Source organism: Amblyomma americanum, chromosome 4 (assembly GCF_052857255.1).
Source record: "Amblyomma americanum isolate KBUSLIRL-KWMA chromosome 4, ASM5285725v1, whole genome shotgun sequence".
NCBI lineage: Eukaryota > Metazoa > Arthropoda > Arachnida > Ixodida > Ixodidae > Amblyomma > Amblyomma americanum.
The window spans coordinates 201,457,681-201,570,055 of record NC_135500.1 but is presented as its reverse complement, the minus strand read 5'-3'; the positions used below and the strand labels follow the sequence as shown (position 1 = coordinate 201,570,055).

General features: G+C 48.8%; 3 protein-coding genes across 5 annotated transcripts; all 3 read right to left on the bottom strand.

Annotated features, from left to right (window-relative positions):
• Positions 1-6,511: 6,511 nt before the first annotated feature.
• LOC144129077 (proton channel OtopLc-like) lies at positions 6,512-32,980 on the bottom strand. Of its 2 annotated transcripts, none has more exons than XM_077662969.1 (7): positions 32,621-32,973; positions 15,058-15,419; positions 13,817-13,943; positions 11,655-11,847; positions 10,487-10,641; positions 9,542-9,758; positions 6,512-8,411 (listed from the first exon to the last, which is right to left on the bottom strand). In XM_077662969.1, exons 2-7 carry the CDS (start codon positions 15,360-15,362, stop codon positions 7,459-7,461), a joined length of 1,950 nt encoding a protein of 649 aa, XP_077519095.1. In that variant the 5' UTR covers positions 15,363-15,419; positions 32,621-32,973; the 3' UTR covers positions 6,512-7,458. The 2 variants fall into 2 exon arrangements, with proteins under 2 accessions (XP_077519095.1, XP_077519094.1); XM_077662968.1 differs by having other exon boundaries at positions 6,514-8,411; positions 15,058-15,422; positions 32,621-32,980.
• A 33,638-nt stretch (positions 32,981-66,618) lies between these two features.
• LOC144129075 (proton channel OtopLc-like) lies at positions 66,619-87,469 on the bottom strand. The gene is made up of 9 exons (XM_077662965.1): positions 87,209-87,469; positions 84,453-84,664; positions 81,314-81,434; positions 79,736-80,024; positions 78,008-78,174; positions 77,316-77,490; positions 75,399-75,762; positions 67,670-67,910; positions 66,619-67,080 (listed from the first exon to the last, which is right to left on the bottom strand). The coding sequence occupies exons 1-9, from the start codon at positions 87,344-87,346 to the stop codon at positions 66,760-66,762; spliced, it is 2,028 nt and encodes a 675-aa protein (XP_077519091.1). The 5' UTR covers positions 87,347-87,469; the 3' UTR covers positions 66,619-66,759.
• A 2,817-nt stretch (positions 87,470-90,286) lies between these two features.
• LOC144127516 (uncharacterized) lies at positions 90,287-96,041 on the bottom strand. 2 transcript variants are annotated; one of them, XM_077660506.1, is made up of 3 exons: positions 95,876-96,041; positions 92,071-92,292; positions 90,287-90,794 (listed from the first exon to the last, which is right to left on the bottom strand). In XM_077660506.1, the coding sequence occupies exons 1-3, from the start codon at positions 95,923-95,925 to the stop codon at positions 90,650-90,652; spliced, it is 417 nt and encodes a 138-aa protein (XP_077516632.1). In that variant the 5' UTR covers positions 95,926-96,041; the 3' UTR covers positions 90,287-90,649. The 2 variants fall into 2 exon arrangements, with proteins under 2 accessions (XP_077516632.1, XP_077516633.1); XM_077660507.1 differs by having other exon boundaries at positions 90,705-90,794; positions 92,033-92,292.
• Positions 96,042-112,375: the final 16,334 nt, after the last annotated feature.

Below are 112,375 nucleotides of genomic sequence, written 5' to 3'. Positions count from 1 at the left end.
TGAAATGTGCTTAAATATGAATATTTTTGCATAATTTTTTGCACATCACTTCTATGTAGTGTACTGATCATCATTTATTCAAAAGATTTTTCTTTTCAGCAGATTTAACTGCCTGAAGGCGATATAAATTGAGAAAAGGAGAGTGGTAGTATATTTTTCTTTAACATGAAAAGAATGACATGCTAAATGTTTGTCAGAAGAGCCTTTTGGTGATAAAAAGGCAACAGTAGCCAAAGTCAGTGGCGTGGACACAAAAAAAGAAAAGCACATATGCATGACGTGTATGAATGAAGTCAGTGAGGTTGTCTGCAGATTGTAAGGGAATCAAACGGATCCTCACAGTTCAAAATCTATCGCCAATGCACTAACTGTGATAATCCGGGCAGGGAACATTTCCCGGCCACGAGTGAAAGACAACACGCCAGTCGAGGGGATACCACGCACTGACTAGCCCAGTCATGCGTGCCTTTTTATTGACCGATGCGGTATTTCGCCCTCCAGTGATCAATAACGTCACACTAACCCCATTGGTGGGCCTAAACAGCAGCCCGCATCAACGCAAACTTTTGTCGTTAGCAAATTTACTCGCGTTGAGCGCCCATCCTTTGTAGGGAGCAGCTAAGTTTTGCTGCAGAAGCACTAGGTCTAACCTGCTCAGCAAGTTCGTTTCAAGCTTGACCTTGAGGGTGACCTTGGACAAACCATAAATAAAAAACGGTGGTACGAACAGACCAGTTTCGCTGATCACTGCCTGAGAGCACTATGCTGTCGCCGACACTCACGCTGTGCATTGCACGTCGTCATCTTCAATATCGTGGCCAGACGTGCCCACAACTCAGCAAAGCAAAAGCATGACCCAACAGACTAAACTCATGCTTTCGCAAGTCTGTTTATCTACATTAAAACCCTATCCCTTTTTTATATGCTCAGGGTCTACAATAGCTACATTATGATGAAGGGTACCCAAGGTAGATGTAGAGCGGTAGTGCTACTTGCATAGCCATGCAAGTCAAATAGCTGCCGTCTTCGCCCTGTTGATTTGCAACCCAACAGGGTAGTTAAACCCAAGCAAGGTTTACACTGCGAATAAGACAACACTGGGAACTATAGACTGCTTGCTTCATGCAAGCGGGCCCTGGAGTCTGTAAAGTGGGCCGGGAACGCGATCGAACCGAAGACAGCAAGTGGCGTCACCTGTGAAACGTAAAAATGGGCCTGCCACTCCAGACCTCTCGGTTGCTAATGCCAATCAGCTTTCGCTGATTAACGCACCAAGCCGGTTAAGCTTTGGTCTAATTTTTCCCCTCTGCTTTCTAACGCGGGTCAACCTTCTGCCCCCTAACAGAACTTAAAGCGGCTGTGTGCGTTTCACAGCGATCGCAGTGTTCATATTGCTTCGCATCTACCGAGGTTTGGAAGGCGCGCACGGAGAACGGACCAGGCGCTTGGGAGCGTGAGCGTTTTCTGATTTCTCAACGACCGAACGCATTGTTTGGCGCCAGGCGCGAGCAGTTGTGTCTTTCCCTCCAGACCCGTTATCTGATTACACTATCACCACTGTAGTGACGGCGCTCAACCGACAAACGAGCCATTAACGGCTGTGCTGTAAAATAAGCGCGCATGTTATATACTACCTTAAATTTGCCTATATTTCGATAAGACAAAGAAAGGGTGAGCTTGGGAGCAAGCTCGCTTGCGAGCAGATGCAGTCCCCAAGAGGTATACTTTTAACGATTAAGCAAAACAGCCCAAAATATGACGAATTCATGTGTCAGTGGTTTCACCAGTGGGTGTTACCAAGAGCTCGAACACGCATATGTCCAGCGTATGTTAATCTTGACGAAGAAATCGAACCTCGCTATAACGAAACGGTTTCTAACGAAGTAATGGATATAACGAAGGAATAGCCATTCCCCTTGGAAGCTCCCATAGAAGCCCTTGTATTGATAATTTTGTTTTTCAAAGTAAAATTTTCCTACGGCGGGATATAACGAAACTGCAATGAACTCCACTGGACATTTCCCGCCGAGTATGTGGCTAATTGCAGTTCCCTAGTCTCCAACAACCTTGCTGCGCATAGCCACTGCGAGCTTAGGTTCTGCTTTTTCCGTTCCATGTACAGTTCAGTTTTCGTTTTCGCACCATGATGGCTTGGTTCAAGTAGCTTGGTAGTGCATTTGGGGTACTTGGCGGCGTTGAGGTCCCACAGGTTTCACATGGCCAAGCGGCGGCCATCACTGAAGCCCTCACTCTGGCGTATGCCTTTCTTCGCAAGACACTCCTGTTATGCGCAGAAGGGTTATGACCCACGTGCTCGTTAGATGTGCGGCGAAGCCAACCAAAACGGGCACTCGCGACGACATCGTCGCCGCGCGTCCAATGGAACGTATCGGCTAGGCTCTGAAGCCCAAGCGGGCGGGCGGAAGGCACTGCAGCGCGTTGCAAGGCTGACATATTCGGTTCATTCATTCATTCATTCATTCATTCATTCATTCATTCATTCATTCATTCATTCATTCATTCATTCATCAGCCTGACTACACCCACTGCAGGCAAAGGCCTCTCCCATGTCTCTCCAATTAACCCTGTCCTTTGCCTGCTGCGCCCACCCTATGCCTGCAAACTTCCTAATCTCATCAGCCCACCTAACCTTCTGCCGCCCCCTGCTACGCTTGCCTTCTCTTGGAATCCACTCCGTTACCCTTAACGACCAGCGGTTATCTTGCCTTCGCAGCACATGCCCTGCCCAAGCCTATTTTCTTCCTCTTGATTTCGACTAGGATGTCATTTACACGCTTTTGTTCCCTCACCCACTCTGCCCGCTTCCGGTCTCTTAACGTTACACCTATCATTTTCCTTTCCATGGCTCGCTGTGTTGTCCTTAACTTAAGCTGAACCCTTTCCGTTAGCCTCCACGTTTCTGCCCCGTTGGTGAGTACCGGTAAGATACAGCTGTTTACACTTTTCTCTTGAGGGATATGGTAACCTGCTATTCATGATCTGAGAGAACGTTGCATGTGCTCCACCCTCATTCTTATCCTTCTAGTTATCTCCCTCTCATGATCCGGATCAGCTGTCACTACCTGCCCTAAGTAGACGTATTCCTTCACAACTTCCAGGCTCTCGCTGCCAATTGTGAACTGTTGTTCCCTTGCTAGACTGTTGAACATTACCTTGGTTTTCTGCATGTTAATTTTTAGACCCATCGTTCTGCTCTGCCTGTCTAACTCATTGATCATTATTTTGCAGTTAATTTCCTGAGTGACTCAGCAAGGCAATGTCATCAGCGAATCGCAGATTATTTAGGTATTCTCCTTTAACTCTTATCCCCAACTGTTCCCAATTCAGGCCTCGGAATACCTCCTGTAAACAGGCCGTGAACAGCATTGGCGAGATAGTGTCCCCTTGCCTGACGCCTTTCCTTATTGGAATTTTATTGCTGACTTTATAGAGGACTATGGTAGCTGTACAGTTCCTATATATATATATATCTTCCAGGATTTTAACATAAGGCTCATCTACACCCTGATTCCGCAATGCCTGTATGACTGCTGAGGTTTCCACTGAGTCAAATGCTTTCTCATAATCATTGAAGGCTATGCATAGGGGTTGGTTATATTCTGCGCATTTCTCTATCATCTGATTGATAGTGTGAATATGATCCATTGTGGAATATCCTTACGAAGCCTGCCTGATCATTTGGTTGATTAAAGTAAGTTAACATAATCGGTTAGTGTGCGTATATTCGGTCACGTTTTGGGCGCCAGTGCCTCGTGTTGAAAACTCGCGCAACGCACATCGACGACACACTAATCTCCGGATATGTTGTCCTCGAGTGGAGGTTAGAACGTCACGTGGTCTAAATTATTTTGGAGCCCCCCCCCCCCCCCCCCCCCTCACTGCGGCTCCTTTTTCTCTCTTTCACTCACTCGTTCATCCCTCCCTTCACGGCGCGGTTGAGGTGCCCACCCAGAAATGTGACAGTTACTGCGCCTTTCATCATTTTTTTTTCATGCAGGACGCACAGCGCGCTCTTGAGAATGTGCCATGAAGGCACATGTCTCACGCGGTATTGCGATTCAGGTGTAAGTAACGTAGATCCAGTGGGAAAGGGAGGGGCTCTCTGCATCAATCGCTGCCAGTTCTTCGCCCTAATCGGTGTGTGCGGAACCACGTCGTTAGCTATTATCGGCACATTGGAACGTTGTTTGAGTTTTCGTGTCAAACTACAGTTGAAACGCGTTATAGCGAAGTTGAAGGGTGCCGGCGATTACTTCGTTATAACCGTAGGTTCATTATAGCCCGTGTTGACTAAGCTTCCAAGGGGAATCGTCATTCATTCGGTGTATCCATTATTTCGTATTATAGAGGTTCGGCTGAACATCTTAGGAGCGCTGTGACATGATTCTTGCACGTTAACGATATTTAAAAAAAAACCCTGTCAGCGCGCGAGTTTTCTTGTGCAAGCCATACAGAACTAGCAGGGGAGCCGGTATCTACGCTTTAGTGGAACGCGTGCAGGGCCATGACAGCGCAATTCTTATCATACATTGATCCTATGTATATTTCCTTAGATGATTTGCCTGGACTAGAAGGGTCTATGTACTCACGAGGCGCTGCTTATTATAACAACATCACTGAACACAACTGTATAACGGCCACATTTCAAACGCGAAGTCTACGGCATGCTTTTATGATAAGTTTTTCATCCGCGGTAAGGAGGGTGCGGTGATATGATTATTTGATTAGAATTGCATTTCATTCCGATTCTTCTTGCACTTCGTTAAGACCCATGCCTTCGCTGTCACTGGAATCAGTCAGACTGGTAGATAGTAAGAATCTAATAGAATCGAACAAATTAATTGTATCATAGCGGCCTTACATAAATCGCATGCTTTCCATCCACTGCTGGATAAACACGCACAGGGCGCGGTTAATCGCTTCGAGAAAACAGTGCGTCGAAAAGGCGACCTCATTGTCCTCGCGTTTTTCACATGTTTCACACGATTAGAAATCTACATTCATACCTAAAGTAGGATGTGCTGAATAAAATTTTTGAACTCGAAAAAAACGCAAGACGGCACAACTTTATCAGTTCAAACTCAAATTACATTGAGCCCATGGCAAACTTTTCTAGCTTGTTTTCTGTGTAAGCAGCGTGACGATCGTTTGGTCTTGCTTACTTTTAGCCAAAAAAAATGCAAAAAAAAGAAAGAGCTTCTATTTTTGTCATTTACCCGTCATTAGCTTTAATTCTCCCCAAAACCACATGGGACGCGTCTATTGCTCCTCTCTCACGCCTCCGCATTCAAACGCCAGAGAGCGATTTCTTCCCTGTAATTCGTTTATTACAGGAGTCCTCCGTAACGCCGCCGCGTTGGATCACTTGAGGCACCGAGCATCTCTTCATTGTTGTTGTTGTTAGCCTATCAAAGATGGCACATACCCACACTGGGGGATCGGCCAAGAATCGGGTGGCTATTCAGCTGAACGCAGTTAATAAAAGGAAAAGCACGTGGGAGCGCAACACCGGTGAATTCTTCCTCATGAACAGAAAAGGGATGAGAGTTTTGATTTCAACTCTCATCCCTTTTCTGTTCATGAGGAAGAATTCACCGGTGTTGCGCTCCCACGTGCTTTTCCTTTTTATTAACTGCGTTCAGGTGAATAGCCACCCGATTCCTTGGCCGATCCCCATGTGCGGGTATGTGCCATTGTGTAATAATAATAATAATTGGTTTTTTTTGGGAAAGGAAATGGCGCAGTATCTGTCTCATATATCTTTGGACACCTGAACCGCGCCGTAAGGGAAGGGATAAAGGAGGGAGTGAAAGAAGAAAGGAAGAATAGGTGCCGTAGTGGAGGGCTCCGGAATAATTTCGACCACCTGGGGATCTTTAACGTGCACTGACATCGCACAGAGCACACGGGCGCCTTGGCGTTTTTTCCTCCATAAAAACGCAGCCGCCGCGGTCGGGTTCGAACCCGGGAACTCTGGATCAGTAGTCGAGCGCCCCTAACCACTGAGCCACCGCGGCGGGGCTTGTGTAAATCGCCAATAGCGTTTCTGAACTTTGTCTCCTACGGTTAGTCCCGCCACCTATCGGCACAGCTTTTACGAAATATACTTTTCCTTTGGCTCAATATTGCCCAGCTTCCAATGAATGAAGTGATCGTTTCATTCTGTGACACGCGGAAGCATGTGAGGCGCTTAACACTCATAATTTCTGCTCTAGATACATTCCTCTGTAAATTGCACTCGTGCTTCCCTATAAGGCGAGTTGGATCAACAGGTGTTTGTTTATGAAAAAAACCAAATGAGTTCATAGTTGTACTTAGTTTCTCTCCATTGGTGATGCTTTTCATTATTTGCTAACGAAATCGTTGTTTCTAAAACATGCGCATGCGCCTTGCAGGATTAGACAGCGTTCAATAAACGGAGTAAACTTGGCATCTCATTAGATAGCCTAACTGGGAGGGAGGTGATGCAGTAGCGCACAGAGAGAAGAACTTCTGGGAGTTTGTACCGTTATCGCGGTAGTTTTATTAAGCTCTAAAATATTGCGGAGAACAGGAAACAATAAAGGAAAACAATGAATTTTTTTGAACCCTCGTTTTACATTACCCGGGGCACAATATGTGTTAGTACGCATGAGAATGCGCACAACGAACTTGGGTTCGATGAAAATTTTGACGATGAATAGTTGGCAGTGGTTGGGAGCAAAACTCGGCAATATTGTAGCTGACAAAAATGAAGAATGATCCTCAATTTGATGAGAAAGCATTGACAACAAAGCTTGCAAGGCACACTGTGAAATGCGTAAACGAGAGATGCAAGTCAAGTGTTACAATCACTACGCCGTGGAGAGCCGGCATTTGCCAAACCACGTAAAAACCATGCCCTGTATGTTTGTCAGCACGTTATTGCGGTCTTACTTCAATGGCTTTGAGTTAGCACTAATGTGCGCCTTGTTAATTATGTTATTTGTACTTGACTGACACAGCGAATCGTTCTGGCCGTTTGTCTATATTTACAGAGACTATTCTTAGCAGAAGTAATTGCAACAGGAAGGTGATTGTCGCAAAAGTTGCACAGTCAATGATAGCGCGCACATTTCACGTCACTTAGCGATGCTAGCGCTGACGCGTATCTTCGTATATGCAGGTCTGGGGGAGCTGCCGCATTAGGTGCGCCAGTTTAAAAACGCGGCTGGAAGTTTTTTTACTGTATGCGATATTGAAGGAGAGATGGTGATAGAAGATTATGCGTCCTAACAGTCACTGGTAAAGCTTGCATTTCACGCGGATTAGCGACACCCACACAGTTTCAGTCCACAAATTGTCCCGTAAATGTCGCACATTGTCATTCTTCAGTACTCGCGGGAACCTTTTAGCAGGCACACAGCGAAAATTTCACGAGTAATCGTCCGTCGACGTCACAGTCCTGGAGCATGAGGCTCACTCTCGGCTCAGGTTGATGGGCAGCTGCCATGCTTCCAGAACAAAGACGCAAGAGTGGAACCTGTAGAAGATGACTAACGGGAGCGCTACTCTCGAAATGATGCCCCAGGACACGTCTCCATACATGGCCAGCTGTTGCTGGCTGGATATGTGGTTCTGGCTTGTGAACGTCTCCAGGAGCCAGAGCACAAGGTTGCTGAACATGAGAAACGTGACCACCTGCAGACCGGACTTGCCGTTCTTCTTGGGCAGGCAACGCATGGCGAGCCTCTGAACGAACAACGACTGCAGGCTCGCAAAGAGGACCATGAACGCTCCGTCCAGGAGAAGCAGCAGGTGCTCAGAGCCCTGGAGGACCCTCGAGGCGCCGGCAACAACGCCGAAAATGCCGTACGTGTAGACGGCGAGAAGGCCAATTCCTTGTAGGATTGAGTTCAGTTGGGTCGCCCTGCCGCGCTTGTGGTATGCGCCTCCGACTCTGCAGAGGCCAATGGCTGTGGCAAACGCCGACAAACCCTGGACAGCACAGTGGAGTGTCGTGACCGCGGAGAGGGTCTCAATTTCCATGTTCTCGCTGCTCAGCACGAAGAAGAGGATGAGAACAATGATGCCGGCCACGAGTACGAGAAGGCCGAGGAAGAGGCCCTTGCTGGAACCCTGGCAATCCACGATGCGGCTGGAAGACGAGGCTGCGGCCTCGATGCGGTCGGCGGTGGGAGAAGACCGGCGGCCGCAGTGGTTCTTTCCGCGGGTGCAATACGAGTAGTTGTCCCAGATGGTGTAGACGACCACGGCAGCCACAACGCTGTACTGTACGATGAAGGGTGTCAGGAAGGGCGAGGCCTTCTGCCAGATGGCGCCCACGGTCGAGTTGTGCAAGCAGCGCTGCAGAGTCAGCATACGTTCCATGGGCAGGTTCTCTATGGGCCGCCACAAGCAGTCCGACGTGACTGCACGAAAGGTAATGTATGTCAGTGTCGGCATCGAAAATACCAGTGCATTAGAGTCATGATCACTATTCTTTCTTGTGGGCACGCATCTGTTCAAATAGAACAGTCGCGGTTTTAGGCACCAGGTACCCGTTTTAATCATAACAGCCATTCCGCTGTCTTATGATGCAAAATTGTAAATTGTGGGGTTTAACATCCCGAAGCGACACATGGGCTATGAGGGACACTGTAGTGAGGGCTCTGGACTAATTTAGACCACTTTGCGTTTTTTAGTGTGCGCTGGCATCGTAGAGCACAAGGGCACCTTTTGCGTTTCGCCTTCACTGAAACTCGGCAAACAATGCAGGGATTCAACCTGGGTCCTTCGGCTCAGTAGCCGAGTGCCTTGATCACAAAGCCACCGCGAGAAAGTGGCTGATGTGATAGTTGAGATGTCAAGGCAGCGACAAGCAAAGCTGATCTATCTGCGCCATTGAATCCCACTCGAGGCTATCGGGTTTTTTTTTTTCTGCTCATGCTTTCTCAGAGGCTTCAGGCAGCGACGCCGATGGACAGTTTACCCCGACCTGTGGTTTTAATGCTAACGCAATGAAAATTCCTGGTTCACAGAAACCACGACAGGACTGGTCGGCGGGTCGTGTTATGAAGCGCTAGTGGCATTCACGAGGCGCAGGCCTCAGGGATAACTTTACAGGAAAAGGGAGAATCCTGCCTATCGTTGGTGGATTGGAGACTTCTTGGGAAAAAGTCCCCATAGCAGCCACGGCAGCCCCACCACACGGACAAATAGGGAGGGAAGGTATAATGCCACTAAGGATGGAGAACAACTCCGGTAGCGCAGGGCTTATTCACTCCTTTGGATTAACGCCTGCACAATCCATGTCATTGCAGTTAAAATAAATAAGCAGCATATCTGTAGCAGATACTGTGCTTCGCTGCGCATTACAGACTGGAGTGATGTTGCTCTTTATACAAATCGCCTCAAAACATCCATTTTGACTAATAAAGCTACGCTCCACGTTTTTGAACATGGTAACGTTAAGCGGCTATATCATCAACATAAGTTCCCCTGCTCGACGCTAAGTCTGTGTCTTGACGAGTGCATCCGCTTTCTGCTTATGCGAACGTACAGAATGCCTTGTGGTCCCCCTGGTCGTCGATAACATGAGTGGTGAAGTTGAATCCCTTGGGCGGCCAGATGTTCTCCCCTCCTTGGACGACGTGGCTCTGCCGCAGCCATTCGCTCGCGGTCTCCCAAAGCAGCAGCTTGAGCCAAACGGCAATGTTGGTGACCACCAGGTGGACCAGCACCAGGTGGCGTAAGCAGCCCAGAGACCGGGCCACACTCTGCGCGCACAGAGATGACAAAGAGTAGGTCAACCGATTGCATTCTGCCTTTCGCGTTGGCATGTCGCCATGAAAGAACGGGAGAGAGAGAAAGGAAGGAAGGCCAGGTAAGTTAATTATGCGATGCCCTGCTGGATACCCTGCACGGGAGGAAGGAAGGCTCTCAAGCCTATGCTTCTTAAATATTTGAAACACAAGTATTATTTAAATAGTATTTCAAGATTAAACGAATAAAATATTTCCGTAAAGGATTGGGCAAGTTGGTCAGACATGCTTAACGGAATAATGGCGCGGATAAAGTGACAGGACAGCAGGAGAGTACACACACACACAAGCGCTTGTGTGTGTTTGTACTTTCCTGCTGTCCTGTCACTTGATCCGCGCCATTATTCCGATAAAATATTTGTTTTCGCCATGAGCGGACGTCTAGCTTAAAGGCAAGGCGGCTGCTTAAACGAATAGTCATTGAGAAGGTCAGCAGCAGCGTGATGACTTTTGGGCGCCGCTGTTATACGTTCGTATCTCTTTTTTTCTTCATTTGAGAGTCAGTGCGCAAATGTCTCATGCTTCAGCAGCGAACTAACTCAACAAAACAACCTTATTGTGAAAAAATTTGTATTTTGTTTTATGGGTACATACGTAACCACAAGTGGGTATACCAAGCGCATGCCCGGCTCTAGCCAACGCGCCTGCTTGGTCAGCATGCGCCGCAGTGCACTGTTACGGACCTGTGCGTTCATGAAGACGAAGTGCATCTGGAGGAATGTGAACAGCGCGTGTAGCACGGGCATGCCCAAGTTCACTGGATCGGTGCACGGCTTGGACAGCGTGAATATGGTGGCGATCTCGAGGCCGCTTGACAGCAAGGTCCCCAGGCCGAACACTGATCATGCAAAAATAAGAGAAAGCGCTGAGAAAAAGGAAATATACCTTGTTCGAGGACGAGTTTCGGGAGGTCGTCCTAGATGCAGTGCGCAGTCAGGAAGGGATGCAAGAGGTGAAGTATACCTAAGCTTAGTTTTCACGATATCATTTGTTAAGCATTTTCACAGAGCCCTGCACTTTGGTTGTGCCAGATAAACGCGAATGCAAGCAAATGGCAAGAGGTCAATAGTCACGAATCTGAACTCGGCGAAAACTTTTTTTTTCTATTCTGTTTCTAAGACTCCAGTCTCAGCTGACACCAGTATTACCTCGAACCTCTTGTTGCTAACACATTGTTGCTTTGATACGTATAGCAGTGAAGAATGCGATAATTTTCTGCGAATCGAGTCAGTGACTTGTGCTCTCCGCACATGACTGCGGTCGCTCATCACGACGCGCCTTTCGTCGTCTCCATTCGTGATTCCGGACTGCAAGTCGGGTTATGACGCATTTTCCGCTGTCAGCGATCGTTGCACCGTTAATCACGCAGATACGTAGTAAGGAACCATTAAACGAATGCTGTGAAAGAGATTCCACAGGTACCTTAAGACGTGCCTATCATGTATATATTTTTCTCTTAGTTGCGAAAAACTTTGCCCCGGACAGTTTCACTTTGAGACCTGCTTGTGCTGTATACAGTCGCATTTCATCTTCTTGTATATGACTTCTGAAAAAAAAAAGTCAAATCTCAAGCTGGGACAGGACAAGGGAAGCTGAAAATCAGTGGGAGATGCCTTTGTCCTGCAATGAAACATGATGATCCCTGTTTAACAGCGACGCCTATATGAGGGGCTTTCAACGGCGTGCCATCGTGGTGTGTGCTGCGTGGTAACGGAACGCGCTCCAAATGACAACGTTGCTCAGATGTGCCTCACCCGTATGAAGAGCAGTTAAATACGTGACTCCGAGTCGGCTTTCTGTTCTCTGTTTTCAGCGCGCTGTCCCCGTGTGAGCAAGAAGCGCGCCTCTCACCGATGACTCCTATGCGCAGGTAGATGCTGATGTCCGAGCAGGGCGTCATGACGCGGCCGCGCCTCAGCGCCACCTCCGGGTCGCCGGAGTGTGATTGTCCGGTTAGCGACGGGCACCGGTCCACCATGGTGCTCACGTAGACTCCCAGCAGGCAGACCACCGACCCACCCAGCAGGTACGCGTACAGGTAGCCCTGCGGTGGCAGACGTTGCTCGGACTCCGCTGCTTACTGGCATATGCCGCCGGGGCCACCTCAGCACCGGCAGAGGAATGGCACTATACGATATGCGCTGCACTGAACAGTGCTCTCGTGACATCACAAGGTCACGTGACATCACGGCGTATCACGGTGCTGTATATGTGCTGTTATATCTACCAATAAAGAATACTCATCCTAAAAGACGGGACTAGAGGATCAAAATCTCGATGCAATTCTTTGTCTTCGAACGTGAACCCAAACACTACATCCGATGCTAAGACACCGGAAGTGATGGAATGATCTCGCATACAATGCCGTACGGACTACGTGAATGCGGCTCAAGGTTTTGTTGGACTGCTCCCAACGACAAGACTATACCATGCGGCGCGATTAATGCTGCCGCGCTTTCACGAGACGTCGTACCCATATGTCGTAATTATTCGCTCAGTGCTGCTATGCGATGTCGAAGTTAATGCTGATACCATGGCGCGACCCGTGGCCTGGGTTTTCTGGATTCATAATGATACCTAACTGGGCCCAATTGATTCCTGAAATGCGGCCAAGTTCTATATACCAAGAGTTGCATAGTATTGCCTTGATTCTATAGGGTGGGTCTCTGATTGTCATTTCCGATGCTCTTCCAAATTACTCTCGCCTTTCAAAAGCGCGGAGCCACTTACGCAGACTCTTTAATTCGTTCCTGCATACGCTCGTATGTTGCCATACTAAATTTCAGCAGGGGCCGGGTCTCCCCTCTAACGAATACAATCCTAAGCCGTCATGTAATAGACCGGAGAATTACATTAGTCTGGACACCAGCACAAGCATCCCTGCCTGATAGTGGGACGGCCCACGAGTTCGCCCGAGGCTTTTCTTTCCGGGCGGACCCGAGCGAGGTGGTCTTCAAAGACAGGGATCGCATGGTGGCCGACAGAGAAGTTACACAGCACTACCGTTTGCAACGAGCTAGACTTCCTCCAGCGGACAGATCCTTGACCAGGTGCCGAGCCATCAACTTGAGCCGGTTACAAACATACACCTTACCAAACCCGGCCCTCTGGAGTCTTATGTACCCAGGGCAATTTTCAGACAAATGCGCAAACTGCGAACTTACGGCCACCTTGGACCACATACTATGGGAATGTACTCATGCCCCCCGGGAGGGACGAGGTGTAAAGACTAAAAGACCAATGGGAGACATTACTACTGAGCTCCGACTCGGAGACTCAGCCACAACTCGTCCGACTGGCCGAAGCCGCCGCCGCCGAGAGTCTCAAGACCTTTCGGCCGTCGTCTAGGCGGGTAGCCCTCCGGCTACCCTCTTTCTGTTGGACATTAAAAGTTTTCCTATACTATCCTATATATGGGTTCACTAAAAGCAAAAATAGTGTTTTTTTAGGAATTTACATGGCGCACTATCTGTCTCACTTCTCGGTGGATACCTCAACCGCACCCTGAAGGGAGGGAGGAAGATGGAAGTGAAAGAAGAAATAGAGAAAGAGTTGCCGCAAGCTCTTATTCAACTTTCTGTCATGAACATTTCCTACTGCCGAATCACAGGCAATCCGTAACGATATTAGCGCATAATGTTGAATGCCAATTACAGCAGAAGCAGGAACAGCTTTCTGTCATCCTCATCATCATCATCATCATAATTTATTTTCTCTTAAAGGCCCCAATGGGGCAATGCATAAGGAAAATATATATTCTTCCATATTTCTGGTAACTTTGAAGTATGGCAGCCACAATGGATTTGCTGCAGACCATCCAATGTTTACTATGTCGTGACATATCTCCACATTTCATGGCAGCTGCGGTAAATTCTGATCTATTAACGATTCGCAGCTTGACAGTGAAAAATTTATTTTCGTAATCTAAGCTCAATTTTTAGAAATTTTGTCAGCGAAAATTTGCGGCGGCAAATTTGACACGCTTTGGAACTCCGCCCAGCGACGGGACTTACGTGGAAGCGTAGAAGAGGCACTGTGTTGTCCATGACCTCCGTCAGCACCAGGACAGTCGTGACAACCACAGCTATTTTTCCATACAGAGCGCTCACCATGTTGCACGTCATGGATTTGGTACGCCTCCTACGCATAGCGGATAAGGAAAAAAATCATGCGTAACCAATGGCATTTGAAGTCTGCGGTACATGGTATGTTACCGTCGCCTTAAACCTCAACATATGACAGGTGAAATATCACAGGCGCTGGCAATGTCAAGCTATGAATTTAAATTAATACTAGTTCAGCTCAGGAAAATCATGCTATAGACTGTTTTGAATCCTTCTCGCGCGATCAAGCATCCATTCAGAAACATCACAGTGTAGTTGGTAGCCTGCGTGAAAGAGCATGCACAGCTTGTGTGTGCCACGTGTTGCACGAAAAAAATGCTGCAAATTTGTTTTGAGTGCATCTTCTCGAGCCTATAATTCAGCACATTAGTTCACAGGAAACTATACGGCAGTTTTGGTTAAATGTATTAGTGAATGCTCCTCAGGATTCCATGCGGTGCCTTCTTGAATGTTAAAAATACTTCTGTGCACCTAAATAAAAACCATTTCGCTGGACAAACTTTAAACTGTCAGAGAGTTGTATGACATTGTTGCAACAGCGCTAAAGATGACGGACAACGAAAAAGGCACGACAACACTGCGCTGGGTGGCATCTGAACGATTTATTCATAAACCAACGCTTTATGAATATATTTTATTTATTTATTTATTTTAGATATCTTCAAAGCAAGGGGCATTACAGAAAGGAGTGTAACGCATTAAGTACAAGATATAACCAAAGAATGGGGCGAATGTTGAGGAAAAGGGGGTTCGAACACCGCAGCAGAATACACATAGCAAAGAATAAAGACGTTCTTCAATGAAAGATTTCAATGACAGCGCGTCGGCAATTGTTGATATTGCCAGATTTTGTACCAACACTAAGCTTCTCATAGGTCGGCCACTTGATCATAAAGTTGTCAGAAGGGTGCGTCTGCACAGATGCATTTTAGGGCCAATGGCACTTTGGGTGTCCCTATGCCGTACAGTGAATGCACGGTATTACAGTCAGTCTAAAGACAGCTGTGTTGTTTCAGACACACATTTCATTAGCAGGATCGCGTCAATTTGGCCGAGCCGAAGACGTCAACGGCAAAATCTTTGCGTTAGCAGCGCAGCGTTTTCCGCGATCGATTGCCACGGCCACGTACCTGCACTTGGTGGAGCTTTGGGAGGAGTCGGCCGAGCCCTTGCGCGGCTGGCCGAGCGAGTCGTCGTCGGGGACGGCGAAGGGCGCCCGTATCTCGGGCAGGCTACCGTTGCCGTGCTGCAGCAGGCTCGAGTCCGGCTCGACCTCGTGCACGGGCGGGGGTAGCGGCAGCGGCGGCGGCGGTGGCAGCGGCGCCGACGGCATCTCGAAGCCCGGGTCCTCCTGGTACGCCCTCAGCAGGTCCCCGTTGCGCGCCGGCTGCAGGGGCTCAGCGGACCCGTCGTCCGCCGCCCCGTTCCGAAGCATGGCGCCCGCGCGCTACGGGGGCCTCGGCCCCTCCCGCTGCGGCTGCTCCAAGCGCTGCTGCTGCGAGGGAGTGCACGGCTTGTCAGCTGGAACACACTCCGGAGTGCGCCCGCATACACACTCTACTCATTCTGAGGACGCAATTGCTCATTAGAATCCACCTGAACGAAGTGATATGGTTACGAAGAAAAGCTGAGCATCAGCGCACTTGGAGAAAACTCGTGTTGGTCAGGGGCTCGAGCCTGGGACCACCGCCTGTCCAGGGCAATGGTCCAGCAAATGCGGTGTCGTCGTATGGCGGAGCTTGGGGCATTCCCCTAAATAAATTAAACTAACCTCCTGTGCATGCTGGTCAACCTGCTTACGTGTCTTTGTGCTTATTTTTTCAGCGTATGATGCAATTAGCAGCTTTGTGTTGTTTTCACGCAAAATCAAATACGCCCTCTTTAACTGCATATAGTCGGAGAAGCCTTGCACTGCAACGCGCTTTATACCTGACCCATTACCGCTTTTTTTTTTCGTCAGCAACCGTGATGTTCCTGGCGGCTTGCGTTTTAAATTTCAGTATTCTCTTTGGCGACACGCGTTATAAGCTGTTCGTGGAACGGTGTGGAGAACATCTCTGTTGGGAAGACAGGATGCGCACGGTGTCCAGCATGCACGTGGTCGCCGCGTGCGTTAGCTTCCACCAAACGTCAGCCACTGTCGATACTCCACGGGCGTGAAACTGAGTGCACAACGAGTGCGTCCTATAACACACACAAAGAACTATCGAGTATTCGTAAAATCCTCTCGCTTAATATCGTATACAATCCGCCCGCACTGTCCATAGGAAACTGTCATGCGAGAGCTAACTAATTTTGCGCTGGCTTGACGATTCCGTCGCAGCTACCATGCTGGCAAAATTGTGTGCACCGGCGCATGACGTTATTTGGGCTTAAAAACTCGCAATTCAGAACTACGTATTTCTCATTCACGCTGCAGATGTTAGAAAGATATATTTAGCAGAAAGGTTTTCGGAGTTGTCTTGCGTTGTCTTCAGTGTATCGTGCTTCAGCCGAAAATGTACGTCACCGCCCCTCTGACATGAGGCCGTGAACCATGTGCACCTCTCCCACCTCCGAAGAAGACGGCCCAACCACAAGTCCACATTCCACACAGCCACCTAGATCAAGAAACCACAAATGGTACAGGAGCCCACATAAATTTTCAGAACCCGAGAACTACAAAAAAACTGACCTTCCCTGTTGCCTGGAGACGCGGCCAGGCCTCAAAAGATCCACAGTGCAGGTCGCGCTGGGAAGTGCTGAGCACACCCTTCAGTTCATGGTGACATGCATGCAGAGACTGCCAAGTAATCGAACTATCTTCAGTGTTTCCGAGTTCCGGAAATTTTTATGGGCACCTGCACATTACTAATGGACAAAGGTGCTTCATTACCGTTGGTGAAAATGTGATAACATGATATCGAATTGGTGACATCAAGCTTTCTCTTACTACAAACATAGTAGTACAAATATTACCACTACGGCGGGAGGAAGAGAAGGGGAGGGAGAAAGAGTGGGAAGGTTATGATACAGCTGCTACCTCTGCGCCCATGAGGTGTTCGAAAATGCTGGGAGGTATTTTTTTTTCGATCATGTTCTTCTGGCGGTGGCTGTCTGCGACCGCCCGTTGAATTCGCCACACTTTACCTCGCCACACAAAACGCACCTTGTCTCGACTCTAGGTTCGGAACATAGGCAGAACATTTTGCTACACTCCGTCCGCTAAATTAGTACTGTACCAACTGCGGCAATTTTCATGTACTAAGGCTGTTGAGCTTGCTCTAGCCGTTCCCGCGTTACCTTGAACCTCTACTGACTAGGAGAAACGTGTCTGCCAGATATCTTCAGCCGCTCTTTTGCAGCGTCGGCGTCGCTCCATCGTATACACGTATATCTCTGAAGGCGTCACTCACTTACACAGTAAAGAGAAACACACAGGCTGCCTAAAGGCGACATATGCGAGGGTGCGAGCTTGAAAAATGGTCGGACAAAAGGGAGAAGATACGGAGGCGCGCCACTTATCATCGTGGCCTGTTGCCGCGCCAGCCAGACGCCTCTTCCACGCGCCCGGTGTCAGATCGCTCGCTGCTCGACGACACGCGGAGCCCGCCAGAATGGATCGGTTGCAGGCATTCCGTAGTTTGCGCTAGCTACGCGGTGGTCTTGTGTACTAAGATGTCTCTATATTGTGCTACGCACGATCCGCGCCGTCATTACAGCGACGGTTGTCATCTGCGGAATAGAGTTTTAGAAGTCTTAATGTGTACGCTTGGTTAAGTTCGTGCCTGGCTAGTCATCGAACAGTGAGACGCTAAATGGGGGACAACACTCAGTATGCCCACCACGGTGAGGTTAGAATTGAGGCTTAGCTTATCTGGGCCGCTTTGTGTAGCTTTTCTGCGCTGAAATCAGGGCTGAGAGAAAGCAAGCTGACGGGCGGCACCGGCTTAGATGACGAAGACGCCGCCGCCCAGCGAGAAAGGGGCAGGAAAACTAACCCAGAAGATCATTGTCATGTAATGAAGCCTTATTTGCTTTAAACAGACGTCTTGCACTAAGATGGCTTAGTTGCTGAGGCATTGCAACGTGTGAGGAGAGCAGAGATTACAGAGTGAAAAGAACCGAGGTAATTTCACCGCTTTGTTCTTATCACCGGATTCATTCAGAATGAGGCTGCGTCCGACAGCGGCTAAAATGACGATAGAGATGTTTGTCGCCAGTTCGCGAATATTCACAAAAATTGCAGCGTACGGTGAAACACAATTACAGCCTGCAAAACTGTGCCATCATCAGTCCGTGGTAATTTACGCAATGCTGGCGCGTCGTTATAAACACCTGCATTTTGCACATAAATTTGTGTTCTGATTCTAGGTATACCGCCATGTTTACGTTTATTTAAGGGCCCCGTGTCGCTGGAAAGCCTGCGCCGTTGGCCGTAAGCGAAAAATCCGCGAAAAATCCTCAGAGGAGCAACCTAGGGGGCAGGGTGACCACCTAGGTCACGTGACATTGCGGCGTCATCACAACCTGGGTCTCACAAACCACACCAGTGGCAGCACCTGTCATCGCAGAGGAGTGGCGCATCGCTTAACCGCTGCATCCACTGCGGCAGGAGTGGTATGATTACTCCCATGGACATATGGATGTAAAGTTGAGACTGACCAATTCCGCATATATGGGCATTAACCCATTAACCCTATCACGTCATATCCTTGAGCGGGAGCTAGTGTCCCCTCCGTGTTTTTTTTTTTATGTACAGGTTTTGGCCTGTATTTTCAGGCAACCAGTGCCTCGGACAGCCCCGGAAATTCTTTTCTCCAACAGCGCGAGTGAAGCACTCTTCGGGTAGAAATGGACTAAACTTTGTTGCCTTAGTTACTATTTACTCTCCTAGATATCAGTTAAAAATCTAAATAAAAAAGATGTTGACAGGATATGCGCAAGCTCTGTCAACATCTCTTTTTATTTTGTTGTTTGCTGCGCTTCACATGTCACGAAAACAGACATCGTACTCATGCATTCACATCGCAAGTGGGATTCTACAACTAGTTAGTTGTTCTGCCCTGACGAAAGAGAAAAAAATGTGAAAAAGGCAAAAAGTGGCATCTACAAAAGCACCCATGCCGCTGCTATACAGATGATATTGAAGCACGTTTACGATTTTGCTTCGCTTTCCAAGCTCTTGCGTGAAGAGAGATGAACTGGTAAGTACGCTGGCGTCGCAGATAAATAAGAAACAAACAAACAAGCAAAAAATTACCGCCCCTGCCTGTGAAGGGCAATTCGTTTCTGGAAATGAGGCTTGTCGGACGCTTTCCCGTGCAGTCAGAGGACGATAATAAATGAGTTCTTGTCGCTCGAGCATCAAGGAAGAAGCGAGCTTCAGTCTTCTCTCAAAAATACATTGAGAGCTTCTTGTAGCGTAGATAAAGGAAACGGAGAATAAGAAATTATTATTATTATTATCTCTTGACCTGGGTCACTGTGACCGAGTAGAATGGGAGTCCATTTGCAATGTCAAGGAAAGGGAGTGATATTGTCGGGTCCCTTTCCCCTACACGTCTTCCTGTCTTTCGCTTTCTTTCCCGAGATTGGTGCAAGGCCTATCTGCGCTAAAAAAAAAAAGAAATACGCGCACAACAGTTCAGGCGAGTGTTCGCGCCCTCCACGAATACACCATACAAATATTTATTGTGTTTTATTTAAGTACGCCTGTATTCAAATAGACCTTTGCTCTTCGAAAGCGTTTTGCCTATTTCGTTGAAGGTATGCAGGTTACCCTTACGTTCTCAGTGCCAAATACGTCTTTGCCTCCTACCCTCGTCTCCTTCTGACAACAGCTGTGGAAGATTAAAGGCCAGGGCTGATTTATGAACAAATGTAAAGTGCAGTTGGTAGGCGGGGGGGGGGGGGGGGCAGTTTCATAAGTATAATGATTTAAAAAAATTAAAAAACAGGTCAGCATGGTTCTCTGATTGAAAATATCTCGCTGCGGTGGCTCAGTGGTTAGGGCGCTCGACTACTGATCCGGAGTTCCCGGGTTCGAACCCGACCGCGGCGGCTGCGTTTTTATGGAGGAAAAACGCTAAAGGCGCCCGTGTGCTGTGCGATGTCAGTGCACGTTAATGATCCCCAGGTGGTCGAAATTATTCCGGAGCCCTCCACTACGGCACCTATCTCTTCCTTTCTTCTTTGACTCCCTCCTTTATCCCTTCCCTTACGGCGCGGTTCAGGTGTCCAACGATATATGAGACAGATACTGCGCCATTTCCTTTCCCCAAAAACCAATTATTATTATCTAGCTGCTTAGTTCTGTTCCCGTCAACTCAATGAAAGCAAGACGTTGACGCCCGGCATTGCACCTAATACTGTGCGACTGAATTGTACCTGTATTTCTCTGAAATCGGAAACTCAGGAAGAGAAGAGTGGTGTGCAGCGCCTAGAGGCCATCGCCTTTTGTATTTGTAGTGCCCGAAACTGCTGCTGTGTAGCTTTTTGTTCCTGCTCCACCATCCTGTTTCTTTGTTTTCTGTGGATGCTGACTTGAAATTGAAGCATGTGCTGAGTCGTCTCACGCAAAGAGAGCTCCTCCCTGCTCACGACGCGCATTGATCAAATCAAATCAAGTCAAATCAAATTTAGTTTACAGCAACTGGATGGTCGCCTGGGCTGTAAGCTGTACAAACGGGTTGACAAGGGCCCAAGAAACCAAGGCATGGCAAGGCAGCAGCAAACAGAAACGAATGAGCAATTCATGAACAATACAGAAGTATAGACATAAAAAAAGCGTATAAACGCATACTTCAGTATAATACAACAGAAAGAAGCTAATGAATGGTTTTTTCGATAATAAACGCAGTAGACAAAGTTCAGCAATATGAAAGAGTTTGTTAAGACTTGGATAATACCCGAAGTAATTAAAGATAGAGGGTTACAGATTTAAATCTGCACAAAGTAACTTCTCAACTATTTTGGAGTAAATCCTGTAGTGTGTTTATATTTGCAAACAAAAAAAATAAAAGATTATGAGCCAAGGATTGTAGTTTGTAATTGGTTCTAAACAGTGGTAGAGACCAAGTGTGAGCACATCGAGTGGACAATCCCTCCATGACATCCCGTGCCCGAGGAAGTAAACAGACGCCGGGGCGCCCGGCGACAAGGTCTGCCCAATGAGCAGCGATGGTTACAAAAGCAGAGCGCAAGGACACGTGGCTTGGGGACCGCAACACCAAGGACGCCGAACGACGGAGACAGCGCATGCAAGGGGACGAGGGTGCGTGCTGCCCGCTCGCCAGTTGGCCCCCGTTGCGTCAATAGTATGTACACACATGGCGAGCGGACCGTTCGCATCACTCGGCTTTGACCGTACGCCGCGGCGGCCCGATCAGAGCGGCATGCACAAGCGACGAAAGAGTGATGAATGTGCGCCGGACGCGTTTACCAAGGACGTGTACAACACACAATGGAAGCGGCGTGCATGCATGCATAAAGGCGTACGGATTGCAAGGATGCGTCTAAACACGTCCTGTTCCCACTTCCCTCCCTCCTCCGCCTCTATAACCTAAACAGTCCAGGCACCTCTCGCTGTGGGAACGCAAATATCCTGTAACACCGGCCACTCCGTTCGTTGGTGGGGAAGGCAACGCGAGCGCTGCTCTGTTTCGTGCTGTCTGTCAGACGCCTTTCTCGCTGCAACGTGTCGCTTTAGCTCGCGTGGGATCCGCTGCTTTTCCCGTTTACAGCGACAACTGTTTATGGTACACTTTCTGTCGCCGATCAGGTGACCGCCAGAGCACGCAGCAGCTCCTCGCGCAACCTTCGGTGCCATCAGGTGGGACGCACTGTCGTAAGGTGCCATCATACGCTTCGAACACCTCTCGGGCGCCCTGTGCGTGTCTGTGTAGGGGTTTACAAGGGAAGGCGCGGTAGCAGCATTGCAGTAGGAGGACACCTAGGCCGTATCGTACGTGGAAGGGTTTAAGGAAGGGCTGAAAGGGGCAAATATTTAAGAATTCAGCAGGTCATTGCTCCGCTGATGCCCAATAATAATAATAATAATAATAATAATAATAATAATAATAATAATAATAATAATAATAATAATAATAATAATAATAATAATAATAATAATAATAATAATAATAATAATAATAATAATTGGTTTTTTGGGAAAGGAAATGTCGCACTATCTGTCTCATATATCGTTGGACACCTCAACCACGCCGCAAGGGAAGGGATAAAGGAGAGAGTGAAAGAAGAAAGGAAGAAAGAGGTGCCGTAGTGGAGGGCTCCGGAATAATTTCGACCACCTGGGGCTCTTTAACGTGCACTGACATCGCACAGCACGCGGGTGCCTTAGCGTTTCGCCTCCTTTGAAACGCAGCCGCCGCGGTTGGGTTCGCACCCGGGGATGCCCAATGATGCGAATTTGTTTTGAGGAAAGTGAAGGGCTCAGTAACTCTCACTTATCGGCTGAAACCATAACCCGCCGCGGTGGCTCAGTGGTTAGGGCGCTCGACTACTGATCCGGAGTTCCCGGGTTCGAACCCGACCGCGGCGGCTGCGTTTTTATGGAGGAAAAACGCTAAGGCGCCCGTGTGCTGTGCGATGTCAGTGCACGTTAAAGATCCCCAGGTGGTCGTAATTATTCCGGAGCCCTCCACTACGGCACCTCCTTCTTCCCTTCTTCTTTCACTCCCTCCCTTGTCCCTTCCCTTACGGCGCGGTTCAGGTGTTCAACGATATATGAGACAGATACCGCGCCATTTCCTTTCCCCAAAAACCAATTATTATTATTATTAAGGGAAGGGATGAGAAAGGAATGAAAAAAAAAATATAGGCGCGGACACTTAAGCTCCGCCTTAAGGGTACGGCGCAATAGCGTAGCGGGTTTATTCCTATATATGCTGAAGGTTATTATCTACTTAACATTCGTAGATCTCTGGGAGTTCCCATACCCCTAGGGCTTAGTGGTGCAGCGATTAAGCGATGTGTCAGTTCAATGCGGTGGCGGGTGCTGCCACCGGTGGGTCTTGTGATACCCAGGTCACTCTTGTCGAGCAACCTCTCACTACTAATCATAAAATGAACTGCTACTGCCCAAGGGACAGCGGTTCGAGTTTCGGCTCGAATATTTTTCTTTTCAGCACGTTTTCATTTCTTTCTTCAGGGGCACTACGTAATGGTGGCGGAATGACGTCACGACCATGAACACCGGTGAGGAATTGTGTAGTCACGTCACCACTGTTGTGCAAATTCACGGCCGCTCGACCCCCCGTGTAGAAAAGGCCATGACTGTGTGAACGATGTGGAGTATTTTAATTACCCGCGCGAGGTCATGTGGTTGTGACACATCACGAGTTTTTCGACCAATGGGGAATTATCGTCCCACAGACAGAGGGTTTCGCGTCGAACGGGAACTCTAACGCTATCGTGTTAATAATTTCGACCACCTGGGGATCTTTAACGTGCACTGACATCGCACAGCACAGGGGCGCCTTTCGCCTCCATCGAAAAGCGGCAGCCGCGGTCGGGTTCAAACCCGGATACTCCGGCTCACCGTTACCTCATATGGGCCCCTGCTCATCAGGGGTTGGCAGGAAACGAGGCAGCAGACGCAGCCGCCCGCGCGCTCTCTCACCGGGCTGTTTTCTCCTCCCCATCCGATCAGGAACCCGATTTTAATCCGGTCTATACATTCAAAGATATTACAACATATTATCAAAATTGTCATCGCCTTTACCCTAGTCCATGTAAAGGCCTGAAGAAGGCGGATGAGCGGCTCCTTCTCCGCCTTCTCACCAATACATTGCTGTCCCCGGCAGCGCTAAAACATTTTGACCCCTCCTTTAGTGGCAGCTGCCCACACTGTAGTGCAGTGTCCTCTGACACCTATCACATGGTTTGGGCCTGCCCCTCCAACCCCGCTATTCCCCCCCATCCCCAACCCAACCCGGGAGGACTGGGAGGCGACCCTGCTCGGCTGCCACGACTTACAGGCCCAACAAGCCTTAGTCGGGCGCGCCCGGGCGGCGGCAACCGCCACTGGGGTCCCATACTAGGGACGTCCACCTAGTGCTTGTACGGATCGGTCCCTTACGGGCTGATCCAAACATACCTCCTATTCATCCGTAATAAATGTTTTCACCACCACCACCCTCAGCATATAGCCAGCCTATTGATGCAGAAATGCAGATTGGAGAAAAAGAGAATATGTGCGCGCGCGCGTGTGTGCGTGTGCGTGCGCGCATGCGTGCGTGCGTGGGCGCAAGGGAAGAAAGTGCACGAGCCCGCCGACTGGCAGAAAATGGGCCACTAGCATCGTGCGGATAAAGGGGTGTTGAGAGAACCAAGATGCGGGAGAAAGAACAGATATGCGCGCAGCCATCTGCTCCGGAGCGGCGACGATGGCTGCGACATAACCCAGATATCCTATCGTCACACCCTCCCTTCAGCAATGTGAAGACATCTTACGCAACAGCATCGAGAGCTGCAAATAACCGAGGGCGCTTGATCAATGCTGCGCGAATCGCGAAACTCGCCGCGAGAAAGCGTTCCCTGCCTTTTTTAAAGCGAAAGCCTTACCGGTCACTAACTTCCGATTTCGCCGTGGCGGTGCTCCGAGGAGGTACATGACGTCACAATGCGCGACTCGCCATGGATATTTCTCTCTCTCTCGCTCCATAGTCACTACTGCGCATGCGCCACTAGTAGCACCGAGCCACAGGTGTTCCACCGCTGCGCAGCGCTGCGCCTTTCCTCAAAATACATAATAATAATTGGTTTTTGGGGAAAGGCAACGGCGCAGTATCTGTCTCATATATAGTTGGACATTTGAACCGCGCCGTAAGGGAAGGGATAAATGAGGGAGTGAAAGAAGAAAGGAAGACAGAAGTGCCGTGGTGGTGGGCTCCGGAATAATTTCGACCACCTGGGGATCTTTAACGTGCACTGACATCGCACAACACACGGGCGCCTTAGCGTTTTGCCTCTATAAAAACGCAGCCGCCGCGGTCAGGTTCGAACCCGACCGCGGCGGCTGCGTTTTTGCATTCCGGCTGCATTCCGCACAGTGGATAGGCAGCGCGCCCTCCCTGCCACCCTGGGAGGTGGCATGCAGTTAATGGTTGATCGCGAGAGATTCATCACCAAATGAACGCTGCGGCATAGATATCGCTGCAGTGCCGCATGTCAGCCACAACGCTGTCGCCGCTAATGCATTCAGGCCCCATCTCTCTCTCACCGCTGCCCCATGTATCAAAGCACGAATGAGGCGTCCGCATATCCAGGGATGCGCCGTTCCTTTGCTCAAAGCCATCACCGTCTAGAACATTGCCAACGCCAACGAACACAGTGAACGCTGACATCTTTCGCTTTGTATATCCTGGATTAGCTGCGCTACTCCACATTAATTTGTCTCTCTTTCTCTGTCTCTCTCATGTCGAGGGACGTGGAAACTTCGTCAACGAGCATTTGAGGCGACCAAGGCCTGTCTGCAGATGAAGAGGATCACCGCCGCCGTGCACAAGCTCACCGCTCGAAGCCAGGACATCTCCCAGCAAGCCGCTCTGCGGCTATACAATGCCACAGCTTGGGGGCGGTGCTCTATGCGCTGTCGCCCGTCACGGTGCATAAGCCGTGCTGGAAGAAAGTCGAGCTCCAGCACCGCAAGTCCCTTCATATGTGCCTAGGCCTGCCCAAAAACTCGCAGTGCGCCACAACGTTGGCCGAGGCAGCAGCGTGGCCGCTTGAGCTCCAAGGAGCGCGCAGGGCAATGAATCACTTCGACCGGCTTCACCGCGCACCGGACGGCGGCTCGCTGCTGCAGCGTACGCGCTCGCACCCGCGCTCACGAATGGGCGCGGCGCTGCTCGAGTATGACCAATTGACACAAGGCCCACCCCCCTATGGCTCCTGCGCGCCCTGGTCTGCTGCCTCGGAGGTACAGCGAGAGATCGTCGGCATTGCGGGAAAGCGGAGCACACCCCTGTGTGCTGTGCAACAGCTGGCCAGAGCCGTCATACATGAGGAGCTCCAGGACCATCTCCTCGTGCACACCGACGGCTCAGTGGCCCGCGACAGCTGCTCCCTTGCAGCGGCGGCTACCATCCCCGCCCTGCGACTGCACAGCCAGCAACACGGAACCTTCCTGGGCTCCTCCACCACGGCGGAGTTGATGGGGATCCGGCTCGGGCTGGACCTGCTGCTCACCCTTGGCCCTCCGCCACCCAGGAGTGCTCTGCTGTGCGACTCCTGCGTCGCCCTCAGCCGCCTGCAATCTAACGGCCGCGGTACCCCACTAGTGCGGGAAATTCGCTCGCGCATCGAGCGCCTCGCACAGAGAGGATGTGCTGTGCGTGCACAGTGGGTGTTCGGTCACTGCGGCGTCGCCGGAAACGCAGAAGCTGACGACCTCGCGACCGCTGCACATCAACTACCTGCCAGCGATCTGCCCCTTGCGCTGGAGGACGTGCGTGCGGCAATCCACGACCATCTCCAAAAGCAGCACCGGTTGTCGCGCACTTACACGGTCACAACGTGTAATGATCCTCCGCGCGCGCATTGGCATGCGTGTGGTCCGGGAACTACGGGAGCGTCACGGAATCGCGACGAGTGATGTATGTGACGGATGCGGTGCAGTGTAAACACTAAAACACCTGCTCCTTCACTGTGCCGCGTTCGCCGATGCTCGTCGCGTTATTATTGTGGCCTATAGGGCGCTGGGCATATTGCCAGGCTCCCTCAAGACGCTATTGTGGCCGCAGGGCAGTGCGCGCACTCGTGAGCGGACCTTGGTGAGCCTCTGTGCATTCCTCGAACACACGGGCTTGACGTCCCGTCTGTTCGCCGTCAGGTTGTTTACAAGCAGTGACCGAACGCTCCACGAGTTCTACCTTGAACGATTAATAACTGGACGCCCCACTCCAGTTGTAGCCAACACAGTGCTGTGCGTGTGTGTTTAAATTCCTCTAACATGAACTAATTACGCGCACAACCTGAACACATTTCTTATTGTGTAAATAGTTTGTATATATTACTTCTTCCCCTATCCTCTCTTCCTGTCCCCTCACCTCTTTCATTTTATTTCTCCATTCTGCAGCGTGCTATCCTTTATTTCCGCTGCCCCAGCTCAGGTGCTTCAGTATCGATGGCAGATGCCGGGGCTAGCAAAAATCTGTTCCTTCCTTTTTACTATTATTTTGATAAAAAACCACTACCACCACCACCACCACCACCACCCAGAATGACCTGTTCAGCGCAATAAACTTTTTTTTCTTAACCTCCCCCTGAAACGATTTTTTGCCCATTTCTCAGTTTCTTGCGTTCAAAAACTTCCCCTTTCAAAATCCGGGATAAATACTTTATGCGGATTTTTCATCGGACTGGGAATGTTAGACAGTAGCATGATCGATGCGCATGATTTCGTCTTTTATGTGCACAACTGCAACCGTACCCTGTGCGCCGAATCGCGTTTTTCAATATATCTAGTGAATGTAACCTGGCTCTATTGTAACCATGTAACTCTTTGTGTACTCCATGTGGCTCTATGTAACTATGGCTCATACCTGATACCCATTTTAATATGCGCAACGGGTCCTAAGCGAAAAGCCTCACTATGCTAATCAACACCGCGCTTCGCACGAGCCGGCGTCTGTCAGAGCACGAGTGACGTCACGCATGGCGCAGGTGGCCGCCGCCGACTCCGTCGCCTGACCTTTCGCCGCTGCCGCGTTTCTCTCTCTCTCGCTCACTAGTCACTACTGCGCATGCGCCACTAGTAGCACCGAGCCACAGGTGTTCCGCCACTGCGCAGCGCCTTTCCTGAGATCCTACTTTCAATTATCAGTTTTCTCATTCTTCTTTCCCTCCTTCCTTTATTCCTTCATCTACGGCGCGGTTCGGGTGTCCACCGAGATATGCGAGACGTTTACTGTGCTTTGCGCGCTCGTCGCGCCATCTGGCATGACGTCACACCGCGCGGCTCGCCGCCACCGCCGTTTGGTATGACGTAACACCGCGTTCTTCGTCGTTGAGCCCGCCTCCGTTCGCTTCGCCAGCTGCGTCGCATGCCTGATAACATGTCGGATGATTGAAAAGGAGAGCTCGCGTGCGGCGCAACCACAGTTGTGTCGTTTTTAATGCGACAACATTGCTAGACAAGTGGACTAACCTGGACTTGAAATAAAGATTAACCAAGGATAACCAAGCTATGCCTTAGCTTTCGCTGCGTATATCCTGGCATAGCCGAGGTAAGCCACTGCAATTTTTTTTATACATCTCTTCCCCTTTCGTCCTTTCCTTAATCTCTTCTTTCGCATGTATAGTTCGGGTGACTGGGTTCGAACCCGACCGCGGCGGCCGCACTTCGATGGAGGCGAAACGCGAAAGGCACCGTGTGCAGGGCGATGTTAGTGCACGTTAAATATCCCCAGGTGGTCTAAATTATTCCGGAGCCCTCCACTGCGGCACCTCTTTCTCCGTTTTTTCTTTCACTGTCTCATTTATCCCTTCCTAAGCTTACGGCGCGGTTCGGTTGTCCACTGATATATGTGAGACAGTTACTGTACCATTTCCGTTCTTCAAAAATAAAAAACCATCATTTTTTATATTTAAGGGGACGCATATGCTCCGCCTTGAGGGTATGACGAGGCAGCGTTAATCGTTGTTTGCTTTATTTCTTAAATAATGCATCTTTATAATTGCACACACCCATTAGCATAAATCAGTACGCATACTAGACCGCGTGATAGACAAGACACACAAGATCTGCCTTTAACCAAGTCGATCGAATGTGCCTCAATAGCCCAGGGGTAGCGTGTCTTGCTCTCAAGCCAAGGGCTATGGGTTCTTTTTTTCCAACTAATTCTCCCGCTTTTCAGCTTGATTCATTTACTTTACATCGCTATATGCTTGGTTTTAATCGTTTTCATTGCACACCTCACTTGTGACATCACAACCTTCTAGACCAATCCTCCGAGCGTGCACTCTAATGCTGTCGCGTTATAAGCAGGCGACTTTTGCCGAGTTTAATTAACTACTTATGCTTCATACCATTATCATAGCGAATTTAATTTCTATTCCTTACTCTGCTTTTTCTAATCTGTCCTAAGGCTATGATTCCGGAGCCCTCCACTACGGCACCTCATTCTTACTTTCTTCTCTCACTACCTCCTTTATCCCTTCCCTTACGGCGCGGTTCAGGTGTCCGCCGATATATGAGACAGATACTGCGCTATTTCCTTTCCACACAAAATCCAATTTCCTAAGGCTACTGTCGTCATTCTGCTATAAGAGCTGGAATTCAAGATTTATTTTAAAGACTGCCGTCTAATTTAAGAAAACAATCAGCAGCACGTCAACCAAGGACACACGAATAAATTGCTGCGGGTACATTTCAAACAATGGTGATTATATTGCGCCAGAGCTTCATTACACTTGAAAGCGGTTCTAACAGAAAGTATTCAAAATATCAGTTTCACGGAGTAAATTTTTGGAGCGAAAAGCTCCACTTATCGCATGCAAAGCTGAAGGTCGAACGACGCTTGGATTTAACCTCTAACTGGAGGCTCGCCGCAGGTGTGGCTGTGATGTCATACCACGTGACTCTGTCGCAGCTGTTATCGCTCGTTCCGCCTGTTGTGCCGTTACGTTGCCAAATGGAAACGTCTGTAAGACGCAAGCCCGATGTGACCATAGCAAAATCGGGAACGAGTGCAGATTTTAAAACAACAACACCCGTTGCTTGCCCCAACACCAATGTGATGAACAAATGCTCTCAAAGCACTGAGTGGTAGCTGGCCGAAAAGTGTGGCGTAAGCTGTCAGCCATATCTTTCACTGAAAGTGCAGACAAATAGTGCAGTAACTTAACTGCACCTCAAAACGAGGTCTAATTCAAGAGACACGTAGAATGCAAACGCAGTTTTACAGTCTTGATATGTATCGGCTTTAAAGAAATCGATTTTGTATTTATGAACGTTATTTTGCGGACAGACGATGTATAACTACGTAGAAAAGCTGTCAATATCTGCGCTCATCCAGCCACTGTCGGAATGCAAGCTTCATACAAGGAGAATAAGACAAATGTCTGCATAAGTGAATGCCAACCAAGCAACGCGAGGGAAACAGTTTATCGGTAGCTTTCGGTAGATTTCGGTAGCATAAGAGGTGGGCAGGATATTGCCTGACAGTCGCACTGCCTTCCACGACTTGTTGAGCGCTTTTCCTTCGTCTGAGTTCGTATCAAACCTCTAATCTGTCCTTGAGGAAACCTAGTAGGCTGATTTTTTTATATTCATATCTTCATATCGCCACACTGCCGCAAATTTCTAACTGCATTGTACATAGTCGACGTGATGGAGAGGGACGTGGTCACACGCGTTACATTTCGGACAGACGTCATGGAGTACTTGTGATGAAAGGCGACGTGTAGGGCATTTTGTTGTTGTGGTTGTTGTTGTTAGTGGCTATTTATTAATAAAATAACAATTAAAGGAAAAGGTGTTGCTAACCGCGGCATCTGCCATCGGAACCTGAAGCACCTGAGCTGCGGCTAGCGGGAATAAAAGGACAGGGAGAGGGAAAGAAAGGGGTGAGTGATAGTAAGAAAGGATAGGGGTAGGGGGGTAATATACACTTTGTACAAATACAGAATAAGAAATAAATGTGGCGTGCTGCGCCGTGCATCATAGAAGTAGCATTTTCCGTCACACAGTGCGACTTCATGTGGAGCACGTGCCCTTTGGTTATACAGCCACGCGCATCAAGCATATACAACTGCCCGATATCGAGCAGCCGTGCGAGAATGACGACACGATGACTCCAGGGAGGATGCGTCGGCGCGCTCATTGACGGCTAGAGACACACGGCGTGGCAGATTTACGCAGCCGGGGGACTGGAAGGCGTTTTGGGTTGCGCTTATGCCGCAGCGAACGGCGTGGCCCGAGCTGTGTCACTGGAGAAGCTGCTCCGCGAGGGAAGGCGCGACAGTCATGATTTCCCGGAGCGATTCGCCCCTCCTTCAAGCCGTGTAAGCAGCGCGGTTTCTTCTTGCCAGCGATTGCACAAGCATCGTCTCCGCCCGAGGATTCACGAGAGAGTGAACTTCCGACAACGAGGCGGCGGGCGTCCTCGTCTGGAACGACGGTTGCACAAGTGTCGGTCGTGTGACTCTGGGATACGTCTGCCGAAGGCGGTTGCCGAGTGGTGAAGACTGCACGCATTGATACGAATGATCAGTTGCAAGCGGCTTCTTTCTTGCTTAAAGCCTTTGTTGGATGGTGCAGATTGCTGTTCTCTCTGTTCTTTTACTAACAAAGATGGCTGCCATTGGTATGTTCTCCATAAACCCGCGTTATTTAGTCGTGAATCAGGTGGAAAGTGAAATGCACTAGGCGCAAGACTTGCTGCCATGCCAACCCCTCCATCTGGTTTCGTGCATAGTTAGCGTTATCCGTACCGTCTTGTGCTGGCCGCTTCAGAAGGTCGCTGGCTATTTTTGATAGGTAAGAAATAATGTTTATGTAGTAGTACAAAGAGAACCGACTGGTTTGCTTTCAGGGATGACAGTTCCGAACATTCGCTCATGTTAGTGAAGCAAGAAATAATCAACAGAGCTCGCGAAAAGCTGCCATTTCCATCTGTATAGCATACTGCGGTGGTGAACAATTTGATTCTGCCGGGGTTACCTCAGCGGAGTTTGGAAGAATAAAGCCAGTGGAAAGGACGCAGACACAGTAGTCAAATAAAGTCAATCGATAATCTAGCGTCGTCCTATATATATGTGTGTCTCTACTGCGTCTTCGTCCCTACCGCTGGTTTTATTCTTCAAAACATGTGCCAACTCGCCCAGCTCTTCACTCTGCTCAGCAGAGTTATATTTAACCTCATACGCCATATGCTTGTAGGCATGCTTGGAATGTAAACTGTCATAGATGCAAATGAGTTTTTAATGACAGAGTTAGTACTTACTGTTCGACTTATATGCCTTAGATGGGCATACCCATTATGAAAAGGAACATGGACAATCGCTAGAATTTGCATGCCCTTCTCAGTGACAAGGATAGTGTTGTCCAATACCATTGAGTTGCTTTTTCGTCCTTTTGCGCTAGAGATATAATGTACATGGTGTAAAGTGAAGCGTCCCAGAGGGCTGCACAATGTAGCGCCTTTACACATTATTGTACAGTATGCATGATCAGTGCACAAGAAAGCGTCGCCAAGCGCAAGGGGGTTAACGAGTTTCACAGGAACCTGCTCACGGATTAGTTACGCGTCTACATCAGTAGTCATGCAACGGAGCATTGCTTCCTACCAAGCCCGTAAAGTCACACTACGCAGATATCATTAAGCTATGAGCGAGATTTCAAGAACACGGAAACATGCATGAGCACGTTGAAGATCTTGCTTGCTGGCGGTCGGCTTATTGGAAACGTAAGCGAGGGGGTCCAAATATAGCTATGAAACCGTTCCATCTTGATTTATAATCCTTATCAGTCCTTATAAAAGCAGATCCCCTGAAAAAGTAACTCGCGGTTCCCGCCTCACGTCATTAAGGAGGACCCGAACGCAAGAGACGGCGCGACAAACGCGCAAGCAGGACAGCTATACAAGGCTTCCAGCTGGCTGATGCATCCCTGCCTTCAGCCAAGACGGTACTATATGCGGTCCATCACCAACTCAGTGCAGGCTATCATGGAACGACCATCCTCACCTCCGTTATATACAGCGCACTGTCCTCCTTCGGAAGGGGAGAGGCACACCGTCAATCCTCAGAGGAGATGACGATCTGTCGACGTTCGTTGTCGGTGGTGCCGGCGGCGAGGCGTCATCGTGAGAGCATCCGCGCGCAACTCATCACCGGGTCCCGCCACAACAGAGCGGGCAAAAACACAGCGTCGGGACGGGAGAGCCTGGCACCAGCGGTGGCGGCGGAGGGCCGCTCTGCAAGCGATCAGCGACGGCGGAGCAACCTCGCGCGCGCAAGTGGCGGAGAGGGTGACGGCGTGGACCGCAGCATCCGGCGGCGTGGGGATGCGCAGGCCTTCGCGCCGCTCCTCTGGACACACACAGCGGGGCCCGCAGGCGGCGAGGGTACAGGGGGCCCGCCCGATGTGTGTGTATCCCGCCGAGCGGCGCTCGGGGCGCGACTGATTTTGCGGGGGAGGACTGAGTGTGTGCGTGCGTGTCTGGGGGGAGGGTGCAGTGTGACGACGCCTTCTGCTTGATGCATCCCGAGTCTTGGAGCCACAAACACTTTCGCCCGTAGCCTTTTTGCTCTCGTCAAGTTCCGCCTCGCAGCACCAGACATCGAGAGCCGTGTCTGTCTAATGGAAGCTACTTGTGTCACCGATGCACTGCCACCTTGAGTGGGCTGTGTTGCGGGAATCGCGTCACCGTGGGCAAGGAGACTTTTGTGCGCTGGCCATGTCTGTGCCACGGTCTTGAGGCGCGTGGTTTGTTTATCGGATGAGCTGCTTTAAGTTGGCCTTTCGTCGCGTGTTTTTACTCGTTGTAAAGGTTACAGGCCGTTTAACTAACAAATAATGTACTGGATATAAATGGCTGCTGTCTCAAGACAAGGTAAAGAAGGAAGCAAGGCCGACACGATAACGCGTAGAAAACTTTCTTACATCATTTGCTTTGTCTTCAGCCTGTGGCCCTATTCTTCATTTTTTTTTCGCCTTTGGCGGAACCATTTTATACTCCTTGTGAGACAATGCCTTGCCCCCTGCTGTTGGCTCAAGGCCTCACTGGAGAACTGGGAGAAGCTACGGCTTTGGCATGAAACGAGGCGGGGACCGACGTTGGTGCCAACTTACAGAGACGCTTGAAATCAGCTTAGAATAATAAGTGAGGTTAAAAGCAACGCGGCTGGAAGTCGAGCGGTTACTTGACTTTTTCGTTGGTTTTGTTGAGGTATGTCTTCCCAACATTGACAAAATGTCAGTGGTGGTGCATGCTGTGGCGTTCCATTTTAATCACAGTTCAGCTTTTTTTGTAAATGTTTCCAAACCAGTGCCTGCGCGTTGCAACACAGTTGTCGCTGCACCAGTAAACCACTATATTATTATTTCTTCTACTACTACAAACAATGAGACTAAAGATAATAATAATGACTCTACCACAAATACGACGGCAAATTAAAAAGGATACAAAATCCAGTATTGTTGAACCGCTTTCTTTTTGTTTTTGTGTCCACGCCCGGAATCATTTACCAATAGTGGTCCAATCGACTCCATTCTCACTCTTCACTCATCACGGAACAAGCACACGTCCTTTGCAAAGTTCAAATTAACGCTCTCCTCACCTCATTAATCATCTACAATTTCGGATGGCGTGACACAGAAAAATGTCCGAACTGTCCGGAGATCAGGGCAAACACAGAGTACATTCTGTATTCATGTAACACTGCCATTACCTCTCCTTATTTCCCTTACCTTTCCCCTCTTTCCTGGAGTGCATGGCTTCACTAGAGCTCGGCGGATGATCAGCGGGCCTTAGCGGAGCAAGCACTCTTTTTAACCGGGCCTTAGTGCTGGCCTTGAATCAAATTTTTCATCCCCCTCCTCTCTAATAACGCAGTAATTACTCATTAGCATACACCCAAGCGCATCCCTACGGCTACAAAGGAAAGCTATACAGCTTCCACAGGAACCTCGTAGTTGAAGAAAAATTCGTCCTGGTGTAGGGTTAGAACCCGGGACCACCGCCTCACCGGGGCAGTCCAGTCGCTGTACCAACTGAGCTAACCGGGACGGCTAGCATATGGCAGGCCGAGAGAGGATTGGTCAACAACTGGAAGTTTGAGCGGTGTTGACCCGATGTAGAGCGACTCCCTGATTGCAAATCTGCTCAACCTCGGGGAATTCCTCCAAGCAATGGACCAACCTGTAAACTCCTCTGTTCGGCAATCAGGCAATCATCTACTCTCGGTATTTAGAAAGTCACACTCGGGCCGTCAACGCCACCGCCCAGTTTTCACGCGCCGCAGCAGCCATGAAGACGCCAAGGACCAACGCAGTGCAAGCATACGGAAGGTCACACGCGTCGGCTTCCTCTATGCCCGCAGCAAGCGTCGCAGACACAATCACCGAGAGTCACTGGTGCGACGCTTGTCTGCGGTATCCCGACCGCGGAGCGTGTTTGCAGAAGCGGCTTCTGCGGGCCGCTCGAGCGGAAGCGACCGGATGCGGCGAGACTAGAGTCACTGGAGAGACAGGAGGACAGCTTCCCCCCCCACACCCTCCACGCCCGTCGCCGCGCCCTCCCGCGACACTCGTGGACAAACAACGGCGCAGGTGGCTGGCGGAGCGGGCGCGTCACCTCTTTGCGGAGAAAGCAGACGTGACTTCTGCCGACGCTGCGGCGAGGACGCGAAGCCACAGACAGGTCCTTCGAGGCGCCGCCACAGTGGTCCCCGCTATTGTATGGTGCAGAGCCCTTGCTTCGCACCGTTCCACATGACGGGTACGGCTACTCTTGGGAGGTGTTCAGCAAAATTCTGTCGCAGAGGGTCCGCTCGGTACGACGTGTTCTAGCCATCCTTGTGCACGCTTAGGGAGAACGATCAGTGCAAACACTGTGGGGTGAAAGGGACCCTTTGGTTGTTTGGTTGGTTGGTTGATAACAACTTTATTTAAAGTCCTGCAGAGCTTTCGCCGACGGGGCCTTAGGTCTCCCACGTTGGGACGTCGAGGTGTTGCCTCGCTGTCGCCTTGCAGGACCTGCTGGACGGCCCAAAGTTGGTCACCGAGGCTGGGGCGGAGCAAGGCAGCGGCCCACCGCGGCGGGAGGGTTCCGGAGTTAGCACCGTCAGGGTTTTTGCTACAGTCCCAGAGCATGTGGGGTAAAGTTGCTATAGCAGTGTGGCAGACCTTGCATATATTTGTCGGGTATGTTCCGGGGTAGAGTCTGTGGTATTGTGCCGGGTTGGGGTACGTGAGCGTCTGCAGTTGTCTGAGGGCCACCGCGTGCGCCGTGTCCAGCTTGTCGTTGGGGCGGAGGGAAGGTTCGGCGGGCCAGGCAGGGCCCTCGACCACATAATTTGGGCGTGCCCACAATCCCCAGGGATGGGACAAAATATAGTGAGTAGTGGAGCGGCTCAGGAGCCTAGGAGACCCTGCTGCGAAGCGCAGACCCTACCATCCACCGACACACCGTCCATCTGGCGGAAGAGGCCGCAACAAGCCAAGGGTTGCCTGCCAGCCTTTAATCCGCGGGCGCACGACTCCCCGTCTTCCCAGGCCTGCGAGCCGGGGGGCGGGGAGAGAGGCGCCTTTTTTCTGATGGAAATAAAAGTTATTTCAATCAATCAATCTTTGTATACAGCAACGAGGTCTTCGTGTGATAGCCGCCAAGTAAATGTCTTCAATCTCCTTTGGTCGGCGTGTTCTTTGTTTCGGTATCAAATTCATGCGGCTATAAACTTTAGAACTGGTCTGTGGTTAGCTTTATAGTCGTGTATTCACTGGGGCGAGGGCGACAGGCAGTCGTGCAGGAAGCGCGCCAGACGAGGACTTCGGAAGCGAAATGGTTTATTGTGGGAACTTGCGCCCGCAAAGAGTACTCGGCGGTGGCGATAGCGATACCGCTACGCTGAAGTGACGCCCGGGGGCCGGTCTCACACCGTGGACTACTTGTACACTGCGTGCTTCGGCCGGGCAGTATTAAATGTGTGAAGTTCTGTTTGCTTGTTTTTTTGTTGTTGTTGATAGTTATAATAGTGTGCAGGGCAGCAGGAATGACAAAACTCGAGCAGGTATGCCACAGTATGCTTCAGATAATTTATTACAGCCCTTTTGCCTCCTAAAGATTTGACATAGCCTTCCACAAACTGTGATGTAAAAGGAAAGTGCACCAAAACACTGTGGATCACGTGTGCTCGCATCGGTCATGACAGAGCATTGAATGCGTCACTATAATCTAGGTGCACGTGATTTGTGGCTGTTTTGTGCGCCCACTTACGACGTCACAACATGCTGAAACCCAAGCTAGAGTTCATGGCGGGGAAACAGTGCGGTACTGAATTACCAAAACCACACTAGAGTCAGATACAACTCAAGAAGTAAGCGTCAAATGCACCTCAAAGTATACCTTCCAGCCAATAGCGTCGATTGATTCTCAGGATATCGTGGTTGATACCATTGAATCTGCTGTCATGGCACTGCAGGGGTGGCAGATGAAAGGGGACTAACTCCGGCTTAATAGGATTAACTGTAGCGTCATGAAAATCAGTCGACTCGATTGGCTGGATGGCCTTCCTTGAGGGCCACTGGCCGCTTCGTTCCTCAGTTGTACCCGCCTGTAGTAAATATTTTTCCTAGTTGTGTCATTCGTATACCCCGCGCGTCGTTACGAGCAGAGTAGAACGTGAAATGCTGGTGTCTCTACAATTCTTGGGCTGAAAATTTAAACGCGTCGGGCAACCCGCGTGCATAATCGCGAACATTCGCACTCGTCATAGGACTATGCGCATGAAATAAACAAAATAGAGGACATAAAACAGGACATTACAGCTTTATGCTAGCATTTGCACGGGGCATGGTTAAATCTATTGATTTATAGATTTGACAATGCACCGTGCTAGCATAGTGTTGTGAAGTGATGTCCCGTTTTATCGACAATAGATCATATTCAAACTATCAATCAGGTGATAGAGAAATGTACAGAATGTAACCAACCCCTCTATTTAGGCTTTATTGATTACGAGAGAACATTTGACTCAGTGGAAACCTCAGCAGTCATGCAGGAATTGTGGAATCAGGGTGTAAAGGAGTCTCATGTGAAAATACTGGAAGACATCTATAACAACTGCACAGCTACCATAGTCCTCCATTAAGACAGCAATAAAATTTCAATAAGGAAGGGTGTCAGGCAGGGAGACACGATCTCGACAATGCTATTCACTGCCTGTTTACAGGAGGCGTTCCTAGGCCTGGATTGGGAACAGTTGGGGATAAGGGTTAATAGAGAATACCTAAGTAATTTGCTATGCGCTGATGACAGAGCCTTGCTAAGTCACTCAGGAGATGAGATGAAAGGCAACGCATGATCAATGAGTTAGACAGGCAGAGCGGAACGGTGGGTCTAAAAGTTAACACGCAGATAACCAAAGTAATGTTCGACAGTCTTGAAAGGAAACAGCAGTTCACAGTTGGTAGCGAGGTGCTGGAAGTGGTAAGGGAATAGGCCTGCTTAGAGCAGGTATTAACGGTTATCCGGATCATGAGATGGAAATAACTAGAAGAATAAAAATGGGGCGAAGCGCATACGGCAGGTTCCCTCAGATCATGAACGACAGTTCACAGATATCCCTCAAGAGGAAAAAAAAAATTCGTTTGAGACACTTAGATATCTCTTAACTACGGGAAGGCGAAAGCCTTTTGCGACTCATTGCACTGATTTGAATTTGCCGCGCTTGAATTCATTTCACGACAGAGGAGAAGAGCAGCTGGCGCGAGCGTGGCGCCACGTGACCTAGGTGGTGATGTAACGGACGGACGGTCACCGCGAGTATGAGCCATTAAAGGCTATCGCCTTAAAATTTACAACAGCTGTCTCTTACCGGTACTCACCTACCCGGCAGAAACGTGGAGGCTAACGAAAAGGGTTCAACTTAAATTGATGACAACGCAGCGAGTTATGGAAAGGAAAATCACAGGTGTAACGTTAGGGACATGAAGAGGGCAGAGTGGGTCAGATAACAAACACGGGTTAATGATATCTATAGTCGAAATCAAGAATAAGAAATGGGCTTGGGCAGGACATGTAATGCGATGGCAAGATAACCACTGGCCCTTTAGGGTAACGGAGTGGATTCCAATAGGAGGCAAGCATAGCAGGGGGCGGCAGAAAGTTAGATGGGCGGATGAGATTAGGAAGTTTGCGGGGATACGGGGGCCTCAGTTGGCAAAGGACATGGTTAATTAGATAGAAAGTAATTTAATGAAAGGAAAGGTGGAGAGGTCGGCCTGCGGTAAGGTGACCCTGGCCTGCTACTCCAGAGTCAAGACATGGGAGAGGCCTTCGGCCTTCATTGGGCGTAGCCATTGTAATGATGATGATTGTCATATATTTCATTCTTACCTTCTCACTATACTGTTCCTTCGAGTGTCCTGATGTACAGAGCGTTGATAGTGGATAACATTGCTTGATATCATTGGTATACTCCCGCATGGTCGTCATCCTGTGCATGCTTATCGTACGTCGCCAGATATTCTTAACCTGGGTTAAATGTCAGTGCAGCATGTTATTGGGCCAAGGGGGGGGGGGGGGTGGGGGGAGCTACGTGTGGCCGAAGGACGCCTTTAAAGCCCTCTAGTTGCGGGCACTTTCGCGGCAACCCTATAATTTAGGCGAACTGCCCGTGGAGAGGGAGAAGAGAGAATTTCAATGGGGGCGCCCAGCGACTAGGTGAGCGGCCGTTACCCACGATCGTTCCCGAATGGAGGGTTATCAAACGACGCCGATTTTTCCTACTACCCGTACCGTTTTTTCGTCATTGTGAGTTTTCTTTTTTTTATCGCCCAAAACGCTCCGCATACAAAAGGCGTGGGAGAACCATACTTCAAAGGCAGCGCCTGCGCCCTCGTCGGCTCAGAAAACGGTGCTGCGTTTTCGCAAGCCGTCTGGCCAATCTTTGATCGTGAGCCGCCGTTCTTTACGCGCGACACGGGTTCACCACGACGTTGTCCACCGAGGGGAGGATTTATGGGCAACTCTTAGAGGGGGCGGACAGGTTCCTATTTTATCCACGTATTTCTCGAGCTTTTCTTGTAAAAAGAAAAAAGTTGCCGCCGTCCGGAAGACGCTGAACTAACGAGTAGCTTTAGGGTTTACTGGGACTGATATGAATGAGAATAAAGTGAGGAACACCAATGAAAATACGAATTTGTACGTTTATTCTGTCCGCCACATTGTATTTTCACGTCATCATTGGCACCCGAATTTGGCCGCCATCTTGTATTATGGCGTCATAGTCGAGTGGCGGCCTAAGTCGGCCGCCATCTTTAATTAATGACGACATTAATTAATTACCATTATTGGCTGACATCGCCAATTCGATGTACTAATGACGTCAACAGTCGATCACCAATTGGGTTGCTATATCGATTTACTATGGGGGCCGCCATCTTGAATTTCACGCCGAAGGGAGGTGGTAGGCTGGTAGCAGACCCCAAGAAATCGGGAAACTTGATAGTAATACCTCACGCTCTTAAAAGAATGGGGTTTAGCACTGCATTCCTATGTACGACTGCTGAAATCGGGAGGTGGGTAACACCCCCCCCCCCCCCCCCCTCCATATTTCAGCGCCTGTGTCCACCTAATATTGCCTATCTCACTTAAATCTTTGCGCTGGCCCCGCATCCGCTTCCTCTACACCGTTGTGAATAAGTCTGACAATATTCAATATTCTGGTTATCTCCCTCTTTTACATTATTACGTGTAACGCTTTTCGTAAATTGTTTTTCTTGAGACGGGCATTGCGGTTGTCTACCCCATCTGTTCGCCTACTTGCTTACAAATGTATTTTTATGCCTACCTTAGATTATGCTGCTATCATTTGGGACCCATTCACCCAAACTAACATGAATAAAATAAAGAAGGTTCAAAAGAGGGCGGCACGCTACATTTATAAAAATTACCGACGTACATCAGTAACACATCTTTTAATCCAAGCTGGCCTTCCGACAATAACTGAGCGAAATCGTTGTGCACGACTTAAATTTATGTATCAATTAATGAAAAGACACTACAGAACAGAACTCACCGATCTGCTTGTTTTTTTGTCCGGATATGCGACGCGACAACGACACCAGCTAACTTTAACTCCTTTTCGCGTTCGATATAACTGCTTTAAATACTCATTCCTTGCACGAAATATTTCCGATTGGAATAACCTCCCTAACAATGAAGTGCTGCAGCCGTCACTGACATTGTTCTCGCAACATATCACCTAGTTTTATTGCATTTGCTATTTCACTGTTCTGTTGTATATGTTTAATTGTTGTATTCGCAATGGTGCAGGAGAGCTTCAACTTGCACTGTTATTTTTGTTTACCTTTGCCTGTTTTGTTAAACTGCCTAGTTTGTATCCCCACCCTGCTAAAATCCCAACTACGGGATTGCAGTATCAATAAATAAATTATCTTATTCTGTGAGCCTTTCGCCCATATCTTAACGCCATTTTCCTTTCTACAGAAACGTGTCACTTCCACGCCAGCCTTTTTCTCAGCGAAGTGTAACGTTATGTAAATCGTCGCGGATATATGCGAGCCTAAATGAGGCGGATGTGGTTCTTGACACCCGTGTCGCCTCTTGCGTGTGTGCCACCTTGTTCACCAATTCGAAATCTCATCCTCCGCTGGAGTCGCGCTACACTTCCTCGTTCCTCGTTAGCGGTGCAGTGCGGAGATCGACCGCCGGCAGCGGCAGCAGTGAGTGCAACTGCGTGCGCGGTCCTATAGGAAGGAAGACTGCACTGAACTCGTATACCAGTTCAGTGCCGTCTTCCTTCGCAGCTGGGACCACACCGTCTTCCGCGCACGCCCGCCGCACCAGAACTGTGCAGCGTTTGCGCATGTTAGCTTAGCGTCAGCCGATTGGCTCCTGTCTGACCAATCTGGTTGTAGCATAGACATAGACCGGATTGGTTTGTGGTATGCAGCACCGAGCAATCATGGTTGGTAATCATGCCGCGACAGATAAGACTCCGGCCCGTATTCAACTGTCCATAAAAAAGGCGAAAATTTCTGCTTTCATGCAGTTAGCTTGCTTGTGACATAGCTTGCTTGACACCATAATGGCAGATCACGCATAGCTTTAACAGCGCATCAGACCATGTGAAGATTAATAATAATAATAATTGGTTTTTTGGGGAAAGGAAATGGCGCAGTATCTGTCTCATATATCTTTGGATACCTGAACCGCGCCGTAAGGGAAGGGATAAAGGAGGGAGTGAAAGAAGAAAGGAATAGGTGCCGTAGTGGAGGTCTCCGGAATAATTTCGACCACCTGGGGATCTTTAACGTGCGCTGAAATCGCACAGCACACGGGCGCCTTAGCGTTTTTCCTCCATAAAAACGCAGCCTGATTAGATAACCGCGTAGACAGTCACCGTTATCATAGTCCACAAGAACAGCGGCCGTTATGACGGTGGTCATCCGTACTGTTAAACATTACCAGGAGCCAGCGCTGGATTCTACAGGGCTGCACTGTTTTAACGCGGTCGGATATCTATGCAAATGTATCTCTGCACGAAAGAGAGTGAGGCACGCGCTTTCGCCGGGTCGAAGGTGCCACCTCAAACAGGAAACGGCGTGGCCGGGCAAAAGAGCCCCGGATTAGCATCCTTACTCCACCGCCACTGCGGCACGCGCCTCAAGGACTGCGCGCACGCAAGCACGCAGGCTGGCCGGCAGTTCGCGCGCGCGGGCCTCATTCTCACGCGCGCCCAAATAGGGATGTCCTGTGCTGTGCCGGCCGCTTTTATCGCCCGCCGCTCAATGGACCGATCTGCGCGTGTCGGCGATGCAAGCGCGCCGACGCCTTCGCCCGAGACTTCTCTTGGAGTCGGCGCCCGAGCGTGACGACTTGAACGTGTGGCGCCGCACACACAGACGCACGAAAGAAAGGCGCGGTAGGCGTTTCGTTAGCACATCAAAGCGCTGACTTGGGACGCTGAAGACGAAACGTACATTGGAGTAACTTGTTATAGTCAGTGGACCTGTCTCTTCGGCTAGTTTCGCCTAGACTTGCGCTGTTTCCAAACCAACTTTACCAGTAAACGGTTAAAGTAACCATGATGATGTGAGACCTCTTCTCGATTCACATTCTTCGCACTGTTTTCAGGAGCGGCAACGTGAGCTCGAAAAAAAATGCAGGAAATAAAAAGAAAAGGGAAGTGATGCGCGTAGCAGGGCAGGAAGCGGAAACTAAAAGGTTTATTTCACGTATTGCCAAGCATATATATATATATATATATATATATATATATATATATATATATATATATATATATATATATATATATATATATATATATATATATATATATATATATATATATATATATATATATATATATATATATATATATATATATATATATATATATATATATATATATATATATGCGGGCGTAAAGTGTGATAAATATTGGAACGGAAACGATGAATTAGGAAGTGAAAGCAGGGCGCGGAAGACAAAGACAGGCGTGTTCTTTTAGACTCGGTTAGTTTTATCGGTTCGCCGTGCTCATGCCCCGGAGCGTGAAACAGGAAACGCCCAGCCATTGACTGCAACAGCGTTCATAGGACGTTCGGGTTCGTTTCGTTTCCGCTTGGTTCCGCTTGCCCAGCGCATTTTGTGCTGTTTTGCCACGAGTACAATTCGACTTCGCTTTGCTCCCATACAAAAAAAAAATACGCGCTAGGGTTTTGTTGTTCATTAATCAGGCAGACTACTACAACCCATCACGCATTTACTTATAATCGCATAAATTTTCGTCAGTGCGGCAAAATTATAGCCTCAGTTGGATATCATTGCTAACAAGTATATATAGCGTCATGAAAAGCGACGAAAAATGCAATTACTTAACACCTGTGAACCCGCCAGCGTCACTGACCGCGGGGTGCCTTGCCCGACACGCCTTCGTTCTTTCAGCATATAGTGTTTGCCCCCTAGAACTTTATTTTCCTGAAGTGTAGTGCCCTTTCCGCACATTACGTAGTATGTATACCTGCTTTCATACGATAGATTATTGGAAAAGTTTGTGACTGCATGATGTTGCCACACCTTCATGCCAAAAGTGAAAGCGCGGCTCTGAAGAGACCTCGAAACAGTGCTGTGACTACAGCAGCACGCGCATGACAGCGCTATGTTTTCTTTATTGTGGTACGTGTACGAGAGAGGCCGCCAACATTTAGACGGCCCCCTTTAGTACACTTCCATCTTTCGTTCTTAGGATCACCGAAGATGCATCACCACCAGCTCATCTGTATATCTAGGTCTTCGGTGCTAGAATTCATTGCTACGCAGGCGAAATGTAAAAACGCCCGTGTGCAGTGCGATGCCAGCTCACGTTAAAAAAAAGCCGAGACGAAGACAAGTCCTCGTGCCGAAACGTCGGAAAGCGGACTGAGGCTTCCCCTCAAGCCTTGTTCACTTTAGTGTTCACGTCAAGCTTTCTCGAGAAAAAATTTTGAAAATTTCGAAATTGTGATTGTGAGGAAATATTGAAGGTAATGTTCCATTATTCTGGCATGTAGCAAAATCTTTCTTTTAAAGTGCTTCCGTCGATCGCATCGAACAGTGCCATAGAAAGCCGATAAAGAACGCTTTTGACGATAGCAAAAATGTGAATAGAAAAAAAATACAAGACTGCCATCGGGTGATCCGCGGATATCAAGAGCGCATGTTGTTGGGCGAATCGGTCGTACATCGTTGAATAAAGGTACTGCGCGAAATAATACAAGCACGAACTAGAAAGGCACAAGGACCGGCCCTTCTCGGCCGTGCTTGTATTATTTTGCGCCGTACTTTTACTAAACAATCCGCGAATATATTGATTGCTGTAGTGAAATCTTACATCATATGAAAAAAATGCGTTCATAAACGGTTTCCCGCTCAAAATTGCTTTTGTCCATAATTGCTGGGCATGTGTCAAGAATCCAATCTCTCTGCCGTACCTCTGCTCTTAAAGAACCCCAATGGGTCTAAATTAATCCTTAGTTCTCCTTTACGGCGTTTCTCATAGCCAATGTGTCGCTACGGGACGCTAAACTCCGCAATTACTTTTCGGCCCCGCCGCGGTGGCTCAGTGGTTAGGGCGCTCGAATAATAATAATAATAATTGGTTTTGGGGGAAAGGAAATGGCGCAATATCTGTCTCATATATCGTTGGACACCTGAACCGCACCGTAAGGGAAGGGATAAAGGAGGGAGTGAAAGGAGAAAGGAAGAAAGAGGTGCCGTAGTGGAGGGCTCCGGAATAATTTCGACCACCTGGGGATCTTTAACGTGCACGGCGCTCGACTACTGATCCGGAGTTCCCGGGTTCGAACCCGACCGCGGCGGCTGCGTTTTTATGGAGGAAAAACGCCAAGGCGCCCGTGTGCTGTGCGATGTCAGTGGACATTAAAGATGCCCAGGTGGTCGAAATTATTCCGGAGCCCTCCACTACGGCACCTCTTCCTTCCTTTCTTATTTCACTCCCTCCTTTATCCCTTCCCTTGCGGCGCGGTTCAGGTGTCCAACGATATATGAGACAGATACTGCGCCATTTCCTTTCCCCCCAAAAAAACAATTATTATTATTAATTTCGTTTCGCTATAAATATCGTGGAGCTGCGCAAGTTGGCGTGTTCGATAGCGGTTACACGTAGCTGTACAGTCTAGCAACGGCGCCCGTGTATTCGCGCCAACGTCGCGTCGCACCAAGCGAGACTGCCCTCCCCTTTCCCACGGCGGTGGTCTCGGCTGTCGAGCAAGTGTGTCGCGGGGATTTTCTCAAGAGCGGTATTGTAGCTGCTTCGGGCACAAGGCGGACGTTTCTCTTTCGTCGCGACCGCGGGGCGTGTACCATATAGTTGCACTCGTGCCGCGGGCGAACAAGTCGCGGCGGCGGCCTAGTCGCGAGGGTCTGCGGTTCGTCACCGCTTCGGTCGTCTCCGCGTCGTCGCGTCGTAGGGAGGGACACCCCGCACGCCCGTGCAGCCGCGGACCCCACTGACTCGGACACCGCGCCGCAGATAGGCGCCCCGTTCATTGACCCTGAATTGAAAGCCAAGAGCGAGGCGGGTACTAGGCAGGCAGCAAAGCGCGCAACTACCACCACCCCTTCTGGGAACAGCCGGGCCATTAGGGGCTATCGCTTTCCACAGCCTCAAAAGTGCGCGCATCAACGTGACTCTGTCTGTATACGCTCGACGCTAGCGTACTCCTCCTCACTCTCTCCTCGGCCTTTCTCGGGTACCCTCCCCGTTCGATGTGTCCTCTTTCTCCAAACATTTTTTTGTTTTTGTTTTCTTTTCCTTTCATGCGACTCGGGAACAGCGCGGACCAACCACTCTCCCGCCTTTGAAGAACGCGTGAATCTTTCTTCGGAGGTGATGCCGGAAGGAGAAGAGCCTTGGAACCGTGTCGCGCTCGGGAAGGGGGGGGGGGGGGGGGGGCGCTTTTATCCATTACGACATACGCTCTTTTTTTTTTTGGTTCTCGGTGCTGAGTGGCACCCTTTCATGAACTGGCGCTTCCCTGAGCTTCGACCGTGCGTGAAAGAGAAAGTCGAAGAACGGAAAAGGGAGAGAGAGTGGGCGGAGGGGGTGTAGGCAACACCCTCTAGAGAATTAGAGGACGTTGGGGTAGGTGGGTAGACGGTGGAGAGCTCGAAACCAATACATGCACGCGGCTTCGCGCACATATATACAAGGTTGGCCACGCACAGATGGTCCACAGCTATAGAGCCTCTTCGGTCTGCGTCCTGCGGCATTTGCTATGTATTAAAGGCGCGACATTGTACGCTGGGCTCGCTGTAATGCACTTCGCTGGGCGGGCGGCAGTGCACACCCCTCGTCCCTGCCAGCCTGCCTGCCGATCGAGAAGATGAGAGTAGTAATCAAGACATAGAAACCAACCAAGTGACAAAATAACCGAGGCCGTACCCCGTGTTTCCGCTGCTATATAGTTGCACCACGGATTAGATAAGAAGAGGCGTGAACGTTAAGGCGTGACTTGTGTTTCGCCATGGGCCAGCAAACGGAAATGAGGTTGTCAGCCCAGGACAGCTATAGGCTTCGTCGCGGGGATTCATCGGCACCAGGCTCACACAGGCGGCGCCGGAAGTTGCTCTGTCTCGGGGCCGTGGTAGAGAGGCTGAAGCCACAGAGCGTACGGCTCCTAAGCCATATTCTCCGCGGGAGGTGCTCAAGCCGGCCGGAGATAACTTCGGTGGCCGTGGTTATATAGTGCGCTTGTTTATTGTTCAGCTCGAGGGGGATCTCCAGATGGCCCGGCAGTGATTCGCTCGGCGAAGGCGCTTTGTTTATGGCGCGTGCTCCGTACATCGGAAGATGCCTGCAAATGTGTTACGTGGGTGCACCCTGGCATGGACCCGTTTTGTTGGTGTGTGTGTATGCGTGCGTGTGACGCGGCGCCTTCGGCGGGCTTCCTTAAAGCCCCGTTGTGGTCGCTTAGATCCTGCAGCTTGCTCTTTCGCTATCTCTTCTCTCCTGTCCCTCTCCCCCCCCCCCTTTTTTTTTTCATGATGATACGATTCCGTTGCCGATGAGAAGTTATGTTGATAAGTTCGCTGACTGCCTCTCCTGTGTTCTGAGCATTGCATTGACCTCCTCTACATAGGAGTCAGGACTCGTTGATGGTGGGCTAAGTGCGAGAAAGAAGGAATGCTGCAGTTGTTCCTCGTTTTGGAAAGGGGCAGCTTTATAACTCAGCGAGGCTTGGCCTTACTTGTCACAAGACCTCCTTGATTGGGAAATTATCCCACGATTAATTTACGCGCACTTAAGGGCGATCTGCACCTCGTACGTTTCACGAAGTCTTGTAGGTTTCACGAAGTCTGCAGGCAGCACCATACCTAGATCTACCATGCCATTCTTCTTGCCTCTTGTAAACAAACAAAAATGCGCCGCATTGTATTCTCCTACTCGTGGTATGGAAAAGAAGCAACAGTTCTGTCCAACATGGCCAAAGGAGTTTTTCTAGTAGGAAACAGTTCTGTATCCTCGTAACGTTGCGAAACGGCTAGCGCTAATCTCCATCCTTCGCACAGTGCATCTCTCTAATTTTAACACGATAGCGTTCAGCAGTTCGCGTCGCAGAAAATCCGGCGTCGTTGAGAGTGAGCGAAATATCCCTGAAAAATCCCGAGATGCAACCTAGGAGGTAGGTGGACCAGTTAGATAACGTCACCTTCTGACGTCACCACAGTCTGCCCACCGGATTGTGAGCAAACAGTCCACCGTGGCACGTGGCAGTTAAATTAATGATTTCTCGTGACATGTTGCTGGGAAGGGCAACCTGGATCGCACAAGTCTCACTGCCATCAGTGGCGCTTCGCTTAACCGCTGCACCACTGCACCAGGAGTGGTATGAGGACTCCCAGGGATCTGTGAATGTTAAGTAGAGAATGCCCAACTCTGCATATATGGGCATTAACCCAATAACTATGACGTCATAGCCTTTAGGCGGAGCTTAGGTGTCCCCAACATTTTCTTTTTTGCATGCGCATACGGGTCTATGAGATGAGGCGGAATAGGTACATCGTGACGGTAGAGCGAATGTCTCGTTCCCGCAAGCAATGTGTATATGGTCATGGTGTCTCGGAGACTGTTTCTTCTTACGGAGGGATGTAAAATTAAATTAAAACTAGTGAAGTGTGAAGCGCAGAGAGCGAGGTCGAATGAACTGGAAAAAAAAAAAAAACACGAGAAGTAGAACAGTTCCAGCCGGCATCCTCAAACTCATCTCTAGAACTTCCCTTTTATCTTCAATAGGGCGCGGAACATACGTTAAACTGCCGCTTGCCTTGCGTGAAACCAAGCCGAACGCAACTCACTTTTCGCGCGCCGCTTCCTAGCGTTTACTCCTATTTTCCCCTTCCGCGATCGCGGGCCTCAAGAAGCGGGGGGGGGGGGGAGCCCGATCATGTACACTGCGTATAAGCCACTGCGCAGCGATGCATTCGGTCGCCTCTGGCTCGCTGCCGCTTCTGCTGCTGCCGTATCTGTGTACAACGCGGGCGCAAAACAACGCCTGCCTTGCCTTTGGCTTCTTATCGTAACGGCCCTGGGCCCCAATTATCCTATTATGCGCTCCGCCGCCTACGCTCCGCGTCCCACGCAATATCTGCGTTGCTCGCGTGGGAGCGCGATAACCGGTCTCCCTCCCTGTACGGTTCCGCGTACACGTCGCCGCCACGCGGCCTGTACACGCACAAACAGGCGCGAAACGCTGCGTTTAGCGCTATATTTATTTCATTTGCCTCTGCGCCAGAAATAATTATGCCCCGACCCGCGAGCGAGCGCTTGCGCGCGCCGTTAAGCGCGCACTTCGACGCTGTTCTTCTGCAGCCCGCGCGAGGAAAAATAAATAAAAAAAAAGTAAACAAAAACTTTCCCCCGCGTCACGGGGGGTCATCGACACCTGAGTCCGCCGACACGTGTTTTCTACACGTCAATCGGCTGCTCGCTGCCTCCTTGAGGTCTTTCTACAAATACGTTCCCACGATCCGTACCCTTGCTCCTCTGTGTTGTGATTCCGAAACGCAGACACGCGCTCCCGAAATTATACGAGCGTGCGCAGAAGCAAGACGTGCGAAGGTCTCTTGCGCATGGGTTAGCTAGGGAGCTTTCTATTTCTGCCTGGTAAATAAACGCTGCACTAGTCACGCGCTTGGTATGCCTTCACGTGGCATTCGGCATGCGCCTGCTTAAACAATGTCGGAACGAACCTGCACAGTGCCATCGACGCATACCAATTTTAAATATATCTCTGTCCATCATCCGTATCTGGCATTAGTCGCGTTTGCTCACTGCTCTTTTTCATTTTTTTTTTGCTTGGAATTGCTTCATTTTCCACCGGAATTCACTGGCTGACGCTGTCGCGACGTCTGAGTTACAACGACTGCCTGTTGAACAGACAATTGAAGCATCATCTACTATATGTGCCGATCATTTCGAGATATTTTATACGTGGAGCTATCGAGACGCTGTTCTGTCACTGCGCCATCCATTGCATGGCGTCATTTCGGCGTAGCCCGGAGTGAAAAAGCGTCTTACATATTTGTTGGATTTGAGCTAACAGGTAAAGCTGGCGCCGAAATAATAATAAAAAAGAAATTTCATTCAAGGGCGCGGCACTTTCAGTAGTGTCAGTCTCGACTGAACAAACTGGCTCGTTCGAACAACCCACGCGAAAAACTAAGAGCTTCACTTAGTTTACTCCACAAGGCGGCGACGCCTACCGCAGTGAGGGAGCGTTGCTCTGCATGGCTAAACAAGCGGCAACTCCGAGCGCAGTAGTGTACCCTTTAAGTAGAGAGAGAGAGAGCGCGCTTCGCGGAGCACGTGGCCGTCGTGCGCAGCAAGCCGTGACGGCAAAGGGCCGAGCGCGCGCGCGCGCGCCAGGTGGAGCTAGCGTCGACTCTTCTGCCGCTGTTCCTCGGGCATCGGAGGAATCGCCGGTGCCAGCAGCAGCTCCGAGGAGGTGTGTCGCAGCTTACGACCGACCGACGGTCGTCCAGTAACCCAGATACTGTGGCGCTCCGGTGCGATACGCCTCGCTTGGCCTGCTTTCCATCTACAACCACCCGTGAAGACAAATGCTCTCCTGCGCTGTGCGCCCATCGTGGTTGAGGAGGTACGGGAGGGGACGAGAACGGGCTTTTCCACTTGGCGGAGACGCGAGTTGTTTTTGTTTTTTTTTGTTTTTGCACCTAGTCAGAGAAATGGAAATGAGAGTGCGCTTTGTTGTAGGAAATGAACTGCGCCGCGCATCGTAGGTTCGGAGTCCGCTTTTTGTCTTCGTGACCGAGAGCCGTTCAGTGACTTTCGCTCGAAGAAGAGGGCTGCGGCAGCTGGAATGAGTTCTGCGGCTCGAGGTAAACCTGCACTCACGTGATGGGAGATGAGGGTGATTGTTGGGCGCTCTGTATAGCGACAGCCATCTGTCACAGAATTCTAGCGATATGAGAGCGTGGCATAGCTGATGAACTGTATTTTAGATGTCCTTTACCTGCCGCTGTGAAGACCAGAAAACTTACGGTCGCATCCGGAAGATGCGCCACGGTGGTCCACTACGCTCGACCATTCATAACACGGCAGAATTGGTCAGCGGGACGTTGACAATCGAACTCAACTGAACGTTGGCCTTGCCTTTGCTGCCATTAACCGGATTTTTTTCGGACAAAAAGTGCAAACCTTCCTGACATTTCCACACTACTGGAAAAGAAGACCACTTTTACTTTCATAGCGGTGTGGTGTGTACTGATCGACTGCAGAATTGAGTCTCGAGTAAATCATTTAACACTTTGCGATTATTCCCACTTCAGTTGAGAAAACGTTTTTGTATATGTGGATCTCGCAAATACGAAGCTCACTAAGGGCCCTATTTTGAAGGAAAGGAGATCAATTTGAAAGCACCATCAGGCTCATCGTGTACTATTTCAGCGTTTCGAGGTTTTTCATAAATATTGAGGATTAGTGAATCCGCTAACCAGAAATTCAACCATTATACGACACACCATTACCAAGAAAATCTTACAGATTCTATGCTGAAATCACAAAGGGGAGAGGATGTTGCTGCGAGCTACGCAGCCGTGACCCGAGGGAAGACGTGAGCCAGTGATAAATAACAACCAAGGAGAAGGGGCTGATACATGGTGAACAAATGACGAAAAACCGAAAAATACTGAACAAAAGCATTTCACAACGGGAAAGAGTTTATGAACCTAATTTCTTCACATATTGCAAGATTTCACTATGAAATTCAATATATCCACAGATCTCCCCTCGGCAGGCATGTATTTTTTTTTTTGCTACTAACTTTTTTGCTATCGTCAAAAACGTTCCCTAGTGTTTTTCTATGGCAGTTTAAAAACTGTTCGATGCGAGAGATGGAAAACTTTCTCTATGAATTGGTATAATGGACCATTAACTTCAATATCTGCATAAGAATGCATTACAATATTCGTAATAATAATTGTTTTTTTTTGGGGAAAGGAAGTGGCGCAGTATCTGTCTCATATATCGTTGGACACCTGAACCGCGCCGTAAGGGAAGGGATAAGAGAGGGAGTCAAAGAAGAAAGGAAGAATTAGGTGCCGTAGTGGAGGGCTCCGGAATAATTTCGACCAAAAGAATTTTTGTACAAGAATGCTGGACGTACAGCCAGAAATTAAATAATTTCACATGACATAACGCACTAATCTTTTAACCGCTGATGACGTTTGAGGTGTGTTCGTTACTAAGTTTAAAATATTCAAAAGAAACATGGTAGATAGCGTAACTTTTATAGCTGTAGCTTTGATATAGGTTCTAGGAATAGCAGGGGGAGTTAATATTAAGTTCGCAAAGAGAAATAATTTACGGGTCATCAATATCTTCTTTCCCAAACGGGAGAACAGGAAGTGGACATGAAAGAGCACCAGTGGTGAGACTAAAAATGAAATAGACTTCATACTATATATATGCGCTCACCCTGGCATCGTGCAGGATGTGGAGGTCCCCGGAAAGGTGCGTTGTAGCGACCACATGATGGTAAGGCCTCGAACTAGCCTAGGCTTGAGGAGGGAACGGAAGAAAGCCGTGACGTGGAAGCACATTAACGAGTTAGCGATAACAGGGAAAGTAAGGAATTCAGGATATCACTGGAGAACAGATATTCGGGTTTAACTGTGAACGTCGATCTTAATGTTCGTGCAATGAACGACAATCTGGCAGCAGTCATTACGGAGTGCGCAGTAGAAGTAGGCGGCAGGATGGTTGTACATGTATGATACCGGAAAATATATCTCTCGGGAGTCGAAACATATTAAGAAACGCCAAAGCATGAAAGCCTCTAACGCCACAGACAAAAAAAAAACTGGCAGAAATATCAATTCCAATCAACAAGCGCAATCGAGCACGCCATAAAGGACGTAGATAGCCTAAAAGCTGTGAGCAAGAGACTAGGCATACGTAAAAACGATATGTACTGGTTAAGAGGCAAAGTTGATTTATTACTTTAAATTCACTTTTTATTTCATTAGGAAACAAAATGTACTCTCGGGGGCTGCAAGGCGCCAGAAGTATTAATAATTCAATTTCATCCCCTCGCCATTTACGAGTTTTTGTTGTTGTTTTTTTCTCCGAGGCACTGGCTCACATTGAGAAGGGACGCCGACCTCCACATGCAGGTCGCAGACTTCCAAGGTCAGTGACCAGCGTGCAGCGGCTGACGGAACAGGGCCGCGTCTGAAAACGCCGATCGGCCATAGCGTCGGCCGAAGAGCGCCTCGGTAGCCGAAAACAACGGGGCACCGCTGGCTGGGCGGCTCGTCGGGGGTCACGGCTCACTAGGCATGGCCAGTTTTTTTCTCAGACTCCAGCACGGGAGCAGTACCGCGCAAATCGCGGGTCTGCTAGGTAATGACGACGTGTCTCCCGAATGTGGGCATGCACGGTTGATGCCCGAGAAAAATGCAAGAGGGTGTCTCTCACCTAACTGGAACATTATGTTGGCCCGGTGTTTTAGTGAGACCCCTCAAGGTAGAGTAGGTTTCTAGTAAGGGAGTAATCCATTTTAAACCAGCCAGAAGACGCGACACAAAGGAAGAAGCAAACAAGACGAGGCTGGACTAACAACTACTGTAGTTTATAGAAATGAAAAACAAATCTGTCGCGAGATAGTTGAAGCCTTCTACATTGCTAAGGCTAAGGACACGTGTGTGGCTAAGCCGTCGGTAAATCTTCACGCTAAGGAATTTGCCTTTTTAGATAACTTGTTAGCAAGACCCTGACATTGAAAAATTTTTTTGTGTGCCCTTTCACTGATACGGCTTATGTGCGCGCGCATCTCAGTGCGAGTCTTCGTTGTTTTCTTCCTTTCAATAAAACTTCAAAAGTTGTTAGTCCAGCCTCGTCTTGTTTGCTTCTTCCTTTGTGTCGCGTCTTCTGGCTGGTTTAAAATGAATACTTACCAACTCGCCCAGTCCTCAACCTTGTTGAAAGGGAGTAATCACTCATCAGGATCCATCGCTGAAACATTGAACCAACATCATTCCGTCTTCGAGTTGTTGATGAATTCACTCTAGCCCTATAGCCGTCCCGGTTAGCTCATTTGGTAGTACGACTGCCTGGTGAAGCGGTGGTCCCGGGTTCGAAGCCCGGACCTGGACGAATATTTCGTCAGCTACGAAGTTTGTGTGGAAGCTGCACAGCTTATTGTATTCGCTGCACGCCTGCAGGCTTATTGCAAGCTTATGTATGTGTGGGCTTAAGTGTGGTCAGTCCCCTCGCCGCAAAAATTCTCGCGGTTTGGTAGCATAGTAGCATATTGTGACGAAAGCAACAGCAAGCATCAAAACAAATGGCTAATCACAGACGCAGCCGGTATAATGGTCGCGGCGTCTCCGCTAGCGAGTTTCGTGCCTCCGAATCCAGACCGGCTGAATCACGACGGCCAGTCTCTGCAGAGACTGAATTATAGCCGTGACAAACTCGTCAGGCATGTGGGACGTGTCGTCGGACTCCGTCACTCGTGGGCGTCGGCCAGTGCTACTTGGGCTCGAGACGCGTTTGTGGAAGCAGGTGACATCATGGTAGTTTTCATGCCACGACCAGCATGACGTCTGCTCTGATAGCATAAGGCAATGGCAGCAACGACCAATCGCAGGTGACCAAATGGAATGTAAAAGAAATACATCGTTACAGAATACGGCCCCAGGTCAGCCCGCCCTTGAAGCGAATCTCACCGGCGTTCCGAATGGCTGGTGGTTGTGTCACCGCGCGGCGGTAAATCGCGTTTGCTCGACATGGTTTAAGCAAAAAGCGTACAGGCGCTAAAAGACGAAGACAAGCACACTCAAGACAGGACAGGCGCTCGTTCGTGCGAATGCATATTCTTTTTGGTGAATAGAAATAAACGAAAAAATAATAGAGGCAAAAAAAGAAGAATAAAGATAGAAAATAGAGGAGAATAAAGAACCCGTGTGAACCTGTATGCGCTGCCAAGGTGGCGCTGCAATTATTCGGTTCGGTGACTCAAAACTGCTTATGTCAGCCGCATGGGCCGCTGCAAACGCGAGAACACATTCTGCGCGATTAGATACCCGCGTTTGGCTGACAGCACTCATTGCCTAGCTTCTCTCGGCGTAGCCCAGATAGCTGACGCACGGCACGTGCGCCTTCGACAGAGCGCGGAGGCTCACGCCAATAAGCGTCTAAAGGTGGCGCGGAAAAGTACTAATAGTACTACCCAAAACTGCTTGCTCTCCTCGCTAGGCAGTGTGTTATGGAGCTGCAATCGGCACCGCGAACCTCAGCGCGAGTTCCCCATACCTGTATGTGCCATTGTATGAGGGTAACAACAACAACCTGTTCTGATTCAGGGAAGACGAAGCTTACTTTAGCGCTGTGAATGACGTGAGCGGTTGCGCTTAGAGAATAGATCAGTCGCACTAAAGCATCAGCTATTGAGCATCCCGGCAGCAATCTGTGTGCAGTTCTAAGACCGTAATGGTGCAACCACTGACATTCTTGCCCGAACACTTGCAATTAAATTAGGGAAGTGATTGTAACGGAGGATCTTATTATGTTTATGTTTTGTTAATATAGTGCGAGGTTTCAGTTTACCACAAGTCATTTTTATTTGGGTGTTCTTTTTTAAATACCTAATTTAAATAAACAGTCGGGTGAGTTCACGACTGGTTCAGCTCTGGACAGCGAAAGCTTTTGCTTCAATGTTTGATTCAACATTCGATAGTTAAACATGTGACCCGTGAGTCCCACGGAAGGAAATATTTTGCTCCACCATCGCGTTCACACATATCTGCGCCTAGTAACTCTGCTTACTGCAGACCTAGAAACAACAATAGTAGAAAGACAAAAGAGAGTGATGAGAGAGAAAGAAAATGAACAAGTAGAGGTCGTCTCAGTTTATCGGCGTGATGTACTCGGCAGTTTTCTCTTCCTAGTTCGACTGTGCAACCAAAGCACGCGATAGAAATGAGTTCATATGCGTTCTCGGAAGAACTTCCGAAGTTGTCGCCCTTAATGAGCTTATAACGTACTGCGGGCGCGGGGCAATTAAACAACGAACGCCGGCGAGTGCGAACTGGCTGGGTCTGTCTGTCGACCCGCTATATCCGTAATGTCTGCTCAGACGTCGTTGCACGGTCGTAACAGTGCCGGGAAATGGTCTTGTCTTTCCGCTCACTCTAATGGCGCTTTCTTCTCGGAAAGAAAATGGGATGGCGAAGACATTCTTTCATTTCTCTCTCAGGACAGCTCACTTTTGCATAGCGTAAATGAGGTGCGAAGGTTATTGCAACGACTTCACTGCCTGTAGAGTGGCAACGAATAGTCTTAGTTAAAAAAAGTGGCAGTGGCTTAACTCGGCTATGCCTGGAATTCAGCGAAAAGCAAGCACGCTTGCTAAGCGTCTGAGGCTCGTCCATGGCAGCTCCGCTACACTCTCGCGACAGCCGTTCTATATATACCCACACGACCACGTGGCTATGACGTGGTATCTCATGGTCTTACGACACCCCCATCGGATGTCATAACGTGGCTTCACATCACCCCATAGGATGTTCTTAAGGTCAAAGGTCAACCCAAAGGTCACCCAATGCCAAAGGTCAGATGTCAACTTAATTTCAGAGGTCACTGGTCAACTACAGGTCATGGGTGCGGGGTCAAGAGATCGACCCCATAACTGTACCACATATGGTCATACACGGCTAACGTGGTTGGGCTGAAGGTCGTTCAAGGTCATCCTCCGGCCTACGCGACGACTGCTTTACCTAGCGTAGTGAAGCTTTTCGCTTAAAAAAACAATAATGAACTAATAGCTGTAAACTTCAATGTCAACTGCAATTCCATTCACATGTTGACATTGGAGAAGGCTGTCGCCATTCCGTCGGTTACTCTCCAGATGGCTTCCGAGACCATATTTTCGTTTTTACGTTGCTGCCTTCATCTTGGCACCGTATCGTCCGTGAACTGATGTCGTCTTGGCGGTCCAGGCACAAATCACGCGCAATGATAGCAGACTCTATACCAGGAAAGGAACACTTATCAAAAGGAAGAATGTGCCTGGAGCGCCCCTGCTGACAGCTAAAACGGGCAGACAGCACAGACCGGAAGGCACCGCCATTTCACTAGGACCAGATCTATGTGCACGCTTTCAGAGAGCTCGAAAAGTTCCAGCTTCTCAACGGGCCTGCTCGACGGCACCGAGCTGCGTTCTTGGCCTTGTGTTGGCGTGGTTAAGAGAATTGTGACGTCATGATAAAGAGGGAGAGAGAGAGAAAACATCTTCGTGGTCAAGGCCATGATCTCGAATGCTGTTGGCAAAAGCAATAATTGTTGCAGGCATACTAACAATAATATTCAAGTGCCGGAGAAAAATCTGTCCGTTTTGGTGCTGTGCACTTATGACCAATAAAATGTTAGCAAGGATCAAAGGAGCAACTAAAAGGCTACGTGCGTGTAACGTTGAGAGCATTTTAACTTCAAAATTTAATAATAAACTTTAGCGTAGATGTGAGGTGAAAGACTTGGTACCAAACACTGCAGTGAGCAAGCGTAGAGTTTGAAACGCGTCATTTAAATGCAAAGAAACAAATCAGGTTAAAATTGGGAGAAAACAAACTGGTTAAAAATAATACATCACTGAGCTGAGATGCACTTGTGCCAAGACAACTACAATGCGATAAATTCTCCTGTTACCGGCCTTGGGTGGAAAGTTTGCACAAATTGTTTGTAAACTTGCATAAACAACAGACAGAATAGAAGCCCTGCATCATAACGACGGAACTTTGATACCGAAAGCAGATAACGGCATCTTAAATATATCTACAGGGGTTGGCCGATCCGGTTTACACACACACGCACACAAACGTTAAATGTACGCCAAATTAAATTTTCTGAATTCGGTTTCGCCATTTCCATTCCACCAAAAACCAATTATTATTATTATTATGAATTCGGTTTCAACTGAAGGTCAGCATCCATGATATGTACGGCACAGCTAGCTGGCTATTGAATAGGAAAAAAATAACACAACGCGGAAGACAGGCGTGGTTCGGGGAACAGTGGTGCCGTTAGATTTTTTCCTGACATCCGCCAATACTGGTATTAATTTGCCGAAAAACCATATTTGTTACCTCAAAGAGCCTATTTTTAGAAACTAGTGGCGGACTTCCCTGAAACACGTGGTATATGATTATGGAGAAGAAAGCCTTCTAAAAACGCGTGCAAAATTGGAGCAATAAAGAAATTAGGTGCGTCATTTCGGTTCAATACTTCTACTGAGCCGGAGGACCCAAGTCTAATTTCGGCCGCGGCGGCCGCGTTTCAATGGAGGCGAAATAAAAACAAGGCGCTCCTGTGCTGCGCGATGTCAGGGCGCGTTAAAGAAACCCAGTTTATCTATTCATTTATTTCATTACCCTCAGGACCAGAGGGCATTACAGATGAGAGTGGGTTACATACGAAAGTGGAACACAAAAATACAGCAGTTAATATACATATAATTGTAAATACAAGCGGAATTCATGGTCTAAATGAGGCAGTTGGTCGTAATTAATCCGGAGCCCTCCACAACGGCATCCCTCACAGCCAATTTGTCGCTTCTGGATGTTAAACCCCGCAATTATTTAATTCAGTAATTCACTTATTTATTCATTTATTTAGTTCAGTTCAATACATAGCAAAGCTGTAACTATATGGCACTGTACATGCAGCAGCTAATGACTGCTAATGATTACTAATAATGCTGCTAATGACACGAATGTGTCCGGGCACGTGTGCTTGCTAATGAAAACGGGAACTGCTTAGCGTTTTTATGGAGGAAAAACGCTAAGGCGCCCGTGTGCTGTGCGATGTCAGTGCACGTTAAAGATCCCCAGGTGGTCGAAATTATTCCTGAGCCCTCCACTACGGCACCTCTTCCTCCTTTCTTCTTTCATGCCCTCCTTTATCCCTTCCCTTACGGCGCGGTTCAGGTGTCCAACGATATATGAGACAGATACTGCGCCATTTCCTTTCCCCCCAAAAAACCAATTATTATTATTATTATTATTATTATTATTATTATTATTATTATTATTATTATTATTATTATTATTATTATTATTATTATTATTAAGTGATAATGTGCAAAACATATGCCGGCGAACGTTTGTCACTCGGTAGGTAGATTTAAACCCGGATATTCTGTCAACCAGAGTACTTCCATGCATGACCCCCGAAGAAGCTTCCGTTTGCTGTAGACACGTGCTTTCTTTATCCGGTGGGCGCATATGCAGTGATGTCCCGAAGCAACTCAGGCTATGAGGGACGCCGAGTGGAGAACTCCGGATAATTTCGATCACATGAACGGGCCTCTAGCATTTCATCGGCATCGAAATGCGACTGCTGCGGCCGGGATCGAACCCGCGTCTTGCCGGTCAGCCGCCGAGCACCATAACCACATAGCTACCGCAGCGGCTTGCAATGGGTCTGAAGACGAGGCGACAGCGGGCTACGGAAGCAATTGCGCTGGCGGCAAAAAGTAGAGGAATGACCGCCGGCAAGGAGATGATGCGGTCGGAGGAAACGGGAGGAGGAGAAGACATTTATTTTTACACTGTACTGATTTGGGAAAGGGAGGTGGGGATGGTCGTTGCGCTGGGAGGCAGACCCCTATTTCGGGACGCCATTGGCCGCCGCCGCTGCCCGTGCTCTCTGGACCAGAGCCCGCTGGGCCTCCAGGTCCGAGCTGGACAGGGCCGCCTCCCAGCCCTCCCTAGTTGGCTGACTTACAACGGGTCTATGTGTATTGTACTCACAGGCCCACACCATGTGGTATAGTCAGCATACTGCCCGCATAATTTGCACCTGCCCGTGAATGTCGGATCCTCGTGTTTTAGTATGGCGGTATTTAAGAAAGACCCGGTTTGGGGCCGTCTAAGGTGGCACTCCTCGGTTGTCTCGAGACCCTTGGCGGGTCCGGGGAGTACCCTCCTGCAGAGGCGTAGATGGTTCGTAATATCCGCGTAAGAGATTAGCGGGATTGGTATGATCCCCGCGGCAGAACCAGGGAATGTAGGAGGAAGTGGCAGTTGCACTGGCCGCCACCCACTCCGACGCAGCGTATGCATAATGTCGGACTCACAGCAGGCCTGCGCAAATTACGCGCGGGGTAGGGTAACGCCACTCGCCCGCTGAATACTATTGGCAGTTGAGAACAATTCGGGTTCGGCGATGAGTAAAAAAACAGGTAGTATGGTTGCCCGGTCGCCAGAGGGTTGAGGGAAACGAGGCCGCTCAGGGGGCTGCCCGAGCATTCTTCCCCCCGGGTTTCTACTCAATCCCCCGGAGGAAATGGATTAAGTGCAGAAGAACGTCGTGAGCAGTACCGATAAGACGGAGCAACAAGGAGTGATGGAGTTACCGGACGAAGGCGACAATGATCACTTACAATCATAGCTTCGAGAAGGCGACGCAGCGTGGAAAGGCTGCTGATTTAGAGAATAAAGGAAATGTACCACGGAGGCACACTTATCGCACCGGACAGGAAAATCTAGCTGAGTTGTATTGTGGATCCAGGGGATGTTGAAACAAACTTGAAATCGTCCTGAAAGAATTTGGAATCACCAGATTTTCTAACCTTGTTCGGCGGACCAACTTCGACTGTGACGCAAGCAGCGAAAACGTGGTGAGTGAACAACGCTGCTGTCTGGCTTCGTTGCTAATGAGGGCGAAGGAAACGCTACTCGGGTAAAAAATTGAACAAATCCTTAATGGAGAAATCAGCGAGGCTACCAAGAATGTGGATAATAACACTGAAAGCACTGTGCTAATGAGAACTGAAAAGGTGACGCTGGAGAGGGTAGAAAGGGAACTGGAAACACGCAAGTTAAGTGCACAAGACCACTAATTTTTCAAAATTAGTGCCGCCCTTCTGGGATACAAGAAATTGCCCCGGGGCCCCACGAAAAAATATGCGGGCTAATTGCCTGGGTTACCTTAAGGAGTCCTGCGTGATGGCACGAATTCGACTTGAGTCTTTCATTTGACATCCATGTGACTTTGCGAGAGGGCTTTCTTGCGAATAACCTTCCTGAACTCTCTGTGCGAAAAATATGTGCTATGTATTTTAAAACTAATATTACGAAAGTGGCGAGATTTTACTTCTTGCATTTAGATCACTTAAAATGTTGAAATTGAAGAACCCCCAGCTAACTTGGGCTCCTCCCTTACGTAAATTTACTCTCCATAGACGTCTGTCTATAAAGTCTATAGACTGTCTATAGACAAATTCTAGAGAATAGTCTATTGGCAATACAAACCTTATAGACAGTCTATAGACATTCTATAGACTATGAATAGAGGAAAAGATATACCTATAGGAAGGCAATAGAGCCAGTAGGAAGTCTATAGACTTATAGACCATTTTTATAAGGGCTTGCCTTTCTCTACAATGCCGCAGCGACCGCTGCATGTTGCCCTTATACGGCATGGTTTCTGCGTTTGGGAATCGAACCCGAGACGTGGTGCACAGCCCAAGGATACGATGGCCAGTGGACCGTCGGGGTCGTTTTTGTCTCCATGACAGCATTATTACTCTGTGGAAAAGCTGCTAATAAAACCTCGTTGAAGAAGCCAATTTTCTTTAGCCGCAGTGCCAACCATACCAGATCCACCCATGAGCATTGGTAGGCTATGCTGTTCAGCTGGGGAGCAGCCGTCGAACTTAGGCTGATCGGATGTGCTCGACGGGCACCAGAAGCCGCAGGCACCCTGGACTAGCGATGGCTACCAAGAGAGCTCCGAGAAGTTTCAAATTCCTGGGCTAATAAAGTTTTCGATCAAAACCTGAGTGAAGAACAGTGTGACGCGTTAGAGCGCCATGCCTCTAGTTAACGCGCTTGTCATTCATTGTTAACGAAGCACCACAATCTGGCTTCTTGAAAACACTAGACACCTCACTGCAGCGGTTAACAATAGTATCAAGCGGAGAGGTTGGAACAAACGAGCCTTCCGCATACTCTGGGAAAGCAAACATATTCGCGCGTAAGCTAGAAACCGCATAGGATCAGCACAGTTTGCACATCATTAGCACTCGGTTTCTGGAATTACAGTACGACACCAATGACGTCTCAATGACCTGTGCAACATTTGTGGGGAAGCAGAAAAACTCTCAGGCATGGTAACAGTAACCTGCGTTCTGTCAGTATAACAGATCTACCTCCGTAAGGGCTACGACACACGTGCTAAGGTACGGTTGCACATTCATTCCGTTAATGCGCAGCCAACTGCATTGACATTTGCAGCTCAGCGATGTTTCTCTGCATCATGCACAGCCGTCGGCTGAGTGTACTTACTGTGGATACTGTCCATAGCTGAGCCTACTCCGAGTGCGTCGTCCCTGGGCAGGTGCTGCTGACGCCGACGGCTACTTCGGTCAACTTGAAAATGAAGCAGCTTTCTTCAGAACTCGCCTCGCGAGAAAGAAATGAGAGAAGGAGGAGCGGGACGGTGCGCAGGCCGCAGGGAACGTTGCGAAGAGAGCGGTCCTTCCCTTTCCCCCTTGTTTCGCGCGCAGGAGAGCGCGTCGCGGTCATTGGTCATCCGTGCCGGCCCAGTTCTGTCGCGGACACTGGTGGCGAGCGGTGGCCGGACCGAGAAGCTTGGACGCGGAGCCCGGCTGCACTTTGCTCAACAAGCTCCCGACATCGGCTGGCAGGTTTTCCGGCTGGGTTGGCACCGCGGCCGCACCGAACACTTCGACCTCCGCGCATGTCTCGCGGTGCTGTTGCGTCGTTCGCGTTATGTCATTCTATGACGACGCTTTCAGGTCACATTTCAAATGCACGTGTGCAAGCACAGGCATTAGGCGTTGCAGTGGACGCACACGCGTGTGTCCAAAAATCGTATCACTATACTTGCGACGATTGTAGTGGGTTGAATGTTAGGTAAAGCTACAAAAATAGTGTTGTAGAGCGTAGGCGGAGACAGAACCCGTACTCAGCCGCCTTCCGAAACCCGAAAGCAGGTTTATTTCTTATCCTCTCGGGAATCCCGGAGCTCCACGTCACACGGCTTGCGGCTCTTCATCCTCTTCTTTGTCCGCTCTTGCCAAGTCGATGGCGACAGGGTGGAGCTGCCGCAGTGTCTAGCATGCAAGAATATGCTTATTTCCTAAAAATTATATTGCTTTAAACATTTGCACCAATTGTCAAGAAAAACATCTAATTTTTGAAAGTTCCTAGATGTCGTTTCTCCTCTCAGCTTGCTTCTCGGTACGCCAACCCTTCAGTGGACAGGCGCGTAAAATCCACAATCGATGCTAATATATGCTGCCTTGACGACAGCGCCATCTTCGAAAATGTGGACGTTTGAGCTTGTTGGTCTCCGACATGTTTCACAAGAAAAAAAAGAATGGCGGGATCATACACTCTAAACACAAATACACCTATATGGGAGTAAAATGGGAGTAAATTGTCCTTTAGCGCACACCCTTTTATAAAAGGGTGTGCGATAGAAGACAGTTTTACTCCCTTTTTACTCCTTTTGTTTAAAGTGTAGGAACCTCATACACAAAAAAGCTATCTTCCTCTCTGTGCGTCATTTTGTCCTTTTGTTTTTACTGCTTCCGCTACATGGGGTGCATTAGCACCAGGGTAGGCAGCTGAGCAACCTCACACTCAGCGTGGTTATGGAGCTTGAACTCACTTTTTTTCGAAGCCTGTCGCAGAGCTTGAACAGCACTGCGCACTGTTCAGTGCAGTGGGCATCCTTCACGCTCTGAGCATCTGGTTATAGCGTGTAAGGAGCATTAGGAGCCGCGGTTTATGCACAGAACGCCTTAACTTCCTGGTTATTACATTCCTCGAGTGCGTCACAGACACGTCTTCACAACGGGACCAATGGCAAGGGCTTACTTTTAAGCTCTGGAAGCTTCACGTTAAGGTGCAAGCTTAACTTTGCAAAGGCGATTCACGAACGTGGGAGACCATCTCGCCTGTCTTCCGCGTTCTGGCGGGTCCCAAGCTTTGAAAGGCTGCTCACAATAATATATAAACACAACAATTTTCCATCAGTAAGAAGATCGTCCAACGCCCGTTCGTTTTCGCCTTTATCGCAGTGCAGGTCATTATGCAAGTCATTTAATATACACGATGCGAGCCGAGTGCTTGGCACGTCGGTTGCGATCAATGAACCCTTCCGCTTGTTTACTTCCTTAGCCAATAACTCGTTTTCGCAGCTCAAACTCGGGCGCGTTAATAAAAATAATAATTGGTTTTGAGGGGAAAGGAAATGGTGCAGTATCTGTCTCATATATCGTTGGACACCTGGACCGCGCCGTAAGGGCAGGGATAAAAGAGGGAGTGAAAGAAGAAATGAAGAGAGGTGCCGTAGTGGAGGGCTCCGGATTAATTTCGACCACCTGGGGATCTTTAACGTGCACTGATATCGCACAGCACACGGGCGCCTTAGCGTTTTTCCTCCATAAAAACGCAGCCGCCGCGGTCGGGTTCGAACCCGGGTACTCCGGATCAGTAGCCGAGCGCGCTAACCACTGAGCCACCGCGGCGGGCGCGTTCGTGTCAACTTTTCTGCTCACGCGCAGTACAAAAAATAATACGTCAAAGCACGCTTCACCGCGTACGTTGATGGCCGCCTGTCTGAACTTTGCGACTCTGCGCTGACCTGAAAAATTCCGAACCGCCGTAAAGGATAAGGAAGACGAGGCGCCGCACCTGCAACTTGCAAGAGTGATAAAAACACCAAATGTTGAAGAAAAGAATGAGTTTGGAGGCGAACGGCAGAAAATAAAGCCTGACAGAGGGTACGCGCGGGATCGAATTAGCGGCCCCTTACCTCGAAGGCCGAGAAGCGAAATTGTTCTTGCCCGCTGCGCACGGTCCGAGGGCGAAAACGAGGAAATCAGATTCTCGCGAAGGCGCAGGAAGGGGTGAACGTCCATCGGCGCTGACCTTTCCTATATTTCATTTAGGTTAAGCTGCAGCGGAGGGCGCGTTTCTCTTGGAAAGAAACGGGCCGTTTTCTCTTTCCTTTACCTTGAAAAAAATCATACCGCCATATTTCGCCATTACGAAGAAATAGAAAAACTCTCAGAAGGGGTCAGTGAAAAGGACTAGGAAACCGTAGATTGCCGCAAGCGCTTGCGAATGTATACGGACCAGCTGCACCGTTTCTTCACAATAGTGTCTGCCGGCGAATTGGAATTCTTTTTCTGTCCTGTTTCTCAGGTTATTTGTAGGCTCCCGTTTTAGGCCATGCCACGGCAGCCGCCGGTATGCGAAACCACGTGCAATCGACCACTTCTAGCTCCTCCTGGAGTGGACAGAGAAAAGTACACAGGCCTTTATTTGGGTTTGTTTTAGGAAATCTCCACTTGCCTCACGAATATTCTGGTTTCTGCGTATTCACTCTGCAGAGACTAGCGCATTACCCGTTTAAGGAAGAAACATCGAGCAGGTGAAATTATGTGAAATTTGATTTCGTCCGGTTTGCTGGTCTCTCATTTCATTTCTCCATTCTGCCTGCTATCCTTTATTTCCGCTGCCCCAGCTCAGGTGCTTCAGTATCGATGGCAGATGCCGGGGCTAGCAGAAATCTTTTCCTTCCTTTTTATAAATTTAATAAAACCACTTACTACTTTTTCTGGGTTTTCTTTTCCTCCCTTTACAATCTTATTTCATCCTCACCCCGCACCCTGCTCGGTCTACGCCCGGCTTCTTTGTACTTTATGCGGCACAACGCCTTCCCGTGTGCGCAGCGATATTACCTTTGAACCTACATCTTTTCCTTGCCGACAGGCAGTTGTTCGTGTTGGAAGAAGAAAACTTCTCAGTGCTGGTATGCGTCAAATCCATTGTAAGCAGTCGCTTTCAATATAGAAAATAACACGGGTTGGTTGAACGCCGAGGGAGGGAACAAATTTTTGAGCTGGTGCTCCGAATCGGCGCTTGTAAACCCTTCGGAAACATCGCTCAATCCTAATCGCCGATGTAGTACTTTTTTCAGAACTGAATTGGAACTCACTTTTTTTCTTGCGCACAAGTGGAGAGCCCAACGTTTTGTATGGAACACAAAGCACGAAACTAACTCTTCCTGATTTTCTTCTCTATGCAAAGAATTACAATGCTATAAAATAAACACTAAATACACGAAGCGTAAAATACAACTTATAATAAGTAGCACGTAAAAACCGCAAGTACCCTAAAGTGATGCAACCAAAGACGTAAAAACAAAGCGAGATCTCTTACGCTTGAAACTAGACGTGAGCTAAGCAAGTCGATCGTTACTGTCGCTTCATACGCGAGCAGAGTATCGCAGCCTTACTCAACGACATGTAACAATAAATAAATAATCTAAGTTTATATGCAGTAATAACCGTTGTTTAAAATAGCTAAAACAGCGTTATCGAAGAACGCCATGACTAATACCAGATTCCTTCAATCTAATAACATGTATTTTACAATTACTGCGAAGATGCACTGTACATAAAATGTGCAGTATGCACACCGGAATACAGTTACCAAGTAGTTCCTAGCAGATAAATCACAGATAACAAATATCACAGCTGATTGAACAAAAGGTCCCATAACTACAGTCACTGAATTGCGTTGTGCGGAACTATCAGCACAAAATGTCTGTGTCCTGCGCTTGGCAAGTGTTCGGTTGAAAGCAAGGCAAAGCATGCCTCCAGGCTTTTGCACTTGTAAAATAGGCACATGTATTGCGAGCGGCGTTGTTGAAGTGGCGGACCCGACGAAGTAGTACATGCCAATAAGGACAAGCAGGCATCGGTGACACGACGTCCTCGCCGTAAACCAGCCTGATGTCGCATTTCCAAATCTGACTTGAATCCAGCTCTGTCTCTGCAGTATAGTTCTTGTAAGCCTTTTGTGCTTGTCAGACACCTTGCCGTAACTATCGATGCTTAGAAATGCCAAGGCGGCGCACATAATTGTTCAAATGCTCATTGAAGAAAATCGATCCTCGAAAGGCTGGGACACAGTGACGAAAGGTGGAGCAGTTTTGCGGGCGGGTGCATGCTGGTAGAGCGGTGACAGCGCCACCGTTCGGAGAGTTTGACGGGTCGTTGGTCAGAGTGGTCATTCGGCTTCGTAGGCGGATTTCCAGATATCGGCGAGGCAGACGGAAGAGTGAAACCGGTAGAAAAGCATCAGCGGCACAGTGGTGTGCTCGACGAAGACCCATGCGCGCAGGCCGAAGTACCCCGTGCCCATGAAGAACTTGCCGACGGCCTTGCTCTCGAAGGTGTACACGATCCACATGGTGATGTTGAGCACGATGAGGAACGACACGATTTCCCGGCCGGGTTTCTTGTAGCGCAGCGCGGGACTGTTGCTGCACCTTCGCAACCCGTCGATGATGAGTGGCGTCTGGGTGACAACTTGCACCACGGAGAAGAGCTGCAGTAGGGCGGGAAGAAGTGTGCGCATCATGTTAGCTAGGCTGCACTGGTAGTCGGAGTTACGCTATATGACAGTTGAAATTCGCTGTGACAACTGGAGACACGCGAAGGCGGGATCTAACAGGAACACTGCTACCTCCCCGCGCGGCGTAGTGTGCCTCCTTTGTTGTCCCTTTTTTTCTCTCCCGTTGATTGTCCTTCGATCATTCCCTACACTGACTTGCCCAAGATTTCAAGCCTACTATCAAACCACATGGCGGCCATTACGTCATGGAGTTCATTAACACAAGACCAAGGGACCTTTTGTAGTGCGTCTCCGTTGTTCATTTATGCAGATGAGTCAGCGATGTGACCAGGCATCAGCACTAGAATTCTGCTGCCTAAGAAGCCATCGCTTTTAATTACAGTGCATACTTAAGAGCCGTGCTCACTGCATATTGCCACGCCATTAAAATGACACTTGAGGACCTTTCTCTGTTCGCACATTTGAACTGCGCCACTTATAGTAGCGTCAGGGCGACAAGTCTTATCGGTAGAAAGCGCCATCTACTCGAGTGCAGCGGATTCAGAGAGCCAGGTGAGCTCACCTGGAGCGCCATGCGGACGTAGCTGCCTCCCTCTTCCAGCTCGGCGATGACCACCAGCGTGGCGTGGACAAAGTAGAAGGGGATGGGGATGAAGAGCAGGAAGTCGTCCAGCATCGTGATGGGATGCCCGTTGACGTCCAAGGTGGCCACGCGGCCGTACGCCAGCAGGCAGGCGACGAAGGCCAGCGCCACTAGCACGCCCTCCTGGCCCAGGTAGACGGCGACGCCGGTGCTGCTGTACCTGCGCAGTGAGGGAAGCAACGACCTTGCATGTGCTGAGACCGAAGCAAGAGCGCTTGGCCGATGATGCGGTCTGCGCTGCCAGTTCAGAAATGCCGGCACATCGGCGGATTCATACGCTCATGACCTGTGGAGGCCCATTAATATTTGTGCCCCATCCACCTTGAGGATGAAACGCCAGGTTTTCGCGCGCACTGGATAGATCAAGGGGCGAAAGTTGCAGCGATTACTAACGGCCAGTGCCAGCGCGTGCAGTCTAACGCGATTCGAAGGTGATCCCTCCGGGCTTAACCTAGTTTGATTAAACTGCTCTAACACGGTTCGTTTTTGCAAGATGACTGCAATGAATATGAGCTTCGCTAGCCAAAGGATTCCTATCTCCTGCATCCTCATGTTTACTGCGGATTAAGTTTGTTTATTGGGGTTAAACGTTTCGAAGTCACTCAGGCTATGAGGGACGCCGTAGTGAAGGGCTCCGGAAATTTCGACCACCTGGGGTTCTTTAACGTGCACTGATATCGCACACTACACGGGTCTCTAGAATTTCGCCTCCATCGAAATTCGACCGCCGCGGCCGGGGTCGGACCCATGTCTTTCGGGTCAGCAGCCGAGCGCCATAACCACTCAGCCACAGTGGCGGCTGTGAACTAAGTGACCGTCACGTAAGGAAAAAGTTTTGGTCCGTTTCGCCAGGAACGAACGATGTAACCTTCCAGTCGTGGTAGTCTGTATATGCCATTCGTGACGGTGCGAAAACAAGCCTCCTGCAAATTCCCGGCATGCTCCTTGAAAAGTTCGACCCAGAACAGTCACGCATGGTGACTCTGCAGTTACCAGCAGCAACGAGAAATAAGGGAATGCAGAACATTAATAATAGTCACTGGCGATTGTGCTGGAAGACATCGAAGAGCCGTAAAATACTAGTTCCTTAACTAAAATGCCTAAATTATGTTCACTTAAAGTGGCTCTGAAAGAGGCCTTCAATAAAGTTGATGTGTTCTTGGGATGTTAAAGGACGCCGCTTCTCTAATATCCTCCGGCAAGAATTTTTAAAATACTTTTTGTAGAAGTTGAGTTTTCTGTAGCCAGCATTTAAATTTCACTGTCTTCGCACCTTTCCCTCTACTCTCATCACTATTAGCATGCTCTAAGGTCGACGCTCCAGCGCAGGCTCTACCGCCGATGAAGAAAACATTTTAATTGGAACTAGTATTGGTGGTTGGCCCTTATTCTGGGAATCCTTTGGATCTTGAAGCCGCTGTTTACATTTCGGTCAACGTACGCGCGATTCCCCAGAGGGGCGAAGCTTCCTGCCCATATAAAATGGTCTAAAGACGTTATAGACGTTCTATAGACTTTTATAGACTATATAGCCATTTTTATATTTTTCTTTTGTATATAGACTATCTATAGACTAAAGTCTATAACCTCTTTAGTTTTCTTGTGTATAGACAGTCTATGGACTACAGACTAAAGTCTATAACAGTTTTAATTTTTTTATTTGTCTAGACGGCCTTTAGACTATCTATAGATTATAGTCTATAACAGCCTTAATTTACCTTTGTAGAAGGTGTTTAGACTATCTATAGACTAAAGTCTATAACCGCCTTTATTTCTTTTTGTCTATGAATGGTCTATTGACTATCTATAAACTAAAGTCTACAACAGCATTAATTTTCCTTTGCCTATAGACGACGAATATATATATATATATATATATATATATATATATATATATATATATATATATATATATATATATATATATATATATATATATATATATATATATATATATATTGTATACTAAAGTCTATAACCGCCGTAATTTCCTGTTGTTTATGGACAATCTATAGACTAAAGTCTAAGCCTCCTTAATTTTCTTTTTGCTATAGATAGACAATAGACTATCAATAGACTAAAACCTAGAAAGAACTTAATTTTTTTTGTCTATTAACGGTCTGTAGACTATATATCTATACCGTTTATAACAACCTTAATTTTCCTTTGTCTATAAACGGTCTATTACCCATAGACCAACGTCTATACCAATATCAGTTTCTTTTCGTCTGTAGAAGATACTCTATACTGCCTTTCGACTAAGTCTATAACAATTTCAAGTTCTTTTTTGCACTTCATGCCGAGAGAAACCCTGCTACAGAAACTATGGCTAGAGTCCTCCACCTCCTTCGCTGTTTCGGGAATTAAAAAATATTGGGTGAGGACAATACAACGGCCTCCTGTATATTGTTTTTACAATCCTTGAAAAGCTCCTTTTTGTTTCACGGTGAAGTACATTGCAAACACAAATAAGGAACATATGCTAACAGGCAAAGCGAGGAAAGACAGCCTATCCAGAAGTAAGGGTGCTCTTAAACTGTACCACATCAAGCGAATACGCTTTCCCTAAAAGGAATCACTTGAGACAATTTCATTCCATCTTTCGATCGTTACTGCCCACCGCGTTTAACTCAGAAACTTCTCATCAGTGGTTCCATATTTCAGTTTAAAACTTTCGGAAAAATAAAGGTGGAAGACGGGTGTGAGTATTCAAGGATGTGCCCATCTTTTAGAAGCACCGCTAGAAGTGTCCAAGAGCAGGGTCCTCTGTGGGCCATTTATACCTCTGCCGTTTGCATCCACGTGTAAACGTGCTGCGACGCAACAATCACAAAGGAAATATTTTTTCGTCCCTCCTCATTACCTGCTGCTTCGCGGCCGATGACAGGCTAATGTCGCCCATACCAGTTTTCCAAACAAACTAACACGCACAAAAAACTTTACGGTTTGAAACTTTTTAATTATTTGAATAGTGTGCCACATACTATTCGGGGCGAGACTCGGCGCGTATGGACAAATCAGTAAGGTTTCGGCTTCGTTTTCGCGAAGACAATACGGTTTTTAAAGCGCGCGAGTGGAGAACTTAAGTTTATAAACCGATTACCCTCCGTGGTCTTGGATACCAGATCAAGCTGAACGCAGCAAGAGTGCGAATGGCAAAGATACGACCGTGAAATGGATTTCTGTTTCACGTTTTACCAATATTACCCAGAGACGGCGGAAAATCATTCGGGTTGCCAGCAACTGTGTGCGCGGATGAGTGTCATCGCCATGGTCGTCGGCGAGCTCTAGCGTGGATTGCATCGGTTATGTTTTGAGTGAAATCCAACTTAATCATCCACTCACGGTAAGCCTACACGATTATGTTTTATCAATTTGGTCTCCTAAACCACTCTAAGACGAGCCGTGTGTGTAGAACAGATTATTAGCGCAGCGACAAACTTCCATCCTCGTTTGTAAGCAGCGGTATGTCGCTTGTGTCTGCGCCGCTATGTTGTTCGTACGCACGGAAAAGCAGACGGTGTGAAACCCGTGATGATAAGCTGCTCGCGAGCTGTCTGCTGGTTTTTTCGTCTTGCAGGGTAGATGCACGGCCAGAAATATCAGTTTGTCCGTGAATGACGGCCGAAATTGAACTACGCGTTAGTGCCGTGTGAGCTCGATTTACTTGGCGCATCCGGAAATGCACACTCACGTTCTGGGGTGGATTGCATTTGTTTTTTAATCTTTGTGTTACCGCCTGTCCGCATCGTGGAGTGCTGTTCATTGAGAGGTGTGCATTGCTTGTTACGTGCAGACGCTCGCTTGGCGCGCGTCGTGGACAGCGACGTTTCTTTCTACAAAGATGTTTTGTAATTCTTTTTAGACAGGAGCGCGGGACGTTTGTCAAAGTTCCATTCAAGCTGTGCTGGAGGAATGCTAACAGTGTGATAGTTCAATAAAACTCGTAAACGGTCAGCGTGTACAAAGACCGCGAAGAACCTACGAGCTGCATCCCGTCTCCCTTTAAGTTGCACACGCATGGATTCGTCCGTTCCTGTTATCCGAGCCGCTGGTCTGCGCCTTCATTTTTAAACCCGAGTAAAGGTCGCCACGACAAAAGATTGCTTACATGTCGTTCCGAGAGGCTAGTTCATGAACCTGGCTCACGTGTGCACAAATTTCTCTTAAGAGCATTTGTGCAAGAGGCGCAGTATGCGTTTCTGTTCTCCGACTGCTACATTACGAAAGTGCCATAGTAACTCTGCGCTTATATGCGCAAACGAATGCAGTTCAGCTCGCGCTGTGTTATAGCGGCGCCTGTGGTTGAAGATATTGTTCCATTGAAATAATTCCTACTTGGAGTGTCCTTGTTGCCTTTCGTTGATATTTATAGCAACCTATATATTTATATTAAGGAAGCCAACAGTCACCGAAACTAAGGTGCATAGGGGAATGTTTCTATTTTTTATTTTTTTAAATATCTAGTGCCAATCAGTTTTTTTTAAAGAAAATTACTTATAAAGCAGCAGAAAAAACAACCATGCCGCCGGTGGGATCCGAACCCATGACCTCCGAATATCGCGTCCGGTGCTCTTACCAACTGAGCTACGGCGACGGCTGTCCAATCTGCTGCTTTCGTGGGTATTTATGTTTGGCGTGTAAGCGAACCTTGAGAGTGTTCACCAGCCGTATATGCAAGAACCTACATGCAAGAACCACCTTTTTACTGCACTGTTCGGACTGCAATTGAAGGGAAAACTAAGGGAATTTGAGACGTTATTCGTGGCAACGGGTATGTTGTCTCAAGCTCACGCCTGCTTTTGAAGCGGCGCAGCTGCAGCCAGCATGTGCTGCTCGAGTTTTTCTGGATAATGCGTTCGGAATGGAAGCGCTGCAAACCGCTCGTTTCTAAGACCGGGCGCTGGTGCATGACAGTGCTATTCCCTATCTGTACATCAAGATATCGGCGCAAAACTATGGCGAACAGGTTCACGTCTGCCCGATAGGTTTTACATGGCTTGTGCCTGTTTGAGTATCGGCGTAGGTACCAGGCTTCACGCGTGGTATTTTGACACGCGTGTTTAATAGCGGGTATAAGAATAAATGCGGTAATATTCTCCTGTTCGGATCCCTATGTAAGGAGCATTGAATGTGCATTTTATAGGGATGACATTGGAAACAGCTTGTAGCGAGTCAATGCTGATATGTTGCACAATTCTTCGAATTCTTCTGTTCCAACGTAAAAGAAATGCCGTACAGAGTTAGTATTGACAGCAGGTATTTAGTGCAGGCGGATATTGCTCCAGGGTCTATGTTACATTGTTTTATGAAAACCACTTAGAATTTTTCATGCGTATTTACTGAAATGATGAAGCCGGCGCGATGGCTCAGCGGTTATCCTGATCGTCTCATGGCCTGAGAGACGCGAGTTCGATCCCGGCCTCGGCGGTCGCATTTTGATGGAGGCGAAATGCCAGAGGCCCATGTACTATGCGATGTCAGTGCACGGTGAAGAATCCCAGTTGGTCGAAATTACCCGCAGCCCCTCATAACAGCGTCCCTCATAGCCCGAGTTCACCTTGGGTCTTTAAACCCCATGAAAACAAGTCAAAGCGATCAAGATTACATTTCTAGAATGGGATAGCCAAGATATGACTTCCTTTGTAAAGCATGTGTGTAGATATGGAGTACAATTTTTTTCTCAGTTATGCTTATATTGCCGCGAATCTTTGTAGTTTGTTCATTCTTTAAAGCTGTCGGCACGCCGCTTTATCGCTTTCGTTTGTGGCTCAAGACGCGACCAGATTTATCTCGATTGATCGCATCAAGGCGGGGCTGATTCTACACTGTTCTGGAATGTTTTAGTAACATTGCGCGCGTATCTGGAAAGTTCGGTATCAGCTTAAATTGAGTGCTGCTGAGAGCGGTAGGCATTCTGGTCGACGACCGCCGAGCAAGCTTGTTGTTACGCCGCCGCCAAGTCACACAGTTCTTCGCGGGCGCAAGTCAGCCCAAATAAAGAGCTTCGTTTGAAAGCTCTTTTCGCTGTCTTCCTGCTCGCTGGAATGGCGTCACCAGTAAGTCACAATATTTTTTCCTTCGCGCTGTACAGGTAAATATGCCTGGATGATTGACTGCAGACAACAGTCTGCAAGAATGCTTCTGAGGAAACTAGCCGGACCGTTACTTTCAACATTTATATAATGCGGTGCATTCTTATGGTGCATGTATTGCATATTCCCAGCCTCGTTAGCTTGGAAATAAACTAAATTTGTAAGTATACTGATCATCGTTTCATTTTTGAAGACCTTGTGGTGGCCCTTTTCAACGGTTGTAGACTGCCTATAGGCAGTCTATAGACAAGTGTCTATAGACAATGGTCTACTGAATGTTTAGTAGACAGGGCTATAGACAAAGGTGTATAACATTGGCAGGCCATTAACTACGGAATGTCTATACACAGTCTATAAACCTATCTACTGGACCAGTAGACTTTCGTCGACGGACTGTCTATAGACAGAAATTTTGGCTTTTTATAGGTTTAACGTCCCAAAGCGACTCAGGTTATGAGGGGCGCCATAGTGAAGGGCTCCGGAAATTTTGACCACCTGGGGTTCTTTAACGTGCAATGACATCGCAGATTACACGGGCCTCTAGAATTTTGCCTCCATCGAAATTCGACCGCCGCGGCCGGGATCGAACCCTCGTCGTTCGGGTCAGCAGCTGAGCGCCATGACCACTGAGCCTCCGCGGAGGCTCCCTATAGACTGAAATCTACAGGAAGTGTATGGCCATAAGTCTATAGATTCTCTATAGACTGCCAATAGACTATGCCGATTAGACTTTCAATAGACATTTGTTTAACACTGTCTATAGACAAAAGTACTAAAAGCATGGCCATAAATACAGATTGTTTATAAACTAGACTAGGATTTGTCGATAGAAAGTCTTCGAAGACTAAAGTTTATAGACAATCTATGGACTGTCTAAAGAAATTTTTGTAAGGGTTACCCGCCGGAGCGACGCTGCTGACTGGCCGCGCCCATGGTAGCTGCATGACGCCTGAAATAATGTTGCCAATCACAGCCTCTGAGCAGAATTACGTAGGAGCGTGCTAGGATGAAAAACTCTCCGGAAAGGACTCGCCAACTTTCGCGCGCTATTGTGGGGTCTCTGCCGTGTGTGTAGAAGGATATTATTTGTCTCAAGTGTTCATGACGTGAGAACGTAGTGACTGAGGGAGTTTTATGCACTCTCCTCAGAAGGTGTTTCCCCATGTGCTGTGCGATGTCAGTGCACGTTAAAGATCCCCAGGTGGTCGAATTGATTCCGGAGCCCTCCACTACGGCACCTCTTTCTTCCTTTCTTCTTTCACTCTCTCCTTTATCCCTTCCCTAACGACGCAGTTCCGGTGTCCGCCGATATATGAGACAGATATTGCGCCATTTCCTTTCCCCAAAAACCAATTTTCAATTCAAATTCCAGAAGTCCGTGTGCTGTGCGATGTCAGTGCACGTTAAAGAACCTCAGGTGGTCGAAATTTCCGGAGCCCTTCACTATACGGCGTCCTACAGAGCCCGAGTCGCTTCGGGACGTTAAACCTCCATAGACCAAACCTTTTTTCACACCCTCACCCACGTTGCCGTGTCACCGCGTCTTACCGCACCTCTCGTCAAGCAGCGCCACGTAGAAGATGACCATGACCACGATGGAGACGAGGAGGACGACGAAGCCCGCGAACAGACCCCGGTTGGCCGAGTGGCAGTCGGCGCTGATGACGAGGTTGTTCTCGGCCACCTCCTGGGTGACAGCACTGCAGCCTGTCTTGGAGCGGTAGCAGTGCCTGTGGGCAGACGTGCCCAGGTTCTGGAGCACGATGAACCAGACTCCGGCAAGCACCAGGTTGAACTCGATGGTGAACGGGTAGAGGTACGGCACGGGCCGCATGTACGCCGGGGAGAACAGGTCGGCCACAGCGCAGCTCCAGTTGCTCTCGAAATGGGGTCGCTCGGAGAAGTACAGCTCGCCTCCTGCGAATGGCGCCCAGTTGACTCCGCGGCACTTTCACAAAGCTCTCGCCAAGGTGCGCAGTCATATGACATGAGCGACGCAAAGCTGTGCACGTTGTGCGTCATCGCTGGGACAGTCCAGTCATAGGCAGCATTTTATAACGCACGAGTCACGACTGCAAGGACGCCAGAGAAGACCGCACCATCTTCCCCCAACCGAATCCATCACTCAATGCGGAACACACATCCTACGCCAAGTTAAGATTAGCACTTTCCTTACCCCACTAAAATGCTCTGCAATTTCGGATCGCGAGATACGGCTCGATCAGTCCCGAACGTCGAGGGAAGAGAGCAGACAGAATACTGCCATCACCTCTCCTATTAATTTTCGTACTCTCCCCTTCCTTCCGGTATGCTTTTTTTCGATCTCGGCGCAGCAAGTAGCCGACCATGGCGGAGCAGGCGCTCTTATTAACGGGGCCCCGGCATTGCCCCCCTATAAATGTTTTTTTTCCTCCTCGACTTTGGCGCTGCTTTCGTCGCATCCGATTTTATGTAACGCAGTTTACGAACGACCGTCACGAGAGTTACATGCTTGCAAAGGCAACTCAGGCTTTGAATGCACGCTTGACGTGTTCCTAAACGGGAGGATTGACAGCGTAAGCGGAGCGGAGCAGATCTAAGGGGATGGGGTAACGGAAGTCGGGTAAAGAATCCAGCCAATGGCGAAAGAAAGTAAAGGGTGGCAAATGACACAGTAAAATGGAGCTAGATTTAAGCACATGCCAGTACAGGAGCCATTCAATGGTATTCAAATAATAGCCTAAAGATGGGCCACAGCTGGAAGTAGCATTTGCGAACAATTTTGGCCTGAGGCTTAGTCAAAGATGACCGTTTTCAACGACGGACCCATAGGTAAAAATTTAATGTAGAAACTTCTGTGCAGGACGTTAAAACCTCAGCTACAAAAACGAAGTCTTACGTAATAAATGCTTGGTACTCATTACAGTGCATGAAGGGGTAGAGAGGGCTGGCATATAAAAAAATAAATCCTCAAAGGTAGCACGATTTCCTACACAATGGGAATATTAGCTATATAGCTCACAGTGTTTAACAGAACAAACTGCGCTAACTTTGGAAAGATTCTTTCACGTTGCATTCGAAGGTTCAAAGGCCCAGAGGCACGCCTCTACTGTCGCATTTCATTGGGGCACCCTAACTGCGTTTTTTCCAAGATACAATGCTTCGTACGATAACTGCCTTTGACATCAGTGGTAAACAACCGTGCGGTCTCCGGCATGCTTGAATTGCATGGCGATACCTAGTAGCTTATCGCGTTATCTTTGAGTAGTCGTTCTGAATTGTTCCGGCTTTCGGTCTAGTGTTTGCTGTTTCTGTATGGACGCTTTCTTTTAACGACAAGCAGCCAGCAGAACTGCGGGAATAGGACAGATATTGTATGCCAGACTGTCTAGTGGTGCACGAACGTTAAACGGAAGAATAACCTAGCCACAACTTTATTGAAGAGGACTTCGATTTTTTTAACACCCGCATAAAAAAAAATACGAACTCACCTAAAAAGCTGACGTTTGCTCGCAGGGCGCTAGCGCCGGCGTTCTTGGCCTTGGAAGCCTTGATGACGTCACCGTAGGCGTCGTTAACAATGGTGCGAAACCAGAAAGCAAGGGTGGTGGCAAAGCAATGCATGATGCCGAATTTCGCCAGGATTAGCCACCGGTTTATTACGATCTGAAATAAAGGACAGAGAGCCAGGTTTTCGGGAGGTAGATGAGAGCGTTCATACTTCGTGAATACAATTTTCGCGGCAATAAAACTGTGCCCCAGATTTTATATAGCCAGAACAGCTGCCCATCTGAGAAGCCACTGCCCCTCTGAGGTGTGGTACTAAGCTCGAGCCTACTGGTTACAGTAGAGCGAGTGGTTCAAAACTCAGCTGCCAGCTTTTTGCACTCAAAGCGGTAGAAAAAGGAATTTCAGACAGCAGGTTAGTTTATGACATCGTGTACTCGGCGAATTATGCCATTGACTTCCTAGTTAAACACCGTACACAATGCACTGCGCTTCGTAACAAGAAACAATATCTTAACAGCTGTATATGCTGCCGCGCTCGCAGGGAGAAACTGATCCAAACGACTGTCTTTTTCGGTACGACCAACTGGTAGAAGCCGTCATGTTCTACCCCACCGTCTCTTTAAAGAACTGGTAGAAGTAGTCATGTCAGAATGCCGGAAGCACGAATACTGACGTTGGAGTACTTGAAGAGGAAGTAGAGCTGGTAGAACGAGAAGAGCGGTCGCAGCGTATGCACCAGGAGCAGGGCGATGTCGGTGCACACCTCCCCGGCGTGCATCCACGCGATGATCTCCTGGCCCAGCAGCAGGCCCTCGTGAATCAGGTGGCCGCAGCAAAACACTGCATGTCAGCGCACGAGCACAGTGCGGCAAGCAGGCGCGTTGGACCCAGAGCGTCGGCACTGGAGGGTCTAATTGACCGGTGCGTCAATCAGGGCACGATACATTCACTTGCCCGATGCTTCCTCAAAGAATTAAAAAAGAAATAATGTCACCAAAGCCGTTATTTAGTACCAGTGCTGCCATCTGTCGGCAAATCTCCCCCCCCCATCTCAAGAAAAAAAATGCTTTGGAAGAAACATGACAAGCTGGACTCGTCATGAGCCAGAAATGACAGTCTGCTTATGCCGAGCCTGGCTCGTCAAACTCCGCTAGGGGGCTAAGCTGCCTATGTACTAGGAACCGCCGAAAAAATACGAAAAAACCTCACCGCACGCTTATGGGTTGGTAACGCGAGCGTCTGAGCGTTAGCTGTGGCGTGAGAGCAAAGGAATTTTATGCTGCTACTGGCCCCACAGTGGCCTCGCAGTGTCTTGGCGCGCTGCCAAGTTCGCCGGGCGAGCCATCGCCGCCAGCGCTAGGGCCAGAGTAAAATCGCGAAAAGGTTGCGAGCTTGTAACGTGTGTGATCCATCTCTAGCTTTCTTGTGATCGCGAAGAAATGTAGACGTATTAGAGCTGATATATGAGAGTGGTTGTTCAAACCACTGCTCCCATCGGTAAAAATGCATCTCCATCATACGAGCTCAGCGCCTCCAGCACCTACCAGCATATCGCGAGTACGATGCTAAAGCTCTGTCAGGCCACAGCTGGAATGGCCTATGGTTAGTGCATTTTTACCGATGTGTGGCCGAATTTAACTCGCGAGTGCCCAGCTGTGGGCTTGCGTTCTGCTTCGCTAACGGCGCAATACTGAGGAAAGAACTAACAGGCGACTGTGTATCCACTAGGCTACCGATGCGGGGGCCTAGGGGTTAGAGCACCTGCCTCATATGGGGGAGGTACTATGCTCGCATGTGGGAAATGCATTTTTGCCGGTGGATTCCCGGAACTACACCTACCGGAAGTTGCTTCGGCGGAAGCACCCTCCTTGTCCGGATGATGTCATTAGGGCTACGCGGATGGCGTCGACGACAACGAGGCAAAACTGAGGGAAGAGTTCAGAAGATCAAACTCTCTGAAAAAATGCTGTGCGTGTATGCGATAGGCAGAGGCAACGGAAGCAAGCATTGTGCTGCCTTCGTGTTATTATATGCTTCGGTCGTTTGCGGACTTGTCACTTGGAGGAGTCTATTGATGTAGCTTCTAATGAATTTAATAACGATACATTTGTACGAGGGACTTTCTGCGCGGTAAATTATAGCCGAAAATTTTGCGTTAGCCTGCCAGCTAATGAAAATGTTACCAAGAAGGGCAAGGGAGCAACCGCTTTGTAGAATATGCCTCTTGTGGTAACGTGACTTGGGTACGTGAGTAGGGAGCATATATGGATGAAAGGGGATGAACTGCAACAATCAGTTCACCATCAGTTCTCTGCATTGAAGCAGGGCGAACACTTCGGGAATTCTTTCATGCTGTGCCGATGAGAGTGCGCTGCAACACGATCTCAACGCGCAGACCCACCCGTCATGCCGGCCTTGAGGTAGAAGCTGCCGCTGTGTCTTCCAGTGAGGTACGTGTACCCGTTGGGCTGTCCCAAGTAGCAGCCCTTCCAGTCCAGGGCGTCCTTGGTGACCACCGACTCGGCGTCGCTGCCGCTGTTACGGTGGTCACTGCCGCTACTGCTGCTGTCGGAGCCGCGCCCGCAGGACATGGTCGGTGCTCGAGAGCGGCGCGCATCGTGAAAAGCCAGGTCCATGTGCAGGAACACCAGCCACAGAAGACCCAGCACACACACTGTGCACGCGAACGCCTGCGACGCCAAGTAACATCACATTTTAGTGACGCCGAAGAAAGACATGCGGCCAGACCGAGAACGCTGAACAGCTTCACCCCGGTTCTCGGTTTTCCGCGGTTGCTTCGGGGTCAGCCAGCCATCCCCCCAGGTTACACATGGAATCGGATACCCTGCATATATGCACTGACAAAGCTATAACAGTCCACATTTATGGTTACGGCCTATGCGAGTTGTTACCATGTCGTTATTAAAAGGAGCTGAGAGTAATCATTATTATGGGTGCATGTTGTACAGTTTCCTCTAAGAGACACTATTAGACCTTTTATCGAACGAGCGCTGTTCTTGCAGGGAAAATAAATGCACCTAACGCGTGTAAACGGCAGGGAAGCTGGTCTAGAGAGGATTCCAGTTTCAAGAAGCGAATGGACAACGTATTGCGCCTGCAAAACTTTTCCGCAGAAGAAACTTAAGTCCCAAGCCAGCGGTTTCTACACTGAAGCTTTAGTCGAAGAAGGAGCTCTATGCGCGTCGATTCTCCCTTGCTGTGATAGCTATAAACAACATGTTCACAAACATTTTGTCACGACAGGCAGATCAAGTATGAACGTAACCGCGCCACAATTTTTTACTTTGCGCAGGTGAAGCGTGCTTCTGGAGTAAAGGATACCAATTTGTGGTTTGTGGCTTCAGCAGCAATGCGTCATCGTTGTCATATTCCGTCACTCTAAATTTGCGCTGAGACAACGTGTAAGCGTGGGATGGAGGGTGTTCAGGGAGAATGGCTTCAGAGAATATCGGAAAGGCACAGAGATGAACTGTCGTGCTCTAGTCGATTACTCTGCACTGAGGGCAGGAAAGAAAAAGCCATGAAATGTTACAGTAAGGGTAAGAATAGAGCTCATACGTATGTACACGTCCTGGACATGGCGGTCTTCTTCCTAATGCCGCTATAGCTGTCCAGTTTGGCGTAGAAAGTCTAGAACATCTTACGCTTAGCTTGCTCACGGCGATACGTTAAATACTTATGTGAGGAGAGAAAAATGCATTTATTGGATTTCGTTTCACACGACTGTGTAATTCCAAGCAGTCGAATTTTAATAAAGGACAAGTTAAAATGAAAAATCTCATGACATTAGCTGAGGAAAATATTGCAACCCTGTTTCTCTTCTGACTTACAGAATGCTCAAATCTGCGCTCGAAACAAAGCTGGAACGTATTCCAGTAGAGCGTTTCACTTAGCTCCAGACAAACGCTTCGAAGAAATTTGCCTTGATGGCCTGAAACAAAATAAAAAATCCACTCACATCGTCGAGTTCGATCGTGTGTCGGCCTATCCTGAGCGAAGGCTGTAGGACAGTCATCACCCCTCCGAACACCACGATGAGGGTGGCGTAGATGTAGCTCAGCAAAGAGGCCAGGTTGCTCCTGCGCATTGCGAGCGTGAAGTTGCGATAGTTTTCCGCCGTGCAGTCGAACTCCGCGTCCATGGCCGACCGCCACATCTCGAACAACGAGCACGACTGCGGCATTCGTCTCGGTGAGCCTGACACATGACCGATTTGGCTGCGGCCGGTAGCGCGCGAAAACAAAGGTGAGGTCCCGATAGCAGCCATTCCTTCGGACTCAGCTTATTTACTGTCGTGGCCAGCGATAAAAAGGGGGCGGGGCTCGGAACAAGGGGGAGCAGCGGGTGACGCACTCTTTCTTCTCATGAAAGGAGGGAGGGGGGGGGGGGGGTTGTCATCTAAATCAGTTGATCAGCTTCCAACCTTGTTGCCGCCTCCCCTACACGTAAAGCCGAGAAAAACTTCCGGAGTCCCTTGGTGCAAGGTTATCTAGCGAAACACGTTCTCTTTGTTTCATGTAAAAAAACAGAAGACACAAGGTCGTTCATTTTCACGAAGCCTTTTCCCTACACCTGTAGCTAAAATACAAGTACCACGAATGCTCCCGCTGGTAAATTCCATACATAGTAGCAAGGATTTTCCCTTGACATCGATCACCGTTTTGAGCAATAGCATTGTGTTCAGACAAGTGCGAGGTAAGCGTGCGAGATAAGACGCAGACGACGAACAATCAGGCTGGCGATGAACTCAAACGATTTATTGGGCCAATTTGTGCCCCCGCACACTGAAAACAATTTGGGGGGGGGGGAGCGATAGCACCAAGTGCTCTCGGCGGACGCCGGGACAAGAAAGGACATTGCTCTCGGCCGCATTCGATTCAAAGACGGCAACAAAATTTTGTGCTAAGGTGCTCGAGGCATCTGTACTACTCAGAAAAATTATAGAAAAGGCTGCCCGTAACAGTGAACGTTTCAGAGCACTCGGCTGGATCATAGCTGAGCACACAAAGTGATAAGACCGCGTGCCGGCACTTTTAACGAGAGAACATGAATAAAAACGACCATAACGCTTCAGGCCTACAAGCATTTAAAAATCCCAGGGAATTGCGCGTGTAAAGGAATCTGACATAGGTGAAAGGGGAAACGTATTGCTGAACGTCGAGTCAACTCCGCAGGCGATGCACTGGCCAGAATGGTCTCGCTGTCTACTTGATGATAGTGAAATTTTATGACGCAAGGGCATCGGCGGCCAAAGAGCGCCATGGCACAAGGAGTTTTTTTCGTTTGCTCAAGGTTGGGTCAAAGACCCATTTCCCAAGCATTTCACCCCGATTAAGCAGAGCACCAGGCTAGGGGAAGCTTGTACCCATTCTATCAGCGGTGGGTAACCGGCGGCCCTAGGGATCGAACCCCGCAACTCCCGCTAAGAACAATTGAGAAAACATGACCGCAGCGGTGACCTAGTTGTTGAGCACCTGCCTCGCATGCCTCGCTCTACTTAAGAGGCTCAGCAAAATTGAGAAAACATGTACCACAAGTTGCTGCGGTGACGTTGCGGAACTAAGCATGGTTCGAGTCAGTCTGGCCGCAAATTTCACAGCAGCAGTGAACACACATACTGTTGACAGAGCAGCAGCCGCTTATTTGTGTTTCAGGAAGCCATTCACTATATTTTCCGCTGAAAGAAGCGAAGCCTTAAAGCGAACTCCATACGCGAGAGCAGCGGCTTACATTTTAACTGATATGGCTTTAACGTTATTTAAGCGCTTAGTTGATACAGTGAAGACGAATATCACCCGGTGTTTTCGTTTACTGCCGGACATCCATTCCGAATGGTTGGCCCTACCATCAGGAGCACCTACAGCGTACAAAGTTAAGGTGGGTTGTCACAACGCGACGTGAGCACAAGTGGACTAAACCAGCGAGCTACTGCGCTTTTCCTTGCATTATGATTCCCTTATTGATTTCATTGTTTATTTTCATATTTATGCGAGGCCGAGGGAACAGTTACATGGGCGCAGCTTGAGGAGCTCTCGGGTCTCGCCCACCTTTAACAAGCAGTAGCACACGTACTCACAATCTCAGCGACATTGACAAAAAGGATCAGCCTCAATCTCGTACTCCTGCAGGGTTTACCTATCATATTATAAGTACTTAAAGCGCTGCCTTTGAATATTTGTTGTCGTACCCCGTAGAACAGGGCATAAACTTGCGCATATCTGTCCTGTTTAAACGAGATATGCATCGTGAGACATGCATGTGTTGAAATGCCACCTTTCTTTGACAGCCTGTCGCATCCTTAAAGTCCCTACGTTCTTCGTGCCCCGTGTGCTGAAGGCAAAGTCATTGGACAGTTGTTGCAGGTAACATTGCAAGCATACGACAACACCATCCAAGTTTTTCGGTACGGGCTCGACGCTAGTGCGCATGCGTGGAGGTGCTTCAGTGGATTCTGCGCGTGCGCATTGGCGGCGATCGCGTGCCACAAGCCGTAATCTGATATCAAAGGCCCTTGAAGCAATCAACCGGCCCTACTCCTGCATGTATCATTCGAACACTGTCCTTCAGGGATCGTGTAACAGTGGATACAAAATTTTGTATTTGCAAGGCGTTTTTGAACCACAAAGACGCGTTCACGAAAGCATAATAAAAGAAAGTAAAATTCACAGGGGCACCTAATTTCATTATGCATTAGCACTGCAGTATGTGATGTCACTTCCGGTCGAGTGACGTCACTTCGTTCCAGCCAATGGGAACGCTCCCGTCTGGTGACATTTCCCTCCAGACAATATGAATGCTTCGGTCCGGTGATGTCAGTTCCCTCCAGCCAATGGGCAAATTTATTGACTGACGACCCATTTTGGCCCTATGGGGGCTTCTGATGGTGTTCTTTTAAAAGAAAGATGGCAGAAGAAAGATGCAATGCACTCTGCGAAACACGTGTGGTCGAAGGATAGGTGCACTGCTAATGTTGCAGCGGACTGATTCCGGGACTAGCTGTGCAGAGAGGAAAGGACAGACGCAAATGGCAAGAGACCTTCAAGGGAGAGCGCTTCAAGCTCTCTAGAAGCCTTAATGGAGACCGCCAGTGGACTGACCAGAGCATGTCCTCGTTCTGCTTCCGGCTAAGGTCCACTGAGAAGGAGCGGCTCTGGACCCTTCGGCGCTCCTGGCGCCGCAAGCGACCCGTCGCGCAGGGCATGGAAGAGGAGCGCGGTCGGAACGCTATCGTCAGCGCCGGTTTGGCGCCTGCGACGTCCGCGGTGCGCACGCTAGACGAACGCATCTTCTGCAGGCCCTTGCGGTACTCCTGCGAGAGTGTACCGAAGTGACGACAGAGCACCAACAACACAATGCACTATAAAAGCCTCGTTTTAGTTGCATATTTCTATGTTTTCTACGTTCGACTTGACAAATACTTTTTGTTTAGGACTTGCGGGTAGCCTCCTTTCATATCCGGTCAATTCAGCTTCTGCTATGCTGACATTCTGGAGCGAAAGCTCCACTCTTGGAGCTGCAACTTTCAAGGTCCACAAGTTTTCACTTTGACCTTGAGCCAGGCTTCACACGTCTGACGTCAGACCACGTGACTGGCGGCAGCTGCAGCCGAGCTCCTCCTGCGCCGTGCCGCGCCTCCGCCGTGTCACGTGACATGACCACGTGATTAGCGCGCCTCGCCGCGCTCGCTTCAGTCGGAGCCGCTGGGGGCTCGGCTCTGCAGAGCGATTGAGGCCGGTCTTTCGCTTAATTGTCTCATTAGGTATAACTGAGTTGAACCCCAGCTATATATTTTTGAGGTTATGTGAAACATTGTAAACGCGGTATATGATAACTGCTGAAGGGTTGGAATTTGGCTGCAGCCAATCGTTCTTTCTCTTTCGTGCCTTTTCGCTCTTCGATTTTTATTACGCCACACAGAAATCAGTCAGCATTAGTACTCATATGAAAGGATACGTCTCAAGCAAAACCGACCTGCATGGTATTTCCAGATGTTATTTTAGTAGCAGGTGCCTTTAGACTATTCACTCATTCACATAGATTTTGCGGGTGCCAGGAGGATTTTGCGTGGCAGCCTTGTAACCCGCCAGTCGCCATACTGTTGCGAGACTCGAAAGGGCAGCTCTCGGCCCAAACGAATTGGGGAGTGGGCAGCGCACTCCGCTTCTTTAACCGGTAAACTGCGGCCGAATAGGTGGGCCGAAGCACGGTGACAAACCTGGCGTTCTTCATATAATATTTTACTCTGCCGCGACGGGATGCGACCATTACCTTGTTGCGCGTCACGGTTGCCTTCATAGTCGCGATTGACGTCACATGAATGAGGTCTACAGGAGGAATAGGCTATTGAACTGTGACAGATCCTGTCGCAACATCTGTTAAAACTTGTGTGTTTGAGTTCTGTTATTCTCTCTCTCTCTCAAGAAAAGCAATATAGCTAGCGATGGGCAATTCTAGACGAGTATATAGTCGGTTTGCAGGTAGGCGGATACCTATTCATACATTGTTTCGACGGGGTTTTGAAATGGATTTATTGATCGGGTGGAAGGCGAGCATTGACACATTGAAAAACATACGAATTTTGCATTCCGTCTTATTTTTGCCTTTGAGTAATGCTGACTTTAGCCCTGAATTACAATGGCGTTGAAACAGGTTACATCTATAGAAGTCGCACAGTGAGCAGGCATATCTTAGCATAAGGCACGACTGTGGGTTTATGAACAGACTTCTGTACTGTGCGATTACGACCGACACCGGTCCTGTGCACGGGGGCGGGGGTGTATACTCGCGCAAGTGAGTACGGCATGCGACTTTATAAGCGCCTCACGCATGCGCGAAATTTGCGCCTACGTGTTTTGTACTTACTACTTTGCGGACAGTCCTACAAAATGACGCACACGCCTGAGTGATATCATAGAACAACGGACGCACAACGCTCTGCAGATGGTGATAATCATGTTATCGATAAGAAAACGAGGGGGTTTCTCGTAAGGCGAAAAGAGTAAAATACGTTGCAACCACGGGATTGCGAAGCTGCTATCTCCTGGCACCTCGGAACATTTTATCACGTGCGGGATCGAGAGCAGTGACGTGCGCTTATTCCGTAATTAGAAACTTGATTAATGCTGTTTGAGAGATAAAAAGAACACTGATAAACTACTGAATGCATGGGAAATTGTCTGCTGATTACCGAAAGATTGGCATTTCGCGCATTACTTTACGAGATAAGAATCACGATACTGTTCATTAACGAATCACGTAACTATTCGTTTGGTGAAAGAGGAAGTGTTATGAAGACGAAAGCGAAAGTAATATCTGGCGGTAGGCGCCAGTTTTTTTTTTTTTTTTTTGCTGGTGGTGTGGCTCGCACCACTTCGACATCACCATAACCGTCGAATTCAGACGTACCCTGCTAGATTAATTAATAACACGTAATTATAGTCAGTCCTAAGTCTGGTGCGTTGCCTGACAAATGACGGTCAACATGTACAAAAACGAAGTACATGATTCTAGATGCACGGTTGCTCTTTGACGAGCACCTTTGCTCCGCGGAGCAGTCTGTTCGTTAGGAACTATCCTTACGCATAGCCTTCGAGCACCCGTTCCAGCTACCTCACTCGGCCCCGAGAACCCTATCTTCTCGCCAGAGAATAGCTCAGGCACATTAACAGTAGCTTCCGTGTGTCGGGTGGTCGATGCTTTCTCAAAACCTTCAAGCACCCAACACATAGCAGCTGTAGGGGGTCTCGAGCAGGCGGAAGGTGGTATAGGCGGAAGGTGGTATACGGCGATATGCGCAACTCTGACATCTCAAAACGCGAAAGCGAACGCAAGGTGGCCTCGCATGCCTACTGACCGCAAGCTCCGGAGTGCCGACGAATGAATCCAGTTGGATGTTGTCCTTTGTCGTAGCCAGCTCGCATTTTCGGTGCACCATCTTCATGCCGAGCACCTTCGCCGCATCCCCCCCTTCGTACCGCCCGGTGTCCGACATGTCCTGCTCGCGGACCACTTCGCTGCTCGCCGCTGCAGACACGACACACACTGGCGACACTGTTTGCGGCCTATTTCACTGCGGAAGCGTTCGAAACTTGTGCGCATTGAAGGGATTACGAGCGAGAACAAGACCGCTCATGATTTGGCTGACGCGCAAGGTGAGATAGCAGCGGGGAAGAGAGTGTGTTTGAAATCGGAGAGTGATAAGGCCGCGGCCAATACGCCTTTGTGTCAGATTGTGTGTGAGTTCTGTGTGCGCGCATGCATGCTCGTGTTCTAATGCTGGGAATTTATCGCGCCAAACCAACATCGAGGGTAACGAAGCGTGCCGTACGTGATGGATCCCGGCAATTTTGGCCACCTGGAGTTCTTTAACGTGCATGCCTTGTCGCAGAAACGCGTGATAAGGCAAATCGACGTTCACGGTCAAATTAGAGGCGATATTTGTAGGCCTCCAGTCGAATGCCCGGATGTTTGAGGAACCGTGATTCCATCGGTTGTCGAATCTCGGCAAGACGTTCTTCGTTACAAAAGCCAAGTATGTGCATGCGACGAGTAATCCGTGAAGCCTTCTCAGTGTTCGGGGGTATACTGCTGTATTATAACAGTGTTGCGATGTAACGAAGCAGACGTAGTTTATACGGACTATCGATAAGTTATTTGACAACATGACCAACTATACGCTGTAATGAGAAACGTTCGTCAAGTTCCTCTTGCTTAAAATATTCCAGAGTTATATCGATAGCGCATAAATGGACAAGTACTTCAGGCGCAAGCGTAGCGTGTGGCTCATTTGAACCCTCCTGCGTTCGTTTGCCGAATAAAGTCAGTGTTGATCATGTTGCCTTTTTACGGGAATTGAACAGTTACGTTGATACTTAATTGCCTACTATAGCTCGAAGTGGCGGTTGATATTTTCGTATTCAACCCGAAGCAGTCGCCTTGTCCATGCAGGCTGTTATCCAGCTTGCCTATTGAGTTGAAACATACCAAACACCCTTGCAATGCAGACGCCACTGGGATCTAGATCGAGTCAGGGGAGTGGCTCGCTCCGATATGGGATGACACCGATGAAAAAAAAAAGCATGATCACGTGGTTCTTTCAAACATGCACCACATCTACCTTGCATGCACCCTACAGGGCTTGAAGTATCGGAAAGTCATGATGCTCGCATGCCGATGGAATGCTATTTCTCACTGCCAGTTCTGGTGCGTTTCAGGACAGATTGGAAGCCAATGATGGATCCAAAAAACGTAGCTGTTAGTAATAAATAGTTTGTTTGAGACAGCCTGCGCAGAAAACTGTGCGCGGTGACGTGTCCTGCAACCCAATGTGCACATTGTACTCCCAAGAGGGACAGCGTCAGGGGTTGGGTTCGACGCAAAACGAAGACAAGCGCCATGCCATCAAGCAATGAAGTAATATCCATGTCGTAACGGGAAACTGAGCCGCTACTCCGGTTATACAGCGAAGATCTGCTATCTGGTTGCTCTTCTAATCACTTCTGAAACACCCAAGGAATGAAAAAGCTAAGTACGCGGGGCTGGCAACGGTACGCCGGTTATCACGTTTGCGCACTTTAATGTGAGGCTGCAATTTCCTACCTGGAAATCATAAAGGAGCACCTTCTCTACGAATTCCTGGCGCTAGCGTCAAAAAAGAGTGCTAAATTGTGTTCATCTAGTTATAAGTGAGCCCTGGGGTAAAAGAATGTCAAAAATGAATCCTTCTTGAGGACCGCTGACCCTTACCCAGTTGCTGGTAGCAGTGATAGCTGCGATAAAAGCATTTTTCTGTTCGCACCTGCATGCACAGCAGCTGCTGACGGCGCGGCTGACTCGGTCGCTTGCAGGCTGGCGCCGATACTAAGGCATCGCTGAAATTGGTCATATCTCTCTTTTAATATGAGACAATGAGGGTTGTCAGTGGGGCGGTGTCGTGAGCTGACCATATACTATAGCCACTATAGCGCCGTCCGCTCTAGCTTCAATGCGAAACAAGCTAGGCTTAATGGCGACCAGGGAGTAGCGCACAGCCAGAGCACCGTCGTCCGCCATGCGATTTAAATCCGATCATGTTTACAAGCGTTGCCAGAAGTTGGTGCCCCGGCATTTTCGCAGCAGCGAGTGCACAAACAGCGTTTATTTAGATACCGGATAATTCATTGCTTCCCTGCAGAATTACGCTAACAGGCAGCAGTGCCGGACGATTACTCTGGGATAGAGGACTTCAACTTTCAACCTGAAGTGAATTTGCAGTTAGGTTGAGAGCTGCAGTTTGTGAACGTTGAAAATTGAGGCGAGGTCAGAGCAGCCAAGCTGAACTACAATTAAATACGTTGAGGTTGAGTGAGGCCAGCACAATCGATATGAGGTCAAGGTGAGGTGCGAGGTCACTCGCCCACCTCGGTTCCGAACTACGCAGAGGGTGACCTTCGTGGTTTCACCGAAATTTCCTTTTCAAAATGTTGGCACAGCTCCGTGGTGCCACCGTTCTTGCTCATTTGCAATTATCTGGATTTTGAAGCGAAAGCTTCACTACGCCAGGTAAAGCCGATTTCGCCGCGCGTTACCGGTTGACCTTCGAGCGAGCCAGAGGTAAATTGTGGCTATAGGCCTTACCATACGTGGCCCACCATGGTGTCGCTTCGCTTGACCTTTGACCTTTCTATTCGCCGGTAGAGGGCGGTAGAATAGGCCGAAGCTTTAATTGGGTGACGAACCTCTCGCGATCAACCATTAATTTAACCGCCACCTGCCAGGGTGGCAAAGTGGACGCGCTGCCTATCTAGTGTGCGGAACGCACTCAACGTTACAGACGCCAAGTCGCGTCTACTTGCCCGATGCACCACAGATTTCGCTCTCTAACCAGGTTCAGCAGTAGAACCGCAGCTAATTTTTTGTCGTGCACGCTAACTCCTGGCAGCACATCTGCAGATGTGCCGTTCAGGACAGAACAACTCCTCCAATTTGAGAACCAAGCCTCACACTGATACAGCAATTTTTTTTTCTCCCAAAGGCCAAGTCCGCAGTCTTTGATGTTATGTCGCCAGTCGCTTGCTTCTTCCAGTTAATCGCTGCGTGTTTGCAGGGCCTCTTCTCTGTACCAAGCCTTGTGTGTTCGAGGGCAAAGCGCGACTCTGCAATCGCTGAACAACACAGCTTTCACGCTTAGTGGTGCAATCGGCCGCAAGTGCATCAGGTAGCTCGGAAAAATATTGTGCTCCGCCTCCAATTGTGCGCGTTTTTTCTGTCCTGGCCCGACAGGATTTTGTCTTCGTCCTGGTGCGGTGGCGTTGTCTCAGACAAAAGAGAACGACACGTTGTGAAATATCCGCTCCTCTTGCCGCTGCGGCGAAAGAAGGGTTGTGACGTCTTGCCGGAAACTTCGGGGTCCTCGAACAACAGATCTGGGCGTCGCCGGATTGCCTTGCCGGTCACAGCGGCTGCATTCAGATATAAGAGTAAGCGACAAAAACGCCACCTTCGACTGCGTTGAATGAAACCTGCGGCTATGCCCTAAACACATTATATTTTAGTCCAAACCTTGCATCTCCGACAGACTTCAACTGCTGATAATACATTATATTAAGGGAGTTGACACTGGGTGCCAAATAAGCAGTGTAGGGCACAGAAAATGAAAGTGATAAGGTGCTCCAGGTGCTCAGTGATGGCGCCATCTGGAAACGAGGCACCGCTAGACTATATTTACACCTGTAGATAAGCGGCGACGCATCACGCAGCCGGGAATGAAGAGCCAGCCGCTGACGTCATTCTGTCACTTTGCTAGCTGCCAACTGTCGGCACGTGGCGACCATTGAGGGACACTTGCCGCGCCTTTCCTTTCTTCGTAACCTGCTCCTCCGCATACGTTTGCGCAAGTGATTGCAAAATATTGCTGGATGTTTATGTTCAGGTACAAACTTATTGTAGTGCTGCCTTGAGATTTAGGCGCCTAATAGGGGTTCGATCACCAGTGCCGCCGGGTACCCACCGCTGATACAATGGGTACAAGCTTTCCCCTGGTCCGGTGCTCGGCTTGTTTAGGGCGAAATGCTTGGGAAATTGGTCTTTGACCCCACCTTGAGAAAAAGATACTACCTTGTGTCATGGCGCTCTTTGGCCATAGATGCCCTTGCGCCATAAAAATCCATCATCCATCATCATCAGGTGCCTAATAATAATAATAATTGGTTTTCGGGGGAAAGGAAATGGCGCAGTATCTGTCTCATATATCGTTGGACACCTGAACCGCGCCGTAAGGGAAGGGATAAGGGAGGGAGTGAAAGAAGAAAGGAAGAAGGAGGTGCCGTAGTGGAAGGCTCCGGAGTAATTTCGACCACCTGGGGATCTTTAACGTGCACTGACATCGCACAGCACACGGGCGCCTTAGCGTTTTTCCTCCATAAAAACGCAGCCGCCGCGGTCGGGTTGGAACCTGGGTACTCTGGATCAGTAGTCGAGCGCCCTAACCACTGAGCCACCGCGGCGGGGCCTCACGAGGATCAGCTTTTATAGTTTCCGTTCATCCACCAGCTCGTGCCTCTTTCTTTGTGCATCCAGAATTGACGACCCCGTAGGTCAGACTGCCATAGAGTAAAAGCTACTGCTCGGCTGCTACACAGCGAGGTATTTCCGTTCGGTCTCTTCCAGCCGGCATCAACATTCGACCCGATGCTGATACCGAGAGTAGCGGGACGGGTTCAGGCGTCGCAGTCATACAAGGGCATCCGACTGCTGAGCGCGGGCTTGCTCGAGACCTCCATCTCGACGGCGAGCGACAGCAGCGCCCTCTGCGGCCGGCCGTCGCACAGCGCCAACGCCCAGGCGCACGTGGAGGCCGCCGAACAGAACGGGTCCTGCTCCTCGGGCAGCCACTGGCACTGCAGCCACGACAGCCACGAGCGGGCAAAGTTCTCCGCGTTGCGTCGGGTCACCACGTACCTGCGCGGGAGGGGCACGTCTTGGCACGGCCGAACTATATAGTCGCAGCTTTAGCGCGACCGTGCACCACCTGGAACAGCCGACCGCTATATAGCTGTGGACATGCCGCACTTGCGTGCTCAGTTGAGGCCGGTAACGGACCGTGGTAGCACTGCGGTAGCAATAATTAAAATCGTACTGATGTTCTGCGCATGCGCGTTGCAGCTGCATGGAGCTAACGAGTGAGGGTGGCTTAACAGCAGCGCTGTACGTACGCTAACGCTACGCATGCTAAAACACCGACAGCTGATACGACAGCTAGATGATAGATAGGTGATATACTGATACTGCAGCTGTGGCCCAGTGGTTTGAGCATCCGCCTCGCATGCGGGAGGTGCAGGGTTCGATCCCCAGCGCCGCCGGGCACCGACCGGTGACACAATGGGTACAAACTTTCCCCTGCCCTGGTGCTCGGCTTATTTAGGTTGAAATGCTTCGGAAATGGGTCATTGACCCCACCTAGAGAAGAAGAAAAATACCTCGTGCCATGGCGCTCTTCAGTATCAGATGCTCTTGCATGCGCCATAAAAAATCACAATCATCATCGATAACACTCGGTCCGCGTGTTACGTTAGGCAGTGAGGCCTCAATTGTGTCGTCAACAGACTTGCAGCCAGCTACCAAGAAGCACGCGGTGCGATTCAGCATAGTAGGGCACGTGACTGGCGACCTATGACCAGAGCTGCGACTTAGTCCCGCATGTATATCGACCAAAAGCGGCGTCGGGTGGCAGGCGAATCAGCATGGCCTTGTGTCCTTGTGCGGAAAGCCCGTTATACTTAGTGGCACGGGCAGGGACACTTTATTTCTCGTTCTTTTTATCGTCCCACAATAATTTTTGTGCTTGTACGTTAGAGAAAGTTAAAGATGCTTAACCGCACCTTTTGGGAAGCTTCGGTGAGGGGGAGGACTTTCAGAGCTTAGCAGACGAAAACGTTTCCCGTGATCTGTGGCGTTATCGAGCCGCTGCAGCCCGTGCTCATGCATGTTTTGAGCAACCTTTAGCAGATCGTTTGACGCTAGCGGGTGACGCTGCAGTTTTTCATTCACATGATAAAAAAGTAGCAGATTTATTGTTAAGAGGCAAGGCAGACCACCCTTCTCGTCTAGTTGCCCCTCCAGAATCGCCATCTCTCCGACGTTTTCCCGACTGTGAACAAAATGCTGCCGTCTGCCATGGCTGAATTCTCTATGAGCAGCTATTAGGCGTTTAAAGGCAGGGCTACTGTTCGTACGCAGGAGGCACCCGGTGCACCAATTAATACACATCTCCACGAATAAGTCTCCGGTATGCTGAAAACGTCTATTATCGCGATAGCGTTCAAAGCCCCGTTCGGCGGAAAACCGGGCGTCGACGTGACTGGAAAATCCTAATTAGTCGATTACATAGTGGCGTGGAAAACCAGTTTCGTTGAAAAGAGTTGGCCAAGCGGAATCGAACCGCTGTCCTTTGAGTCGGCAGCCGGGCGCGCTACCTTTCACCAATGAGGAACGTAAATTAAGTGGGATAAATAGAGTCCTTTAACGGGCACAGTAGGAGAATTATGTTAATGGAACACTTAGTTAACACTTAGTTAATTGGGGTTATTAATTAACGTCACCAATTAATATGGACGATGATGTTAAAGCAGAATGTGATAACAAGCGTGTCGACGTCTGCGAAAGAATGCGCCGTAGGGGTCCCCCCAAGCGACCGTAGAGACCCACGCTATCACGTAATACACATAAGGTGAAATCAGCGTACCGTAATGAGGTGCCTGTACAGAGCAGCGGATGCAACCGCGGGGTCACACTGCGGACCACCGATAACAGGGACATTATATCGGGGCAAGGCTGGCAGATTTCATGACCAAATGCGGTACATGCGTGTACAGAAGCACTGCAGCCGGTACTGAGTTCTGAAAACAGCGGATACCTCTTCGGGGTTTTTCACTGCTATCTCTCCAACGTTTTAATGCGAAGGCATTACTTGTCCCATTACGAGTAAAAGCCGGCGGCGTGTGCTAGTGCTCGTAGATGGTACGGAAAATCACATTGATGGGAAGAGAAATAGGGTGACGTCATCAAGCGGCTGTATGACACACACATCAAGCTGTGAACCGCCACTTCAGACGATCAGATACACGTCGTTCCATTATATATACACTACACTGGCCGACCTCAGTGCAGTGCCAGTTCTCCCGAAAACATTCGTGCCAAAATTGTACGCAACGGTTTGTCACACAGCGTTCCAGATGGTGTCATACGATTTCTCTTTGATTATAGCTTACACGTGCTAGTCAAGTTGCAGACTCTACATCTTCCCTTAGGGCGCAGTTGAGGTGTCCATCAAAAATAAATTTTCGCATCAAAATCGATGCGAAATTTTTTTCGATGCGTGCTTGTGTGTGTGTGTATGTGTTCGGGGGGAGGGGGGAAGGGGGACCGAACACCGCAGCCATCTGGTAAGTTTATACCGGTATCAAGTCAAAAGGAAGGGGGATCGCACAGCGCTATCGGGCTAAACAGAAGAAAGAAATTGCGACGGTTGAACTTGTAGCTTTGCACGAAGAATTCACTGAGTAGCTTACGACGGTTCTAGGCTTGACCATGAAGTCACTCTTTTATGCAGGAAACCATAGTATCGATTTAGGCGACTTGAGTGCGCGTGTTGGGTCACTGTCGAACTCAGGTTTAAAAAAGAATAATTCTGCCCATAAAGTATTCATGCTTTGTTTTTAACGCGCACGCAATAATTTTTCAAATCGAGCTGAAGTTATTGCGATTGATACGTTATTTTTCCTTTTGCTTGTCGCCATCGACGCCTAATATTCTTGTCTTTTCGCCGGCGCAACTGCTCTGAGGTTGTGGCCGCATTGCCTACAGAATACGGAAATGAAGCTGCTCTGTGTGTGCCGCGGTGGTTTGAATTCCACTCGAAGATGAATTTTTTTTTCTGCGCCGCTCCGAGAAGCGACGGGCTGCTGTTGTCAATTCGGCGAAATAGTTAGCCTCTCGTTGTCAAAAAAAAGAATGATCTCATGAGACAACAGGGCTGACAGTAAGCGTGAATGAAGAAGTGAGCAGCATCGAACGTTATACTCGCGACATTATTATTTTTTTCACTGCCTTTAAAATCCCCGTGTAAGCTTATGAAAAAGGTCTATAGTAACGGAACGCTAAGAAAGAATGGTCTAACCTAGAAACAGACCTTCTGTGTAGGTCGAAATTAGACTGTTCCGACGCTGAGTGCTATGCACGGGTTCCAGTCATGTGATCATTAACTGCAACTCTTCGTTTCTTTTATAATGCCTGACAAGGCGAAATTTCATTGAGCTCTTCTCTGCGCTTATACATGCATTACCAATGAACACATGGACCACTATCTCGAAATATTGCTCTGAGGTGTAAACTTCTGACGACATTTTGTCATCCATTGCCCCCGAAACGAATGTCATCTCAAGCAATAAGTGTTGTCTAAACACATTACTCAAACGTCTCCGGTGCACATCGACATCACCTCCACGGGGCATGCGTGCCAGAGAAAGCAAAGAGAAGGGCGCACCAGGAGAACCTCATGGGCGGCGGCCAGACGACCACGAAGTACCGCGGCATCTTGTCGGTGCGGCGCCTTCATCGGAGGACAGGCCAGCCCACAGGACCGCGCCGACAGCGGTCCTGAGCTGCCGGTCGGCCCTGCGCTGCTGCTTCTGCCGCTGCTCCTGGCGATGGCGATGTCGTTGGGGCTAGCTGTGTGCATTGCTGTTCTCCGCGAACAAAGGGATAGATATGACTGCTGTTGTGGCATGTGCGCCATGCTAAGATTGGCGTTGACCAGTCACAAGCCGAATAGACGACACTGGTCGTTTGTTAGAGCGCATCGTCATCATTCGAAGAAGCCTTGGGCGCCCATCAGAGCGTGAAATAGGGCAATCGACAAATTTAAAGGCGGCGGTAGAACTACATTGCCATAAAGACGGGGGGGATGAGGGTTAGCGGTCATCTTGAGACATCCTGCGTGGGCCCTTACAAATTTAATTCAGAACTCGATGCCTCCGTTTTACCGGACCACGTGTTGGGGCGGCGCATGGACTACAGTGTACTATAAGTACAGTGTACTACTCTGTAGTAATCACAAGAAGTACACTGCAGTCTGGACGTTGCTGTGGTGGTCCGGTGGTTAGTGCTGGTTATGGCTGCGGAAGCGCAGGCGATGGTTGACTCATTGCTAGGCGGGCCGTTCTTTGTGCGTCCGTCCAGAAGTTAAAGCCGACCTTGCACGATAGACCACTTCGTCGAACTCCTCTGAGGATATGTTTCACTCTCCTCTGGTCCCCCATTCTTGTTCCGATTTTCGTCGTCGGCTCCGGTCATGACCCATTCTCTTCTACCAGTTTTGCCAACTGCTCATTATCATCCTTGACAGGCGCTGATGTGTATATAATCAGCGCCTCATGCCGTTTCCCGCACGTCTTCTGCAGAGACCCCCGCTTTCAGAACGTGGAACATCCATTCGTGAAAGTGTAGAGACTTCTCTCTGCGTCCTCGGCGTCTTGCTGCGCATGAGCAGAGCTCACAGTTTCGACCAGTCACTAACCCACCTACTATCCCGGGAATGGTTTCGCCGCATCTCGCAGACGGCAGCCCCGGTCTTAACGATGCAGGGGAAATTGATCCTTATTTCTATCAGCGTTTTCTCCCCACTTGTCACAATTTCCCCCATGATTCAGGATTTTCTTCGCCCGGCAGTTGCAGTACAGACCGAATTTTCCCTTTCAGCCGCACGCACGCACGCACGCACGCATGCATGCACACACAAGGCCGCCGCGGTGGCTGAGTGGTTACGGCGCTCGGCTGCTGGCCCGAAAGACGCGGGTTCGATCCCGGCCGCGGCGGTCGAATTTCGATGAAGGCGAAATTCTAGAAGCCCATGTGCTGTGCGATGTCAGTGCACGTTAAAGAGCCCCAGGTGGTCGAAATTTCCGGAGCCCTTCACTACGGCGTCCCTCGTAGCTTGAGTCGCTTTGGGACGTTATACACCCATAAATAAAATAAAATCAGCATGCATGCATGCACACAAACCCTTGGCGCTAGTGTCGGTACTAGTTAGCGCATGGGCGCGGGCCAATGAGGAATCTTTTTATAGCGCTACCGGCTTCGTCTTACACTGCTGATCACGTGACTTTAAGACTGTCGCTTATGCACTGCAATGCTGTCTTGAGTGGATGGAACATTTTCGTAAGCGGCTATGGACGCTTCCACGCTGAATACGTGAGAAATTCTCCTAAAGGCTTCTCTCATTTTGCACTGTCAGGAGGAGTGAAAAAAGATAAAAGGTGCTGATTTGGTCACGTACACCCTCAAAGACAATACTAAACCTTAAAAGCCGTTTATAAAAATGAAAACCACTGCAGTATGACATTGCGGCAATGCGCGGACGAACACAGCGGGCAAGTGCATGAGTACACTGCTGCTGCATCTGGCAAAGCACAACAGCGTTCTGCTTGGCTACGTCTGCGGAGCAAAGATTAGTATCACGCGAGAAAAGGTATTCGTTAAAAAGGAATTCGTTGAGACGAGAATGGTGAACATCGATCCTTCTGACACGAAATGCGTTGCACTTTATTTTTTCCCAGAGTGCAAGGATGACTATCTCTCAGGTGGCTCAAGATGATGAAGATGCTGAAGGACAAATGGCGACACTTGCACGTGGCCCTTGAGGGAGGTGTCGTCGTGGGCGGATGTCCGAGCGGTGGCCCTTCGGTCACCACTGGCCTTGTCCGTGAGGTCGCCTAGCACTGCAGCACAAAGTCCACATGGCCGCACGCCCACACGTCCCTCTGTCCAGGAGCCGCACAGTTCTGGGAGAGATCAGGTCACTTCTTCCTCGTAATAATCGCTGCCGAGTGGCGCAGGGTTTTGATTCGACGTGTTCTGGCCGGGGTTGGAGTCCAGCGGGTGCTGCGTCCCTCCAGCGTCCGGCTGGAGCGTGATGACGCCAGTGTTGCTTCCCACCACGAACATCACCACGGTGCCCACGATGAGCGCGATCACGCACACAGCCATGATGATCTCGATGAAGAGCACGTAGTTCTTTCTGGCGCGGTACGCGTTGCGCGGGTCGTCGTGCATACCCTGGCTCTGGTCGCCGGCCGCCTGGAACTCGGAGGTGAGCGTCTCCGCGAAGTCCCTGTTCTTTTCCGTCCCCTTCTCGGTCGCCTGGGTCGCCCCGGCCGTAGTGGCGCCCGCCGTCGGCGCCACGGACGGTCGCCGAGCGGCGGCTGCAGCCGCCGGCGCCGGCGGCCTTGGGGCCTGCACCGCCATGCCTGCAGCTCGGCGACGTCAGTGCCGAAGAGCTTCGTTCCCGCCGTGGCCGGCTGCTGCTCGTGGCCGCGCTTCGTCCTCTTCGGCGTCGGCAGTCCCTCCTTCTTCTCTCAACCACATGCGCTCGCTGGATAATAATAATAATTGTTTTTTTTTTGGGGGGGGGAGGAAATGGCGCAGTATCTGTCTCATATATCGTTGGACACCTGAACCGCGCCGCAAGGGAAGGCATAAAGGAGGGAGTGAAAGAAGAAAGGAAGAGAGAGGTGCCGTAGTGGAGGTCTTCGGAATAATTTCGACCACCTGGGGATCTTTAACGTGCACTGACATCGCACAGCACACGATCTGTTCACAGTATCTCCGATCTCTCGTTCTATAGCGTTGTTGTGTCAGTAGCGTCGGTACAGTATGCCACTCCGAAGAAAAAAGTGCAACGAGGTTGCATCAGGCGACTCAAGTGCCCGTAATGCCGGCGAGCCTTCCGAATATCGCTCAACATAAAGCTGTGAATTAGAAAACGCAGTAGCCGATAAGTCTGCCATGCAACAGCCGCACAGAAAGAGCTATTGCCGGCCCCTTCCTCTAGACTCTTAAAAAAAAGAAGGTTGTAAAAGCGTAGTAAATGCAGCAGTTACTAACTCTGCTTTTACTACTTTTTACTGAATATTTACTACCCTCTTCAAAGTAGTCAGTCAAAGTCGGCCTTTCCTACCTTCTTACCACAAAAGGTCGCAATTCAGTACCTGGATAGTAATCTTCTCTTTGAACCTAAAAAGTGTAGAATATAATTGACTCAGAGTGTTGTGCGAATGAAATGGTTTTGTGTTTAAACATTTCTGGATTTTAATTATTGGATGTTTATTTCCCTCGTGGTGTGCAGGGTACCACGGCGCTTGATATATTTATGGACAATTGCCAAAAGTCAGTCATAGGAGAGATACTTGTGTCAAATGGCTATGGGCTATGCGATTGGGTTAACAACCTTTCTGACTTGAATTCAGGACTGACGAATTTCCTCCGCGGACAGACTGTGTCAGGCTTAACTTTCTCTAGTCCTCGTATTGCTGCACGCACTGAACTTGTCGTTTGTTGATTATGACACAAATAGTGACCATCTGCCTATATTTTTCGATCGTCTGTCGTTTAACTCCTCGTACTTCTCAGTTGCGGTCATATGTAATGTATTGTCAATTTCAAGGGATTCTGCTCTCTGCCATGGCGTTCCGTTCAAACAACGGCGAAGATTAATAATCAAATAGCATTTGCCTAGATTTAGAGGAGTGCCGCAAAAGAACTCTCACTTTCTGGTACGGTCATCAGAAGGCAATTTCTCTTGCAGTTGGTCGAATGCAGATTGTTCTAGGAATTACAGGAAGGTGGCATGGAAGAAAACTGCTTCATAACAGTGCTAAGAAAATGGAATGATTATGAGTTCATCGCTGCCACTTCTAAACGCACAGCTTCGCTAGCGAGAGAACATGATGACACCCAGTGTTTCGACTAACCCGCAAAGTCGGGCAACCGAGACGCACTATTCCTTTTTTTTTTTTACGTACTCGGAAAAAATCTCACGGTTTGACAAAATATAACCTCACTAGTTTTGACTCCAATAGAAACCGCGGCCACAGTTCCCAATGGATGGGAGAAGCGGTTTTCGTCCCTTCTTCCTCGCCGACAGATGTTCGCCGCTATGTTGATGACTCTCATGTTACCCAATCGAAGCTCTCTCGAATCGTATTGAGGCTGTCTGCTGCTGCTCCAGGCTTTGACTGCGTGACATCTAAAACACTCGCTTTTTTTTTTAGTAGACTCCCGATTCTTTATCACAACTGGTAAACTATTCAATCAAACTCGCCGGGATTCCTTCCGTGAGGAAGCTCGTCAGGGTGATCCCATTTCCTAAAAATCAGAGGAAGGGGGGGGGGGGGGGGCAATGCTCTGGATAATGTTCAGCAAGTTTTTTTGTTTTTTAAACATCTAACGTAGTAAAGCAAGTTGAAAGGCTTCTACACATTCGCGTTTCGGACCTCATGAACCGCATGTAGACCTACTTTCAGCGCCTGCCACCATGTTTCTCGTCCAGCACGTTCGATACGGAATGCGCCTGCTGACCTGGGAGCCGAATTCTCCTTGTTCGACGGCATGAGATGTTCGCTGCTGTAACAGTGCCGAACACTCGATCCTATTGCTCAGGTTAAAGTCCCTCCATTTGACAAGGCTATTTTCTAGCACGCGTATCTATATTTCTTCAATGTAGTGGATTTTTGTGTTCAAACTGTCATACACTGGAGGAGGTACAAGCAATCAAGAGTTGTACCACAAGGTGCTGTCCTCTCCTTTGTGCTGTTGAATATTTCCTGAGCTCCATTGCCTATGCGGACGACACCGTGTTTTTTTTCGGATGCGTCTCGTCCCTAACATCTTTATTTCCATTTGCAATCCTATTTGAGTGCGCTGGTTTTGTTGTCATTATGCAGGGTATCGTATTCGTACGTCTCTCTGACAACCTTACCTGGCGGCCACACGTTGATCCTGTCGCAGCGAAAGGCGTTCGTGCAAGGGTATTTTGCATAGGTTGTGCAGCATCCGGTCCCGAATGTGGAGAGATTTTTTAATGAACACTCTATGTTCAGTCAATGTTAAACTTTTGATCTGTGTTATTCTGTGGTTCGCCTTCCTACATGCTTTGTCACCTTGCTCTTTTGGACGGCAAGCGCTTCGGTTGTGCCTTAGGCTTCCCAATTGTGTGACAAATGACGTGATGTGCCTCGAAGTCCGAGTCCCATCTCTCTTATCTAGCTTTCAGTTTCTGCCTGTGGAAACATACATAATTAGGCTTTATAGACTGGCCACAGTCTATTTTTTCGTTGCTAACTGTCCTCCTGTTTTGACGTCCATTGGCTTTGCTTTCACATCACACAGGCTATGTTTGTGTAAATATTTATTACAATTCTTAGAATCTGAATCTGAAATTTAAAATATAACTTCAATGTTTAAATCTAATATTTGCTGAAAAGTTGAAATTCATGATGATGTTGGTGGACATTAATGGCGCAAGGGCAGCTTCGGACAACGAGCGCCTGGCCCGAGATGTTTTCCCGTCTACACAAGTTGGGGTGTAGACGGGAATTTTCCTAGAATTTCACTCATGAGAAGCTTAGCACCACGCCGAGGGAAAGCTTGTACCATTTTTATCACCGGTGAGTACCCAGTGGCACTCGGTACCGAACCCCGCACCTTCCGAATACGAGGCGGATGCTGTAATGACTAAGCCACTGCTGCGATCAAATGTTAAATCTACAGTTTAATTTACGATTTAAATTCAAACATAAAAGCCGTCGCGGTGGCTCAGTCACTATGGCGCTCGACTACTGACCCCCAAAGGCGCGGGTTCGATTCCGGCCGCGGCGGTCGAATTTCGATGGAGGAGAAATTCTAGAGGCCCGTGAACTGTGCGATGTCAGTGCACGTTAAAGAACCCCAGGCGGTCGAAATTTTCGGAGCCCTCCTCTACGGCGTCCCTCAAAGTCTGAGTCGAATTGGGACGCTGAACCCCCATGAACCAAACAAATTCAAACAAACTCAGTTTCAATTTAAATATAAATTTAAACATATATAGATGCTTTAGCAGGCGTCTGAATTTAAATCTAAATTTATGTTTAAATACCTACGCAGAATAAATTTTGTATTTAAATTTATTTTACAATTTCTCTTGAAATTGTATTTAGTTTTGAGGTGTAAACTTACATTGAAATATGTACTAATATTTTCTCGAAATTTAACATTTAAATTGAATTAAAAATTTCCAAGACACAAAGCCAAAGCCAGTAAAGCAGCTGAATGGGCTAGTTGGTTTTGCATCTTGGTGAAAAAACAGCGCACAAGCAGACACAGACAGAAAGAAGGGGACAAAAAAAAAAAAAAAAAAAAAGCCAAAGCGCCACCCACCGTTACGGATTCGGCTTCATTGACAGTTCTGGGGGGCTCTCGATAACGGCTCTAGCCGTAAACGGCAGCGCTAAAACAACTCGCATTTTCGTGAAATTGTACAGAATGTGCAAACTTATCGCCTACCAGTTAGAATTTTTATGTTGAGTGGGATGTAGTAAGCAGCAAGTTGCTGTAGGAAAATGAAGAAAAAGGAGCCCGGGCCTGCTGGCTGCCATCAGCGGGACCGGTGCTATCACTGACAGGCGCAGATAGGAGACGAAGAGGAGGAAATTTAAGGGAGCTAGAACGTGTCGTTCAGCCTGAGGACATCATCATCATCATCATCATCATCAGAACTGTGCCCAAGCAGCACAGGTAATGGGCCCAATATTGGAAACGTATTGGTAAAGACTGGTTCTACAGAGGGCCAGATTTAAACCATCCATTCGCAGTATTGGGACGGTTACCTGTGCTGCTTGTGTAGATGGAGGTGAGGAGAACAAAGGCGCGTCGCATCTCGTAGATGGTTTATCCAGAAAGCGGTTTTGCAGGCGACAGAAGTAGCGCTTAAATCATTTCGGACTTTCAGAGGCGTTGCTTTCTGCCTACCCTGACCTGCAAAACTCGAGCAAAGGGGTGTGAAATGCCGATTTAACTTCGCAAGGCTTCTTATCCCGCTTAGGTGGACAGCGAGAATTTGCTTTAATAAAGAACACAGACTGAGTGTTCGAAATGTCAATGGCACGAAGGGCATGGTGCCCCGTTATTAATTAGTGCCACTGGTTATTTTAAGAGAGAATGCTCCAGGTGTTACGGCCGAGATCGTTCAGTGTTCTGCGCCTCCGCCTGATTTAGAGACACGTATTTTATCGTGGATCGATTATGTCGTGCGTGCAGAAGATTCATGGTGTGTAGTGCATGCGACACGCAATGACGTCTTCATCGTCTGGTATAGCGGACACTGCTATGTTCGCATACGCAAGCTGCAAGGAACGAAATATTCCCGTTATGTTTAGGCCACTCAGACGTTTAGGACTCTCATCTACCTCCTGAAAACCTGGCTCTCTGTCCTTTATTTCGCCCCGCCGCGGTGGCTCAGTGGTTAGGGCGCTCGGCTACTGATACGGAGTTCCCGGGTTCGAACCCGACCGCGGCGGCTGCGTTTTTATGGAGGCGAAACGCGAAAGGCGCCCGTGCACTGTGCGATGTCATTGCACGTTAAAGATCCCCAGGTGGTCGAAACTATTCCGGGGCCCTACATTACGGCACCTCTTTCTTCCTTTCTTCTCTCAGTCCCTCCTTTATCCCTTCCCTTACGGCGCGGTTAAGGTGTCCGCCGAGAAATCTGAGAGAGTTACTGCGCCATTTCCTTTCCTAAAAAACCAATTTAAAAAAAATTCAGAGCGCAATTTACGTGATAGCCTCTGCTTCCAGTGGAATTTGCCGCGAGTGAACCCGCACTGAGTCGATGTACTCCAATCAGTATTCGCTGACGATGCTTTAGACAAAGCACGCGAAGTTATCAGATGCTGTCGCACGCCTGTTCATCTCACTCGGTCATGGAGCACCCGAATTGTTTTCTTTTTTTTCTGGTTTTTCATCTGCGTCACGCCATTCGACGCTGCAGCAGCAGACAACAACATCTACGGCTGCTGATGCAGCGACGATACGAGCGGCTATCTGACAAGCCTTCAGAGAGTCTCCTCAAGTGGTGTGCGATTCAAAGCCAGCGCTCCGAGTACTTGAACCTATTGTGAAACAAAGCACGTATCTTTTTCTGGGCCTGGACTAGCTGAGCTACGCACTACCGCTGAAGTGAAGAACCGCCATGTTGCGTATATCTGAATTCTTGGGCTTATCTGATAAATGCGGGCAAGGCATTATATGATGTTGAACTATCAGTTCTTCTCTTTACGAGAATGGTGCTGACCCGAAAGATGCGGGGTCGATTCCGGCCGCGGCGGTCGAATTTCAATAGAGGCGAAATTCTAGACGCCTGTGCACTGTGCGATGTCAGTTCACGTTAAAGAACCCCAGGTGGTCCAAATTTCCGGAGCCCTTCACTACGACGTCCCTCGTAGCCCGAGTCACTTTGGGAGGCTAAAAGCCCATAAACCATCTTCTCGGGAATGGTTGCCGAACATCCGTCTCCGCCGTAAATAATAATAATAATGGGTTTGGGGGGGAAAGGAAATGGTGCAGTATCTGTCTCATATATCGTTGGACACCTGAACCGCGCCGCAAGGGAAGGGTAAAGGAGGGAGTGAAAGAAGAAAGGAAGAGAGAGTTGCCGTAGTGGATTTATTCCTCTATGGCGCTTAGCCACGGCGCTGGGCTCGGCTGGCCTCCCTACACTGGTAGAGCCGTCGTAAACTCCTTGATAAGTTGCATCCAAACGTGGCTCGAAGCTTTCTGTGCAGGATGCAATGGTACTCTGCATGATTCTTGTTTTCTGCATCGGCTAACGTTGCGCTAGGCATTAATGCGACGGTATACGGACATTGCGACGTAATGATACCTAGGCTAGGGAAGTCATTTATGGCGGGCATTTAAAATACAACTTGCAGCTACCAAGAACAGCTACTGTGCCTCGAGTAGCTTGACGAAGAGGTTAACAAAGACAAGAAGAAAAGAAAACAAATTGGTGCATGATGTCGGAACGCAGCCGCCACGGTCGGGTTCGAACCGCATTTTTGAAGCGAAAAGTTTCGCTACGCTAGGTAAAGCAGTCGTCGAGCAGGGCGGAGAATAACCTTGATCGACCTTCAGCCTTACCAAGAATAGCCGCGTATGACCATATGGGGTACAGTTATGGTGTCGAACCTTTGGCCCCTGACCTAGACCCATGACCTTTAATTGACCTTTGACCTCTGACCTTTGATCCGCAACTTTTGGCACTGGGTGACCTTTGGGTTGACCGTTTACCTTACGAATATTCGATGGGGTGATGTGAAGCCACGTGATGACATCCGATGGGGGTGTCGTAAGACAATGTGATATCACGCCATAGCCGTGCGGTCGCGTGGGTATGTATAGAACGGCTGTCGCGAGCGTGTGGCGGAGCTGCCATGGACGAGCCTCAACGGGTAGCAAGCGTGCTTGCTTTTAGATGAATTCTAGGCTTAGACAAGTTAAGCCACTTCCAATTTTCTTCTCTGGAGATTCTTTTTTTTTGCCACTTTCCGCAGAAAGCCCGCGGAAATCCCGGAGGTGCGAGATTACGAACTCTAGGGAGCACTGATGCGACTCAGAATGGCCAATATTTGGCACGCCATCTCAACGGCGAGCAGAACGCTGCCAGGCGCAGGATCTTTAAAGTACACGTTCCTTCCGACAGATTTAGAATAGTTTTGCACAGCGTTAAAAGATGTCGGACTGCGGATAAGCTTGCGGCACTTGTCACCCTGAAAAAATGGCGGCTAAAACAAAGAGAAAAAAACAAAGAAAAATAAACACGATACATTTGTCTCTATGCCTGTACGCACGGGAAACGAAAGCCGCGCGTTTGAACCGTCGCCGAAAGCGTTCTGCTATAACGCCTACCAAGAGCGAGACCTTGCGCTTCCTTGTTTGTTGCGCGCGCAGATAGAACGTCGCCATTGTTCGTTTCATCTTGGCCTGTCTTCTATCTTCCTGTTGTGGGCTGCAATTTTACGGGACAATGTTCGGTCGGGAGACCCTGCATCAGGTTATCTTTTCTCCGCCATGAAAGTTCCAGTTTAATTGCTTGGTGTCGTATGTAACGAAGGTAAATTGTGCCTTTTCCTATGTCACGAACTGAAAGCGGGAGAGTTGGCACGTGCCCGAAAAAGTAAAGTGAGCAAAGAAAAGCGGCTCTCGTGTAGCTCGATCTTTCCTATGTGCTGGGCCTTTCGCGCTGTTTCAAGTTTCTCAACCAAACATTCCACCAACACAATAAGCCGAGTGCGGAGCAATGGGAGAGTCGGCTCACCAGCTGCGAGCTCACGGCCCAAAGGGCTTTAGTGCATCACGCAAGTGAGGTAGCTAGGCTCAGTGGAGCCCTGGAATAGGGGCCCAACCTTGCTTAAGAAGAGGCCTCAAGTCGCCAGCGCAGTGAAGACGACGGAGGCCTCGAGACGCCAAGCCCTTGAAAGCACCCAAATAAAGTTTCTCTCTCTCTCTCTCTCTCTCTCTCTCTCTCTCTCTCTCTCTCTCTCTCTCTCTCTCTCTCTCTCTCTCTCTCTCTCTCTTTCAAGTTTCTCCTTGCGATGTGGTAATTATCTGCCAAAAAAATAAAATCTGTTCATAAATAACTAAGGAGGAAATACAACAGGGCAAGCAAACGAATTCCGAGAACGAACACAAAACGAGAATTCAGAAATAATCGCAGTTCCTGTTACAAGGGAGTGTGATTCAAACAGTTGTCCCAAGCTATGGACTCGCAGAGGGGGTCGATGGTCCGCTGTGCATCATCATTACTCGCTGCCGGTCCTAGAGTGTCGGTTGCTGTACAATCAAGGGTGACTTGGATTAGTCTCTGAGGAATGGCAATTGACAAAGGGCTCTCCATATTGCTACCATTACTCGCACCAACCGTTATATATATATATATATATATATATATATATATATATATATATATATATATATATATATATATATATATATATATATATATATATATATATATATATATATATATATATATATATATAGTCTTGGTTTATAGACGGAAACATATTTCAGTTTTATTTTATTGTACGTTCGGAGTAATTTCACTTGTAGTGCGTAGGCATGTTTAGCTGGCACAGTTGTCGGCAGTTGCCCTGCTTACTCCCGAAGTGAGCCTAGCGAAGGGAATTACAAACAGAAAAAGATATTTGGTGAGCCCAAGACGCATAGCGCCACACTAGGTGTTTTTACTATTGTTTTACCACGATTGAGTTTTTACAAAAGCTGCAGCATCGACAAGTGCAGCAGGCAAAGAAAAGGAATAACGGACCGAGACAACTCTTCGCAGTTGAGTCCAAATTCTGACAACATCGCAGGAATCGAGGTTGCGATTTTCTCCGCGAAGGAAAAGACCAGATCGTTCTAACACGGAGGATATGAAAAGAGTGTTCGAGCGCAACCTACTCAGTGAAAACAGAGCGAAAAAAAATACGACAAAGCAAAAAAAAGGGAAAGGAATAGAAATGAAGAGAGGTGGGCGGGGGAGGGGGGGAGAGGAGAAAAGGGAGGCCCCTTTCCGAGCCCCACTTTGGGCGATTGTTTTACCCCGATGTGTGCCATGAAATTCCAAAGGCACCGAAATGGAGATGGTGCGCGCCGGCTCCTTCCGAAACAACTTTTTCAAATGGCAACTGCGCCACATCCCGGAAAAACATTGCACTCGAAAGTACGATGGAAAGGAGGAGGGAAGGGAAGGAGATGGGAAAGGGAGTTCTGAAACTGAGATCTCCCGCGCAAAACTCGGAGCAGGGCGCAGTGTTCTGGAGTGCCAAGCACGGGTTGGAAAGCGAGCGGAGGATGGAGGGGAGGGTGAGGGGAAAGGGAGCCTGGGATAGAGGGAGAGGGTGGAGCGCGGGTACAAACGCACGTGCGTTCAAGCGCGGGAGATACTGAACGCAGAAGTTGGCCGTTGCTCACTCGTCGGGTATGAGTGATGACGCACTTTTCCGGTTGCTTTTAGGGAAAGGCATCTTGTGGGGACCCCTCCTATCCCATCTCCCTCCCTTCTTGGAGGGGGGGGGGGTGGAGTAGGAAGCGTGTGCTCTGTCTATTTTCTGCCACGCGCCTCGTGGCGCTTCGATCGGTAGCTGTTTCACTTTGTCGAAATAGAGGACAAAGAAAAAAAAATCAAGCAATTCGAGGAGGCGCGGACCGAAGGCGATTTTCACGCAGCGAAGTCCCTGTTGGTCTCTTTTTTCCTTCCGTTCTTTTTCTTTTTTTTCAATTCAATCGCTTTTTAGTGAGCGTCTTGTTTTCAGTATTGACCATTTGGCGAATGCCCCTAGCCCTGCCGCCCCTGCCGTGCGATGCGAATCCTCGAGGGAGTTTTAGGTTTAATGTTTTTAAAGTTTCCCGCGCGCTCGAACTGTGCGCACTGAGGGAGGCCGCGGAAGATTCGATACACCGATACAGCTGCGCGTCAGCGCGATGGATGCTGCGTCTGAGCCTCCCGCGCCTCCTGAGCACCGGGCTGTGGAAGCGAGTACGGACGTCCATAGCATCGTTGCCACACAGTACAGGCGGTTCGATCGAGTATTTCGTGCGGGGCGATCGAATGTTTCGTTTCGTACAGAAGCGGCCGAAAACACTTGGCTTTGCGCCAGGAACTCGAAAATAAGTGGCACAATTTTTGCCAATTTTTACAAAGCAAGGAAAAGTTATTCTTTGCAACTTCCTGTTATTGAAGACATCGAGTTCTCTACATTAATCTCTGACGCACACGCACTTCAAAAGCTGGTGGAGAGATAAGCATATTTGGCGCCAGAAGTTTCTCGAAACAGTAGTTGAATTACTTTAACGGAGTTACTCATGTTTCAGCCGTGGTCTTAGTACAAGCTGTGGCGAACCTGGGTCATTGAGCGACCGTGCATGCTGCATGCATGACCGCTTTGGTCGGAGGATAAGTTATCAATGTTATCCAGGTGAGTTTGGAAGAAGAGGGAGGGGTAGCCCCTACAAAATAGCCTATAGACTGTCCATAGACTTCTATCGATAAAGCCTGTAGACTCTCTGTAGACGAGCCCTAGAGAACGGTCTATAGCCAATACAAATCATATAGACATTCTATAGACAATCTATAGATCTATGACCATACGTTTTTGTAGACTTTTGTCCATAGAGAGTCTATAGACTATGCATAGACAAAAATAAATATCTATAGGAAGGAAATAAAGTATATAAGAAGTCTAAAGCCTGTCTATAGACCATTTTTACAAGGAAGTAGATAGAAAATAAGAAAATCGGCTCGAAAAAGTACATGGCCTTTATGGCGTGTTAACCCGCCGCGGTGGCTCAGTGGTTAGGGCGCTCGACTACTGATCCGGAGTTCCCGGGTTCGAACCCGACCGCGGCGGCTGCGTTTTTATGGAGGAAAAACGCTAAGGCGCCCGTGTGCTGTGCGATGTCAGTGCACGTTAAAGATCCCCAGGTGGTCGAAATTATTCCGGAGCCCTCCACTACGGCACCTCTCTCTTCCTTTCTTCTTTCACTCCCTCCTTTATCCCTTCCCTTACGGCGCGGTTCAGGTGTCCAACGATATATGAGACAGATACTGCGCCATTTCCTTTCCCGCCCAAAAACCAATTATTATTATTATTATTATTATTATTATTATTATTATTATTATTATTATTATTATTATTATTATTATTATTATTATTATTATTATTATTATTATTATTATTATTGCGTGGTCGCAAGAAGGCGGGCAGAGCGAAAGAGTGCTGATCCACCACCAAGCGCAAGCGCAATCAGTGGGTGCACTTTTCTGCGGCGCTAGCAGCCAGCACTCTGAGCTTATGGGGCTGGGAAAGGCCCTGGATCGCCCTAGAGCAATGCTCATCAAGAAGACAAACATAGGGGCTCGTATCGCGCGTGCAGGCAACAGTGCAGACTTGATGCGCAGAGCTTTTCTGCGACGAACCCGCTAATCTAATGCAGGAAGTAGGAGCGCAATCGATATGCGTTTATTTACCTGCACGGTAGGGGCGTCGCTTAGCGAGCCTCATTTCCATCAGGGGCACATGAAAATGCACTCGGCAGGTGCTGTTTGAGCTGTTTTCCCAGGTCGCTTATATGGCCGCCTGTACTTTCTACGGTGTTTCGTGACTGGGCCGTCACGCACACATATGCGTATTCACAGCTCCGTTCTTGTGAACAGCTCCTCTGTTGTGTATTTCACACATATAAATCTAAAAAAATAAATACAACAAAAATTTACGAAACAGACGACTTCATTTCAGTACATGGTGTTGTATTGCGTTAATTTTGTTTTTCCTGATATCGGCTCAGAGAAAAAAATTTTGCGCAACAGCTACTTGCGCAGTAGAAACTCGAAAAGGAAATAGGAAAAGAAACTAATTAAAAGTTCACCTAGGTTTTTTATGCATTTATATTTTGAGCCGACCGCAGCGGCTGCGTTTTTATGGAGGAAAAATGCTAAGGCTCCCGTGTGCTGTGCGATGTCAGTGCACGTTAAAGATCCCCATGTGGTCGAAATTATTCCGGAGCCCTCCACTACGGCACCTCTTTCTTCCTTTCTTCTTTCACTCCCTCCTTTATCCCTTCCCTTACGGCTCGGTTCAGGTGTCCAACGATATATGAGACAGATACTGCGCCATTTCCTTTCCCCCTAAAAAAACCAATTATTTTGAGCATAGAGCCGTTTAACTTGAACAGTACAATTTAAGGTACTTCAAGACGCACGCATTTCGAACAAGTCTCATATGCGTAGCAGACATAGAAGAATGCTGGCCAAGCTGATTAATGAACGACAATTACTGGTGTCTAAAATATTCAAGGCGAAATAGAGGTTTTGATTGAGTGGTGGATTTTCATTCTCCACATCAAAACTGTCCGTTGTGATGGCACGACATATCTTTATGGAAATAGGTAATGATTTTAAATTAAAGTGCTATTGAAATCACACGTCTTTTATGACTTTTTTGTGTTGAATTTCCATTAAAATTTGCCTACCGATCCTCACCTAGTTTGAGTTGTAGTTGGAAGCTTATTGACCAAACTCAGTACATCCATTTCATAATTCATCGAATTTTTGATGAGGCGCAAATGTGTGTTTTGAGCTGTGTGATGCATCAGCGCCTCCTTGATTTCACTGGCAGCCAGAAAACCCGGTTTCGGCCAAGTTCTTCTACTGTCCTTTCCTTCCGCGTTCCCATTCGCTGACCTTCGTGTCACTTACCCCGGTGATACATACCGCTATTGTTTCGTGCAGCTATTGCTGTACAGAAAAAAAATTGAATCGCAATACGAACACGCGCGGTTAAACAACGCAAGGCGACGTCACGGACAGCAAACGCGTGCTAACTAAAGGAGTAGCAAAACAGCTTCACACTAAGCCAGTAGAAAATTGAAAACTTGTTTTTGGAGAAAGGAAATGGCGCAGTATCTGTCTCGCAACTTGGCCGACACCTGAACCGCGCCGTAAAGGCAGGGATAGAGGGACTGAGAGAAGAAAGGAAGAAAGAGGTGCTGCAGTGGAGGGCTCCGGAAGAATTTCGACCACCTGGGGATCTTTAACGTGCACTGACATCGCACAGTACACGGGTGACTAGTGTTTCGCCTCCATCGAAACGCGGCCGCCGCGGTCGAGTTCGAACCCGGCTCAGTAGACGAGCGTCCTAACAACTGAGCAGTGTTGGCGGTAACGCGTTACAAGTAACGGCGTTACCGGTAACGTGTTACTTTTTTCGGTAACTTAATAATATACTCGTTACCATTTCGGAACTGTAACGAATAACGTACTTACGTTAACATTTTTCGGTAACGTGAGGTGTCACGTTACCAGTTACTTTTTGATCCAGTTGTGACTCACTCCACCCGTTTTTTTTTAGAAAAAGAAAGCGCAGTGCACCAAATAAACAAAATGTATTTTCGGTAACGTGAGGTGTCACGTTACCAGTTACTTTTTGATCCAGTTGTGACTCACTCCACCCGTTTTTTTTTAGAAAAAGAAAGCGCAGTGCACCAAATAAACAAAATGTACAGGTGCTCTCTACCCTTGTTGCGGCTCGCATGCATGCCAGAAAACACCGGCCCTTGACGACGCACCCAACTAAAAAAAGACATTACTCATAAAGCAGGAAACACGTGCACGAAC

Excerpts from the sequence above, each read along its gene's own strand:
- LOC144129077 (XM_077662968.1), bottom strand. The coding sequence starts at position 15,362 with ATGCTTCGGAACGGGGCGGCGGACGACGGGTCCGCTGAGCCCCTGCAG. Across the intron at positions 10,642-11,654 it reads CCTGCGCATAGGAGTCATCG|TGTTCGGCCTGGGGACCTTG; the intron begins GTGAGAGGCGCG and ends TTGCATGATCAG. Across the intron at positions 8,412-9,541 it reads GGGGGACCACAAGGCATTCT|TCACGTCGGACTGCTTGTGG; the intron begins GTACGTTCGCAT and ends CCTTTCGTGCAG.
- LOC144129075 (XM_077662965.1), bottom strand. The coding sequence starts at position 87,346 with ATGTCGGACACCGGGCGGTACGAAGGGGGGGATGCGGCGAAGGTGCTC. Across the intron at positions 84,665-87,208 it reads TCGGCACTCCGGAGCTTGCG|GAGTACCGCAAGGGCCTGCA; the intron begins GTCAGTAGGCAT and ends ACACTCTCGCAG. Across the intron at positions 78,175-79,735 it reads CCTCAAGGCCGGCATGACGG|TGTTTTGCTGCGGCCACCTG; the intron begins GTGGGTCTGCGC and ends GCTGACATGCAG.
- LOC144127516 (XM_077660506.1), bottom strand. The coding sequence starts at position 95,925 with ATGCCGCGGTACTTCGTGGTCGTCTGGCCGCCGCCCATGAGGTTCTCC. Across the intron at positions 92,293-95,875 it reads CCGCCCATGAGGTTCTCCTG|GTACGTGGTGACCCGACGCA; the intron begins GTGCGCCCTTCT and ends CCTCCCGCGCAG. Across the intron at positions 90,795-92,070 it reads CTCAGCAGTCGGATGCCCTT|CCGCTGTGACCGGCAAGGCA; the intron begins GTATGACTGCGA and ends ATCTGAATGCAG.